This window comes from Mustela lutreola, chromosome 5 (genome assembly GCF_030435805.1).
Source record: "Mustela lutreola isolate mMusLut2 chromosome 5, mMusLut2.pri, whole genome shotgun sequence".
NCBI lineage: Eukaryota > Metazoa > Chordata > Mammalia > Carnivora > Mustelidae > Mustela > Mustela lutreola.
Genome location: NC_081294.1, coordinates 140,339,534 through 140,483,712, shown reverse-complemented (window position 1 = coordinate 140,483,712; position 144,179 = coordinate 140,339,534). Strand labels below are relative to the sequence as shown.

At 38.5% G+C, this 144,179-nt stretch overlaps 2 protein-coding genes across 5 annotated transcripts; one reads left to right on the top strand and one right to left on the bottom strand.

Moving 5' to 3' along the window:
* Positions 1-27,740: 27,740 nt before the first annotated feature.
* SRFBP1 (serum response factor binding protein 1) lies at positions 27,741-98,297 on the top strand. 2 transcript variants are annotated; one of them, XM_059175765.1, is made up of 8 exons: positions 27,742-27,928; positions 39,611-39,699; positions 40,712-40,784; positions 71,495-71,566; positions 86,867-86,948; positions 87,953-88,658; positions 90,184-90,221; positions 93,805-98,297. In XM_059175765.1, exons 1-8 carry the CDS (start codon positions 27,893-27,895, stop codon positions 93,987-93,989), a joined length of 1,281 nt encoding a protein of 426 aa, XP_059031748.1. In that variant the 5' UTR covers positions 27,742-27,892; the 3' UTR covers positions 93,990-98,297. The 2 variants fall into 2 exon arrangements, with proteins under 2 accessions (XP_059031749.1, XP_059031748.1); XM_059175766.1 differs by lacking the exon at positions 71,495-71,566 and having other exon boundaries at positions 27,741-27,928; positions 93,805-94,344.
* Positions 98,298-124,947: 26,650 nt separating this feature from the next.
* LOX (lysyl oxidase) lies at positions 124,948-141,886 on the bottom strand. 3 transcript variants are annotated; one of them, XM_059175762.1, is made up of 8 exons: positions 141,866-141,886; positions 140,741-141,640; positions 140,291-140,399; positions 138,786-138,923; positions 137,242-137,398; positions 133,266-133,361; positions 132,793-132,908; positions 124,948-128,569 (listed from the first exon to the last, which is right to left on the bottom strand). In XM_059175762.1, exons 2-8 carry the CDS (start codon positions 141,363-141,365, stop codon positions 128,563-128,565), a joined length of 1,248 nt encoding a protein of 415 aa, XP_059031745.1. In that variant the 5' UTR covers positions 141,366-141,640; positions 141,866-141,886; the 3' UTR covers positions 124,948-128,562. The 3 variants fall into 3 exon arrangements, with proteins under 3 accessions (XP_059031745.1, XP_059031744.1, XP_059031746.1); XM_059175761.1 differs by lacking the exon at positions 141,866-141,886 and having other exon boundaries at positions 140,741-141,749; XM_059175763.1 differs by lacking the exons at positions 124,948-128,569; positions 141,866-141,886 and having other exon boundaries at positions 132,789-132,908; positions 140,741-141,751.
* Positions 141,887-144,179: the final 2,293 nt, after the last annotated feature.

Sequence of the window (144,179 nt, the reverse complement as noted above, 5' to 3'; positions counted from 1 at the left end):
TGCAGATTTTCTCCAAAAAACAGAAGAACTTACCTGTGAAATACTGATCAACCAGAAAACAATTATTTCCAACTCAAATGTAACTATTACAGAAGATATGACAGCAAATTACCTGATGTCAATGACAGTAAAAGCTAAGGGCTTCTTCTGAGTTTAGACTCAGTTTTTAACTGCCTTTTTAAATCTCTTCAGTCAGAGGCAACTGTGTGCTCCATATTAATCATATCATTTTAAGCTTTGCTGTGTCCTCTGACAGCAACGTCATGTATGATATTATCATTGAAATAAGAGCTTTTGTGATGTTGTATTTTCTTTTATTTTAATAGAAAGGAGTAATTAAATAGAAATAAAATTACACTCAACTTACACAACTAAATTGAAACCACCACTTTTACCTGAGGCCTTCAAACACTCATTTAATCAATATGTGTTTTTAATGGTAATAGTTACATGCTTACTAAGACAGCTTAATTAAGAAATACAATGATGAAATTAGAAAGTTACTAAAGGAAGCCATCTGGACATTTAGTCTCTCAACCTATAGACTATCTGTATTCCTTTTATGTTTTTAAAATGCATTTAGGAACAATTTGGTGAGCCAATATAGCAATACCAGATGTACTCTGCAAACTGATTATGAAGCAGATGGTTTTATGATCACACTTCTGTTTTAAAAGGTGTTATTCTATTATGTAAGGTTCACATTTATGACACACACTTCTTGTTTAGCATTGTGGATGGCGTCGTTCTGATAGAGCATCTCACACATTTCTCTTCCTTGGCATCTGTTCAGTAAATAGGCTGACTGATTCTCATAGCAGGAGGGATAAATTATCCAATTACATTGCTGGAAGGATGGTATATTGCACAATCTTTATTTTCTGATTAACATGATGACATCAGTCTAACTTCTACTAGAGGCAACCATGGAAAATCAACACAGATGTCTAAAAGCCAAGTCAGGTTATGCCCAGTTTATTAAATGACTGATCCATGTAACCTAACAAGATATCACATGAGCATTTTATTCCTTAATGGTATCTTTCTGCTATATACCATATAGTTTTGCTTAAACAAGCTTGAAGGTAAAACACACTCTGGAAATAATTCTATATTATGAGACTATAATCATAATTATTCTAGGCATACTAAACTACTAATAAAAATATTAGCCTCTACTTAGCCATAATAGAAAATTAATGTCACTGCAGTGATAAGCATGCCTTTCTGAAGAAAGCAATTAAGTATTATGCTTTTTGCTCATGTACCAGATTTCAATTTTGTCATGTCTTTGGAACATAATGAAATGTAAGAAAAGCATTGCAAGGAAAGCCTGACTTGTCTATAAACTCAGTCTGTGTCCTGACATTCTGGCAAAGTTCCCTGCCTGATTTGTTAAGGTAACTTAATTCTGGATTTGAGAGATCCAGTGGGATTTATTCTATTATCTTAATGACTAGACTAGTACTACTGCGAGGCAAAACTGTCATTCATTCAACTCAACTAGTACTTACTTGCCACCTACAAAATGCTCCTATGCCAGCCACCAGGGATACAAATATAAGTGCATCTTGAGCATGCCCTCAAGGTGATTACCATCCATGGCAAAGCAGGATGCAAACAATTATTTGTGTGTGTCAAAAAGAATTCCCATTACTGCAACAAATATTAAACTGTAATTAATGGTGTTCATAATGAGGTATTAAAGAGGAAGCTTACTGATGTCTGTAATTTACATTAAAATACACCTAAAATAAGATGAATTAATAATGGGCAGAGGGATGAATAGACAGTTGTATAGCAAATATAGTAAAAAAAAAAACTTAATAATATAAACTAAGTAGTGGGTATACAGGTATTTTCTGAAAAATTATTTTAACCATTTGATATACTTGAAATTTTTATGATAAAATGATGGAAAGGAAAAGAAAGCAGGATGATTACAACTGAAATTGTGGAGGAAAGAGGGCAGTTGTTACTTAAGGCTATAGTACGAACATGAGAGAAGTTAACTGTTTTAGGGTGAGAAATGGGGTAAATAAACGAAAATCAAGGAATTGAGAAACCAAGGTAGGGAACTGGAAGATTCATCTACTTAAGTCTATAGGTACTGAAATCATCAAAATTTTAAATTTGCTGTACCACAGAAAGTTACAGTTAACCAGTATGTAAATCTTTAAGGAATCCAAAACTGGCCAATAATGAGTGACACAGTCTGATGGCAGAAGCTTCAAGGCTAGAGGCTTTTAGAAGTAGAGAGAGACAATGTTCTGGATACAACACAGAGAAATAAGAAGGCCATTTATTCCAATTTCAGGCTCAGGGGCACAAAGACCACAGAAGAAAAATTAGTCACTACTTGAAAAAGATACATAAAAATAGTATAGTAAGTGTGGAACCAAGACTTGGTTAGAGTACTAAGGTAAAGAAAATGTTTAATCAAGAGTTTGAAGAACATTTCATAAGGACAAATCACAAATTCCAGAGAGTGCACTAGCAGAATTTAGAAAATGAAATTGGAAATAGCAGTAAAAAATAAAGTCAGATAAGGTTAAACACAACCTATAGGAGGATAAGAGTCCAGATCTTCTGAATAAAATACACAGTAATAAAAAATTTTATGGGTCTCAGAAGACTAAATGGGATGATGAAATTCTGGATGATGGAAGGGGAGAAAGATTTAGGGGTATCTTGTCAAAGCATGCAGAAAGAGTAGCTATTTATCACGTAGACAGGCAAGGAAGGGATTTCCAACCAGTGGGAACAGCCAGAGTAAATAATCAGAGGAACTTAACAAAAGAATGTTTCAGGGAATACAACTAGTTGAACATCTGAAGTGTATAAAGTGCAAAGGTGAGAATTGAAGCTGTAGACAGAGGCAGGGTGTTATAGGCCAGATAGAAAGGTTTAATAGGTATCCTGTAAGTACTGAGGAACCGCTAAAGAATACATTACCTTGTCACAAAGATTACTCTGGACACAATATGGCCTGAATTAGATGATGTCTTTCTAGAAGTAGAAAATCCAGCTAAGAGGATTATTCCAAGAGCAGGTGGCAAATGATTAATGCCTGAGCTAGAAATGTGGCATTAGGGATGGAGAAGCATGGATATGAGATAATTTTAGAAAAAAGGACCAAGCTTTAGAAGGGGGGGGGAAGCCTACAGCAGGGCACCTGGGTGGCTCGGTGGGTTAAGCCGCTGCCTTCGGCTTGGGTCATGATCGTAGGGTCCTGGGATTGAGCCCCGTGTTGGGCTCTCTGCTCAGCCAAGAGGCTGCTTCCTTCTCTCTCTCTGCCTGCCTCTCTGCCTGCTTGAGATCTCTCTCTTTCAAATAAATAAATAAAACCTTTTAAAAAAAAAAAAGAGCCTATAGCAACTGATGCAAAAGGCAAGATAATGGGAAATATCTGTGACAGATTCTGTCTTTCTTAAATAAATAAATAAATAAATAAATAAAATATACAACCATACACACTGTAATTGATACCTACATTTAAATATATTATGAGATGTTCTCATGTTAAATATGATAACATGAAAATTTAAAGTTCATTTCTTGAAAACTGAAAAATAAACACTTTATCTCAAAACTAAAGGCCATTTCTCTGCTGAAGAAGCTGTCTTGCAAAGATGCCTGGGTGGCTCAGTTGGTTGGACGACTACCTTCGGCTCAGGTCATGATCCCGGAGTTCTGGGATGGAGTCACGCATCGGGCTCCCAGCTCCACAGGGAGTCTGCCTCTCTCTCTGACCTTCTCCTCACTCATGCTCTCTCTCACTGTCTCTCTCTCAAATAAATAAAATCTTTAAAAAAAAAAAAAAAGAAGAAGCTGTCTTACAAAAATCTTTATAAGGTGAAATTCATATCTAAAACTATAGCTTTAGAATGCAGAGTCAAGATGGCGGAGAAGTAGCAGGCTGAGACTACTTCAGCTAGCAGGAGATCAGCTAGATAGCTTATCGAAAGATTGCAAACACCAACAAATGCAAGGGCAGAATGAAGAGAAGAAGAACAGCAATTCTAGAAACAGAAAATCAACCACTTTCTTACAGGTGGGACTGGCAGAGAAGTGAATCCAAGGCAACCAGAAGATAGACACCAGGGGTAGGGGCCAGGTCGCAGCAAGCGGCAGAGCACAGAACACAAAATTGGGACTTTTAAAAGTCTGTTCCACTGAGGGACATCGCTCCAGAGGCTAAACCTGGGTGAAGCTCACGCAGAGTCAGCGTAGCCTCAGATCCCGCAGGGTCACAGAAGGATCGGGGGTGTCTGAGTGTCACAGAGCTTACAGGTGTTAGAATGGGGAAGCCGGCGACAGAGACAGAGCCGAGGAGTGAGCTCCCAGCTCGGATTTACCTTGAACCAGTCGCAGGCTTGGTGAGTTCAGAGCTCAGCTGGAGGCCACGGAGAGGGGAGTAATTGGACACTGTTCTCTGAGGGCGCACTGAGTAGTGGGGCCCCGAGCTCTTGGCTCCTCCAGGCCAGAGACCAGGAGGCCGCCATTTTTATTCCGATCCTCCGGAACTCTACGGAAAGTGCTCAGGAAACAAAAGCTCCCGAAAACAAACCCAAGCAGATTACTGTGCCCGGGCCCCTTTGCAAATCCGCCTGTGGCAAAGACACTTGAGAATCAATACAACAGGCCCCTCCCCTAGAAGAGCAACAAGAAATCTAGCCGGGACCAAGTTCACCTACCAAGGAGTACAGTTTCAATACCAAGGTGACCAACGGAATTCCAGAGGAGGAGAAAGCAAAGCACAGAACTCATGGCTTTCTCCCCATGATTATTTAGTCTTGTAGTTAATTTATTTTTTTCCTTTTTCAATTTTTTTTCTCCTCTTCTGCCAAATTTTTTTTTAACTTTTACCCTTTTCTTTTTTAACATCTTTTAACTAGTTTATCTAATTTTTTTCTTTTTTATAGATTTCCTTTATTCATTTTCTTTTTTTAATTGCTTCTTTTCTTTCTTTCTTTTGTTTTTTTTTCTCTCTTTTTGAACCTCTTTTTACCCCCTTTCTCCCCCCTCATGATTTAGGATCTCTTCTGATTTGCTTAAAGAATATTTTCCTAGGGTTGTTGCCACCCTTTTAGTATTTTAGTTGCTCCTTAATACACTCTTCTCTGGGCAAAATGACATTCATTGTGGAAAAATTCACCACAAAAAAAAAGAACAAGAAGCAGTACCGAAGGCTAGGGACCTAAACAATACAGACATTGGTAATATGTCAGATCTAGAGTTCAGAATGACGATTCTCAAGGTTCTAGCCAGCCTCGAAAAAGGCCAAGAAGATATTAGAGAAACCCTCTCAGGAGAAATAAAAGCCCTTTCTGGAGAAATAAAAGAACTAAAATCTAATCAAGTTGAAATCAAAAAAGCTATTAATGAGGTGCAATCAAAAATGGATTCTCTCGCTCCTAGGATAAATGAGGCAGAAAAATTAGTGATATAGAAGACCAAATGACAGAGAATAAAGAAGCTGACCAAAAGAGGGACAAACAGCTACTGGACCACGAAGGGAGAATTCGAGAAATAAGTGACACCGTAAGACGAAACAACATTAGAATAATTGGGATTGCAGAAGAAGAAGAAAGAGAGAGGGGAGCAGAAGGTATACTGGAGAGAATTATTGCAGAGAATTTCCCCAATATGGCAAAGGGAAGAAGCATCAAAATCCAGGAGTTGCAGACAACGCCCCTCCAAATCAGTAAGAATAGGTTCACACTCCATCACCTAATAGTAAAATTTACAAGCCTTAGTGACAAAGAGAAAATACTGAAAGCAGCCCGGGAAAAGAAGTCTGTAACATACAATGATAAAAATATTAGATTGGCATCAGACTTATCCACAGAGACCTGGCATGATATATTCAGAGCACTAAACGAGAAAAACATGCAGCCAAGAATACTATATCCAGCTAGGCTATCACTGAAAATAGAAGGAGAGATAAAAAGCTTCCAGGACAAACAAAAACTGAAAGAATTTGCAAACACCAAACCAGCTGTACATGAAATATTGAAAGGGGTCCTCTAAGCAAATAGAGAGCCTAAAAGTAGTTGATCAGAAAGGAAAAGAGACAATATACATTAACAGTCACCTTACAGGCAATACAATGGCACTAAATTCATATCTCTCAATAGTTACCTTGAATGTTAATGGGCTAAATGCCCCAATCAAAAGACACAGGGTATCAGAATGGATAAAAAAACAAAACCCATCTATATGTTGCCTACAAGAAACTCATTTTAGACCCGAAGACACCTCCATATTTAAAGTAAGGGGGTGTAAAAGAATTGACCATGCTAATGGACATCAGAAGAAAGCAGGAGTGGCAATCCTCATATCAGATCAATTAGATTTTAAGCAAAAGACTATAATAAGAGATGAGGAAGGACACTATATCATACTCAAAGAATATGTCCAACAAGAAGATCTAACAATTTTAAATATCTATGCCCCCAATGTGGGAGCAGCCAACTATATAAACCGAAAGTAACAAAATCAAAGAAACACATTAATAATAATACAATAATACTAGGGGACTTTAACACTCCCCTCACTGAAATAGATCATCCAAGCAAAAGATCAGCAAGGAAATAAAGGCCTTAAATGACACACTGGACCAGATGGACATCACAGATATATTCACAACATTTCATCCCAAAGCAACAGAATACACATTCTTCTCTAGTGCACATGGAACATTCTCCAGAATAGATCACATCCTCGGTCCTAAATCAGGTTTGAGCCGGTATCAATAGATTGGGATCATTCCTTGCATATTTTCAGAGAACAATGCTCTGAAGCTGGAACTCAATCAAAGAGGAAATTTGGAAAGAACCCAAATACATGGAGACTAAACAGCACCCGTCTAAAGAATGAAAGGGTCAACCAGGAAATTAAAGAAGAATTGAGAAAATTCATGGAAACAAAAGATAATGAAAACACAACAGTTCAAAGTCTGTGGGACACAACAAAGGCAGTCCTGAGAGGAAAATATATAGCGGTTCAAGCCTTTCTCAAGAAACAAGAAATGTCTCAAGTACACAATCTAACCCTACAACTAAAGGAGCTGGAGAAAGAACAAGAAAGAAACCCTAAATCCAGCAGGAGAAATCATAAAGATCAGAGCAGAAATCAATGAAACAGAAACCAAAAATACAATAGAACAAATCAACGAAACTAGGAGCTGGTTCTTTAAAAGAATTAATAAAATTGATAAACCCCTGGCCAGACTTATCAAAAAGAAAAGAGAAAGGACCCAAATAAATAAAATCATGAATGAAAGAGGAGAGATCACAACTAACATCAAAGAAATACAAACAATTATAAGAACATACAATGAGCAACTCTACGCCAACAAATTTGACAATCTGGAAGAAATGGATGCATTCTAAGAGACATATAAACTACCACAACTGAACCAGGAAGAAATAGAAAGCCTGAACAGACCCATAACCAGTAAGGAGATTGAAACAGTCATTAAAAATCTCCAAACAAACAAAAGCCCAGGGCCAGACGGCTTCCCGGAGGGAATTCTACCAAACATTTAAAGAAGAATTAATTCCTATTCTCCTGAAACTGTTCCAAAAAATAGAAATGGAAGGAAAACTTCCAAACTCATTTTATGAGGCCAGCATCACCTTGATCCCCAAACCAGACAAGGATCCCATCAAAAAAGAGAACTACAGACCAATATCCTTGATGAACACAGATGGGAAAATTCTCACCAAAATACTAGCCGATAGGATTCAACAGTACATTAAAAGGATCATTCACCACGACCAAGTGGGATTTATTCCAGGGCTGCAAGGTTGGTTCACCATCCACAAATCAATCAATGTGATACAACACATTAATAAAAGAAAGAACAAGAACCATATGATGCTCTCAATGGATGCTGAAAAAGCATTTGACAAAGTACAGCATCCCTTCCGGATCAAAACTCTTCAAAGTGTAGGGATAGAGGGCACATACATTAATATTATCAAAGCCATCTATGAAAAACCCACCGCAAATTTCATTCTCAATGGAGAAAAACTGAAAGCTTTTCCGCTAAGGTCAGGAACATGGGAGGGATGTCCATTATCATCACTTCTATTCAACATAGTACTAGAAGTCCTAGCCTCAGCAATCAGACAACAAAAGGAAATTAAAAGAATCCAAATCAGCAAAGAAGAAGTCGAACTATCACTCTTCGCAGATGACAGGATACTATATGTGGAAAACCCAAAAGACTCCACTCCAAAACTGCTAGAACTTGTACAGGAATTCAGTAAAATGTCAGGATATAAAATCAATGCACAGAAATCAGTTGCATTTCTCTACACCAACAACAACACAGAAGAAAGAGAAATTAAGGAGTCAATCCCATTTACAATTGCACCCAAAACCATAAGATACCTAGGAATAAACCTAGCCAAAGAGGCAAAGTATCTATACTCAGAAAACTATAAAGTACTCATGAAAGAAATTGAGGAAGACACAAAGAAATGGAAAAATGTTCCATGCTCCTGGATTGGAAGAATAAATATTGTGAAAATGTCTATACTACATAAAGCAATCTACACATTTAAAGCAATTCCTATGAAAGTACCATCCATCTTTTTCAAAGAAATGGAACAAATAATCCTAAAATTTATATGGAACCAGAAAAGACCTCGAATAGCCAAAGGAATATTGAAAAAGAAAGCTAAAGTTGGTAGCATCACAATTCCGGACGTCAAGCTCTATTACAAAGCTGTCATCATCAAGACAGCATGGTTCTGGCACAAAAACAGACACTAGATCAATGGAACAGAATAGAGAGCCCAGAAATAGACCCTCAACTCTAGGTTAACTAATCTTCAACAAAGCAGGAAAGAATGTCCAATGGAAAAAAGACAGCCTCTTCAATAAATGGTGTTGGGAAAATTGGACAGCCACATGCAGAAAAATGAAATTGGACCATTTCCTGACACCACACACGAAAATAGACTCAAAATGGATGAAGGACCTCAATGTGAGAAAGAAATCCATCAAAATCCCTGAGGAGAATACAGGCAGCAACCTCTTCGACCTCAGCCACAGCAACATCTTCCGAGGAACATCGCCAAAGGCAAGGGAAGCAAGGGCAAAAATGAACTATTGGGATTTTATCAAGATCAAAAGCTTTTGCACAGCAAAGGAAACAGTTAACAAAACCAAAAGACAACTGACAGAATGGGAGAAGATATTTGCAAACGACATATCAGATAAAGGGCTAGTGTCCAAAATCTATAAAGAAGTTAACAAACTCAACACCCAAAGAACAAATAATCCAATCAAGAAATGACCAGAAGACATAAACAGACATTTCTGCAAAGAAGACATCCAGATGGCCATAGACACATGAAAAAGTGCTCCATATCACTCAGCATTGGAAATACAAATCAAAACCACAATGAGATATCACCTCACACCAGTCAGAAAGGCTAAAATCAACAAGTCAGGAAATGACAGATGCTGGCGAGGATGCGGAGAAAGGGGAACCCTCCTACACTGTTGGTGGGAATGCAAGCTGGTGCAACTACTTACGAAAACAACATGGAGGTTCCTCAAAATGTTGAAAATAGATCTACCCTATGACCCAGCAATTGCACTACTGGGTATTTAACCCAAAGATACAAATGTGAACAGAAGGGGCACGTGCACCTGAATGTTTATAGCAGCAATGTCTACAATAGCCAAACTATGGAAAGAACCTAGATGTCCATCAACTGATGAATGGATCAAGAAGATTTGGTACATATACACAATGGAATACTATGCAGCCATCAAAAGAAATGAAATCTTGCCATTTACAACGACGTGGGTGTAACTAGAGGGTATCATGCTTAGCAAAATATGTCAAGCGGAGAAAGACAACTATCATATAATCTCCCTGATATGAGGAAATGGAGATGCAACATGGGGTGTTAAGGGGGTAGGAGAAGAATAAATGAAACAAGATGGGATCAGGAGGGAGACAAACCATAAGTGACTCTTAATCTCACAAAACAAACTGAGGGCTGTTGGAAGGATGGGGGTTGAGAGAAGGGGCGTGGGGTTATGGACATTGGGGAGGGTATGTGCTATGGTGAGTGCTTTGAAGTGTGTAAACCTGGTGATTCACAGACCTGCACACCTGGGGATAAAAATATATGTTTTTTTTAAAAATTAAAAATTAAAAAAAATAAAACAAGGGGCACCTGGGTGGCTCAGTGGGTTAAGCCGCTGCCTTTGACTGAGGTCATGATCTCAGGGTCCTGGGTTCGAGCCGCACATCAGACTCTGCTCAGCGGGGAGTCTGCTTCCTCCTCTCTCTCTGCCTGCCTCTCCGCCTGCTTGTGATCTCTGTCAAATAAATAAATAAAATCTTTAAACAAAATAAAATAAAACTATACCTTTAGACTTTTTTTTCTGACAAAAAAAATATTATACATGGCTGATTCATCATTCTTCTAAATTGGTAAGTTCATTTTTCCCATTTCTATTTAAATAACAGTATTTTACAGTAGTACAGTATTTTACAATAGTAGACAATGCTAGTATACTGTCAAAATTCTAGCCAACACTGAAATTTCTTAAATTATTTCTGTCACTACTAGGATTTGACATACTTTACGGAGAAAGACACATCTAGATTCTCACATGAAATATAATTTCTTTTCTGCCCTGTTCATGATTTCTAATTATGTAGTTTTCTTCTACCCATTCAACCTTGTTGCTCTATTTCCATTGATAGAACACTATTTATACTTTTTCTCCTTTGGGTTCTATATGATTTGAAACTTATGGAGGCAGTTTTTCTTTTAAGTATTTGATTATTTGATATCTTCTATTAATGACTGGACATATGCTAAGTAAGACACAATCCTCTTTTAGCTACAACCAATATAACAAAACTGAGGCAACCATAAAAATTTTAACATTTATAGTCTAGTTGTAGCCCTGCATTAGTGCTGCTGAATCTACGAGTTGAAAATAAAAAGGTAGTTTTTAACACAGCAGGCTGATGATGCTGACAAGCCATTGTTATCCATCTATCTAGGACTCCTGACAAGAGGTTGTTATTCATGATTGCTTAATTTAAGCACTATTAGAATTAACAGTCTTTTTATCATCCAAATAGCAAACATTGGAGCAACTCCATTTAAAACTGAGTTCTATTCTGAGAAAGATATACACAGCATTCAAATCAACATATAATCCAACATAAATAATCAACTACCTCCCTAACATCTGAAAAAATTAGGTCACCACAGAATAAATTATGGACCAAGCACCTCGGCAATTTTAAGAATTTCTCCCTTCCACATCTTTTTACTCAAGTCTGGTATAAATGGTTCAATGAAGATGAACTTTGGATTCTCCAACTCTTTTAAAGCAATTATCTTAGACCCTTTGACTTTACCATAGATCTTGATCTCTTTTTATCCTACAGCCTAGAGTCCCTAACATTCTGTCCTTTGCACCCAGTTTTCAGCCCAATAATCACTTCTGGAATTCCTGTTTATCACTTTTGTACTAACCTAAACACAAATGCTTCTCCCTCTCTTGACTCTTTTTATTCCAGTTTACTCTGGGAACACAGTGTGTCTGGCCACAATGCAGCGTAATCACGCCCTCCCCCAGCAACCTGACTGGCTTGTGAATCTCCACCTTAAAATAATTCATACCCCTTTTTCTACCCTATTTTTTCCTTATGATTCTCATTCTTATTGCTTTTTCTTCTAGCAAAAAAGAAAACTATTAAGGAGCAGTAACATTTCAATTTGTCTGAAATACACCTAGGAAAAGAGAGAAAGAAAGTAGCCGAGTAGCTTATATATGTACCTTCTATTATAACATGAATTACCCTTACTCATTCTCTGACCAACTGATCAACAAGGTAAGATTAAGAATCCAGTGAGGTAGACCCTTTTTTCTAAAGTTGGTGCTTATTTTCTTAAAAAAAGTATTAATACAAACAAAAAAAACCAGAAAACTCCTTAGTCAATTTTTTGATTATGCTAGTAAACCAATTCATTTTAAAAACTGATAAAGGCTATCAAGTATTTATCCTGTCTTTCTACATAACCATACCTTAACATAATCAAATAGTTCAAAAGGAAAAGTTGCTTTTTATAGAAGCAGGATACCTTCTAAATAAGTATCAAATAATGCAATTAAAATATCATCATTTTGGAATCATTAAGAAATAAAGCTAAATAATGATCAAAATAGGTACCAACATCACAGAGGAGTCAAATATTCATGTCTTCTCATGGGAGTACACAATATTACTAAAGAAGTATTTTTATTTATGAAAGAATCAGAGTTCTTTTAGCCTCCAGATCTATGCACCATGTCTTAAGAACCCATAGGGGTTGGAGGACAGATTAAATGACGCCATGGTATTTAGGAATGATTTCAGTTCTTAATAAATAAAATAATTTTGAAACTCAAATACTCATACCATAAAATACATCTTGTTGTTTGTTAAAAATATAACTAATACTGATACTGAGAACATTAAAAAAAATAATAGCAGTAAGGATGTTCATCTCCCAGGCTAGAGAGAATAAGAGGGTCTAGGATTACTTTCTACCATAAACAATTGCAAAACTGAGTAGAGTTCGTATATAATTGTCATACATTAGGTAACAGAGAACACTGGGTTGTAATCCCTGAAAGAAAGCAAACAAATTAATAGAGACCTATTTATGATATTTTTCTAACCTGGTATTTTATATTTAGAAACAATATTTTGAGGAATCAAAACCTAGGATACCCTGCAGCTGTAGAACACAAAAATACAACCATTTTTAAAGTACAGGAACAACAAGAAAAATGACTGGGAAGGAAAGTAATACATCAGTAGATAAGTCAACAGAATTTTTAAAAATATAATTACCATTATCATTATATTAGAGAAAATTAGGTTCACCCTAATGTTGCAGAACACCCAAATTTACAGTGGCTCAAATACACAAATTTTGTTTTTTATTTCTTTCACTCTGGAAAAGCCCAGATTTAGTAGAACAGTTCAATGAAGCAATCAGGAACCCAACCTTCCATATTTTGACCTCACCATTACTTTACATGGTCTTTATCTGTATATTTTTTATTATTGCTGGATCTCCTGCCATTGTGCCAAGATTCCAGCCAGTGGAAGAAGGAAGAATGGAAGGTATATTCCCTTGAACATAAGCTATCCCTACAATTACATTTATATCCCTTTGGTCAGATACTGGCAAAGCAGCCCACCTATTATAAAGGAGGCTAAAATAGAGTCTATATTCTGTGTAACTGAATATATTTTTAGCTGTCCAAGCTTAAAAAAAAAATCAATGATTCTTTTATACTACCAAATAGAAGAAACTCTCAATCTTTGTCACAATTATGGAATTATTAATCTGCTATACCTTAATCTAAAAGAGAAAGACTGAAACTAGGTAACAGTAATCCATATTTCAAAGAACGACAACAATGAAAAAGTGAGACCAACTGAAGAAAAGGTTTGGGGGAAGGCATTAGTGAATAAAAGGAAGTTAGTGGCCCAAGAGCTAACTCTCCACCTGCTGAACCCCTCAAGGACCTATTTTAATGTTTCACTGGACTAGATTTGTTCTTACAAACAAAAGAAGCAGAAATGAAAAGTAGAGAACACCTTAAATTACCCTTGACAGGTATTTCTTTTACATTAATTAGAACAGAATAAGGGTAAGTGGAAACCCACCACTTCATGCTAGAAATCTAAGATGGATAAAGAAGATGTGGCATTTATGTACAAGGAATACTATGCAACTATCAAAAGAAATGAAATCTTGCCATTTGCAACAACATGGATGGAACCTAGAGGGTACTATGCTGAGCAAAATAAGTCAATTAGAGAAAGGCAATTTTATGATCTCTCTGATATGAGGAATATGAAAGGCAGGGTAGGGGGTTTTGGGAGATAGGGAAGGAAAAAATGAAACAAGATGGGATCAGAGGGAGATAAACCATAGGAGACTCTTAATCTCACAAAACAAACTGAGGGTTGCTGGGGGTTGTGGGATTAGGGATAGAGTGGTTGGATTATGGACACTGGGGAGGGCATGTGCTATGCTGAGTGCTATGAAATATGTAAGTCTGACGATTCACAGACCTGTACCCCTGGGGCAAATAATACATTATATGTTAATAAAAATAGTTTAAAAAACAAATGTCAGATGGACTTCCACAGCATTTGATTTGCAAGGGTACCTGCTGTACATCTTTTCTTATGGAATTAAGACAGTCTATGTAGAGCATCCATCTACTACCTTAGTTTTACAGGTGGCAATCTTGAGAAAATGAAGTGACTTACCCCGGCCCACAGAGCTAAAACATTTTAATACTAGGACAACTGACCTTGAAAAGCATGGGTTTGAACTGTGAGGGTCTATTTACACACTGATTTTTTTCAATAACTATAGTACCCGTACTGTAAAAGTACTTCCTCTTCCCTACAATTTTCTGAACATTTTCTTTTCTCTAGTTTACTTTATTTTAGGGATACAGTATAAAATACACATAACATAAAAATATGTGTTGACTGTTTATGATATTAGTAAGGCTTCCAGTCAACAAGATACTAGTAGGTAAGTTTCTGGGGAGTGAGTTTTAGACATGGGGTTTGAATGTGTGGGGTTAACCCCCACCCCATGTTATTCAAGGACCAACTTTACTAGATATAGAAGCATACTTATTTATTTATATGGATCTTAAACCTAGTTAAATAGTGTTTTGGCAGCAGCTAGTTATTCATTAAATTTTAGCTTGCCCAATCTTGGAAAGGTCTCAGTACATCAAATTATAATTCCCATTTTCAGATCTATGTAACACTGAGTCAAAAAGCCAGTTTAACTTAGATTCATTCTGTATTTCCTTAATTCTGCATTTTTATGAGAATTCATTTAATCCACTACTCAATCTACCTTTATGCTCACACAAATCCAACTTTTTGTTCTTCTTCTATTATTAATAATAGTCTTGGCTATTAAGAAAGCCTGCCTTTTTTTTCTACACAGAATGTTCTGAATGTAGCCTCATATTCAATCCCACCCTGCACTACTACATAACCCTGGGGCACAAAAATCTCAGACTAGTCTATATTAATAGCCTGGATATTCTGCTAGATGCTGGAGAATAAATAAGGAGCCAAACTACCCCTGGAAAGTGTCAGCCCTGACACTGAGGAGACAGATACTAGACCAGCACAGTAATGGTCATATGATTTTAAAACTTATTTAAAGGAAATAACAAGTCTAGTGAAAGCACACAATAAAGACTTTCAACAAATGCTTATTGAATAAATTTGGAGGCAAAGATCATATATGGTGACTGTGAGGACTGGTAGAAAGAGATGGTCAACTTAAGCTGTACCGCATTGTCCAGGATCTTAAATAGCAGGCTAGGTGCTTACACTTTGCACAAAAAAATGTGTAAGTAAAGTGAGCCATTAAAGATGGTAAGTAGAGGAACTACATAATCCTATTTACATTTTGGGAAGAAGACTATGATAACAGTGAGATGGTGACATGCTTAGCTAAAACTAGAATCAGGAAGATAGGTTTGCTAGTGATTGCAAGAGTTCAGGTAAGAGGTATTGAGGGCCTCAATTTAATAGTGAGACAAGAGGGGCAGGAATGAATTTGAAAGACATTTCATGGATACTTATAACATACTAGTAACTAATACTCTACTAAAATGTCAGGGATAAGAGAGATAAGAGATTATAGTTAACCAAATGTTTCTTGGTTGGATGACTAAGGCTATGGCATTAAATAAGGGAGAACAAAGAGAGATACTATAAAAAGATCAAAGAAAGAAAAAAGTAGCTCCTGGTATAGAAGACCTGATCTGAAACACACAGGTTGGCCTGAGTGTTACTAAAAGTCCATCTGATGCCCACAGCTAAACTATAATCTGCTCATGGACACTAAGGATCTCACCAAATATCAACATCGAACAAGGCAACCCTGAGACTATGACTAAGATAAAAATATAACTACTGTGAAACCCACAAAATACCAAAGAGTTCCCTCCCTCAGCTACTACTTATTTACAAATTCTAGTTTATCCTCACTCTAATTGGCCTTCCTCTACATAATTCAAATTTACTGAGCTATCCAATCACAGATATTTCCCTGCTTTCTGAAAGTACCCAATCTATAGCTCTGTCCTTGCTTCCTTAGATCCTCTCCAAAATTACTAAAACTAAACCCAAGTGCAGTAAGTTACTTCTAACATCCTCTTAGTGAGACATACTGCATTTCACTATGTTGTGCATTGTCCCTTACTGAAACCAGTAATAGGCCCCAATTTTTTTTTTCAAAGATTTATTTATTTATTTATTTGACAGAGAGATATCACAAGCAGATGAAGAGGCAGGCAGAGAGAGAGAGAGAGAGGGAAGCAGGCTCCCTGCTGAGCAGAGATAGGCCCAAATTTTTAAACAACTAAGAGTACTTCAGTGGCCTTTGACTTGAGTGTACTTGGGCCTAATACTGAACAATAGAGAGGAAATTCTAGGGATATAAGAGAGAGTTGGAAATTCAGTTTTGGAGTTCACATGAAAGGAAGGAGCCAATATACATAAATGTATACTGGGGAGTTACCAACTTTTTTGCCAATATTTCCCAACTAGTATATACAGTTTCAGTAGATTTAATAAATGTAACATGATATGACTTGTGCTCCAAAGAGGTTGGAGAAAACTAGTTTAATCATGATTGCAAGGGTCTTTTAATTTAGAATTATCATAGGATTTACTTTATATTATAAATGTTACTTTACATTGTGAATCATACAAAATTTCTATTGTATTTCATTATAGAACCATTTTTCTAGCCAGACCGATTACTGTAGTTTTACACAGAATATAATTTGGAAAATGTTTCAAAAGAAAGTTGAAAAAGCAAAACTGAATTATTGGGACTTCATCAAGATAAAAAGCTTATGCACAGCAAAGGAAACATTCAACAAAACTAAAAGACTACCTATGAAGTGGGAGACAATATCTGCAAATGATATATCAGACAAAGGGCTAGTATCCAAGATCTATAAAGAACTTATTAAACTCAACCCTTACAAAACAAATAATCCAGTCAAGGAATGGGCAGAAGACATGAACAGACATTTCTCCAAAGAAGACATACAAATGGCTAACCAACACATTAAAAATGCTCCATATCACTTGTCGCCAGGGAAATACAAATCAAAACCACACTGAGATACCACCTTATACCAGGAAAAATGACTAAAATTAACAAGGCAGGAAATAAGAGATGTTGGTAAGGATGAAGAGAAAGGGGAACCCTCTTACACTGTTGGTAGGAATGCAAGCTAGTACAACCACAATGGCAAAGAGTATGGTGGATCCTCAAGAAGTTAAAAATAGAGCTATCCTACAACCCAGCAATTATATTACTAGGTATTTACCCCAAAGATACAGATGTAGCAAAACAAAGGGGCATCTGCACCCCAATGTTCATAGCAGCAATGTCCACAATAGCCAAACTGCAGAAAAAGCTGAAATGTCCTTCGACAGATGAACGGATAAAGAAGATGTGGTGTATATATACAATGGAATATTACTCAGCCATCAGAAAGGATGAATACTTACCATTTACATGCAGGTAGATGGAACTGGAGGGTATTATGTTAATGGAAATAAGTCAGTTGTTGAAAGACAATTATCATATGGTTTCATTCACAGGTGGAACATAAGAAACAGTGCAGAAGACCATAAGGGAAGGGGCAGAAAACTGGATGAGAAGAAATCAGAGAGGGAGACAAACCATGAGAGACTGTTAACTATTGGAAACAAACTGAGGGTTGACAGGAAGGTGAGTAGGGGATGGGTGATAGCCATTAAGGAGGGCATAGGATGTGATGACCACTGGGTGTTATACACACCTGATGGATTGTTGAACACTGTATCTGAAACTAATGATGTGCTATGTATTGGCTAATTGAATTTAAAAAAAAAAAAGAAAGCTGAAACATTAAGGGTAGATGAGCTCCCTCAATAAGTAAAAATACACCAAAAGGAGAAAAAAAACTAAGAATATCTTAGTTTAATATCTTAATATCTTAATCTTCTGTAAAACATAGCCATTGTTAACAGTTAATTAAAATAAAGTTATCATTAAGCAAACTATATTAGAAACAAAGGTAAAAGATACTCAAAAAATACATACCCTTCCTAATTTTTTTTTTTTTACCACACCACACTATCATCTATGCTTCTGAGATCATGGCTGTCTGATCTTTATGGCAGATTCCATAAAACAGTGTGGTACTGTATGTCTTTTTTTGACTCCCCCCCAACTCAGTGATATCTCCTTAGTGGCTTGAAGTAGGTAACAGTGGAGTAACACAATGAGTAACAGCAAATATCACAAATCAGGGCTTGACTGTTCTATTGACTGACTCTAACTTTATGACAATGAAGCAGAAAAAAATGCAGATTAGAAGTTTGCTGTGTCTACAAACACTCATTGTGGATAGCACAATGTTCTTTGGTATTCAAAAACCATATCCAATTCCGCAAAGAAGTGCTCGTCATTTCTGAGCAAATGAAGTTCCAGCATTTGTCTTTGGGTTTTCACTTTCATCTACTCATTAATGTAAATTAATATACCAATCAATATTCATGTCAAAATTACACACATTCATCAACTGAAACCATAATACTTTTTAATTATGTTAATGTATTACAAAGGGAAAACTTATTACTAGAATATTGGTCTGTCAGGGCATCCAATGGTAACATTACTATTTGCATTTTCAAGCCTGGACCTCTGCATATTTGTCAAAAACGTCATAAAAAATTTACCTTCATCTATTCATGTTCACTAGGTAACATAGCCAGATTTGTCAACTTCTCTTTACTTCTAGCTCAAGAATGCCTCTAAATAATTTTATCATCTTTCTTACATATGAAGCAACATACATGCTACCACTGGGAAAAAACCTTAAACCTTAGAAAATATATGGTGGTGATTCCCATTCAAAAGAAATTTTAGAAACTGTAATACTATCCATGCCCTTTTTTCTCCAGGATGTATGCCAGTGGTTTCAGACAAAAATATTTTCACTAGAATATATTCACGTTTCAATTAATCATTTCTCTAATACTGGTTATGACTACACATTTTTTTTTCTTCTGCAAAAATCAGAGAAAATGGGGGAACGTGAGTGGCAGAGTCAGTTAAGTATCAGACTCGGTTTCAGCTCAGGTCATGATCTCAGTGTCCTGAGATCAAGACCCTCTTCAGGCTCTGTGCTCAGTTTAGAGTCTGCTTGGGATTCTTCTACTCTCTCCCACTGCCCCTCCCACCTTTCTCTTTCTCTCTCTCAAATAAATAAATATTTTTAAAGCTCAGAGAAAATGGCTGAATGATAACCAAATGGGCATTATTTAAATCACTGGTTTAGAACAAGCATCGATTCTTATTGAAAACCACAAAGGCAATCATCTATAGTTACTACAGATTTTTTGGGGGGGTGGGCGTGTAGTGGCTACTAATACTGGCATCTTGCTGTTGTTTCTTTTGGCATTCTTCTTTGAAACTTTTTTTTCTATGTGAATGTCCATTTTCTTATTTTTTTCATTGTTGATGTTACATAGTATCTTTTCCACATTTCCTACGTGCCTCCCTTCAAGAAATGATTTTAAAGCTTAGTGTTTCACTGTACAATGTTCAAGGATGATTCTAGCTGTCTGCAAACTTTTTATCTGATAAACTTCATCAAAAACTTCACACCAGAAAAAAAAGAGAACTACATAAATCACATACAGCCATCATTATTTATTTTGAATAGCTGTAAATGCAGGAATATGAACTTTCACAGAGTAGCAAATCAACTCAGTTGAAAAGTGAGCTCCAAGGATTCCAAACAATCACAAACTTCACTGAGGAGGGGTCTCTGAGTCTATGTGTATCACAGGCCAATTATGTAATGAGCAGCCCTCCAATTTACCTCCATATAAAATACAATGTTGGGGCGCCTGGGTGGCTCAGTGGGTTAAAGCCTCTGCCTTCAGCTCAGGTCATGATCCCAGGGTCCTGGGATCGAGCCCCGCATTGTGCTCTCTGCTCGGCGGGGAGCCTGCTTCCTCCTCTCTCTCTCTGCCTGCCTCTCAGCCTACTTGTAATCTCTGCCTATCAAATAAATAAATAAAATCTTTAATAATAAATAAATAAAATAAAATACAATGTTTTTTAATGTTAATAATGCTAATTTTGGAGCTTACGCCTATATTTTTATGACTCAGTAGTAAAACTGAGGTAATTATTTGGAACTTAAGCTGACAAAATATTCATCTGGTGAGGAGAATTTTATCACCAATTTTTTTTTTTTAGAATTTCTAATGCAAGGTGATAACGGAAGCAGGTTAACTTTTAGTCAGGATTGCAACTGATTTCAAAATTCTCTCCAGAAAAATCCCTGCCCCCTCCTTCATTTCTTGCATCCAGAGGTGGCCTCTCCCATAACCTGGCCTTTGCTTGGTACTTCCTGTGCTCTCAGGCAGTTGTTACAGACATGAGTCTGGAGCAGTTCTCAACCCCAGCACTATCAGCATTTGGGCTGGATAATTTTCTGTTGAGTCAACCGTGTCCATACAGCTAAGGTCAGGTATGAAAAAGTCTGGTAGGAAGCAATACTACAGAGTAAACCTATCTGGTAAGGCTTCTAGATCAGACAAACAGAAATGTGAGGAGACAAAGTTGGAAGGGGGTCACTGGCTCAGCCAACATATTCAGACGAGTCAATCCTGGCAACAGAAAGGGGTGATACCTCATACCCTGAACACTCTAAGGTATATCTGAGTACCTGGGAGGTCACTGATGACCTTGACAAAGATAGTTTCAGTAGAGGGGTAACAGGAATTCAAAGAGCAGAGCCTTGAGGAATAGGTAAAAAGTGAAGAAGCAGAGATAGCACTTTCCAAATCTCAACTACGAGTTGGGGAAAATAACAGAGATTAAGGAAGCTCTAACCCTAATCCTTACCAGTAAAACAGCACTGATTTCCTTGAAAGAGAAGCTAAACGAGCAGCCAAATCTAACTCCCCACTCTATATACCTCATCTCTCTCGGGCCCCAATGGACACGTGACCCAAAACATTTGCTACAAATCCCTTGCTCCTTAATGGTCATGATCATATTAAATATATTTTCTCTGAACAGGCTTTTACATCATTCGCTTGATCCTGTCCCAAATTTCCACCTTATTGGAAAAATAGAACTGCTGCAAATTTTCCTTTAAAGGCATAAATCCTCAGATGTTTTGAGACCCACTTCTTCTAATATTAAGTTCCAGAATGTTAGATTTTTGCCTTAAAAGATTTTGCTTCACTTTTTAAAACCTTTAGTAACTTAAGGGAACTATCATTTTTGGGGTGTGTCAGTGGGCAATATATTTATGAAACTTAAAAGCTTTGGGATGCCTGGCTGGCTCCATCAGTTAAGTCTCTGCCTTCGGCTCAGGTCATGATCCCAGGGTCCTAGGATGGAGTCCTACATCAGGCTCCCTGCTCAGTAGGGAGCCTGCTTCTCCTTCTGCCTGTGGTTCCCCCTGCTTGTATACACATTCTCTTTCTCTCCCTGTCTGACGAATAAATAAAGCCTTAAAAAGAAAAAAAAGACATTTAAAGGCTTTTAACTTCCACATCTAACAATGTTTTTAAAAACTTCAAGAATATGTGAAAAATCCTTTATATTACTTTATGAAATAAAATGTCTTTTATTACCTTGTTTTTATATGACAAATTTCCTTAGCTGAGAATTTTCTCCCGATCCTCTATTACTTTTTTAAGCATCAGCCTTCTTTCAAAAAAAGAACACAAAACTTATCTCCTCTAGGAAGTCTTCTCATTGATTTGTTCTCTTTCTTCCCTATGATACTCTTTCCACAGCACTTAATACAGTTGGCCTTGGTGTTAGAATTATTAAAGTCATTACTCTGTAAATCCCTGGTGAACATGGACAGGACAACATCTTAATCATTTATCTCCTACTGAAACCACTATAATGCTTTGCAAGGTAATGTTCAAAAATGTTGATTAAAATGAATCAAAGCCATATACTGAAAATTAATATACTGGGCTTTAATAACATTTTCTGGACTTAAATTAGTATAGGCTTTGTTGCATAATCTTGAGCTTATCTTGGGTTAACTGAAGAATAACTAAAAGAAACAAATCATATATAAGAAGGGATATATATTTTATAAAGTGCATTCATTCATTAGTTACTGATCCATAAATAATTAGGTGAATGGGAAAGAATAGCACAGTAATCATAAATTATCAATGTAATTTATACTTTCATATCATGAAATTGTTATAAAATTGCCACCAGTGATTTTATGTCAAGAGACTTGGATTGCCCTCTTATTACCTCTATGACCTCAGGCATATTTGTTATTCCTAAGATATGACTCCCTCTTATGTACTATACCTATCTCACAAAGTTACTGTTAAGATCAAATGAGGTAATGGAAAATAATAGCAGTTTAAATTATTGAGAGGTAAATATTCACTAAGAACCTACACTGTGTTTTTGTTTAATCATCACAACAATCCTATGAGGTTGATTATCATTCCCATTTTTATAAAAAAAACTTGTCACAGAGCTTACATAATTTGCCCAAGGGTACATAGTTATTAAGAGGTAAATTAAAATTTATCAGATAGTCTGACTCCAGAGCCAAGCCTCTTAGCCAAAATACTACATTGCTAACTGTCAGCTCCATTCCTTCAGATTTTGTAAAACTTGGCTATATAACATTAACTATCTTTTTCAAATCTTTAATATCCAAAATTCCTAGAAGGGAAATTTTTCTTTAGCTTTCCTAAAGATATAATAACAAATCTAACCAAAACTCTCCACAAAAATTCAAATGAAATTTAGGCAAAAAAAAAAATCTGTCAGAGGATTAATTTAGTAAACATCTTAGCCTAATGACTTGCCAATTACTGTCTTCTACACAGTAACTAGTTACATTCTTCAGTATGTTATATATACCTCTCTCTATATATATATAGTTATTTTTTATTTATATATAAATTTATTTAAGATATAGACTCAATTCTTAAATAAATCCACTGGTAGTTCACCCAGAGGGTTGATTACTGCATAGTAATTCACTCCAAATCAAAAATTAAAAACTGAGGGGTTAGTCTTAGGCATTAAATAAATACAAAAATCTGATAGATCCAACAATTTTCATGCTATCATAAGCCAATTACTTAGACTGCTTTCTTGAGCCTTCCAAATTTCAACTGTAATGTGAAATTTGGAGAACAACACTGCCATCCAGGGATAGAAAACTGAAGGTGCAGAGCCGGAAAACGAAACACTTAACACGGTGGTTCTCTGTACTAAAACACTCAGCTGTATAGCTATCTGTTGTGAGGGAATTACTAACTGTTCAAGTACAAGAGATTACGAATGACACCACGGGCTTAAAAAAATGACAAGACTCCCCAAAGCTTCTCTTTCACCGACTCATTCAGTTAATAGAAAGGTGTAGAACTATAATCACTTTATTAATACCAGCCCATAACTTGCCTTTTAAAAGCACTTTACTGAGGTAAGAATTATATACAAAAAGCTATATACAATTAATATACTCAACCTAATAACTTTGGAGGGAACTATATATCAGGAAACCATAACCACAATCTAGGCCATTAGTATATCCATCACCTCCCAATTTTTTCCTGCTCTTTCCTACTGCATACTGCTTTTCTCTCTCTCTCTCTCTCTATCTCTCTCTCTCTCTCTCTCTCCCGAGGATAAAAACACTCAACATAAGGGGCTCCAAGGTGGCTCAGTCCTTAAGCGTCTGCCTTTGGCTCAGGTCATGAACCCAGGGTCCTGGGATCTAGCCTCATGTCGGGCTCCCTGCTCCACGGGAAGTCAGCTTCTCTCTCTCTCACTCCCCCTGCTTGTGTTCCCTCTCTCTCTCTCTGTTAAATAAATAAATAAAATCTTAGAAAAAAAAACACACTCAACATAAGAGCTATCCTCTTGGCAAATTTTTAAGTACACAATATTGTTAACTATAAGCACTATGCTGTGCAGTGGATCTCTAGGATTTACTCAACCAAATAGCTGAAACTCCTTACCCTTTGACTAATACCTCCCCATTTTTCCCTCAATGGCAACCACCATTCTACTCCTTCCTTCTCTGAATTTGACTGCCTTAGATTCATGTAAGTGTTTAAGGTAGTATTTGTCTTTCTGTGTCTCATTATTTCACTTAGTGTAAGGTCCTAATATCAATTGATATCTTCATATCTAACAATAGAAATGGCAGTCATCAGGAATGTTAGATAAAGAAAAGATTATTTTTGAGATAATTTTCTTTTCTCAAAGAAAGTATCCTGAATTGTGGGTCCTCCCCTCAATCCTTATACTGAAGCTAAAATCCCCAATGTGATGGTATTTGGAGATAAAGTCTTAGAAAGGTAATTAAGATGAAGTCATAAAGGTAGAGCCTAAATCCAAAAGAATAATTATTTTTAAATGAAAATCAACGGACATCAGAGAGAGAGAGAGAAACCAGAGAATTCTCTCTTTAGGTGTATACACTGTAAAGGCCATCTGAGGACACAAGAAGAAGGCTATGTCTGCAAAGCAGGACGAGAACCTTCACCAGAAGCAAACATGATGGTACCTTGAACTTGGACTTCCACACTTCAGAACTATAAGAAAAAAATTTCTGTTGTTTGAGCCACCCAGTATGTGGTATTTTGTTTTGGCAGCCTGAGTAGCCAAATAGAGTGGGATCTGACAGACTCTTGAGAAACCTGAAACTAGAAAACTAAATTCCCATTCAACATGATGGATCCTTATTTTCACTAAAAGAACACTGTAATAAGGAGGAAAGAGGTGTTACTCTTAATGATAATAAACTTGTTGTTTCTTATATCTGACACCATTTAACTGATCCAGGTTAACCCTTAAGAAGGAAAAGGTAAAGGTGGTTTGATGCGTGGCTTTCGAGAGAAACCTATAGTTCCTTTCTTTTTTTTAAGATTTTATTTATTTATTTATTTATTTATTTATTTGACAGAAAGAGATCACAAGTAGGTAGAGAGGCAGGCAGAGAGAGGGGGAAGCAGGCTCTATCCCAGGAACCTGAGTTCATGACCTGAGCTGAAGGCAGAGGCTTTAACCCACTGAGCCACCCAGGTGCCCCCCTATAGTTTCTTTAATACAAAAACATTGTTATTACTAGAGGAAATGTGAATAGCTTAATAAGAGCAGGTTAATAGAATCATCTTTGCAAAGAATCAAGATAACAAGATATCAGGGACAACGGAAAATTACTCTTCACTTTTAAAATAAGCATCTAAGTTTGCCAAGAGTTTATATTATAAAAGAACAGTCTTAACAGAAAAAAAAAAACCTAAAGTTAAGCTATTTTATTTTTTTTTTTTAATTTTTTTTTTTTTTTTTAAGATTTTATTTATTCGACAGAGAGAGATCACAAGCAGGCAGAGAGGCAGGCAGAGAGAGAGAGAGGAGGAAGCAGGCTCCCTGCTGAGCACAGAGCCTGATGCGGGACTCGATCCCAGGACCCCGAGATCATGACCTGAGCTGAAGGCAGCGGCCCAACCCACTGAGCCACCCAAGCGCCCCAAGCTATTTTAAATAATATAAAAATGATCTGCTGATGAGAAATTAACTTCTGTTGGGAGCTACAGAAAGGATTCTTTAAAAGGATGGCTGGAACTTAACCTAATCTTAAAAAGTAGCCATTGAGAAAGCAGAGCTGGCAGTGGGAAAGGCCAAGAAGAGAGCCTGGGCTAAGAAAAGATAGAAAACAAACCCTGACCTGAGAAGATTGTGCAGGCTGGAGAAGTGAGGTATTGGATAAGAGGGGTGGTCCACAGAAAACACTACAGAGACTTTAAGAGCCACAGACAAATATCACATTAAGAACACAATTACTGAAGTATCATGGAATCATAACAACTTTCTCCCCAGTGAGAGGACACATTTTCCATAAAGCTCTCCGCTTATCTTTAAGGTGCCCTTTCCCACGTATCTATGAATGGAGTGTCTGCCACCTACCTGAGTTGAAGAAGCCATTACAATCCAGAAGCTCAGCTTTAAGAAGGAGAGGTAAATGAATAAGAAGACAATTACAATGCAGCGTATGGCTTGTTAGTGGCAAAACTACTTTTGTGCAACATTCTTCAAATAGGAAGTCAACTATCAAGGCATTTGTGCCCAAATCACACATTAAACTAAAAGAATACCAACCCAAATGCAAGTATGATTTAAAGTAATTTGACTACAGAATCATGACTTACGAAAATGGGCTTGAAATTATTCATTTTATCTGTGAATCTGAGTTTTGTATGTGAAGTCCAGAGAGACAATGAAACTTATTTCAAGGGTTCAGTCTCGGGTCATCTTTGGCCTTGCCTCCTACATCCTCCACTTGAGTACTCTACCTTCTTATTTTCTTGTCTTTGCCCAGCAATTGCTGACATCTTGTTCCAAAACACGCATTCACACTGAGTCCTGGGGTGCAGGTCCCCGGTACCTGTAAGGGTCTGCAATAGACCCACCCATATCCCTGTGCTTGAGAGAACACATTAAACACCAAATAAAAACACATGGCATGTCAAGGGACACCACGGAAGAAACAAAACAAAACAAAACAAAACAAAAAATTCTTTCCTACTTTTCGAGTGAGGGGTCTTGCAGTTTCACTTTGCACTGGGCTCTGCAGATTTGAGTCACCAATCCCGCAGTCCTGTGGCAGTGGTTGGCCTCAGCTGGACAATTACTGGTGAGACACCTGGCTCCTGGCAAGTCAGTTTCCCCATCTGTAAAATAAGAATAGTTCCTATGTCCTTACATTTCTGTGAATATTTTGGAGAGAATTCATGCAGAGTTTCTGCCCCAGACTTTGATCCATTTTAACGATCAACACTACTGGTGTTCACTATTAATTAAAAGATTACCTAATGCAGATTTACTCCGGAATGTCTCCTCTCTCTACAGGCTAATACTTCAAAGCAGCTATTCCCAAAGGCAGTTGCAAATGTGCCTTAAACGTTTTTGCTTTAAAGGTTCTACTTTTTGATCTTGGTTTTCCCTTATTTTTTAAGATTTTATTTATTTATTTGACAGGGATCACAAGTAGATAGAGAGGGAAGCAGGCTCCCTGACCAGCAGAGAGCCTGTGGAGGGGCCGGATCCCAGGACTCTGAGATCATGACCTGAGCCAAAGACAGAGGCTTACCCCCACTGAGCCACCCAGGAGGCCCCTTGGTTTTCCTTTAAATTTAAACATTGATTACCTAAATTTAAACCTTACTACATTGTGCAGAAAAAAATATGTTCGTGCTTCAGCTACAACGGAAGCCTAGAGAGAAAAAGCTGTATCCAACAAGGACTGCTTGTTAAAAGCACAGGAATCTTCACAAACGCTAGATTAAAAATTCAGAGCAAAATTTGGTCACTCAACTCTACTTTCCTAAAAGGGCTTTCACCTCCCCACTGGCACACAAAAACATGGTCCTTACAGAGCCGGGCCACGCCTACAAACGAGTATAATAAAATCAGCATCTTAAAGAACTTCTAACGTTGGCGACAGCTACGGGGCGCCCTCCGGGCCACCTCCCCGCGCCTGGTTTCCACAGGAACGCGCAGTTCCAGCCCGTAACACTCTCCTCCGGAAGTTGTTCTCATTCACTTCCGTTCCCGATCTCCTTATTGCTCAAGCATCGGCCCGAACGCGCCGCGAATGAGTTTTGGGCCGCAAATGCTGCCGTAGAGGGGCGTGGTGACGGAGCCGCGATTTCCAGTTCACGTGCCTGCTGCCGCGGGGTCTTCTCAGACGCACCATGGCTCAGCCGGGGACTCTTAACCTCAATAACGAGGTAGGCGCCGAGGCCCGGGGGAACCTGTGGGGCTGCCCTTCAGGACCGCCACAGTGGCTTCTGCGGGTCTTTCTGACAAGCCCGTGGTGTCCTGAGGGCGAGGGTGGGGAGTGCGGCTGGGGCAGCTTCTGGGTGGGCCCGGGCGGCTTTCCCGGAACTCGGAGCCTGGCCACAGTGACTTCGCCTCAGGGCTCCCAGGTGGCTGCAGCAAAACACCTGTGTCTGGTCCTCGGGCCGCGTGAATTTTTATGTGTGGGGTGTTGGGAAGATCATGTAATCTTAATATTCAGTGCCCTCGTCTGTAGAACGAAGCTCCTCAGAGTAGCTTCTTTGCAAGGTTGTTGTGAGATTTAAGTTGATTGGACTGTGGGAAGCGTTTGCACAGTGCCAGACCGCTAATAAGCTCTCTACGCGTTTCCTGCCTGTTGTTGGTTGCCGCAGGTGAAGCGGAGGGCTTGAGAGCTCTTGACGAAGGGACTGCTCCTCTTCAGTGCGGTCGTGTCGCTTCTAAGATGGACGCCCGCGTTTCTTACTCCAGCTACTCTCCCATTTCTTTCTTCCGTGGACGCAAAGTTTTTAGAAAGAGTTGTTCATACTTATCCCTCCCTAATGCCGCTTCTCTCCTTCTTTCTTAAATTCGGTCTGAAATCAGGTGTTTCCCCTTATCACTGCTAGCAAAATGTCGGTGTCACTAGGGTACCATTTCTGCCTCTGTCCCCTTTCCACTTTGTGGTCTGTTTACGGAAGTCGTTAGACACCTGAAGACTTAAAGTAAGCGGAAAAAGCAAGAATCAGATGAGGCCCTCGCAGCTACTGCAAAGGAAGTTCTTTATCTTCTTTATTCAGTGGCTTTTCAAGTGTTTGCCATGACCAGGACATACTGTTCATGTCGTACAGGTGTGTGGAGACCTACTTTCTGTTTCCAAGCAACTATGCTCACTTACTTGCAGTCCGTGATTTAGTGGAGGAATAGAAAGCATTCCAGACAGGGGCTGGTATAAGGCAGGAAGAGGTGGTAGGAGGAAACCCGTTGGGTGGTATAGGGTTCGATAACTCTCCATTGATGAGAACTTCTGGGATTCAGTAGAAAATGAACTAAATGGTGTTCCTGCCTTGGTGCCAAGTTAAGTAGTCTGAATTTCACTTGAAAGTGGAGTACAGAATATAGAGAACGGGGGAATTCTGAAGTTTTTTAACATACATGCGTCAACACAGATTAAGTGTGTGCTACTTCCAGAAAACATTTGGTGGGCTTTTTCTCCTTAGTTTGCCTAGAACGTAAAATACAGCTTCTTTGGAGTGAATCCTTGGGCATTCTTTGAAATACGAGGGAGCGTCCTATTCAGTTTTGAAATTGCCGTGAGAGTACTAATGAGAATCCTTTAGCCCTCTTCACTTAAGGTGTTTCCTTTTTCCACTTAGCTAATTCTCAGTCCTCTTTTTAAAGCAGTTAAAATTTGATCTTTAGGAATTCCTCACAAATTCACCTCAGTCTGGGTTGCATGTCTGTTCTTTGTGCGACCACTTTCTACTTTTTTTTTTTTAAGATTTTATTAATTTTTTTTATTTGACAGAAATCACAAGTAGGCAGAAAGGCAGTGGGGGGAGGGGCAGGCTCCCTGCTGAGCAGAGAGCTCAATGCAGGCCTTGATCCAGGGACCCTGAGATCATGACTAGAGCTGAAGGCAGAGGCTTAACCCACTGAGCCACCCAGGCGCCCCACTTTCTACTCGTGAAACCTTTGTCAACCTCTTTCTCTCTACCAATGTATGTATCTCTCTACCAGTGTATGTGCTTCATGATCATGTTTTCTGGCGACTAGATGAGCTTATCAAATTAGGAAGCGTATATATCCCATGTTAAAGTAAATCTTACACGTTCTCATATGAAGGTAGGGGGAAAGGACAGCAAAAGTGGAAATGATGGAAGGTGTTATAATGGGAGAAAAATGTCTACAAGGGGAAAAACAAATATAGATTTGTCTACATAAAAACTGTGAAACATCCCCAAATTTTAAAAAGACAGCCAATTAGAAAGAAATATATAGCAAATATGACAGATAAGTGGCAATGCCATTACTATAAAATAGTAATTGAGAGAAACTGCCTCTTAGAACATTGGTAAAAGAAATGAATTAACAACTTCTCCCTGGGAGAAATGTATCTGCAAAAAAGTTCACATTCATTGTTTTAATGGATCCATTACTTTCTCATTATTGTTCCATCCTAGTCCAAGCTACGCCGCTCATCAGCGCTACGCTGCTGGCCTTCCAACTACTGTCCTGACTCCTCTCTCTCTCTCTCCAGTCTGATGTCCACCCTGCAGCTGGAGTTCTGTCTTCAAAAGAGAAATCTAATCTTACGACTCCCTTGCTTACAGCCTTTTTGATGGTTTCCTGTTGCTTTTGGTAAAGACCAGTCTAAACAAGGCCAGTCTCATCTCCCCCTTAAGGTATACTCCTGCTTCCCGCCCTCCCTCCCCCTTTTGATGCTCACTGGCCTTCTCCACTAGGTAGCATAGCACTGTTACACCTCCTTTGCACAAGTTCTTCCTTATACCCAGAACCCCTTTTTCTTTCAGTCCATTTCATATTTCTCCTTTACTTGTTATTTTCTCAGGGAAACTGGGTTTGGCTTTCATTTTACCCCTTCTACAAGCTTCTGTAACACCTTTTACTTATTTTTAGCACTTCAAAGAGTTGCTGAGAGTATGTGTGTGGTGTGTGGATGTGAGAGATTCCGTCTTTACTCCACCTGTCTTTAAACTTTTGCTCAGTATCATATCCTCAATACTGATGTGTTCAGTGAGAAACTTGAGAAACTTTAGCCATCATTTTATGATCCTTAATAACTTAAATTAGCTCTCCTTAACTGGGATTTAGGAATTCTGGGATCCTGTAACTACCTGATATTATCTGTAAATTGGTGTTTGTGTGTGTGCCTCTTGGGGGAAAAGAGTCCATAGGTTTCATCAGATCCTCAGACATTTATAAACCTCTGATATTACCTTTGGAATATTGGTACTCATTATCTGTGCTGATTTTTAATTATGACTTTTTCTTTTAAATAGTTCTGTGGCCATCTACTTTATAGCACATTTAATTTCCCAAAATGTCTGTTTTGAACATAAAAAGCCTGCCTGCACAGGCACCTATTATATTGTGCTAAATTTCAGTATCTTTTACCTTTAATATTTTTATTCTTCTCGAAAAATTTCCAAGGAGAAAACCTGACATTTATAGATGACTTCCTGATTCTAAGTTCTTAAAGTAACATTTATTCTTGAGTATATAAAATCTTACCTTTCTAATTTTGCCTTTATTTTTCTTAAAAAAAAAAAAAAAAAGATCATGTTTACTTCAACCTTATGATTATTTATTGCATTTTCTTATTTTGACCAGTACTTTACATGGACTTTGAAGTGAGAATATTTAACTGACTTATAGCATGTTCCCTAGTCTCAAGCATGGGATCTTGTTTATAGGTAATAATGAGTAAATAGTGTTGGGTAAATGAAACTATGGACAGCTCATCTTGAGTTACTTTATGTTCACATGGTGGAGGGAAATCTCCTAACTGTACGGTCTCTTTTTCTCCCTTGCCGTTAGAATTAGGGAAAGGATGCAGAATTGGAAACAACAGCACCATAGCATCTAGTAAATAAAGAATTTGTTAAACCAGAGCTGAATTTGCTCCAGTCATGTTTCGTTAGGCAGCAGTGAAATGCAAAATCAGCACTGGGGAGTGAACCCGTCTAAACATGTACTTTAATTCTATAGGAGGGCCCAGGACCTTTATATGAAACAGACATTGCTAATAGCAAATTACGAAGAAGCCCACTCGCTTTCCACTTTCTATAAGATAGTAAAGGTAGAATCTAAAGTGCTGGAGAGGGTCACCTGGGTGGCTCAGTGGTTAAGCCTCTGCCTTCCGCTCAGGTCATGATCTCAGGGTCCTGGAATCGAGCCCCACATCGTGCTCTCTGCTCAGCAGGGAACCTGCTTCCCCCTCACTCTCTGCCTGCCTCTCTGACTACTTGTGATCTCTGTAAAATAAATAAACAAAATCTTAAAAAATAAATAAAGTGCCAGAGAACAAAATGATTTGCCTCCACATATTGTAAAAGATAAGAATGTCAAGAACTATATTTGTGTGTGCTTTTGAAGTTACATAGCTCCTATTTCATAGTTGAGTATGTAATACTTTTTAATATTTTTTTTCCCCAAAGTAATAAATCAGGGCCTATCCATAAGAAGAGAACCATTTTCTCTTTGATTGTGAAATTATTCTGGGAAGTTTTGCTAGGTGGCAGCATATGCTCAATAATGATTAAGTTGTAGTTAATCACCAAGCATTCTAGCATTTTTTAAAAAAGATTTTATTTATTTAGTTGACAAACAGAGATCACAAGTAGGCAGAGGCAGGCAGAGAGAGAGAGGGAGAGGCAGGCTTTTCGCCAAGCAGGGAGCCTAATGTGGGGCTTGATCCCAGGACCCTGAGATCATGACCTGAGCCCAAGGCAAAGGCTTAATTCCCTGAGCCACCCAGGTGCCCCACATTCTAGCATTTTTAAATTGCTGCTCATCAAAAGTAAAAAAATATAAGTCAGCAGTAAGTTATCGTCCAAATGGCCAAATTAGAATCCTTCTCTATAATTAATACCACAATAATTAATAATAAGTAATTATACAATAATTAATTTTGTCAACTGTGATGTAGTTCAATCATAAAAAATAATACAACAAATGTCTTTATGATCTACTTCTTGTATTTATCAAGTGTCAATATTTTGCTATATTGTAATGCTTAATTCCACCCACCTTCTCTGTCTCGGAAGTAATTCTTACTCATTCAGTGTAATTTTCTCATCCACAATTTTTTGTAATTTAGAAACATATATCAGCATTTATTATGTTATGTATGCCCATAGTATTATGCTGTATATTTTTAAATGTGCATATGTTACTGTATTAATGACAGTGTTATACCACAAGTATCATTATAAAAGTTACTTTTCAGGGCACCAGGGTAGCTCAGTCCATTAAGCTTCAGACATTGGCTTAGGTCATGATCTTAGGGTGCTGCAGTTGAGCCCCACATTGGGCTCCATCTTCAGTGGGGAGTCTGCTTGTCCCTCACATCCCTTCTCCTGCATGTGTGCATGCTCTCTCTCTCAAGTCAATAAATGAAAGCTTTAAAAAAATCCTTAAAAGTTACTTTTCACCACACAATTTTAGGGTTTACTCATGATAATACATGCATATCTCCTGCATTGATTCTAGAATACCACATTGCTTGTGCTTTATTTATATGCATTATTGTATCTCTTGTGCAGTGTTTTATAAAACTCCGCAGTGAACAGTTTTATTCATAGTCCTTCCCTGTTGCTGGAGGTATAGCTTCTGGGTGGATTCCTAGAAGTAGGAATTTTGTTAGATGTTGCCAGAGTTTCCCAGAAGGAGTATACCAATTTGTATTTCTATCAGCAGTATGTGAAGAATGCCTGTTTTGTAACAGCCTCATGGACAGAATGTTGTCTTTTTTTTTTTTTTTTTTTAATCGGATTGATGAGTAATAAGCAACTAGAAATTTTAATGTACTCCAAGAAACTTAGGTACACTCAGGTTTTTTTTAAAAGCACTCTGAGCTAAAGGTCTTGGAAGAATTGTTTTCTAACAACTATGGAATTTTATTTAGAGATTAATTTAAATGCATGGCAGAGTCAATGAATTACCAAAAGTGGCTATCTAGTTGACTGGCTCTTAGATAGTTAACTGTCAGTTCAAAGTAGTATTTACTTTTGTCATTGGACCATAGTTTGCTCTCAGCTTCATAGATCAGAAACTTGCCATCCTTGTCACCCCCAAAACATAGCTCATTCTTTCAAAGTCAAATTCACATTAACCATAGCTTATAAGAGACTATAAAAATGAGGAAGCTAGTTTATTAAATATATCTAATGTAACACAGTAATGCTCACATTGTAAAATATTCTTTTACTGAATACTGATCTACCTTGACTACTTGAAATGTAGAACCATAGAAAGGGGTTTTAGTTATATAGTTTGTTGTTGGGCTGTGATACATTTGTCCTCATAATTGAGTTACTCCAGTACAAACTGGATTTCTCATCTCTGAACTGGGGAACAGTTCTTACTCAAAAGGCTTGAATCAGACACTGCCAGCTTTTGCTCTTGTGACTCCCTTTCCTGTGTTTATATTGACCCTTCCCTAGATGCCCACATGGTCTTTTCCCAAGCAGGTATATTAGCTTTCCACTTAATTTAGATATGATCATATTTTTGTACTGTCTACCCAAGAGGTGATCCAGGTTACATTACTGGGTTGAGATTTTACCCTTACAGAGGGCATCTGCTTATGTAGGTTCTCAATGACCCCTCACTTTCAGCACATGCGTTGTGTGTCTGTGTGTCTTTTTTTTTCTGCTCTTATAGATTAAATGCCTTATTTTGCTACTTGGAAGCCCTCAGCTTGGGTTTGGCAGTCTTACTAATGACTTGAGATTTGTCCTTCATTTTCTTCTTCAAATTCTTCCCTTTCACTTTTTTTTTTTTTTTCATTTTGTTTGTCAGAACATTTCATTCCATTATTATACCTCTATTTTCTCCTTGCTGTCTTTTCTCTTTCCCTCCTGCCTTCCTTCCCAGACAGTATCCTACCCTTTTCACATTTCTAACAATGGTAGTTCTCTTTGCTTTTGGTTGGGAAACCAAAGCACATTGCCCTTAAGTAGTACATTGGCTTTCTGACAGTATTGAATGTTTTAGGCCTGTTTGTTGACTTGTGGGTTTTCTGTCAACCTACTTCCTAATTCCTAAGTGCAAATGAATTTTGAATCCTAACTGAGAGGCTCTTGATAGTTTGTCAGTTTTGCAAAAATAAAGTTAAAAGCTTGAAGAAAGGTAAGTGCTTGGGATGAGCAGTTGTGAGAAAAATAAAATATTTCCATTGTTACATAAAATGAATGTACTTATTTTTCTAATATATTAAACTTAATCAAATTTTCCTACTGCCTGCACACAAATACTGGAAAAGTCAAAAAGTTGAAAAGGATTTTTTTGGTTTTGGCATGGAACTACATACATAAAGCATTCCCTTTTCTTTTAGAATTCCCTTATGCAGTAATGACAAACATAGTACTTCTTAAATTGGAATTTTAAAATTGGAGTTTAGCTTTCCCATGATTGGAATGTAACTGAGGAACAGCTCTGCTAACTGCAGTTTATTAGTTCAGTTCAGTTGACAGCACTTAACAAATATATCATCATCTTATGTACCTGTGGACTACAGCAATTAGAAACAGTTGCTAATATATTTTAGTGCATACTTTATAACTCACTATTAATTTATCTCATAAGTGACCCTTAGGAAAAATATGTTATAAATCCCCATTTTGCTGCATATGAAGTGTAGCAATTTTGGTACGTGGGTGGCTCAGTCAGTTAAGGTCTGTCTTCGGCTCAGGTCATGATCTTGATGTCCTAGGATTGAACCCTATGTCTGGCTCCCTGCTCAGCAGAGATCCTGCTTCTCTCCCTGCTTGTGTGTGCGGGCTCTCTCGCTCTCTCTCTCTCTCTCTCTCTCAAATAAACAAATTTTTTAAAATGTTACAGTTTGTTTGTTTTTTTCCAGTTAAAATCTAGTCTGAATGGCTTTTTATTATGCAAGTATGAATTTTTTTTCTAAACCGAACTTCAAAATAAATTCCAAACAGGTTAGTATATCTGGTAGGAAAGAAACCTGATCACTCTGCACTTTGTTAATATATTAGGCATTTGAAAAAGTGAATGAACAAGTGAGTATTACAATCTTTCTGGTCATTTATTTAACAAATACTTATTGAAAACTCATACTGTACCATCACTATGTTAGGTGTTACGATGTAATGTTGAGTAAAACCAGACACTTGACCTTCATGGGAAGAAGACACATCAGATTGTATTCAGATTACAAATAAAATGTTTAACTTAAAATAACTGTCATGACAAGTTCTAGAAGCACTCCTAAGTACTTATAAAGGGGAATTTTAACACTGTCTGAAGACAGAAAAGATTTCACTGAGAAATGGCATTTGATCCAAAATAAGAAGGATGAGATGAAAGAGTGGTAAAGCGCATTCCTACCAGAGAGAACAGCAAGTGTAAAGACTTGGTGGTAGGTGGAAGCATGGTGGAGATAAAGGATTAAAAGTAGGCCCATGTGGCCATCCTAAGACAAACTGCAAACAAAGAGAATTAAGTAAAGGTCTGTCATCAGATCTGTATATTAAAAAATGTATTCTAGGGCGCCTTGTGGTTCAGTTACCAAAAGTGTCTGCTTTTGGCACAGATCATAATCCTGGAGTACTGGGATTGAGTCCTGAATTGGACTCCCTGCCTACTGGGGAATCTACTTCTCTCTCTCCCTCTGGTGCGTGTATGCACACTAACTCCCTTTCTCTCCCTTTCTGTCAAATAAATAAAATCATAGGAAAAAAGTATTCTGAGTTGTGAATAACTGGTTGGAGAGGGGCAAGAATGGATGTAGACAAACCAGTTACCAGTAACTCACCCACGAGAACGAGGAGGTCAAGATAGGGGGAAAAGTGGTACAATTTGGGATATAATTGGAGGTAAAATTGACACAACTTGGTAACAGATTGATTGTGAGGGATTTAGAAAAGAAAGCTACTTAAAATGAGCCCTAGGTTTATAATTGAACAAAAGGATTGTTCTTTTCCCTGAAATATAAAACAACAAAAAAGGAATCCACTTGGGAGTGAAGAACATGGGTTCACGTGTGTGTGGTAGATGATTTTAAGCCTGCTGAAAAGGAAATACCAAGTAGACAGTTGCACATTTAGGTCTGGAGCTAAAAGAGAGTCTTAGCTGAAAGCAAGAAATTATTGAGTCATCTTGTTTAGGTGGGAAATTACAATATACACAGGTAAGATCACTTAGGTCTAAAAAGTATGTTGTGAAAAGAAGAGTTGGCTCAGGACTGCCTTTGAACTTAAAACTAGCTAGGGGTGAAGGAGTCTTCAAAGAAGAGCAAGGTAGAGTGACTAGAGAGGATGGAGGAAATCCTGGAGAGTATTCTAAGTGTTCTTTAGAAGGAGAAAGTGGTCAACAGTGTCAGATGCTGCCGAGATTGCAAGTAAAGTGAAGCCTGAAAAATTCCTGTTGGATTTGAGGTACTTTTGGAAATCATTGATGTCTTGTGTAATAGCTTTTAGTGGACTGATGAGAATGGAAATCCAACGGGATTATGTGGTAAGTAGAAATGGAGTTAGGGACTTTGAGCCTCTCTGTAAGCTTGGCTCTGAGGCAGTTGTAGAGAGAGGGTACTCCTAGTGATCTTCATAGTGAGAATGTTTGTCTTGTCTCTAGTGAAAATGAATTAAGCACGATTAAAAATCAATAGAAACAACCATGTAAAAGATCGACAGTGCAAGAGTAAAGGGGTAGTGTGTAGTAAGGGTTCTAAGAAAGCAGAAAAAGTGAGATCCAGAATACAACTAGAAGATGAATGTCACACATTGGGTAGGAGAATAGGTTAATAGAGGAGAGGAGGTGATACAAGTAAATTTGCATTCATTGTAGTGGAAAGATGATGGTTCCCCTTTGATGTTCATTTTCTCCATAAAATTGGAAAGAGAAAAGAGGAAGGTCAGGTGTTTTAGAAGGCAGGCAGAGGTTTAAAATAGTCATTGTAGAAGGAATTGAAAAAAAAAAAAAATAGAATAGGTTTCCTAAGAGTGTATAGAAGCCCATTTTGTGTTAGTTATAATGAATTTAGTGTAGATAGAATGTCTCAAGTATTTCCCAGCTCTTGTGGGCTGCAATAAAGAACTCAGCATGAGGGGTTCCTGGGTGGCTCAGTTCGTTGGGTGGCTGATACTTGGTTTCAGCTCAGGTCATGATGTCAGGATCCTGGGATTGAGCCCCTCATCTGGCTCTGTGCTTAGCACAGAGTGTGCTTGAGGATCCTCTCTCTCCTCCTGCCCCTCCCCCTGCTGGCTTTCTCTCTAAAATAAATAAACGAATCTTTGGGGAGGGGGCAAAAAAAAAAAACCCCTCAGGATGATTATTTCATCCAGGATTAGCTAGAGTAATTGCTAACGGGAAGGATAGGACAGTTTAAGGTATTAGCAAGTATTGATCATGTACATAAACTGAATAAAAGGAAAATGGAAAAGAACATGACCAATCATTTGAGAGAAAGTATGGGGTCAGTGAACTATTGGCCCCAGTGAAGTAAAAAATGGTGGTGGTATATTAAGTTGAACAAGGAAATAGGCATTTTGATCTCAATGTAGACTATTTAAATTAATGGTTATAAAAATGGATCCCTTATAAGTGATAACAAGGACCACAGTGTTACCTTGGACGTGGGTGCTGAGACTGAATAGATAAGGTGATGAACACAGGACGTCAACAAGTGAGGATATGATAATGGATAGGTTATATTACATGAATATTACATGGACATCTACGTCACTCACAATGGTGGGAAAAGTTAGGACGGAGGTAAATTGTAAGCCGATTGACACTATCTTCACTGAATAAGGGGGTGAAATAGACTGAGGGTAAGAGACAGGGTTATAGCCAAATGCAAGAGCCTTGAAGAAACAGGATGATGTTGATGTTGCTATTTTGGCAAGGAGAATTTGAGGGATCGTATGTGCCAGACACTCTAGCAATGCTCAGAAAAAATGATTTCGGTACCACAAGGTCCCGTCCTCAAGGAGTGCCCAGACTATAAAAAAAGATGGCTACATGAGCAGTCAGAGACTACAGTAAGATAGATACTGCCTGTAAAGCATAGTGGGAGTGTGAAGGTTGGAGGAGTTATCTCCATCTGAAGAAGTCACTGAAGACTTCTCAGGAATATCTTAATCTGAATTTTATATGGTCCTTAAAGTGGAGAAGGGGAAGAAGAACATTCCAGGAGGAAGGATGAGATATTTGACTAGTAATAGCAACAGACAAAATATAAACTCAAAATGATAGCATCCTGATGTACTAAGTACTGTTATAATATGTAGTTCTTCATCATTCGATTATTTCCATTTTTTGGACAGTCTTTCTGGGGTTTTTTGGTCTCAGAGTTCAGCACTGTTGTCTAACAGGATGATTTAAAGGATCTGTCAGTGTGCGTGCATGTACGCATGCACCCTGGTGTTTCTCACATCTCTTTTAAAGTTAGGCTTGAAATTTATTACTAGAAACAAATGGAAGGGTTGCTGTATAAATAAGTAAAATATTATCCCTTTCACACATTTGCTTTTGGTAACGTAAACGTTCAGTAAATTCCTGCCATTATGGGTAAAGCTCTGTTTTAAATTGCAAGGGTACAAAGATGAATGTGATGCTCTCTCATCGCAGGGAATGCAATCGTTTATTATGTTCAGGCACAAAATATAAGTGCACTATTAAAATACTAATCACTGAGAATGCTGTGACCTTTTAAAAAAAATCATAGCTTGTTTCTCTTAAGTCTTCAGGCACATTTTTAGAATGTTGATTTATTCTCTTACAGAAGAAGTTTGGTTTCATCAAACTGAATATGGTTGAAAATTTGGTTAAAGTGATTAGACTTAACCTGTTAATATTAAGACTCAAAGTGATTTTCATCTCAAATTAAGAGAGAACCTTTCTAATTTTGGTTTTATTCCTCAAAGGTTGTGAAGATGAGAAAAGAAGTGAAGAGAATCCGGGTGTTGGTTATCCGAAAACTTGTCAGAAGTGTTGGCAGACTGAAGTCAAAAAAGTTAGTCACTTGAAGTCATGGTCCTATGACTAATAGAATGTCAGAAGTTGTTTTTATTCAGTATTTACAAAATCTGAGGGTGGGACCAGGAGGAATAATTATCTTACTCATATAACACTTTCTTTTTTATATGGAGAGAGGATCTGAGTGGGTTACAGTGTGCTGTGTCAGCATGTCCTTGCATAGTTTGGGCCATATTTGCTTAAAAATCACAATGATTCTGCTGTTTTTTCAGAACTCTCCTTCTGGCCTTTTCAGAATGAAAGTCCTTCAGAGTTATTTGTGTATTTTATGTTATTGGAAGTTATTTTAAGATGTTGAAAATACTGTAATAAATCTAGTAATACCTTGAATAAGTTAGAAAGATTTTATATCAGTTTATTCCTTAAATTGCTAATTCATTGGAAATCTTCATTACCTTGTGGAAGTGTTTATGAAAACATTATGTTCCATCTATTTTTAATAATATTTTGTAATTTCCTTATCACTAGGATTAGAGTAAGCATGTTGTAGCAACACTTTCAGCATACTTAGTTTTCACATATATTTTGTTCCTGATTAATTTCTTGTTCTATCATAAATAACCTTTCTCTCTTATATAATCGGATATTTCTTTTTAGGTATTCCTTTAGTTCCAGAGAACAAAATTTTATTTAATAAAATTACATCTGACCTTTAACTATAGCTTATGAAGTTACATTAAATGCAGTGTGCCATTAAGCAGTTGATTAAAATCTATTATTTGGCTATCCATTAAGGGATTTGAAGGCCTGCTGTGTCTCAGTAGTAATCATCATTAATATAATGCCAGGTAATGCTTCTGTGTACCAAAAACTTGGGTTTGTTGATGGAATTGGTGTTGGACAGTGGGGTTGTTCAAGGCAGTGCAGGATGACAGTGTTTGTTATTTACACATTATGCTTTTCTAAAAGAAAGGAAGAGACTTTTAATTATGATTGGACTCTAAAATACATGCTTTTCCTGGCTGTATATTTTCATGTATTTTTTACAGGGGTACCGAAGATGCACTGTTAAAAAACCAGAGGCGGGCACAACGACTGCTTGAAGAAATTCATGCTATGAAGGTAGGCCTTGTGTGGGTGTGTATACATAGGTGTGTTTCCGTGTCTCCTCTCAGCTGTGTGTGTGTGGTGTTAGTTATTTGAATATTATTGCCTGTGTGTGTGTGTGTGTGTGGTGTTAGTTATTTGAATATTATTGCCAGTTGACTAAGATTTAATTTTATGGATCTGTTTGGTGAAGAATGTAGCACATTTAGAAAATTGTAATGTGTTTAAGCTTGCATTTTTTTCTATGTCTTTTACTGAATTTGTTGAAGCTCTAGAATAATTTACATGGAAACTATGCCAAACTAAACTCATCTGTGTTTAATAATGCCTCATGCCTGAGATTTTTATTTTTACTCTAACTTCATACATAAAAAGTCTACGTTAAGTTCGAGAATGAAAGCGTTCTTGCTATTTGGTAATGCGGACGGTGATATTGGTGGCTGACATCATGCTTTTCCTACTGCCAACTCAATAAATTTTTGTGTGGTGGTGTCAGAGTTTTATTCAGCTCTGTAGTAACTTGAAATAAAATTAGTGCTGGACCAAAAAGATCCATATTTTTGTTTCTTTCAGCCAGACTCTTCACTAGCATAATTTTTAGGTCTTCTCACTGCTCTTACTTTGTGGAAACTTTCATTTACCAAATGACATACTATTAAATGTCTGGGAGACTGTTTTATTGCAGAACTTAAAAACAACATTTGGTACCAGCAATTACCTTAATTGCAGGGTCATTTTGCATGTATGTTTAACTATTACATTTTGGTATAACTTCCAAGTTTTGAGATAGATAAAAGGGCAAGAGAATTCCCTAACAATATTTTAATTGAGTTAGATCATCAAAGCTTTTCACCATTTTTTTTCCTTTGGAAGGGATGATAGTGTTTTATAGGACAAAGTTATCACAGTTAATCTGATTAGAAATAGAGGTGGACATGATTCTTTGTGTGAGTTTTTTGTTGCGTCTTTTTGTTTTATGTTCCCAGGTCTGCAAAATTCACAGAATCCATTCAATGTATCTTTTCTTTCTCAAAGATTTAATCCCCCTTTTATCTAGTCATTCGGTCAAAATATTTGTGAGTCTTTATTATTGTTTGTGTCAGTATGGATCACACATAATGTGGGCTTTTTCATGTACCTTTTTTTCTGTGAAATTCCTCTGAGAAATACAGTCTTTATAGAGATTTCTGTTTTGAGTGCAGCACAGAGGTAGAAAATTACGATTTATCCCATTTTTTCTTTCACTTTCTCTTAACCAAGGTCCGTCCTTAATTACATTCCTTACCTAAATTTTTCCCTGTAATTTCTTCTGAATAGTCATTTTTGCAGCCCTAAATTATTCATATGCTTTGAACTACTGTGTAACTGCTGATTTTCTCTTACCCTAGAAAGGATATATTATATACAATAAGCCTATATACAAAGAGTTTGAAGTTAAAATATATTTATTACCTTTCTATAGCTCTTTATAGTGAATTTAATTTAATTCGAAAGAAAGTCCTGTTTGATCTGTATGTGAAAGTTGTTTTCTCTTATTCTTAAACCTCATCAGCAACAGGAAAGCAGGCTGAATGATAATTAAAGTTTATAGGTTCACAAGATTGCAGTGTTGTGACCTTGTTTGTTTGTTTTCCTAGTTTACTATGATTATTTAAGACCATTATGGGATTATTGCCTCATAGAAAGCTAAAATTTGTAACCTGTATATTCCTTGCATTTAAAATTAATAGTATATATATACATATATATACTTTGAATTCTTTTTAGTAGTGATGTAGATTGGATACTTTTATATCAACTTCTTTCATAGTGCTATTTAAAAACTGGATTACATTTAAATGTAAAAGCCAGAATAAAAAGTATACTAAAAAGACTGTACACTTTTCTTACATTTGAAATTTTATTTCTCATTCATGATTCTTTTACAAAATTAAGCTACTTTTCTAGAAGAATCAAATGCATAGAGGATTTTTGAAAATTGAAAGGTCATTTGTAATTTCTTAATGAAGTGTTCATCATCTGCATGGGAGTATCAAAGAAATAGTCACAAACAGAGCAGTCTCAAATAAATTTGGAGAAGAACCTCTACTTATTTGTTTTTCCAGATGATTTTTTTCTTTGGCCCATATACCACTAGATTTTTACAGAGTTGTTCATGACATATTGTCCTATACTTGTTTTCTGTGATAATAGGGTATTTTGTTGCAAGCTGACTTCCTCAAGAAAAACCTGAGATATTTTTAGAAATGGGAGTTGGTGTTTTCTGACCAAGAAAAAAAATGCCCTGATCTTTACGATACTATAAAATCATAGGTTCTAATTTTATAGACTGTAATGTATGAATACCAAGTCTTTGCTGCCTTTTCTAATAGTATTCATGCTTTTTACTTTGATGTTAGTATAAATACTGTCTTCCTAAACAGTTCTTTTTTCTTTGGAAATTAATGTAGCTTATCAACTTTTACTGATTCCTTTTAGCTACAGAAGGAGATGGTAAAATTGAGACATACACAGAAGTCAATCTAAATGTTTAAGAAATTCCTTCTTAAATAGTAAATAAAATGACTGACTTTTAGTAAGCATTTACTATGTGCCAGGTAGTATATTGTGTGTTTTATATTCACGATCTTGGGAAGTTGGTATCATTCTTGTCCCAATCTTAGAAAATACGAAAATACAAAAACAGAAATACAAAATACAAATACGAATTAGAAACTTCTTAGAGAAGTCAAACAGCTTTCCCAAGGTCAGATAGTTACTGGGTGGTGGGCTTCCAAATAGATTATGAAGTGACTGTAACTAACTACTTAATTGTGCTGCTTCAGTAAGGCAAGAATTTCCTAAAATGTACCTAGATTCTAGTGTCCTAGAGATTGGATGAGAGAATATAATAATAAACAGGATACTTGTCCTACAGGGGACAAAGGCCTAGAGAGTTACAACACGTTTTCAAATTCTTGAATTCCTCGCAACTAAGTATATTCAGTTACCTCTCTCTGCTTACTTTTCCTTACTTATTCCTCACCGAGGCTATTACTCTTCCATATGTTGGTTTTCCTGTGCACTGAGAGTGTATGGGTTCTGTGAGACCTTGCTCTGCTTGCTACCCTTACATCTCTATTTTAAATCTTCCTGATTTTGTTTCCATTTTCCTTTCTTTTGATGTGCTCAGATCTCCTACTCAAAGCGAACTTTGAGCTTGCGTCAGCTGTTAGGATTGTCTGCTCTCATGCCCCTCCATAACCTATTTCTAAGTAGTTCGCATTAGTGGAGTACAAATAGGAAAAACGGTTTAGTTTATGATAATATTTATATCCCGTCATTTGAATTTCACCCCAACTCTGTAAATTACACAGATTCTTATTTCACATGACATGTTTAGAAGAGTTCTGGGCTGCATATAACCACTGGGTTATATGTTTATCATCATATATTTTCATATATTAATTAACATTTTATGCATTTCTGGTTGTATTTGCTTTTTAAAAATTTGCTGAGAAATTTCTCTGTAATTTCATATACTTTTGGTTGTTTTCTCCTACGAATTCCATAGGGTAAAAGGTGCCTTATTTTTCCTGGAAGGATACTGTGCTAGTTAGTTGTATCAAATTTACGTTAGTTCACTTATCCTGCTAAACTAACAGTATGAAGTTCGTCCTAGATCATAATTGTTTTTGACAGTTTCATCTTTTGCCTGTATGCCAATACAAAAAAACAAATTAGACACATATTAGAGATCTTACCTACAGTCCAGCTTTGCTGATAGTTTCAGGGCTCTGCTATGAAATGCACGTGAAGCAAGGAGAGAGATCCAGGAATCTGGGTGATTCCACATGTCCTTTTTACATCAGACTGGCACTTTCTGGGCAAGAGTAAATGATTAGGTCTCTAAATGAGGAAGTGTAGTTATTTTCATAGCAAATTGCATTTAGGTTTTGAAACTTCTCGGTTCTGTTCCCCAGGGTTAGATGGCTTAAATGATTTTCTCCGGTGGGTCATGCCTCATAAGTCTGCAGATTTTTAAGTTTGTTTATTGTAGGCATCCTTACAAGGGACAGCTTCCTAAGAGCATTTTTCAGATAAGGACTTTCCTCCTAATAAAAATCATTAGTCGGTTCACCAGGAGGACCAGTTAACAACATATATATATATTTTTTTTTTTTTAAAGATTTCATTTATTTATTTGACACAGAGAGAGTTCGCAAGTAGGCAGAGAGGCAGGCAGAGAGAGGGGGGAAGCAGGCTCCCTGCTGAGCAGAGAGCCCAATGCAGGGCTTGACCCCAGGATCCTGAGATCATGACCTGTGCCGAAGGCAGAGGTTTTAACCCACTAAGCCACCCAGGTGCCCCAAGATTTGTATTTTTAATATAGCATATACTTTCCAAGTTTTATGGTTGTTGCTGGGGCAAGTGAGGGACAATGGGGTTAATTGTATGATCTGTTAGTATCTTAGTCTCTCATACCCAGAAAACAAAGTGTGCAAAGTTGGAATCAACTGCATGTAGCCAAGAAAAGAGGCCTGACCACCCCAAGACACTGTAGATTTAGATCTTAGCAAGATGAAGAAGAATAAGTCAAAGAGATTGAAAAAGTGTAGCCAGAAGAAGAAAAAGAGCCAAGTGTAATGTCTAGGAAACCAAGAGACTGTTTCAAGAAGGGAGTGACGAACTAGGTGGCTTTGGTGGTGGTAGTGTTTTCAAAGGTAGCAGTATTATTTTCAATGGGCAAACCCCTTTCTTTGATCATAATGATTGATGGCTTTTTAAAGTTGTAGTTCCTCTGTGCCCTCGCCTTATGTGCTGAAAGGACCAAAATGGTTTTTGTTCTTATGCATTTGATCCTAAGCATGTCTTCCCTCTTCCCCATCCCCATCCTGTTTCTTATCACTAAGAAGGTGTCTGACAAACGCTGAAGGCTCAATTTGTTTCAAAGTCCCGTTTTCTTTCTTCGTCTCTAAAACCTAGAAGCTGCAGACAGTGGTCCAAGTACAGAAGAGGTGTAATATTTCTCTTACTCGTCTAGTACGCAGATTCCATAAGCATATGTGCATTGTGATCTTTTATGGCTGTAGGATCATCAAGAATCCATACTATGACTTACAAGTCCCTTTCATAAATCTCTACTCTTTATTTAGATTATTTTTCTCTAGTGCATTCAAGAAATCAAGTAGTAAATAATTAATTGAAACCTTTAAGTTATCTTTAAAGATGCCCAGTAGAAACTCAGCATGGTATTTTTACCAAGAGGGTAAAAAACAAGTAATGCCCTTCTCTGGAAGAGTGGAGTCATCGAGGTACCCAGGAGGGTGGTACCACCTGCATGACTATTGAATTTTTTTCCTTTATTTCTACTTGTCCTATCACATTTTCTCTTCTCTTTTCTCTCCCTTTTCACTTTTCTCTACTGTAGTTACTGGTAATACCTATTTTGGTGGATACTTTATTAAATTAAATTAAATTAAATTATTTATTTATTAAATAATTATTAAATTAATAGCTCATACAACAGGTGAAGGGATAGACTGAGCAATGTAAAAATCACTGGCCCTTAGACTAAGATGAATCTAAAAAATCTATCTTGTTGGAGAGAACGTCCTGACATGGCAGGCAGTCTTACTCACTGTTGGTGGGCATAAAAGGTCAAATGCCCTTTGACGCAGACATTTGACAAAATGTCTAATGTGTTTACTCTGTCTTTTAATTGCAAAGCTACAGTTGACAAGTTTTTATATATTATTATAATATTACTTACACTTCCTAAATTCTTACTTTACTAAATTGCCAGCTACTTATTTATTTTGTATTTTTGGTAGAGTAAGGCCCTTCTAGACATTTACCCTTTTAGCATCTAACCTTTAGTAATGTTAATAATTGTTTTCAATACGATCTTCCTTGTATTTTGGTATTTTAAGAGTGAGATGTGGTGAAACTCTCTAAGGTTTAAGTCTTCGTTTCTTTGGAAACTAAACCTAGACTGATATTTTTATTCTTACTGGTCGCTGGGGGAGGGGGGGGTGTAGGGGACAGGGCTGGTTTTTCCTTTCCCCTTCTATTCAAGGCCAATCCCTCTTGATTTGCCATGTTCCTTTCTTTTGTCTCTTTTATTACTTATGCCTTATCTCACTGATAGCTTCAGACTTTTTCTTAATGTGGGTGTTCCTCAGCTGATAAACTTGTTTAGTTTGTGCCTGAACACCCATTATCCTCCTTTAACTGACTCTCACTGTCTCCTTTTCCTTACTGGAATAGCTTCTTTGTTCCTAATAGTATAGCCACTGCGATCTTGACTTCCTCATTTGCCATTCCGTTCCCAAGGCCGAGTTTAGCTCCTCCCTATCTGTTCATCAATATCCTTGAATAGGATTAACTCTGACCTGTACCTGTACGCTGGTGTTCCCCTTCAGTTAGTTCTTTAGCTTCTCACACTGTACTCTCCATTCTGGCCACTCAAAGTTTAACTACTATCACTATTCTGGACACTGTAATCTCTCTCTGAGGCAGATCTTTCCCATAAGATGTGCTCTCTTAGATTTAGCTCCACTTATGTGTTTGCACGTGCACCTGAAACTGAACATTTTTACCTGACTCACTCAGCTAAGCTGCAGAGGACTGTAGGGTTTCTTAGGTCTAAGTGCAGGACCTCAGTTTAACCTTGCCTGCAGATGGTCAGGATGTAGAGAGCTCTCAGAAACTTAGCTGGTTCGCTTAGGTTCCTTCTTGTTCCTTTTCTCTTCATTTTGTGCTCCTCTCTGCTTTTCTTCAGTTTCCACCACAGCCCCTCTTCTCCCTCTCTTTCTCTCCAGCTCCCCAGACAGCTTTCACTCCCTAGATGTGTCCAGGGCCACTTTACAGTGGCAGCCTTGACTCTGTAATTCTTGCATCTTCTGTTCAAGGGAAGAACCTGTGCTGGTTGAAGTCCTCAGCCCGTCCTGGATTAATGTCCATCACTGGTCTACCACCTGGGGCGCTGGCTGTATGGTACAATAGAGAAGAGATAGTGAACGAGCAGTTATTCTGAAAGATACCAGTATCTGAGTATTGGCCCTAACATTTTATAACTCACCACGACCCTCTTTTTCGCATGGTCTTTTCTTCTCTTCCTGGTTTTGGTTTTGACACTATTTATCTAGTTTCCTAACCCAGAAAACTAGGAATCACTTTGCATTCCCTTCTTCCTTAGCTACCTGCTACTCCAAAATTTTGTTTGCCAAGTCTATTAATTCTTTCTTCTAAATATGTAATCACGTATAGTATAGGTGCTGTTTCTTTTTAACATGCATCTGATCAGGAATCCCTCTGGCATGGCATACAAAGCCCTGTGTGATCTGTACTCTGGCTCCTCCCCTCTACTTCTCTCTTCCATCAACCACATACTTTCTGTGCCAGCTATACTGAACCCCAGACATATCAACCTATTTCCTGCCTCCTTGCTGTTGATCAGGCTTTTTATATATGTCTGTCACCTGAACAAAGACTTACTCTTTACTTCAAAAACCCTTATAAGTTACTTGCTTTTGGAAACTTTCCCTCATACCATCACTCTGACCCCAGACTTGTTCTCCGCCTCCTCTGAGCAGTCCCTTACCTTGCATCAATTTCTTCTGTCATATAGCAGTCTCCTTTCATGCCATTCCTTCCTACTATTTAGACCTTCTTTAGAAAATTGGTGGTTTTACTCAAGTCTCTGTCCCCGGCACTTAGTAATGTGTCAGGTACATAGTGGATGTTGTCTAGCTAGCTGACTGAGTGAATTTTAAGCAATTTTTATTTTGTTTTATTTTTTACTTTTATTGGCCTTATTTAGAAGAACAAGGTTGTGGGGCACCTGGGTGGCTCAGTCGGTTAAACTTCTGTCTTCAGCTCAGGTCATGATCCCAGGGACCTGGGATTGAGTCCCACATGGGCAAAGCCTGCTTTTCCCTCTCTCTCTGCCTACTGCTCCCCCTGCTTGTGTGCTCCCTCTCTTTCTCTCAAATAAATAAATAAAATATTAAAAAAAAAAAAAAAAGAATGTCGAGGTTGCTCTGCATCTCCACAGATAAGTAGACTACTGACCCGTGACTGACTGAGGAGAGTCTAAAACCAGTCATCGTTTTTTAATGTTAAATGTCAGCAACTGAAGATGAATAGGCTCTTCATTTCACACTCACCTTAGCCATTGCTCTTAGACCATTTGCCTTCTAATTTACTTTTTTTAAAGGCAGAACTCTTACTGCTTCTAAAGCAGAGTAGGATGCCCGATTTAATATAGCCTTCTGTACTCAACTTTTGACATTTGAAATGATAAACAGGAAGTCCTAGCAGTATTTTAGAAGATCAGTATATACTGCTCTCCTCACACTCATGAAACAGCATTTAGAAACAGATCATCACATAGGAATTTCAGTTTGCTTCCCAGCATGTGGTTTCTGTGGCTTTAAGCCAGCATTCTGAATAAGTTATATTCCTGAAGCCCTTAACGGTATTGCATTATTAAGCTGTGTTGATATGAAGATATTTTATCAAGTCTCTGGTAGCCTTAAAATACTTTCATCTATTCAGTAAGAGCATTTGTGGCAGATGAAAGTAGTACCCATCCTCGCTTTGAACCTGTGTGCTTCTGTGTGAAAACAAAGGATGAGTTAGAGGTCCTGGTTGGCCCAAGTGATGAAAATAGGACTAGCATTTACTGATTCATTACATACACAATAAAAAAACTGACTTTGGAATTGCTTCAGTTGAGATCAGCCTAGTTCAAAGAGAAGTGAATGTGTAAACAAGATTGAGGGGTAGGAAGTAAAAAAAGAGTATCACATGGCCTTTTAAAAAATATTTTGTATTTCTTTTTGTATTGTTTTTATTTAATTTTTTAAGTTTTGTAATTCTGGAAATTTGAACTTAAACCTTGGCAGAACATTCCTACTAACTGTGAAAGTACCCAAAGCCCTTTTCAACTATTAATTTTAAAAATTTGGACAGCCAATACCACTATCATAATTCCAGTACAAAATAATGTGGTGTTTGAGAAAAGAGGCAAATATTACAACATACTTTGTTGGAGATCCACAATGGGAGAGAACAGGCCCTAGGGAAAACAGCAATAACAACAGTAAATAACTGGTCTTGCAAAATAGGATTTTCTTTTTTATTTAACTGAATGTCCTGAATTTTGGTTAAATGGAGACAAATTACATTGAAACGTTTGCAGTTATTAACTTGAACACATAGCCTACATTATTAGATTCCTGTTGTAATGGAATCCATGTATGCTTTCTGTTCTTTCCTGTATGTTGGAATAGCTAGTATTAGTGTTTAGGCTACTCAAAGAATTATTTCTTGATAACAAAGCTTAACAATTTCTGTTAAGGCTCAGTATATTAAAATAGAACTCGTGGGTTTGGGTTTAGTAACCAGTAAAAATTATTCTACCATTCATCAAAATCTACAACAGCATCCTAGTTTATCCGTGGTCTTCTTAAAATCCATAAGCTTTTCAACCAGAAAAGAAAAACAAGAAGTTAGAAGTGAAAAAAAAAAAATTAGGAATTTCCAGAACAGCTATTATAAATTATTACATGCTCAGGTTAGTTAAATACATTTTAATTTAGAACTTTACTGCTATGTATATAGATAAATCAGTTTCTCCTGTCAGGGAACATACTGTTCTGTGGGAAACAAACAAGCATATGAATCTATTTAGGATACATCCTATACCAGTATTATAACCACATAGTGGTAGAAACCCAGGACGGGATCAGTTAGTATAATTACTTATAGGACTTAAGGAAGACCTTAGTGAATGGGGGATACTGAATTGCGGCTCTAGAAATAGATATGATTCTGCTTTGGAAAAGGCAGTCTCTGTAAAGAGAGCACACCAAGAACAAAGCATACAGGTCTGAAAGTACGTAGTGTGATTGGGAAGGAGAGCTCAATTCTCTTTTCTTTTATGGTATATAGCACATTGAACTGTGATTATTTCTTTATATGTCACCTTTTTTGAGAATATGTTATTACCCAGTGCTAGTGCATTAATTGGCAAAAAGCAGACATTCAGCTAATATTTCCTTGGTGAATTAATAGCCTGGGTGGAGTATGAATGGAATCACAAACAGTTGACGATAGTGATCAAATGGTAAATGAAATTAGACTTGAAAGCCTTTTAGGAAGTGTAAATGTTCAAAGGTTTTTCAGTCATCATATTTGTTTTCTGGCAAGGTAAATCTGAAGGACTGTGGAAGATTGATTTAGAGGGGAAAAGGCAAGATAACTAGATAGGAAGCAGTGACTGACTTAATTTTTTCCTGCACGTTTATTAAACTTGTCTCTATGGCAGGTCGTATACCATATGTCTCGTTGTTCCTGCTCTGCAAAAATCTGACAGTATCAGAGAAAGAAGCTGGTACACACAGTTTTAAAAAGAAACTGGTTTTAAGCTAGTAATCAGGGAAGGTTTCCTGGGAAGAGTGACCAGTTTAATTAAAAATATTAATGTTATTTACCAAATTGAGTATTTCCTCTTTATTTTCTAGTTGTATTCCAGTTAGATAGCAGGATAGAAGGCAACAACTTCACATCCCAGACTTACATATTATTTCTAGCCCAAGGAAATTCAACCTCATATCTTAGAACACTGCTGCTCATAAACAACTTAATTAATAATCTTAGTGGTTGTTGAGCGCCTCCTCTGTGCCAGACACTCTGTTGCAGCCTACTCATATTCTTCCTAATCTGCATAGGAGCTCTCCAAGGTTCCTCTTTAGCTGCGTTTTACTGATGTGTAAACTGGGAGTTTAAGGGATAATGGCTTTGCTTAAAGTCACATACCCTTGATCGATAAAACCAGAATTTAGTGCAAATCTATCTGAACCAGTGGTCCATATTCTTTACTAACCTTAACCCCTTTAAGTATTAAATGTATAATTTTATCAAGAATAACTGGGTATTATGAAGAACGGTGCTTTTGCATTATAATTTTAATTATCACTATTAATAGAAAAGCCAAAACAGTGATCAAATAACCTATCACCATTGCTTCTTGGGGAAAAAAGTAGAATCTGTTCATAATTTGACATAATTAGAGTAGTTGGGTCTTTCTAAAAGATAAGAGTGCCTTATTATCTATAGAAGATTTTGTGTGTGATTTTAGTATTTAGAAGTATTAAACTAAACACCAAAATAATTGCCTTGGAACCTGAATTACGAGCAGTGATTAGGTTTCAAAAAATTTCCATTTCTTGGAAAATTTGGTATTATATTTTAAACACATTCGAATGTAATGTGATTCTAATATTAATTGATAAAGACTTTTTAACACACGGAGATATGATCAAGAAACAAATATGGATTTTATTATATGCCCTTAAAAAAGATTATAGAAACTTGAAGATTATAGAGAAAATACTTTGAAGGAATAACAGTTTGACTTCCTTGGGACTTTGGAATATTTTCTTTTACATTTTTTAGCTAAAGACCACTCTCAGCACATTCCTATATTCCTCTTAGCACATCTCTATATCTTAGTCATATTTCCAGAATTACAGGAAAAAACTGGCTCGGTCACGTAGTGTAATTTCCCTGAGGCTTTATGATGTATTCCCAAGTTGATTCACTGTGAGGGGAAAAAAATGTGCTATGGGCTTAGGTAATTGTCCATTAATTTTGAGGGTTTGTTTCTGGTTGTGGTTGGGCAGAGAAAACTAGTAAATATATGTAGTTGAAATAATTTAGGAATAAAAATGCAAATATAGTATTTCAGACCGAGCTGTAATTTTGTCCTCTTTTTATTTGATGTACTCAGTAATTAACTAATACCTCTATACCTGCCACCTCCACTAATTTTTTTTGTTCTTAACATGTTATCCTGAAAAAACATAAAAATTAAGTGGTTTCAAGCCTTTCATTTGCTCCTTATAAATTCGCCACAGTATGTTTTTTTAAACAAATGCTTAGGTTCTACATCAGATACAGTAAACTTTTCTCCCCAAGGCCAGCCATTTCTTTAAAAGAGATTCTCTAGAATGAAGAAACCTGTCCCCACTGACTTCTCAGAATCTTCAGGTTGAAGTAAATGCTGGACCTTACCTCTTTAGAGTTAATAGAAGTGCCAGGAACAGTGTAGATTTCTTTTTTTTAAGTGATGAAAAAATGTAATTCAGTTTAATCAGTTGGGCTAAACAAGCAATTTTATCTTGTTTTCTGAAGGGTATTTTTACTGTGAAAGGTGGGGCTATATAATGACACGATGGTTTTGGAGCTTCATTTGGCTGAATTATTTGAAATCTCCCGTGAGGTGAAATCCAGACTTCGAAATACTGAATTATGTAAGTTGTTTTCAGTGTTTGCCCATTGAGATTATAATCATTTTCATATCAGTAATTGTCTTCACCAAGATTTGATGTGAAAATAATTTATAGTAGAAAAATGTTCACAGTTTAGTTGTTAGAATATGAAGATGTAATTTTAAACATGAAAGTCAACTTGGAACTGAAGTGAGACAGTGCTATTTTTAGACATTTAGTAATTGCCTAACTGGCTGCCAGCAAAAACCTGACACTAGTAAAATTTCCTAGTAGTAAAACTACTTTGCTTTATTATATCACTCTCCTGCTCAAGAGCCTAAATTCGCTTCCTATTGTCTCCTACACCCAGTCTAATTCCTCATGAGTATTAAAAGCTTTTTTGTCACTTGGCATCTCTCATACTGAGCAGCTTTCTCTTTGATCCCTATTTTCGTCTGAATACTACAGGCAACATTGTATTTCTTGCATGTAAATATGGGTTCCTGTTTTTATGATCCTCTAGCTCTATCTGATTAAGGCAGCAGTCACCACCACTTCATGTATACTCTTAGAAAACTAGAGTGAATCATTGTTCTAGCCTTCATGAACCTTTAAAACAGTGGTTTTGTTGGGGGAGGCAGGGGGGTAAGTGCATGAAGATTCATGCCTGGGGGCATAGATCATAATGGATGGGAGGTATATGTGCAATTTGAGAAAAGTACTGTGGTAATTTGTATCTTTTTATTGTACCCACCATTGAGAAGTACAGCACTAAATAGAAGTTGCCTTGCTTATTACTTCATCTTCAAATATATATTCTTAGCTAATGAATTTTTAATAGTCTGTTGCATTATATCTTCCTTTGTGTTATTAGGAGGATTATTTTGAAAATTAAACTCTACTCTTTTGGGTTTTTTTGTTTGTTTTTTGATGGAAGTATAGTTGATGTACCTTATATTAGTTTCAGGTATACAACAGAGAGATTCAACATTTGTACATATTATGACACAATCACCATGGTAAATCTAGTTACCATCTCTTGGCATACAAAATTATGACAAGTTTATTGGCTATATTTCCTATGTTAAACTTTTCTTCCCTGTGACTTCTTTATTGTATGACTGGAAATTTATACCTCTTTATGTCCCTCCACTTTTCCTTTATCCATTCATCTCTCAGTGGACACCTACACTATTGGTCTTCGTTATTTTAAATAATGCTCTGATGAACATAGGGTACATGTGGCTTTTCAAATTAGGTTTTCATTTTCTGAGTGTAAATACCTAGAAGTGGAATTGCTGGATCATATGGTATTTCTATTTTTAATTTTTTGAGAAGCATCCATCTGTTCACAGTTGCTGTACCAGTTATATTTTCACCAAGAGTGCACGAGGGTTCCCTTTTCTCCAGATCCTCCTTAACACACTCCGTATTTTTTATCTTGATAATAGCCAATTTGACAGGTATGAGATGGTATCTCATGGTGGTTTGATTGTCATTTTCCTGATGGTTAATGATTTTGAGCATTTTTTTATGTACCTGTTGGTACCCCTAGGGGAAAATCTCTCAGTTTTTTCCCATTGACGATGATTTTTTTTTTTTTTAAGATTTATTTATTTATTTGTCAGAGAGAGAGAGAGAGCTCATGAGCACAGGCAGACAGAATGGCAGGCAGAGGCAGAGGGAGAAGCAGGCTCCCTGCTAGTATTGTTTAAAATCTGGGAGTGTGATACCTCCTGTCTTTTCATTTTACTCAATATTGCTTTGGCTAATTGGGGTCTTTTGTAGTTCCATTCAGATTTTAGAATTATTTGTTCTAATTCTGTGAAATGTGCTATCTGTATTTGGATAAGGATTACCTTGAATCTTGGATTGCATTGGGTAGCATAGACATTTTAACAGATTCTTCCAATCCATGATAATGCTCTAACTTTCCTTTTATTTGTTCTATCTTCCATTTTTTTCATCAATGTCATAGTTTTTCAGAGAAGATCTTTCACTTCCTTGATTGAATTTATTCTTAAGTTATTTTCTTCTTTTTGGTACAATTGCAAATGGCATTGTTTTCTTAATTTTTCTTTCTGATCATTGTTATTAGCATGAAGAAATGCAACAGATTTATTATATAGGCATACCTTGTTTTATTGTGCTTCTCTTTATTGCATTTCACACATACTACATGTTTTACAAATTGAAGGTTTGTGGTAAACCTGTGTTAAGCAAGCCTATTGGCACCATTTTCCAGTAGCATTTTCTCACTTCATGTCTCTATGCCACATGTTGATAATACTTTTGAGATTTCAGACTTTTTCATTATTATATTTGTGATGATGATCTGCATTCAGTGAATACAACTTGCTGAAAGCTTAGATAATGGTTAGCAGTTTTTAGCAGTAGCTTTTCTAAATTAAGCTATGTACGTTGTATTTTAGATACAATCTTCTTACACACTTAGTAGATCACAGCTTAGTATAAAGATAACTTTTATATGTTCTGGAAAACTAAACTATTTATTTGACTCCCTTTATTGAGATACTCATTTTATTTCAGTAGTCTGAAACCAAATCTACAATATTTCTGAGGTAAGCCTATATTGATTTTGTATCCTGCAACTTAAAGGTTTCATTCAGTATCAATATATCAGACTTTAAAACAATAGCTGTAAGAAGAAAAAAAGGGGCATTACAACTAACAGTGAAAATACAGAAAGCGAAATTAGAGAATCAGTTCCATTTACTATAGAACCAAGAACCTTAAGATACCTGGTAATAAACCTAACTAAAGAGGTAAAGGATCTGTACTCGAGGAACTACAGAACATTCCTGAAAGAAACTGAAGAAGACACAAAAAGATGGAAGACCATTCCATGCTTTTGGATCAGAAGAATAATATTGTTAAAATGTCTATACTGTCTAGAGCAATCTATACTCTTAATGCCATTCCGATCAAAACTCCACCAGTATTCTTCAAAGAGCTGGAGCAAATAATCCTAAAATTTGTATGGAATCAGAAGAGACCCCGAATTGCTAAGGAAATGTTTAAAAACAAAAATAAAACTGGGGGCATCACGTTACCGGATTTCAAGCTTTACTACAAAGCTGGGATCACCAAGACAGCATGGTACTGGCTTAAAAACAGACACATAGACCAGTGGAACAGAGTAGAGAGCCCAGATATGGATCCTCAACTCTGTGGTCAAATAATCTTCGACAAAACAGGAAAAAATGTACAGTGGAAAAAAGACAGTCTCTTCAATAAATGGTGCTGGGAAAACTGGACAGCTATATGTAGAAGAATGAAACTCGACCATTCTCTTACACCGTACACAAAGATAAACTCGAAATGGATAAAAGACCTCAATGTGAGGCAGGAATTTATCAGAATCCTAGAGGAGAACATAGTCAGTAACCTCTTTGATATCGACCACAACAACTTCTTTCAAGATATGTCTCCAAAGGCAAAGGAAACAAAAGCAAAAATGAATTTTGGGGACTTCATCAAGATCAAAAGCTTCTCCACTTGAATGGAAACAGTCAACAAAACAAAGAGGGAAACCACAGAATGGGGGAAGATATTTGCAAATGACAGTACAGACAAAAGGCTGATATCCAGGATCTATAAAGAATTCCTCAAACTCAACACACTCAAACAGATACTCATGTCAAACAATGGGCAGAAGACATGAACAGACACTTCTCTAAAGAAGACATACAAATGGCTAACAGACACATGAAAAAATGTTCATCATCACTGGCCATCAGGAAGGTTCAAATCAAAACCACATTGAGATACCACCTTACACCAGTTAGGATGGCCAAAATTAACAAGACAGTAAATAACGTCTGTTGGAGAGGATGTGGAGAAAGGGGAACCCTCATAACACTGTTGGTGAGAATGCAAGATGGTGCAGCCACTGTGGAGAACAGTGTGGAGATTCCTTAAGAAATTAAAAATAGAGCTTCCCTATGACCCTGCAATTGTACTACTGGGTATTTACCCCGAAGATACAGATAGAGTGAAAAGAAGGGCCTTTTGTACCCCAGTGTTCATAATAGCAATGGCCACAGTCACCAAACTGTGGAAAGAACCAAGATGCCCTTCAACAGATGAATGGATAAAGAAGATGTGATCCATATACGCTGGAGTATTATGCCTCCATCAGAAAGGAGGAATACCCAACTTTTGTATCAACATGAATGGAACTGGAAGAGATTATGCTGAGTGAAATAAGCAGAGAGAGTCAATTATCATATGGTTTCACTTACTTGTGGAGCATGAGAAATAACACGGGGGACATGGGGAGATAGAGAGGAGAAGTGAGTTGGGGGAAATTGGAGGGGGAGACAAACCATGAGAGCCTGTGGACTCTGAGAAATAACCCGAGGATTTTGAAGGGGTGGGGAGTGAGAGGTTAGGTGAGCCTGGTGGTGGGTATTATGTAGGGCAGGTATTGCATGGAACATGGGTGTGGTACATAAACAATGAATTCTGGTACATTGAAAAGAAGTTAAAGAAAAGTAAAAAGAAAAGGGTATTACATAGTGGTAAAGAAGTCAACCCAACAAGAAGATAGAACACTTGTAAATATGTATGCACCTGACATAGGAGCACCTAAATATATAAAGCAAATATTAACTCACACAAATGGAAAAATTGACAGTAATATGATAAAAGTAGGGGACTTTAATATACCACTTACACCAATGGATAGATCAGACAGAAAATTAATAAGGAAACATTGGCCTAGAGTGACACATCAGAGCAGATGGACTTAATAGATTAATCAGAACATTCTATCCAAAACAAAAGAGTTCACATTCTTCTCAAGTTCACATGGAACATTCTCCGGGACAGATTGTATGTTAGGCCACATAACAAGTCCCAATTAATTCAAGAGAATGAAATCACATCAGTCATATTTTTCAACTATAGTTGTTTGAAATTATAAATAACTATGAGAAGAAAACCGGAAAAAAAAAACAACACACAAATATATGGAGACTAGATAACATGCTATTGAGCAACCAATGGGTAAAGCAAGAAATCAAAGAATAAATTAAAAAAAATACCTTTAGACAAATGAAAATTGAAACACAGTGCTCCAAAATCTATAGGATACAAGGGAACGCAGTTTTAAGAGGCAAGTTGATAACAATACATTCCTACCTCAGGAAACAAGGAAAATCTCAGAAAAGCTAACCTTCGGGAGAGCAAGGAAGAGGAGGAGGAGGCGGCGGCGCCTAAAGTACCTAGGAAAAAAACAAAGCCTAGAGTTTGTAGAAAGGAGGAAATAATAGGGATCATAGTGGAAATAAACAAAACAGAGACACAGTAGAAAAGATTAATGAAACTAAGAGGTGGTTCTTTCAAAAGATAAATAAAATAGATAAATCATTACCAAGACTTATCACCCAAAAAAAAGGGACAACCCCAAATAAATAAAATCAGAAGTGGAAGAGAAGTATAAAATGCAAAGATCATAAGACTGCTGTGAACATTTCTATGCCAACAAATTTGACAGCCTATAGGAAATGGATAAATTCCTAGAAACATATAATCTTTCAAGACTGAGGAAGAGATAGAATATCTGGACAGACTAATTGCTAATAGTGAAATTGAATCAGTAATCAAAAAACTCCCATCACGCAAAGTCCAGGATCAGATGGCTTCACAGTTGAGTTCTAAACATTTAAAGAAGAGTTACTTCCTGTCCTCCTCAAACTACTCTAAAAAATTGAAGAGAAAGGAACTCTTCCAAAGTCATTCTATAGGACCAACCTTACTCTTTTGCCTAAACAAAGACACTGTATAAAAACATACAGGCCAATATCCCTGATGAAGAAATAGTTGATTCAAAATATTAGGGAACCAGGGGCACCTGTGTGGCTCAGTGGGTTAAACCTCTGCCTTTGGCTCAGGTCATGATCCCACAGTCCTGTGATCAAGCCCACATTGGGCTCTCTGCTCAGCGGGGAGCCTGCTTCCCCCCATCACTGCCTGTCTCTCTGCCTAGTTGTGATCTGTCAAATAAATGTCTGTCAAATAAATCTTAAAAAAATATGTTAGGGAACCGAATTCAACAGTACAGTGAAAGAACTATACATCATGGTCAAGTGGGACTTACTCAAGGGATGAAAGGGTGGTTCAATATCTGCAAATCATTCAGCATGATATACCACATAAGTAAAATGAAGAATAAAAAGCATAGTCATCTCAAGAGATGCACAAAAAGCATTTGACAAAATTCAGCATCCACCTGGGACAAAAGCTATCAGGTGGGTAAAGAGGGAAATGTACCTCAACATAATGAAAGCCATATATGATAAATCCACAACTAACATCATACTCATTGGTGAAAATTTGAAACTTTTCCCTCTAAGATCAGAATAAGACAAGGATGCCCACTCTCACCACTTTTATTCAACATGGTTCTAGACAAGAAAAAGGAAAGGCATCCAGATTGCAAAGGAAGAAGTACAAATTGTCACTGATTATTGTTGTTATGGTACTATATGTAGAAAACCCTGAAGCCTCTAGCTTGTGTTTTAAAGTCTATTTTACCAAGTTTTGCTACCCCAGATTTCCTTTCGTTTCTCTTTGCATGGATTATCCTTTTCTATCCCTTCACTCCATCTATAGGCCTGAAGTAAGTCTCTCCTATGCAGCTTATAGGGGGGGTCTTATTTTTTGTTTTTATCCATTCATTCATCCTCTATCTGTTCATTGGCGTATTTAGTCTGTTTACATTTAAAACAATTATTCGTAGGTATGTACCATCAATAACTTTTTATTGGGATATTTGTCTTTTTACACAGTGCCTGGTGTTCTGCACAGTGGAAAGCTCTCAGTAACATGTTTCAAATATTAATATGTACATCTAAATAAATAAGTTTTTAAGAGATTATATAGTAAAGAGCCATTAGATTTTTCTAATCAGATTGAAGATAAATCTTTATCATAGTTACTGGTGAATTTTTTAGTTTACTTTTTTTAATCCTTCGTCTAACAGTAATGCTTGAGACTTTGTTGTTCATTTTTCATTTCAGGTTTAAGAATTTGAATTTCAAAATAAGTTCAGTGTGTTGATATATTTTAAGATATAGAAGAGTGCAATTAAAAAAGCAAAGAAGAATAAAGCTACTTGTGTCACATCCTAAGGTTTACAAGTCGGGTTGATAACCTTTTTTGTACTCTGCAATTGTGTGTTAGTCTGTTCCTTTATCTTAAAACTGGAAATATTTCCTATTTGACCTCCTTGCTGTGGGGATTATATCCATAATGGAATCCTGAACCTACAGGTAGGGTAATGGCTGTCCACAGGAGGGAACCAAGTTCAATAGACAGTACAGGAGAAAAAGCAAAATGGGGATAGAAACATAACAGAAGCATGACGAAGAGGCCCACAGTGTCGGATGACTCTGAGCTGTCTCCTCTGAGCAGCAGAGACTGGAGATGCCATTAGTTGCAATAGGGAACACAGAAATAGGTAAAGGAGGAAGACAGAGATACTTTATTTGGAAAAAAAAAATCCCTTGGCAGTATGATGACAGAGTATACCTTATTGAAGTTCCATCTGGTAGAACTGTATTTAGGAAACAGTAGAACAATATTTAAGAACAGTTTTGTTGTCACTGTAGGGTAACCATAATGAAATTTCCATCTGTGGAAAAAGCATGAAGATTTGGATGTCAGTAGCTCTCTCACGAGCTATTTCAGATTCTGTATTTCAGAGAAATACATTTCTTGCCTCATTTCCAAGTAGACCACCCCCCCCAAAAAAATCTCTAAGAATTCAGACTTCTGTCACCCTTTAATTCTTTGTATCTGGTTTTACCCCTCATAACCTAAACATACTCCAATTTTAGTCACATTTTGTCTTCTATTTTATGAAGTTAAAAGCTCTACCTTAATGAGAGCCTCTTGGAATTAAAAAAGTCAGGGACGCCTGGGTGGCTCAGTTGGTTGGACGACTTCCTTCGGCTCAGGTCATGATCCTGGAGTCCCGGGATCGAGTCCCGCTTCGGGCTCCCAGCTCCATGGGAAGTCTGCTTCTCCCTCTGACCTTCTCCTTGCTCATGCTCTCTCTCACTATCTCTCTCTCAAATAAATAAATAAAATCTTTGGGGAAAAAAAAAAAAGTCAGCATGGTTACTGCCTCCAAGTTACTTTTTGTCTTGACTCAGTCTCCCTGCCCACAGTGTGATTTGGAACAGTTTGATTGCAAACATACTTTGCCCACTGACTCCGAGACAACACTACAGTGGTTATCTAGTCACGAGTCAGAAGATACGGGTCTCAAAAGCCTCTGGAAAAAAGAAGGAAAGAGAGATAGCCCAATAATCAAAATTGGGATTACCTCATTCCAATTAAATTCACCATTTGAATATAAGCAAAGCAGTAGTATCCAGCATAATGTGGAATAAAGGAACTGGAATATTCCGATGAGTCTTGCTATTAGTGAATGACTACTTTTCATGTAGGAAACTTGAACAACTTTACTTGAATGTGATAAGGAAGGAATGAAAACCATTTCTGATTTATCACGACTGACAACAGAATATGGCAAAAAGCAGAATGTGGGGTTTCTAGGCCCAGCCTTGTCATAATACCTTGAATGGATCTCTTAAATTTTCTTGGGTTAACATTTCCTTTTAGGCTCATTGGTTCACTGGAAGGATTCACAATACTTAAAAAAAGCTTTTATTCTCACAGTAATATTTTATTACTGTTCAAGGATACACAAAACAAACTGAGGGTTGCTGGGGGGAGGGGGGTTGGGAGAAGGGGGGTGGGGTTATGGACATTGGGGAGGGTATGTGCTTTGGTGAGTACTGTGAAGTGTGTAAACCTGGCGATTCACAGACCTGTACCCCGGGGATAAAAATATATGTTTATAAAAAATAAAAAATTAAAAAAAAAATAAAATGACAATAGTGACTGTTAAAAAAAAAAATCAGCAAAAGGAGGGGCACCTGGGTGGCTCAGTGGATTAAGCCTCTGCCTTTGGCTCGGGTCATGGTCTCAGGGTCCTGCGATTGAGCCCTGAGTTGGGCTCTCTGCTCAGCAGGGAACCTGCCTCCCCCTCTCCCTCTGCCTGCTTGTGATTTCTTTCTCTCTCTGCCAAATAAGTAAATAAAATCTTAAAAAAAAAAGTCAACATGGCTGTCCTCATCAGTGACTCAGACTTAACCCTTCCAGAGCATAGACATAGCCACCCTAAGTCACGTTGTTAGCTCAACTATCTGATCAAATTGCTATCCTGTGTTCGAAGGCTCAGAACTCATCTCCAGAAGCTGGCCAATGGCCAGTCCTAAAGATACACCTTTTTCAGTTATGTGCAGAGTTTGAGCAACCCAGGCCTGCTGAGTTAACCCTTTTCTGCATGGGGGTAGAATTACATAATAGCTTAAGTGTCTTGCAATTCTAATGTTTTAGCGAATGGAGTGCAATTCCTCTCATATAAATTATAAAGAATTTAATGCTTTATTTCATCTTTGAGATGGATTGGATAATTCTAATTATTTGAAAGCTTAAATAAAAAAATAAATTATACTGATGCTAGAAAGTAAAGCTGGATTGAATCTCTAACAATGAAAGAAGTTGTGTTTTACACAAGTCAACACAGAGCCCTGCTCACTGATGAGTAAACTCCCAAATGAAAAAAATCCCAAGATTAAGATTTTCAGACTTGAGTCATAAGGAAGTCAAGGAAAAGAAACTACTTAAGCCCAGTTTCAGAAGCTCAGTCAGCATTTAATTAGTAAATTACTGTTATTTTTCTATTTCCCTTGCATTGGTGAAAACTTTTTTTTTTTTTAAGTGAAAAACACTTTATAGGATTTCTCTACAATTGAATAAAATTGCTCAGGTTTTACTTGTCTAATTTAGCATGAATCTTTTTTAGAGTTGTTTAGTGCAGTATTCCATATTTTGCATCTGTAATTTAACTCTGGTATTTTCATTTTCCTATTGTTTATCCTTGATTCATGGTTTTCTAGTTGCGAATGGCTTTGTGTTTTTGCTACTTATCTTTTTTTTGTTGTCACTTAATGTGTTTGCTCATATTTATTGGATTTTAAAATGTTAAAAAATTTCTTTTCCTAAATTGAAATGTATATAGGTAGTTTTCTCCCTACGTCGATAATGTACAACTTTGGTATAAAATTTGCAAATTACCACATGGAAAAATGCTAATTGTTCTACATTTGAAATTGTTGAATATTTGACATAGTTATATTCAATTTATTTTTTTTAAGATTTTATTTATTTATTTGACAGGCAGAGATCACAAGTAGGCAGAGAGGCAGGCAGATAGAGAGAGAGGTGGAAGCAGGCTCCCTGCTGAGCAGAGAGCCCAATGCAGGACTTGATCCCAGGATCCTGAGATCATGACCTGAGCCTAAGGCAGAGGCTTTAACCCACTGAGCCACCCAGGCGCCCTAAGTTATATTCAATTTAAAATAGTGAAAAACCTTTCTAAGATTTAAGAGAACTACTTTTATCTGGAAAAAGGCTTTAGAATTAATTTTATATAAAAGAAAACTGAGTGTTCCTGTCTGGTTAGTCATTTTATTTAGAATTAACTCCATACACGAGAAATTGCGAAATGCATGGTTATTCCACAAGCCCTGAACTAGTGTCTTTTCTCTCACATTGGTAATGGATATTTTCTTAAGCAGTGCATGAGGGGACCAGATAACCTTTCAAAAGTAAATACTTGTAAAATGACCTTGGAATGAATAAATAGCTGCTATGTAAAATGTCTGCTGCAGGGTCTAGAAATGGACCTTAGTTTTCCATTTGGCTTAAAATCTTTTCTGAGAGGGAATAAAGTCTTACCTTTTAGCTGCCACCTGCCTAACTTATTAGCTAATGTGGTTCCTACCCATTCACAACATAAAATGTATGTTTCAGTGACTCCTTAAGTAGTAGTAATTTACCTTCTCTGGTTCCTTTTTTTTAAAAAAATGTTTTTTTTAAGGAAGCATATTAACGTACAATACTTTAGAGCAGTAAATGCTCCACCTTGCAACCCCCTAGTCGTCCTCCTTGCCATCCTTTCCAGAATTTGTTCTCTTCAGCTTTGCTTCATAAAGAAAAAGCCCACATTTGCAACTAAATAGTTGTTGGCAAATCCTGAATTTGACTTTTCTATTGATGAGAGACTTTACTGATCTCTTTTAGGTTTTCTCTTTTCTCACTTAGAAATAGGCATTTTAAATTTCTTTAGTCTGATCCAGTTCTGTTCAGTAAATGTTTTGTATGGGGTCTAATAGGCAGAGGTAGATAAAACACCTTTCTTACCCTTGAAGAACCTACACTCGAGGCTTTTCATCCCATTTCTATATCAAGAAAATGGAAGGCAAAGGTTAACATAATCATAAATTATTCTGAGACTGTTTTATATTGTATCTTAGGCCATTTCAGTTTGACTAGATAGCTTACTGCCTGACCATGTTCAGGTTTGTTTCCTTCCCATGCACTTGAAACAAAACTGTCCTCAACAAGCTGGTTGGTTATAGTGCACCTCCACTTCTGAATTGTTAGGCAGAAAACTGAAATTGTTGGAACTCTTTATGGTTCAAGCCTCTCAGTCCCATTTGTCTTTCAGAGTTCTTCCCTTTTTACCTAAATTAAGGCTTTTTGGAGTTTTATCCGCAAACCTTGCAATTTTACTTGCTTTTAGAACTCTTGCAGGGAACCATTCATTTATAACAAAGATAATAGATGCATTCAGGTAAGATAGCACAGCTGGAAATCATATGAGCTATCAATCATCCCAAGTATTCTTTGAAAATTGTGAATTACTTCATGTTTAAAAAAAAAAAAAAAAAAAAGTCCATTCCCAGTATCCCTAGTGAACCTTAATGAATCTTGGTATAGCAGCTAACTTTCATAACCCATTTGCAGGGTAATTTATTCTTAAAATATGACTAAAATTGTACAGCCAAATTATAACCCATTATTTAGTTTTTCACTCAATCCAAGAAAAATGAAAATGTTTTTTAAAACTTCTTCCTTTGAAATTATATTAGATATCCTGAGTCAGAATGTACATAAATCTAGAATATAGAGAAATAAGAGACAGTTTGTGAATTCTGAAAGTTAGCATGAACTTCCCAAGTGGACTCCACAGTGGACTCTTAGAAGGATTCAGAAAGGCTGTGGGTTAAATTTCCTCTTGCCTCCTAAGGGAATACTAACATTTGAGATGCTTTCGATTCACTTATGACAGTATATCAGGAGTCTTATTCTGAAAGCAGTACCTGATCCCTTATGAGTAAACATACAGGGAAGGAGGAATAACTTCATAATATACTGTATTTATATCTGTTTTTGCATTGTCTAAAAAGACATTTGATTTATTAGCTTCTCACTGTCTACTTATGTTAGCACTAAATAAAAATTCTAGGTTTGGTATAGCATTCCTAGCTGTACAGTTTTGCTACTTAAATACTATTTAAAAGTATTGTATGAACTAAACTTAGGAGATAGCATCCCCTGTGCTGTCATGTGCTTATATTTAAAACAAAGGCAATAAACAAGCTGGCTCCAAAATACCCAAGAATGAGTGTTGTCATAAGGAATGCTTAAGTCATTCATCTGCATCTAAATCTTATTTCGATAATATAAGGTAAGTATTTTACTCTGGGCATTATTTATGGTACAGAGTGCTTGTCCAAATAATACAGCATAATGAATAATATGAAGGTTGGTAGGATATAGAAAGTATTTTAGCTTCTTAGTGCTGCTCTAAAAAATTATCATAAATTTAATGGCTTAAAACAGCAAGGATATAGTATCTTAGAGTTCTAGCAGTCAGAAGCCTTAAAATCAGAGTGTCATCAAGGTTGTATACCTTCTGGAGAGTAGAGGAGAATCAATCTCCTGCCATTTTCAGCTTTTAGAGGCCACTGGGATTCCTTTGCTCATGGCCCCTCCTTTCATCTTCAAGGCCACCAGGGTAGCATCTTCAGGTTTCAGTCTCCTGCTCTTGCTCATTTCCTTTCTCCCTCCCCCACTGCCACCCTGTTCTCTTTATCTAACTCCTATTCTCTGCTCCTCTCCCATGAAGACTCTTGGTTACTTTAGGACCATCTGGATAATTCAGGATAATACACACATCTTAAAATCCTTAATTTAGTTAAATCTGCAAGATCCCTTTGGCCCTGTAAGGTAGCACACTCGCAGGCTCTGGGAATTGGGACATGGACATATTTGGAAAGCCATTCAACCTAGTAACCTAGTACATAATGTGCAAATAATAGTTACTTATGTTGTAAAAGTAGAGGTTATTAAAATCCTAATTTGTGTTGCTGGTTATACTGCCAAAGTAAGAATGTAAACAGATGCTTTTCCCTTCTTCAGTTTAAGAATATGTTCTCTGCTTAGTAGCCATTTTTCAGAGGTATTACATTCCTTAAAGGCTTCTTTAGTTTTGATTGTGTGGATAATTTAAGTTTATTGTCTACTGTGTGTCTAGGGTTTTTGAGTTTTTTCAGAAAGAACAGATGAGATAGAGAGCAGGTACTCTGGCACTTGAGTAGTAAACCACTCTTTATCTCAGGCCCAAGAGTTTATGTCTTCTGCTTGCATCCTTACTTACTTACAGTAAGTAAGCCACATGTCAGGCTTACTTACTAACTTTCAGACCCTTCACAGATCTTGACAGTGCCTCCTGCTTGTAGTTTACCCAAGAAATGCCCAGCCTTTTTTATTGGCACTCATGTTTCTTTAAATATTCTCAACCTCATTAAAGTCAGATCAATTTCAGTTTCCCTGTTAAGCGTATTCTGTATTTTGAACCTTTATAACATTTTCCCAATGGTATTTCGGAAAGACCACGTAAGTTGCCAGAATTAGGTGCTGGGGTTGTTTAGTGCCTCACACTTGTTAAAAAACACCTATTTTTTTGTTTGTTTTGAAAGGTATAATAAATAAGCTTCTATAAATCATTTCTACCTACTTTAAAACTAGAAGGTTCTGGTGGCTCAGTGGGTTAAAGCCTCTGCCTTCGGCTCAGGTCATGATCCCAGGGTCCTGGGATCGAGCCCCGCATCAGGCTCTCTGCTCCGTGGGGAGCCTGCTTTCTCCCCTCTCTCTGCCTGCCTCTCTGCCTACTTGTGATTTCTGTCTGTCAAATAAGTAAAATCTTTAAAAAACAACAACAACAAACTAGAAGGTTCTTATACCTAGAAGATTCTGAACATGTTTAGTGCACATGACATTGTGAACCATGAGATAGAGTTTAACTTTTGTGTCAGTTTTTATATCAATGCTTTAAATATGGTGGAAATCTTTTGGATTATATCAAAGTGGCAATAAAATAGATTATGATCCAATAGATCGCTAATTAGGTCAGTTATTAATTAATCTTTAATTAATTAGGTCAGTCTTACCACCTACTAACAATAGGACCTTGGAAAAATCACATGATGTGAGTCTTCCTTTCCATTTGAGAAATGAAGAAAAAAGATAATTTAGGTTCCTTTTAGTTGACTATTCATTCACTTTTGTTTCCTTATTTATATACTTGTCTCAAAAATAAAAACCACTTTCAATGTGTCCCATAGATTATGAAATGCAGTGTTGCCTTATTAATTTTCAGAAACCCTGAAATTTCTGTTTATATTTTTCCTTTCCCAAGAGTTGTTTGAAGTTTTTGTTGTTTTGTTTTGTTTTAAAAATTCTGGGTAGATAAGCCTTTTTGTCTGTTGGTTTTCTTTAATTCCTGCTTTTTCACTGGGATCAGGGAATGTTGTTTTTAGCATTTTACTTGATGAACTTACTAATACCTACTTTGACTTACTATACAATAAATTTTTTAATGTTCAAAATAAATATAAGACAGATAAAATGTTCAAAATAAATCTGTAAGATAGATTCAAAATTATGTTAAGATTTTCTAATGCTTTCCCCCCTATTTTCACTGAACTGCTGTATAAAAGTCTTCTGTTAATAGTATGTTTCCGTTTTTCCATATCGTGGAAATCTCCTGTGTCTTATTTCATTTTTTTCTTTAATTATTCTTCCTCTGATACATGATCTCAACTCCTGTTTTCTTTTCTTTTTTTTTTTTTTTAAGATTTTTATTTATTTACTTGACAGAGAAAGATCACAAGTAGACAGAGAGGCAGGCAGAGAGAGAAAGAGGAGGAAGCAGGCTCCCTGCTGAGCAGAGAGGGACTCCATCCCAGGACCCTAAGATCATGACCTGACCCGAAGGCAGAGGCTTTAACCCACTGAGCCACCCAGGTGCCCCTCAATTCCTGCTTTCTTACTGTTACTATTTGCCTCATATATCTTGGCGAATTTATTTTTAGCCTTTTTGAATTGCTGTGTTTTTTGGGTATCTCATATCTACATAGTGTAGACTTAAGTTTTGCTTTTAGATCCAATTTGGAGGGTTTTTTCTAGTTATCAACTTCCCCAGTATCTTAATCTTCTACTCCCTGTTTCTCTGTGCAAGTTTGTAATGCAGTGAGTGCTAGGTTGAGTTTGGTGTTAGTTTCTCATCTTGGAGATACTTTGAAGTTTATTGTATCCTCTATCTCCTCATAATGATGAAGGCATGGTTCACATAGTCCTTGTTGAGTTTATTCTTTTGGAGGGAGTATGAGGATTGGTTGAAATTTAAGCAGCATTATCTTCTGTACATATTAATTTCATATTTGCAATAACACTAAACTGATTTACTCTTAGAATGATTTTTTTTTACTTACAGAGTAGAAAAAAGATACTTATAGCCAGCCAACAAAAAAAATTAGACTTTAAAGATTTTTTCATTTATTTATTTGACAGACAGAGATCACAAGTAGGCAGAGAGGTGGCGGTGGGGCGGGGGGTTGGGGGGTAGGCTCCCCGCTGAGCAGAGAGCCCAATGCGGGACTTGATCCAGGACCCTGGAATCATGACCCGAGCTGAAGGCAGAGGCTTTAACCCCCTGAGCCACCCAGGTGCCCCAAATTTGGATGTTTTTAATTATAAATAGTTTTAGTGACTTTAAACTGACAGGGAGGCCATCTTTCAAATTAGCTCATTAATTTCTAAAGCGATATTACACACACACATTTAAAAGAGTCTATTATTTTCATGCTCTTTATATACATTTGTTTTACATACACATTTTTTCCCAGTTGTATTCCTGTATACAAAATATTCTGTATTCTCAGAAACTGTGCTTTCTGATCTTTCTGACATTGGACCGTTAATATCAGTATTGCTTTTTTTTTTTTTTTCATTCAGTTCATCTTCCAAAAGCATAGTATAGCTCTTTACTACAGAACATGTGGTAATTTTTCAGGAGTTATACAAATCAGCATATACAAGGATAGTTACTCCATTCTTATTAAAAAGATTTTAAAAATCAGAAAACATACTAATGTCCAATAATAGGTTGGTTAAATAAATAAAGACAGCTATGTAAGAGAATAAAAAGAAAATGGATAGATATTTGCTCTGTCATTAAATGATAAAACTAGTTTACAAAATGCTATGGTCCTGGTGTTTTTTTGTTTTGTTGTTGTTTTTTTTTAAGATGCATTTGTTTATTTGAGAAGGAGAGAGAGAGAGAGTATGGCTGCAAGTATGTGAGTGGGGAGAGGGACCGAGGTAGAAAGAAAGAGAGCAGACTCCCCGCTGAGAGGGAGCCCGAGGCAGGGCTTGATCTCATGACCCCTTAACAGGGACTGAGCCAAAACCAAGAGTTGGAGGCTCAACCAACTCAGCTCAGCCACACAGGTGCCCTGATCCTATTTTTGTTTAAAATATAATTTGGGGTCACCTTGGTGACACAGTCAGTTAAGCCTCCAGCCCTTGGTTTTGGCTCAGGTTGTGATCCCAGTGTTGTGAGTCTGAGCACTGTGGGGAGCTTCATGCTCAGTGTGGAGTGTGCTTCATACTCTCTCTCCTTTTTTCTCTGTCTCTGTGTCTCTCTCTCTGTCTCTAAATAAATCTTAAAACTATATATAATTTAAATAATTTTCACGGAATAGTTTATTTTTTTTTTACCATATCACACATTTATCTAACTTACTGTCACTCAGTGTTATTTTAAAACGAACTATCTGATTTTATTTACCTTTCTTCCAAATAGTATTTTGAAAAAAATACACAAATGTCTATTGTAGTTTTTCATGCATGGTAGCATAACTTGATAACTGTTAAGAGAAATTTCATTTTTGTGGGATCTAAAGCTCTCATTCTTTAGTGAACTATATTATCAAACTTAATTCTATTAAAGAAGCATATAAAAGGGTGTATATTGAAATTACAACCATGTCACTGTTAGTAATTTTACTTATTTTTCTCTGCTTTTCTGGTTTTAATTTTCTAAAATAAATTTGGATTAATTCCTTGCAATGTAAAAGTCTTTTGTAGGTTAGATTATTATTATTTTTTTTAAGATTTTATTTATTTATTTGACAGAGAGAAATCACAAGTAGACGGAGAGGCAGGCAGAGAGAGAGAGGGAAGCAGCCTCCCTGCTGAGCAGAGAGCCCGATGCGGGACTCTATCCCAGGACCCTGAGATCATGACCTGAGCCGAAGGCAGCGGCTTAACCCACTGAGCCACCCAGGCACCCCATAGGTTATATTATTTAATCATTAATTAAAAGTATGCATTTCTCAGGGTGCCTGGGTGGCTCAGTGGGTTAAAGCCTCTGCCTTCAGCTCAGGTCATGATCCCAGGGTCCTGGGATCAAGCCCAGCATCAGGATCTCTTGCTCAGCGGGGTGCCTGCTTCCTCTCTCTCTCTGCCTGCCTCTCTGCCTACTTGTGATCTCTGTCTGTCAAAAAAAATAATAATAATAATAAAAGTATGCATTTCTTTATAAATCTTGACATTTCTCTATAAAATGATATAATTGCTAATGTCCTGAAATGTCATTAAAATAAGGTAATACTTTCTTTGAAATGTAGAAGTTTTAAATTAATATTTTGAGTAATATTAATCTTATTTCCATTAAAGAACTGTTACTAAGCTGGAAATTTCATGGCACATGAAATTTGCTGGCTTCCATGGAATCTGATTGTATTTGTCCTAGGAGGATTAGCTCTTAAATTCATTTTGCTGTGGTTTTTCATAGTATGATAATTTCATACTATGTGATTGAAGTTGTTCTCATCTAAAATTAAGAACTTATTTAATATCAGATTTCATAAAAGCAAAACATGGGAAGTATTAAAATAATGAATGATGCATTAAATACTGAATGGTGCATTAAAATTAGACTCATAACTGCGTGCCTGGGTGGCTCAGTCGGTTAAGCATCCTACTCTTGATTCCAGTTGAGGTCATGATCCTCAGGGTCGTGAGATAGAGCCCCACCTAGGGCTCCATGCTGGGCATGAAACCTGCTTAAGATTCTCTCTTACCTCTCCCTATGCTCCTCTCCCACAAAAATAAATAGGTAAGTAAGATTAAACTCATAACTAAAATCTCCCCCCCCTTTTTTTTTAACAGGAATTGAAACCTGATGTAGTAACTAAATCTGCGCTCGGTGATGATATCAGCTTTGAAAAAATCTGCAAAAAGGTGTGTCTGCAATGGATTGACTTTCTTTTAAAAAAAGTTACCTCTTTATATGGTTGACCAACTTTTTCTTACCACCTTTTTCCTTGAAGAAAAAAACTTAACCCAGTTACTATTAGAATATGATGATTTTCCCCACTTCAGCTCTGTTATTGCCGTCAAAAAAAATTTTTATGGTAATTTACGAATTTTGCTTTGCTTATGATAGCACACCTTCAAGGTCCGTAAATGTATGTTGAACTTAATGTGGCATTCGTGTGTTAGTAACAATTCATTTGTTAATTTTAATAATCATAACAAAGAATATTTTTATTTTTTCCAAATAATTTTTATGACTATTTCATTTAATCTCTGTACTTAGTACTTGTGAAAGATTATTTTTACCCTCTTTTTACAAATGAGGGAACTGTAGGTCAGAAAGAATGAAGTGAGCTGAGTAAAAGTATACCAAATGGCAGTTGGGACTTTTACCCAGTTCTCCTGCTCCTACTATTTTCCCCTTTTTCATTTCTGCCTGCTTTGCTAATGTCTACATAGGACAGTTCCAGCCTAAGAGCGGATTTTGGATTAATGGATGTTTCTGTGTTGCTTCTCTGTTTTCACATTCATTGGCATTTGCTCTAATGTATATTATTTCATGTTTCTTGCATTTATGTCCACTTTGCTTTTTTTTTCTAGTTTCTTAATGTGGAAACTTCAGTTACTGATTTTAGAGATTGTTTCTTTTCTAACAAGCATTTAGTGTTGCAAAGTTGCTTTATGTAAGCACTCCTTTAGCTGCACCCTTAAATTTGATAGGTTGTATTTTCATTTTCTTTTCTTTTCTTTTTTTTCTTTTTTTTTTTTTTTTGTATTTCCATTTTCTTTGAGTTCACAGTATTTTAAATTTCCCTTGAAACTTTCTATTTCACCATGGTGTAGTTAGAAGTATGTTGTTTAATTTCTGAACAGTTAAGGGGTCTTCTAGGTGTGTTTTCATGACTGTTTCCTTTGTGATCCATGAGCAGACTTTTTATGATTTTTATTTGTGTTGTAGTCCAGAATGGCTTATATTGGTGACTATTTCATATGCACTTAAAAACAGTATGTTTTCTCTTGGCATCAGTGTCCTAAAAATGTCAAGTAGATCTCTTAGTTTTTGGTGTTGTTTAGGTGATTTATATCTTTACTGATTTTCTGCCTATTTATTTTATTGATTATCCAGAGCCTTATGTTAGAATATCCAACTATAGATGTTAGTTTGCCTATTCCCGCCCTGAGGAAAGGATGCTCTGATTCTTTGTTTTTATAGACTAGCACTGACTTTTCTGCAAGTGATATGAGACATGTTAGATTTTAAAACATTTTAAGAAAGCCAGAATATGAAAGGTTTTTATTTGTTTGATACAAGGGAGAACTTGTTGGTGCCATTGTCCTGATGAGAAAAGCCACACTAAATCCCAAACGTGATTTTACAACAGTTTCTTTATTTTGTACTAGAATAATTCTACAGTAAATATTCTTATTTCAAGGGATTTTTTCATAAAGAGAGGAAAAACTAAACTAAAACTAAACTGGTTTGGTCTGTATCTCAGACAAAATAATGATATGTTAAATATAATAGTAATGGAATAAAAATGTTATAGAATTTTTTTATCTTGAGAGTTAAAAAAATAATAATAATAATCAGGGGCACCTGGGTGGCTCAGTGGGTTAAAGCCTCTGCTTTCAGCTCAGGTCGTGATCTCAGGGTCCTGGGATCGAGCCCCCATTAGGCTCTCTGCTCTCTCTCCCCGCCCCCGCCTGTCTCTCTGCCTACTTGTGATCTCTGTCTGTCAAAATAAATAAATAAAATATTTTTTAAAAAATCAGTTTTCCATAATAAATTTTTGAGCTTTCTAAAGGTTGCTGAATTTTAAAGGTATTCATTAATGTTTAATTTATGGTTCAAGTGAAAAGCATCTTCTCTGCCAGATTGTTTTCACTTTGGAAGATTAACATTAGTGTATGTGTAATATTTATAAAATCAGTTTTTTAGGGTATCTTCTTCCATTTACAACCCTTCCTTCAACTTTCCAGAGTGTGGAATGTCATTTATCCAGAAAAAAAAATGGGCAACAAACATCTGTATTAGCTTATCATCATTATTTTATATTAGTAAATTCATTTGCATATGACAGGATTTGTAGTCATGAAAATTTTTTTAATGAATTTATTTTAGGGAAACAGTGCTCGGGTGCCTGAGCAGGGCCTGAGAGGCAGTTGGGGGGCGGAGAAGAGGGACAATCAGACTCCCTGCTAAGTACAGAGCCTAGAGGGCTAGATCTCAGAACCCTGCGATCTGAGCTGAAATCCAGTTGGACACTTAACTGACTGAGCCACTGAAGTCCCCCTATAGGGGTGAGATTTTTAATACTAATTCAGATAAAAAGTTTAGGATCTTGGAGCGCTTTGCTAGCTCATCCAGTTACTCAGCTGCCTTGGGCTCAGATCATGAACCCAGGGTTCTGGGATCCAGCCCCATGTTGGGCTCCCTGCTGAGCAGGGAGCCTGCTTCTCCCTCTGGCTCTCCCCCTGCCTCTTCCTGTGCTCATGCTCACTCGCATGCTGGTGTGCTCTTGCTCTCGGAAAATAAATAAATAAAAATCTTTTTTTAAAAAAGGAAGTTTAGGATCTCACTGTCAAGGGTCAAGTGAAACCTGGTTACATTTCTGCTGTTTATACCTTCCTCTAAACAAAAGCAAGGAAGGAAGGGAAGCTGGAGAGGGAGGAAGGAGAAACAGTTCTGTTTCATCCAAGTTCTTGAGGGAACCCTGGAGGAATTTAAAGCCAAAGGAAACTGCCCTGCTTAAAAAATCATTTCAGATTCCTCCAAAGCTATTTGATTTCACCTATTTTGTTGGTGTTTTATTTCATTTGGGATATTCTCCCATTGGATTCAGGTTCTTCTGTTTGAAAACCTGCTAATAAATTAAACCTCTAAAAAATGGTGCAGGCAACAGTGTTGTTGTGAAGAAAGGATTGATTGCTCTTCAGTGTGTCACAGGAAGTGAGCTCAGTGAAAGATAACCTCACAGAAATGAAGCCTGTTACATAGAGCTCTGTACATTTGAGGCTATCTGTTGATCAGATCAGAGCAGAGCAAAATAATTTATGTAATATCTTACAGCTTGCACAGTTCTTCCATACACATTCTTATCTCAGTTGATCTTACAACAGTGATCTCATGTAGAAAGCATTGATTTGCACATATGTGCACACAATGTGTGTGTGTGTAGTATTTTCAAATGTAGAAAAGGGGTAGAAAGGTTAAGTAGGCAGCTAATGTGTGTATGATGGAAGTTGAAAGCTAGAGAGTGGAAGAATGAGAATTTTGACATTTCCAGAAAGCTGGGGCCAGGATTTCAGAAACTTCTCAATTCAAAACGTGTTGCACACGAAGCAATCAGCTAGGCCCTGGTGGACGATAACAAAGGGAATAGGAAACTCAATATTTTCCAGAGGAATATATAATCTAGTAGGGAGTATAAGACAGGTATATTAAACAACTGCTGGATAAGGGGAAGCAAATTAATATTTGTGAACATCTGTTAACAGTTGCTGACTCAATTAGGTGCTTTATATATGTTAGCTTTCTCAGGGAAGATGATAACTCCATTTAATGAAGCACATATTGGCCCAGGAAGGTCAAAAATATACCTATAGGCAGACGTTAGCAGATAACAGATCTAAGGTCTAAACCCTGGTCTCAGCCTACAAAACAAAGGTTTAGGAGAAAAGGCTCGAGTGGGTCCCTATTTTGTAAGACTCCATTTTAGAATCCTGTTGTCTCAGGGATTACAAGAACCCAACCAATGCAAAAAGGTCTCCTGTTGCCTTCAGTGTGGGTTCTAAGCCAGAGGTTGCCAGAGTTCTTCTAATCCAGCTGAATGGACTGTTTCTTATTACCTGCCTACTTATTTTTAGTAAATGGACACATATATCTTTAGGTGAAACTAGAATTGAAATTAAGTATAAAAATTAAGAATACTCCTCCCAGCATTCTGCCTCTACCAGTTCACTCTGAGTCAGGTTGTTGTAGGCGGCTTTTCACAGGAAGGAACACTGCATGTAAGAGAGCTTTTTCATTTTTAGACTGTTGTTTGTATTCACATGTACATTCTCAAGATTCTTTTCAGAATTGAACACCCAATGCTTGTGTTCATAAAAAATACCCATATGCCAAAATAAAATTTTTCCATAAAAAGATGAGGTGTTTTCCTCTTTTTTACTTAATTTATTTGAAATGGAAGAAACTGGAGGTGTGTGAAAACCACAATTTCCTGAGAATTTTCCATGGCAAATGTTGTGTCAATGTTAAATAAGGAAAGCTGTGGTTCCCTCATACCCTCAAATATTATGAAGACTTTTTTCATGCAGGTGTAAAAAGTGTTCATAGAGAATGCTTAGCCTTTAGTCAATTTTTGTTAATTTCAGGTATATGACTGTATTCAGATTTCTGTAAACCTCTGTAACATTTTTCATCTTTTTTTTTTTAAGATTTTATATATTTATTTGACACACAGAGAGAGATCACAAGTAGGCAGAGAGGCAGGCAGAGAGAGAGGGAGAAGCAGGCTCCCTGCTTAGCAGAGAGCCTGATCTGGGGCTCGATCCCAGGACCCTAAGATCATGACCTGAAGCAGAGGCTTAACTCACTGAGCCACCCAGGTGCCCCCATTTTTCATCTTTCCAGTGAAGTTTATCACATTCTGTCTTGGATGAATTCATTGTTCATTTGTCAACCTTTTAAATTAGAGCAAGATTGTGAGCCTCAAAAGATGATGTTCATGTCCTTATGTGAAGACCGTGTGTGTCTTTATGTGTAAGACCATTTATTTAGGCATGTTTATATACGTATGAACATCAGTGAATACAAAGTGGGAAAAAGTGAGTGAGGCAGGAAGGTGAGCAGTAGTGAAATAAGGAGGAGTAAAGAATTCGAAAGGTCTCTTGACCGGTTCTGCTCTGCTTACTCTTGTGTGTTCTTACCCTCTGCCCAAAGACTTAAGCAAACTGTAGACACAGCAGACAGCTGCCGAAACCCAAAGCACAGCCAAAGCTTCAGACCTCCTCCCACTTACTTTACAAGGCTCTCTTTTATGCTTATATTTCATTTCTCTCCAAAGAGATTTGAAAGGGGGGGCTTGGAGATGAGTCACAGAATGAGAGAAAGTTATCTCAAATAATTTTAGAAGAAAACTGCTTGAGAAAGACTGAATTCAGAAACCCGTCTGTCATTTGTCACTTCTGTTCCCAGATGGCTAGGTAATCTGGAAATAAGACTGTTAGTCTAATTATTAGATAAAATCAATGGTCTTTGTTCCCTTTTACCTCTTGTTAAAATTTGAAGTAAAAAAATGCATTGAATGATTTCAAATTGCTTTGTTAAGAAAAAAATCAAGCAAGTTGAAAATATTTTATTTGACATTGTTTACTTAGGAGAAATAAGGGTTATTTAAATGATTGTTTTCATTTATAAAACATGATATTTTAAACTAAAAATTCCATTAAATCAAACATTTTAAGAAATACATGTGTACTTTTTTTTGGTCCTTGAAGAATGAAAACTGAAATCCTTAGTATTTGTAAAGCATGCCATTAACAGTTTTTCCATTTGCAGCTTTTCCCCATTAGAATATTTTTTCTAGTCCACAAATCGTAAGTTACTCAGATTTGCAAATTAGTAACTGACCATCAAGAACAGATAAAATTTAACTTAAAAAACTAGCAATTAAGCATCAAACAAAGTTTGAAGAACTAGATGTATCTTAAGAAGATCTGTACAATGCATTCTATTTGCAAAGATTGCTGGTTAGCAAAGGAAAGAGGCTTAAATTTCTAGGAGTTTCTGCATTCAGATTAGTGTTGCTTTGCCATTAGCTGCCTGACTTCAAGCAGTTCACCTACTGTCTCTGGCTCTTGCCTTTTTTTTTTTTTTTTTTTTCCCCATTTCTCTAATAGACTCTTGAAGTTCAAACATTCTGGTAATGTATTTTTGACCCCCTTCAAAGGCCTTATTGTAGCAGATGTAAAAATAACAGGGCTTATCCTTTCCGTGTTCAGTTTCATTTTGCCAAAAAAATGGTTTTGTGCGCCCTCGCATACTCAAGTTTTATGGCATTTATTTGCTGTATTATCTGTTGATGTTTTAGTTTTCTTAAAAGACTATGACATTGTTCATGTTTCAGTATAACAAGAATAGTTGTTCTCTAAGACTTTGGTGATGGTGTTGAGTAAGCCAACTTTAACAAAATTTCCAGTTTATAAAAACTAGAAGCAATAAGGACATGCAGTAGTATGTATTCGCAAATATCATAATGCTACAAAGTAGGTTTGTCACATATCTGTAAGACCACATTATTGTTAAATAGATTGCCAGCTGAATGCTGAATGAATGATAATTTGAGAAGGTATTTCTTTGCTTTTTGGCCCTAACGATGCTGATATATTAAGTATTTTGGTAAAAATTTTTGTGTTTTTTGTTTCTAGTTTTATTGAAATATAATTGACATATAACAAACATTGTGTGAGTTTAAGTTATTATATAGCTTTATGGTTTGATACACGTATATGTTATGAAATATTACCATAATCTTAATTATCATATCTATCACCATATGTATAATTACAATTTTTTGTGGCGAGTGCCTATGAGATGTACTGTCTTAGGTGCTTTCAAGTATTTAATGAAGTATTGGTGTCTATAATCACCAGACTGAATGTTCGATCTCTAGAACTTACTCATCTTTTAACTGAAAATTTGTACCCTTTGACCAAAGTCTTTGTATTTCCTCCACTACCACCTCAAGTCTCTGGCAACCACCATTCTGCTCTTGCCTCTCTGAGTTTGGTTTTTTTAGATTCCATGTATAAATCATACTATGCAGTATTTGTCTTTCTCTCTCTGTTTCTTTCACTCATAGTAATGCCTACCAGATTCATCCATGTTGAGTATGGAAGGATTTTTTTCTTTCTCGTGGCTAAATAATACTCTTTTACACAAGAGTATTTGTGTATACACCTTGTTTTCTTTTTTCATTTCATCTGTCAGTGGGCTCTTGGTTGTTTCTGGGTCTTGGATATCATGAATAATACTGCAGTGAGTGTGGTATCTCTTTGAGATAGTGATTTCATTTCCTTCAGGTGTATACCTGGAAGTGAGATTGCTAGCTCATATGTAGCTCTAGTTATAATTTGTTGAGGAACCTCATCTTTTTTCCCTCTTGTCTGTACTTGTCTGCATTCTCACCAGCAGTACTGCAGGGCTCCCTTTTCTCCACATACTCGCCAACACTTGTTAGTTCTTGTTTGAGAGTAACCATTTTAACAAGTGTAAATAGTGTCTCACTGTGGTTTTGATTTACATTTCCCTTGTGATTAGTAATGTTGCACTTCTTTTCGTGTATCTTCTGGCCATTTCTTCTTTTGAAAAATATCTGCTCAAGACCGCCATCCATTTTTAATCAGATTTTATATTTTTGTAGTAGATAATAAATGGTAACTTTATTAATGATAAGAAAGAGAATAAGTCTCTTTTCTACATAGTCACCATTGAGATTTTATATTTACTTGCTGTTGACTTGTATACGTTCCTTCCATATTGTGGATATTAGCCCCTTATCTGAGATACGGTTTCCAACTATTTTCTCTGATTCTATAGATTGCCTTTTCACTTTGTTGTTGTTTCTTTTGTTTTGCAATAAAGTTGTAGTTTGATGTAGCCTCACTTCTTTATTTTTGCTTTTGTTGCTTGTGCTGTCGGTGTCACATCCAAAAAAACATTCCCAAGACCAGTGTGTCAGGGAATTTTTTCCCCTAAGTGTTCTAGGAGTTTTCTCTCACATTTAAGTTTTTTAGTCCAGTTCAAGCTGATTTCACTGAGTCATGTAAGATATGGATCTAGTTTCATTCTTTGACATACCAGTGTCTAGTTTTTCCAATACCATTTATTGAAAAGACTCTCTTTTCCCCTTCGAGTATTCTTGGCCTTCTTGTCAAATAGCAGTTTACTGTATATGCATTTGTTTATTCCTGGACTCTCACTTCTATTCCATTGCTGTGTATGTCTGTTTTAATGTCAGTGCCATACTATTTTTATTAGTATAGCTTTGTACTATCATTTGAAATTAGGAAGTGTAATGCCTCCAGCTTTGTTCCTTCTCAGGATTGGTGTTGTGGCTATTTGGAGTCTTTTGTAGTTCCATACAAATTTGAGGAATTTTTTTTAATATGTGTGAAAAATGCCATTGTGATTTTGATAGCGATAATTTTGAATTTATAGATAACTTTGGGTATTGTGGATATTTTAACTATATCAGTTTTTCCAATCCATAATCATGAGATCCCTTTTTGATTTTTTGTGCCCTCTTCAATTTCTGTCATTAAAGTATTACAGTTTTCAGTGTACAGATCTCTCTTTGTTGTATTTATCCCTAAGCATTTTATTGGTTTTGATGATATTGCTTCTCCATCTCCCTCTGCCTCTCCCCACCATTCTTGTTCTTGCTCATTCTGTTCTCTCTCTCTCTCTCTCTCTCTCTCAAATAAATAAATAAATAATCTTTTTTTTTTTTTAAAAAAAAAGGCTTTGTTGGGGGAGGGGAAGTACTCTTAGCAATAAAACACTTTGAACAGAATAATATAATTTTTATTTACTGATGACATTTACTGCTTTTTTAAACACACACACAAATTGCATTTAATTACAAAAGTAAAGCTGGGGTTTATATAATTCTTGATATTAAATTATTAAGTAATTATACCTGATTAGTAACTGCTTAATTGTATATATCTGTATAGCTTGTAAATTCAGGCCTTTTATGTTCTTTGAACTCAGTACTGTTACATATGGATGCATAAGCTCTATGCTGCACACTCCCATTGTGATGGCACCCCTGGTATTATGCAATGACCTTTTTTTTTTTTAAGATTTTATTTATTTATTTGACAGACAGAAATCACAAGTAGGCAGAGAGGCAGGCAGAGAGAAAGGAGGAAGCAGGCTTCCTGCTGAGCAGAGAGCCCGATGTGGGGCTCAATCCCAGGACCCTGGGACCATGACCTGAGCCAAAGGCAGAGGCTTTAACCCACTGAGCCACCCAAGCGCCCTGCAATGACCTTTTTTTAAAAATCAATCTTAACTTCTTGTTAACCTGATATTCTCTTCAAGTTAAGTCCTCCATGAAGGTTGCAGTATGAAAGCACAGTTAAAAGGGAAGGCAGACAACATCCAAGCATAATGATGTCTTCATTTATTAGAGTAATAACATAATTTTAGAATTATAAATCCTATTCTAGGGCCTTTTTTTAAAAAATAGAATTTATTGAAGTCAGAGCCCTGAGTCACAGTTACTCTGGGATATCTTCCAGGACATTGCTAAGTAAACTTGATGATAAAATGATTCTTAACAAAATAGTTTTTACTTAGAGTCAGCACTAAACATGCAAGTATTACCAGTGGTCTTCTAAACCTTCTTACATCTAGGATGATGGGATGTAATTAGCTCTGGGAAAAAGAATACACAGTTCATCAGAGCTTTTAATATCTTGTCAAAGAAGGGGCGCCTGGATGGCTCAGTTGGTTCAGTGACAGCCTTCAGCTCAAGTAATGATCTTGGAGTCCCGGGATCAAGTCCTGCACCAGGCTTCTAGCTCCATGGGGAGTCTGCTCCTCTCTGACCTCCCCTCTCATGCTGTCTCTCTCTCTCTATAAAATAAATAAAGAAAATCCTTTAAAAAATAAAAAATATAATAATAAGTTGTCAAAGCAGAGATTTGGAACAATAGTAGTTATGTTTTCGAACAATTTTTTATGAGCACAGTCAAATTATTTAGGATTCCCATAACTTCTTATCCAAAAGATGTGAAATCAGCTTATGATTAGAACAGTTATTTTCTAGTTTATCTGTTTTACAAATACAGTTGTTCATATTTTAGGGATTATCTCTGAGGTGAGTTATTAGTAGCTACAAAGTGGAAATACAGTCAGTGAAAGAAGCAGTTAAGGAGTAACAGCTGCTGTTGGAGGGTCTTCTTTTTCTTTGTAAGGTGGGGGGTGGGCAAGCTCTTGGGACTTGTATATTTCTCAGAACTAATTGGTATTGTTGTCATTATTTTTACATTTAAGTCTACTGAGATAAGTAAGTCCTGGCAATTAAAACATTCTGCTTTTTCACTGAATACCAAATTTTATCTCAAGTTGTGTCACCATTTAGGAAAAACAGTTAATGCTTTAAGACTATAACTTGTTGCTTTGATATGGCAACAAAAGTCTGTTGTGATAGTGTTTTGTTTTATTTCTTTTTTCTTCTTAATATTTTATTTTATTTATTTAGAGAGCACATCTGAGGAAGGGTAGGGGCAGAGGGAGTGGGGGAGAGAATCTCAAGCAGACTTCATGTGAAGCACAGAGCCTGACAAGGGACCCAGTCTCATAACCCCATACCATGACCTGAGCCAAAACCAAGAGTTGGAGGCTCAACTGACTGAGCCACCCAGGTGCCCCTGTTGTTTGTTTGTTTGTTTGTTTTTTGGTTTGGGGGTTTTTTGAGGGTTTTTTAAAATTTCTTTCACTGTTCAGAATTCATTGTTTGTGCACCACACCCAGTGCTCCATGCAATATGTGCCCTCCTTAATTAATACCCACCACCAGGCTCACCCAACCTCCCACTCCCCTCCCCTCCAAAACCCTGATTGTTTCTCAGAGCCCAAAGTCTCTCATGGTTCGTCTCCCCCTCCAATTTCCCCCAACTCCCTTTTCCTCTCCAGCACCCCATGTGTTTGTTTTAAATTTAACTTTAGAACATCATGAACCTGCCAGAAATTTACTTTGTATTTTTTCCTAATTTTTTAGTTTACGCCCACCAGGGATTCTATTTGTATATTATTAGAGCAGGTGTCACACTTTTTCTGTAAAGTAATTCTGTATATAATAAGTATTTTAGGCTTTGCAGGCCATATATTCTCTGTCACCTCTACTCAACTCTGCTGTGTGACATAGTAGAGCTGTAGACAGTATGTAAATGAATGAATTTTGCTGTGTTTCGTTGAAACCTTATTTTAAAAAACAGGCAGCAGGTGAGAACTGGCCCATGAGCCAGTTTGCGAACCACCAGTTTTGAGAGTCAAGTATTTCTACAAGACTTTTTTGTGAAAATGACAGTTCTCCATTAATACTTCCTGACTTTGAACTTCAGTTGGTTTTCAGGGGATTTTACTCCACACATTAATATGTCACTATTAGTATATTTTAAGTATTAGCTATTGACTTCCTATGATGGTTTATAAGCATTTAGATCTCTTTCCTCTTCCGGACCTTTTGTCATGTATGTACCTTCCTTACCCCTTCCATCCTCCTAAGGCACTTGGGTCAAATTCAGATTAGATGAGCATTTAGTGATTTTGTCATTTTGACTAGGAGTCATGTTGTGAGTGATGATTATTTTTCCTTTTCTGCACAATATTTGTTTCCTATAGTTTATTTTTCCTTGGTAGTTTCCTGTCTTCTCTCTCGTGTAAAACCAAACTGCTCTTCAGTTACTGAAATCTCTGAAGATGTTTAATACACCATGGATGCTTGGGTGGCTCAGTTGGTTAAGGGTCTGACTTCAGCTCAGGTCATGATCTCCGGATCCTGGGATCAAGCCCCACATGGGGCTCTCTGCTCAGGGAAGAGCCCACTTTTCCCTCTCTCTTTGCCCCTCACCCCACTCGTGCATGTTTGTGCTCTCTCTCTCAAATAAATAAAATCTTGGGGCACCTGGGTGGCTCAGTGGCTTAAAGCCTCTGCCTTCAGCTCAGGTTATGTTCCCAAGGTCCTGGATGGAGCCCCGTATCAGGCTCTCTGCTCAGCAGGGAGCCTGCTTCCCTTCCTCTCTCTCTGCCTGCCTCTCTGCTTGTGATCTCTGTCAAATAAATAAAATCTTTTAAAAAAATAATAAAATAAAATAAAATCTTAAAAAAAAAAAGAAAAGTTGTTTGATACACCAGGTATTCTAAATCTCCTTATCATCGTGCATCTCCCATTTCTTATATCCCATACATTCCTCGTCCTTTATATCCTTCTTTACTTTATGGAGCTAGTACCTTCTAAGGAGAAAGGCTCAACAGATGTAAGCTTTTTTAAACCTTGCATGTCGGGAAGTATTTTTTATTCTTCCCTAATTTAGGGATCATTTTCCTACAGAATTTTTATTCAATTATCTTTGACCTCCAATTTTGATTCCTGATTTTTTTTATTTATTTATTTTTTAGTAAATTTTTTCTCTCTCTGGAAGCATGTAGACTCTAGCATTCTGATGTGATTCTCAATTTTCTCTCTTTTTTTTAAGTAAAATTTTACTTATTTATTTGACAGAGAGAAAGGTCACAAGTAGGCAGAGAGACAGGGCCGGGGGGCAGGCTCCCCGCTGAGCAGAGAGCCCGATGCAAGCTCGATCCCAGGACCCTGGGATCATGACCTGAGCCAAAGGCAGAGGTTTAACCCACTGAGCCACCCAGGCGCTCCTAATCCTTGATTTTCATTATCATGTTGGCCTTTCCAGCATGAAAAGTAATGTCCCTCATCAGGGGTTCTGTGTTACAGCTTTTAATATACACCCTATAAAACTAAATCATACATATTTGACTTATATGTTCAGCAACCCATCTTGTTACTGAGTGACTTAGGGTACCCGCACTAGGTTTTCTTCCCAGATTTTCTCATGTATCTCCAAGGGAGATGAAATAGGTAAGAAGTCCCGTATTGGACTTCAGGAAACCCCACAAGGTATTGAAGAAGCAAAGGCTTATCTTAATCCTGTGTATACTGAATAGTCTCCAGATGGCCTACGTTTCTTGGACAAGATTAAACAGAGGCAATATCGAAGAGCCTAATTGGGGTTCCTGGGTGGCTCAATGGGTTGAATATATTCCTTGGGCTCAGGTCATGATCTCAGGATCCTGGGATTGAGCCCTGCATCGGGCTTTCTTCTCAGTGGGGAGCGTGCTTCCCCCTCTCTCTCTGCCTGCCTCTCTGCTTACTTGTGATCTCTCTCTCTCTCTCTCGCTCGCTCTCGCTCTGTTAAATAAATAAATAAAATCTTTAAAAAATATATATCTAAGAGCCTAAGAAAATCAAAGTTTATAGTTACCCTAAGGCTGCTAAAGTACCACAAACTTAGGTGCTTTAAAACAACAAAATGTATTCTGTCATGTTTCAAGAGGCTAGAAATCTGAAATCAAGATGACAGTAGGGCTAAGATCCTCGAAAGTTTCTAGGGAAAAACCTTTCCTTGCTTCTTCCAACTTGTGGTGAACCATGGCTTTTGGCAAGATAACTGCAGTCTCTGCCTCAGCCTTCTTCCCTCCCTGTGCCTATATCCAAGTGTCCCCCTGATGAGGACATCAGTTATATTAGATTGATGGCCACACTAATCCAGCATATCTGCCTTTTAATTATCTCTGCAAAGACCCTCTTTCCATGTAAGGTACATTCTGAGTTTGTAGTTGGATATAAATTTTAGAGGGATATTCTTTAATATACAAGGTAATTAGACCACAGATATAATTTAAAGAAGTTATTCTCTGGGTAACATTGCCTAGATAAGCCCTCCAAACACAGTAAACTTCAGACAACTGTCATCTTGTATTTACTAATGTCCTCACGTTTGTATTACTAGGAGGGAAAAAAGTTTTATAGTGGGCTATTAACAGTGAAGAGAAATTTAAAATAAAGACACTTGAAGCTGACAGCTCTATTTTCACACACACTGACATGTATTCATTTGTTTTATGGGATATTTATTGAATGCAGATTGTTACCATTTATTGTTCCAAGCCCTAGGTCTATAGGAATGAGGAAAACAGAGCCCCTGCCTCATAGATGGGAAAGTATCTGTGCTGGCATGCGATGTTAAGTGATAAGTAGATAAAGAGTTATGGGAAGTGTTGGTCAGATACCATGTGAGGAGATATGTGAATAATAAGAGATGATCGATCATGTATATATTGGGGAGTACAGTGTGGAAAGAAGAGCTTACAGTGACATAGCCTAAACATCAGAAGGCAGTAAAGCTTAAAGAAGAACAGAGAATGGCATATCTTAATCTGGCTACCTTTTTAAAAACTCATTGTGATGCTCTATGGAAAATCAGGAGTGGGGGAGCAAGTGACCAAGTTTGAATGTAACACATAGGTGCTGCGGGTGAGACATGTTAGTGAATTGGTCAAAAGTTCTAAGAGTAGAAGTCGTAAGAAATGACTGGTCCTGAACATAGTTTTGCATTTAGATCCACAAGATTTGCTAAAGGACTGATAGTGAGCCATGAAGGAGGAGAAATGTGATAGAAGAATTCTTAAAAGTTTTAGTCCTCAGCAACCAACAAATGTGAAATTACACATAGTAATATAGGAAAGACTAAAGAAGTAAGTTTGAGAGGATATCAGAGAATTCTCGGGGTGAGTGGCTCAGTGGGTTAAGCATCCAACTCTTGATCTCAGCTCAGGTCTCCATCTCTGGGTCATGAGTTAAAGTCCCTTGTTGGACTCTACACTGGGCATGAAGCCTACTAAAAAAAAAAAAATTCGTTTTTAGTATGTCAAGTAGGAGGTTCATATACAAGCCTTGAGCTCAAGTTAGAGTAGCGATTAGAAATTTAGAAGTTGTCAGCCCACAGAAGATACTTAAAGAAATTATCCCAAATCAAGAATTTTCTATATTCATAAATATAATAAATACATAATCAGTCCCAATTCAGTCATCATCAGATATTTATGAAGTGTTCGCTCTTAGCCAAGCGTTGGTAGAAGGTTCTGAAAATACAGTAGAGATACTAGACTTTCAAAATACAAATATTTAACACCAGATAATTTACATCTCTATTAACTGGAATTTTGAAACATTACAGTAGTTACCAATTGTATCACCCAGCTGAGCACTCTCATGTTTTTTGATTCATATTTAGTCTTTTTAACTAGATAATTTAACCTCTTTGAAAACACAAGCCATATTGCATTTTTTATATATCTCAGGGCGCCTTCCAGAATTCTGGAAAGATACTAAGACCCTGAAGAATATTTGTCGGTTGATTACATGACAAATTAATTTATTTCAGGGGCAGTTGTATTTTGCATTATGAGTTTTCTTTTTCTTTATCATAGATTATACAAGTGACTTATCTAATGAGAATAGTATCAAACTCCTGTTTCCTAACTCTCATTTTTAAAAATTATGATACATTTTCTTTTATTCACTTAATAGCACTCTTTTGTTTTTATTCCCATGTTTGTTGTTTCAATTTGCAGCCTGATTCCACTGCAGCTGAAAGAGCAGTTGCCAGACTAGCAATGCATCCTCTTCTGAAGAAAAAAATAGATGTGCTAAAAGGTTTGTATTAAATGACTTTTAAGGCATGTACTTAAATGCACTTGTGTATATGACTTTGAATACATGGCTACTTTATTTCTTTGGGAGTTTTTTTGTTTGTTTTGAGAACCTTTTATAAATACCTCCTTCAAATATTTTTAAATGTGGCAAGGTGCCTAAAAATATGGAAGTTATATGAAGTCTAATTAAATCTGTGTTCTTAGAACCTAAGTTTTAATATCTGAAAACATTTATATTATATATAACACATTCATGGTAATATTGAATATAATTGATTTGCTAAATATTGATGTAATGCATGTATTGCTTTTGATATTGCCACTTAGTCACATAATTTTCATGTGTGAAAATAATCTGTGTTGAAAGAATTAAATGTTACTGTCACAGATTAGAATATGTTTTTATGTCTGAAAACATAGTTTATAATGTACCATAATCATATCAATATGTTATTGCTAAAGAAATTAAAGTTGCCATTTAATTTTATTTATTTATATTCAAGTGAAGGTTTTTTTTAAGATGTGTCCATTTTTCTTTCCTTTTTTTTCTTCTTAAGACTTTTATTTATTTATTTGATAGGCAGAGAGGCAGGCAGGGCCGGGGGGAGGGGGCTGAGCCGGCTTCCTGCCTAGCAGAGAACCCGATGTGGGACTCGATCCCAGGACCGTGGGATCATGACCTGAGCTGAAGGCAAAGGCTTTAACCCACTGACCCATCCAGGCGCCCCTCAAGTGAAGTTTTTACTATTTTTCGTAGCTTCAAGGCCTGAAAGGATGGTTAATTTTAAGAGTTTTAAGTTGAATACTTCTGAGCATTTCTTCCAAGTTCGGTTTTTGAAGTCAGTAAAATTCTTTTGTGAGTTCAGACCTGTGATATATATTTAATCTAATTGTAGTTATCCTCTTAAGTGTTTGCAAATAATTTAATAAATACTGTACTGAAGTGGTGATGTTTTGTATTATTTGTTTTAATGATGAAACAAATCATGTGCTTTTCTGTTGTAGCTGCTGTCAAAGCCTTTAAAGATGCAAGACAAAATGTTGTTGAAGTTAAATCATCAGAGACTGCTTTAGAAGAAAATCATTCCAAGGACACTTTGTGTTCAAATGATGATGCCAGTAAGTTACAGCATGAAGGAACTATTATCAGTGAGCAAAAAGAGAAAGAAGCCAAAATATTGGCAAAGAAACCAATAAATTCAAAAGAAAAAAGAACCAAGATGGAACATGGACCCAATGCTGTAGACCTTCCCAGTTCTCCATCAAAGCCTTCTGAAAGGGCTGGTATAGTTTCTTCTGAGCCCCGGAAGATACCTGCTGACCCAAAAATGAAAACCTTAAGTAAAATCAAAAAAGGGAAAGAGTCCAGTAGCTCCCTTGATGATAACAGTGATGGAGAAGAATTACAAGAAGAAAAGGAGTATTTTGATGATAGCACAGAGGAAAGGTTTTACAAACAGTCCTCCATGTCTGAGGAGAGTGACAGTGGTGATGACTTCTTCATTGGGAAAGTCAGGAGGACACGAAAGAAGGAAAGTAGTTGCCATTCTTCAGTTAAGGAACAAAAGCCTCCACAAAAAGTGTTACCTGAGGAAGATAGACTCGAAACCCATCAGAGTATGAGAAATGACATAAACAAGCCAAGTACAGAATCAAGGAAGTTTGAGTCTGTGTTTTTCCATTCTTTATCAGGATCTAAAAATTCTAGAAGGTAAGAGTTGTTTTTTTCTATCCTGAAATAATTGTTCGTTTTTAACTTTTTTTTGAAGATAAGAAATATCTGCACATCCTAGTAATGGCAGAAGAGAATCTCTCCCATATGTACATGTAGTTTATACAACACATCCTGTGTTTAGACTTGGTCCTTTCAAACTTTATACTTGGATAGTATATGCAAATACACATATAGCAGTGCCACATCAGTCCTGTAGTTAAATAATTTGTCTAGCAAATTTCATTTTATTCTTCTGATTGTCAAAGTTTTCAAACTTTGAGTTTGCTTTTGCTGAAAACCTTTTGAAAACATCTCATATCTTACTCTTTAAACAGAACTTTCTGAAAAGAATGGTGGTTCTTTTTTTTTCCTTTTCTTGATAACTGCTGGCCATTATTGTAAACATCAGTCATTTCCTTGTGATTGCTGTTTCAGTATATACTGAATATATATATTCAGTATATACAGTATGTATACAATATGTACAGTATATTCAGTGTATACTGTATATAAACAGTATATACAGTTTGCTCTAACCGCAAGTTTCTCCAGACTCCTTTATATCTGGTAATGTTGCCGTCTCTGTCCCTGTTGTTAACCACCACCTTTTTTTTTTTTTTTAAGATTTTATTTATTTATTTGTCAGAGAGAGAGAGTATGCACACAAGCAGGCAGAGGCAGACAGAGAAGCAGGCTCCCCACCTGGCAAGGAGCCCGATACAGGACTCCATCCTAGGACCCTGGGATCATGACCTGAGCTGAAGGCAGCAGCTCAACCAGCTGAGCCACCCAGGCGTCCCTAACTACCACCTTCCTCAGCTCTTCTGTTAAAAACCAATAGGTTTCATTTCATTTGTAGCTCTAATCTGGGAGGGAATATTTTCACATTTTAGGATAAATATGGTTAGCTAATTTCTTCAGTAATAGCCACCTTCTTCAGAAAACTTTTTTCTATTTATGTGTAAGTCAGGGATAATTTTTAATAGAATAGAAACACATGATGTATACATTTTCCAAAGAGTATGGAAAAGATGCAAACCATATCTGAAACCTTAAAATTAATTTAAAAAATTTTTATGTCTCCCAAACATGCTTCAGAAGGCTCCATTTTTTTTTCCTCACTTGAGAATAACACACCATTTTGCTCTCCCATCTCCCACAAAATGAATTTGTGTAATATGTGACTCTTCCTCCTTTAAGAAGACTTGAAATTCTTTGTCTGTATAGTCCTCAAGAGTAGACTCAAGTAACCAAGATAGGATATTTTATGACCAGAAGTCCCTGTAAGGATGGTGAGAAGGAAAGTCCCATGTTTCTGCAGTATTGATGGGGTCTCACAGACTTTGATACAACTAAAACCTCGGGTTTTATCATTTTTTATTGATTGCTGGTGGGATGAGGGAGTTCATTAGTCCTTTGAGTGAGTTTTATCCCTGTTTTGTTTTTTGTTTTTTGTTTTTAACGTTATCTTCTTAAGGTCAATTATCTTTTTCAAGTTCTAATGATCTTTTTCTTTTTTTAGAAATTACAGAGAACAGGCTCCAAAAAACAAAACCCCAGGTATGTATTAATAGCTGCCTGACCTTGATAAGAAATTGACTAATGCTTTGCCAGACTAGAAGGATGAAAAGTTTTGGTTGCTAAATAGCCTGAATGAAATATGTACCCATAGGAAGGGGACAAGAAGATCTTTCAATTATCAGTATAATTTTTAAATTTTAATTGCTTGCGTATTTGTTTTTACCTGTCTACTACTAGTATGAAAGACCTAAGCAAAACTTACCCGGAAATATTGGGTCTATTTGATTTATCTTTAACTAAACTAGTACATTTCTTACATTTTAAATACAACTTTAAGTTATATCTTAGCATCATGCCATTAAATACTCAGTAACAAGTATGTTACTTTCTAAGTTCAGTATAAAATCAAAGGATTTTCACATTAATTCATAACAAATCACATTACATATATTTGGGTAGGCTGACTTATATACAGAATTCCAAACTCTCACTGGCTTAAAATAATAAAAATATATTTTTCATGTGCATCACAGTCCACTGTGAGTTGACAAAGGGGATGTGTTTCATGTAGTAATTCAGGAATCAAGCTCCTTTTCATCTTTTAGCTCCTTCCTCCTACAGTTTCCAGATAGTCCTCCAGAAGGGAATAGTACATGGACAATTTTGCAGGAGGTTTTCATGGGCCAGGTCTGAATGTGGCAGGAATCAGTTCTGCCCACTCACGTTTTATTAGCCAGAATTCAATTATATGACATCATCTAGCCACAAAGGAGCTAAGAAATGCAATCTAAGTGTGTGGTTAGAAGGAAAAAGGAATTTGAATTACTTAAACACATAACTCTCTGCCAGTGACTATCATTTCTCTCACCAGGTGCTCATTTCACTGTCCCTCCCACACAGAGCACATTTTTATCTCCTTCCCAAGGAAGCCGGCTCATAGTCCCACCCAGTCCCTGCATCCAAGCTCAAAGCCCAGCATCATCCACCAATGATGTAATACTTAAACCATCCAGTCTCCCAGATGTGACTGCTCAAAATTTGATGACCTGGTCACTAAGACAGACTGCCTGTCCCCAGCTCATATCAAATATTTATTTAGTGGCAGATCAGAGACAAGGTAACCATAATACAAACTCCCATTCAGTTAAGGGAAAATTGGGAGGTACATAACATGTCTGCTACCTGAACGAAAGTGTGAACAATCTGCAGGAACTTCGTTATCCCTTGTTCTTTATGTTTTCAGACTGTGATCTGGGGAGGTCTGTGTTCCATGGGCACATCTTAAGTGGACATTTGGTATAATTTCCTTTGGAGTTTCCCCAAGTGACTGGTAAAAACACATGGTCCTAAAGATAGTTCGAAGTCTTTAATAGTCAAGAGAGTTTTTCAGCCCAGATGTAGGATTTCTTCCACAACACAGGTCTCTCAGAAATGTAATGGATTTCTGATTTCTTGGTTTCCATTTAGTCCATCCATGAGCTAGTGACCACACCAACAATTTTCCTATAGAGCTGTTCTCAAACTTGCCTTCTTTGTGTTTGAGGGTATTTCTTTCCTATCCCCACCATCATTCAATATCTGCTGTATTAAGATTCTCAGGTTTGGTTGAGAAGACTATACTTGACTTGTAACTCTGCTCAGAGGCTGGATCTCCATAGACCTTTCCTGCTTAAAATCTTTCTCAGTCTTATCTCTTACTGTTTGAAGTCCAGAGGCTTTTTTGAACCTTACTTCCCAAATATCTGGACACCCTGTTCCCTTCAGTTTCTGCCTGTGCGCTGGCCAGTTCTTTCTCTGATTTTAGTCCATTGCCAAAGAGCCATCAGTACACTAATTTTTTATTTTTTCCATCCGCTTATTCTCGTGCTGCAAACTCCATAGGCTCATAGCCTGCTCCCCAAATTCTTACTGGCCACCCAGTTTTTTAGCATAAGAGGCATGTACACTTTGCAACCTAAAGTGTGCATTTCCTTGCCACCTACCACTGAACTATGAAGCCACTGCCAAATTTGTATGCTGTTTTTATGGCTGTATCCTTCTTCCAAGTACCACTTTGGTATTCTCTATAGTAGACAGCATGCTTTAACAAGTAACTACCACATCCTACTGATGCATTTCTCATTCCTCACTGTTTGTCAGCTCCTTGTACTTCTTCCATCTTTTGCCTCCAGGAGTTTGCTGTCATCCCTACCAGCAGAGAGAGAGGATTAAAGGATCAAGCCTGAGGTGTTTATAGGCAGGTCTTTTGTTCTTATGCCATTAGCTGGAACTCAGTTATGTGGCCTCATCTAACTGTAGTCAGGATGGGCAATGCATCCAGGTTGTGCACCAAGTAGGAAAAGAAAACTAGGTCTGGCAGGCACATGGCAGTCTGCCTCACTGACCTATATTCATCAGCTGGAAAACTGTAAACTTCAGGCATTCCCATGTTTTTCCTGTAAGGAGACCCAAGTGATAAAAGGGTTTTTATTTTTTGCTTAGCTTATATATTTATAGTATTTATCAGTTTGTTTGCACATATCAGTTTACTTTCCATAATTATATAAAATATATTAATTTAGAATCCTGCCTTATTTGAATCCTATTTTTTATGCGACAGATTGATTTAACATTTAAATTCTTGGTTCTTCATTACTAGAACCGTCCTGAGTATTATATGAGGTTTGTAGATCACATGTGATTTGTACAAGATTCAGGACATTTTTAATTCCTTGTACAATAATATTTTGGAAATGTTATCCCAAACCGTGTGCATTTGTTTGCATAACATTATGACATTGGCTTTTTAAGAAGATTGTCAAAAGACTTTTGACAGTGAGTGTCACTCTTACCTGCAGTGGAGAACGTATGCATACCTAGGACTACTTCAAAAAAAAATCTATATTTTTGTCTCCCCTTTTTCCCCCTGATTCTATAAATGTGTATTGTTTCATGTGTTTTCTGGCTGATGTGTCTCTCCCAAACACTATTTCATTGTTCAAAATAATGTAGTGTAAAGTATCTTATAACATCCAATTCTGATCTGGTAGATAATTTTGTGATTGGAAAAGAATCTTGTCTTCTATTTGAGTAAATTTGGTAATTTATGATAATTTTATGTTTAGTAATAGAAGGCAATGGACTTAATTAGTAGCCCTTTAAAAATACATCTCTCCCATCAGTGTCGTCAAATCCAATATCTTAGTAAATACATGTTAATTTTCTGGCTACATCTGCTCCATATACAGTTATCTTAAGCTAATGATGATATTCCTTTGAAAATATAAGATGCCCTTTTGGGACTTTTTTGGCCTCCCATGTCGTCTGCATTCTTTCTTTCTTACTGCAAATGTAAATAAGATAGCACAAAATATATTAGGAGACAGACAACAAACATCTGTTTAAAAGATTGGGAAGAAAGATGATAGAATAGAAAGCATGTGTCCCAGAATTGTCTATTGATACGTATATTTCAATTTCACAGTGTTCCCTGTTGGACTTAGATTTTTAAACTGTGATGTATTCAGTTTAAGTAAAACTAAATTCCTTCCTTAAATACTGATGTGAGAAAATGAAGTCTGTTTCTCTTACATGCTCTGTAGGTATATGGTTCTTTCTCACTGCTGTTGCTTTCTCCTCCCAGGTTTTCAGCAGAATGAACCTCAGCTCAAGAATCTGTTTAATAAGAGTACACAAAAAGGATTTCCAGATACAAAACAGCAATCACAGCTGCCTCTTCATCCTTCGTGGGAAGCAAGCAGGAGGCGAAAAGAACAGCAATCTAAAATTGCTGTGTTTCAGGGGAAAAAAATTACATTTGATGATTGATCAGTATAGTACCTCATTTTGTGAACCAGCCCATTATTAAAGTTATGTTTCCATAAGCCTACTTCAAATCAAGTATTAATATACCCATGCTGTTACCTGTGTGAAAGAATTTTTAGATTATAGCTATCTCAGATTTCCTCATTCTTGTTTAACATGAAGGGTATTTCACAGGTTTAACTCTGTCTTGCCTTGAAAATAAATTTTGAGAAGACACATTAAAATAATAATGGAAAATATGAGGAAATTGTAGTAATTTAAAAGAGATCACCTTTGCTGAAAGTTATTTTTAGCAAAACTAAGATAGTAACTTTTATATGGGTATAGAGATAATAAATTAACAAATATTTTTATTTTATTTGTAATTATTTATGGTCTACTTTTTGTCTATCTTAAAATAGATGCCAGGCAGTTTTTGATTTCAGAATTATGTCTCTGTCTTTTAGGAAACATGCGGCAACATGTAACAACACAACCAGTAATTTGTTATAAATGTCACTGCATGGAAATATTTATTTAAATCAAGAATGTATAACATACAGTTACTTGACCATGTACTTATAGAAACATTTTTGTGTGGAATTATGGATTAGAATTCAAAAGGGTGAACTCTGAAGGAGATATGATTGAAGAAGCATTTCCAGATAACTGAATGCTGTGATGAGATGACTCACTGAGGAAGGAAATACCCTCTATGGAGTACTGTTATTTCAAAGGAAAATGGGATTTTAAAAATCCTTGCAGATGTTTCGCTTTCACTTCTCTGGAAGAAATTAAGTGTTCTTGGTTAACTAAACAAAGATAACTAAATTCCATCTTACTGTTAATGGCAGGGAAACCCCCCTTGTTTGCAGGAATTCATAAGCTGTGGAGAATCATTTCTGTCATTTTCAAGAGCTTCAGAATATAGATAACCAGAGCAATGGAATTCAAGAGATTATACAGAAGAAATTATTTTTACTGTGTTGAAAGCAGAATTTTTTTTCTACTTTTGTCTTTTAAATTATGCAAAATTAATTTCAATTAAATTTTAATTATGAAAAATAATTACAGGAAAAGTGAAAGAAAAATGGCTCCATGGCTATCCAGATTTAGCCAGACTGCGAGGTTGAGAGCAGTGTCCTCCAGACCACCAAGTCTGGCCAAGGCTTCTTACCCTACTGCATGGAGATAGGGTCCAGCTACAGAGTTAGAAGAGCCCCCACAAGACCACTGTCACTTCTGACAGCAGCTGCAGGTTTGGAGATGGAGTTGGTCAGGGGTGGGTTCTCAAGTTTGCTAGAAAACCCCTGGAACTTACTGAAACCTACTTGGAAGTCATTGTTTATTACAGGGAAAGGGTACAAATTAAAACCTGTCGAAGAGATGCATAGACCATGGAGGGTTCTAACACAAAGCCTCTGTTGTCCTCAGGACGCCTTAACCATCCTGGCATTGATGTGCATTGGGTATTGCCAGTCTCAGAAGCTCACTGAAGTTTTGGTGTGCAGATTTTTTGTTGTGGCTGCAGTATGTAAGCATCAGCATACATTTGATTGCTCAAATGATTGTTCCAGATGACTGCTAACACGTGACCTCAAATCCCCCATCCTCGGTTACATGGTTTGTCTTTTTTAGTGTAGCTAGCTGCTGTCCTAAACAAACGTACTTCTATCAGGTATTACACAGATGCCTCCAAGAAACCAAAGGCAAAGGCAGTTCTCTCTTTGGGCAAAGCCAAATTCTTTATCACACAAAATTCTTCACCCAGGTTCCCCAGTTGATAACATTTTATGGCATTTGCTTTATCCTCAGCTCTCATCCTCCTACCTCTACCTTCCTCCTCCTCATCCTCATTCTCCTACTCTTCTCTTTTCCCCCTCTCTCTTTGCTCTTGTTTCTGTTGTAATATTGCGTATGTCTTCTTACCATGTTGAGGTTTTTCTTTACTTCCTTGAACATAGGGAATATTAATAGCTATTTTAATGACCTTGTCTACAACCGTTTTCTATTTGGGGCAGTTTTACCCTTAGGGTACATTTGGCAATGTCTGCAGACATTGTGTGTCCGATCTAGTGGATATAGGCCAGGGGTGCTATTAAACATTCTACATTATATACAACAAAGAATTAAGTACAAAGGGTCTGCAATGCCGAGATTGGGAAAACTTAGCCCAGGGCTCGTTTGAATCCAGAGGCATTACTGTTTTAAGCACTCGGCCTAATGCTTTTTCTACTGTCAGGTCTTTCTGTTACATCCAGTGAGATGAGAATACAAACTATACCTGGCCCAGTGTCAGTTGTTTCACAAACTCCTTTCTAGTGAATTTTTTCCCCTGGCCTTGGTAGGTGCCTCACACACATTGCACAGATCAGTCTTACGCCATAGACTTAAAGGGAATCCTTCCAAAGATCACCAGATCTCCAGCTTTTCTTTCTGTTTCTCTCATCCTCTCTTATATTTTGCCTCACAAATTCTAGTCAGAGTAGCCTATGCAAACCCTAAACTCTGTTGCTTCAGGAAAGCCACGGAGTTACCTGGGATTCCTTCCTTCTGTAGCATAGTTTGGAAACTTCATGCAGTGAGCTAAAACACTCACCTGGTTTTCACTCTCTCAGGTATTACTGTGCTCTACTGCTTTTTGTCCATTGTCTGAAAACCTAAGTCATATTTTTAATCCTTTGTTCTAGTTATTTAATCTAAAATGGGAAATCTAATTCCTATCACTATAGAAGTAGAAATCTATTATTTATTTTGATGCTCAAATTGTCCTTAATTTGGCCAGTGGGGGCCAACTCAAGCTGTGTCTTGTGTCCTTTTGCCATCTAACAGTGAGAAAGATGGTTCCCATTATCCACAGTATGTTTACTTGTTTTCTCAACCCTAGAATACCACAGAAGTTAGTTTCAGAGTTTCTGACTGATGCAGAATACAAGTCTACTAGCCGAAGTTCAGTATATGTTTAAGAATTCTTTTTTCTTTAGCTTGAGAACATACCATCTCAAAACTAAGTTTGAAAGTTACCTGGGGCGATGTCAGCAAAAATGGTGTAGTGAAGATGTACAGAAATTATTTTCCCCATAAAAAGCAGTGAGGAAACTGTCTATATTATCACAATCAACTTTTTTGGAACTCTGGAGTTAAGCACAGGTTTACTGCAATCCAGGGAGTATTTTTCAAGAAAAAGGGATGAATCTTGATAAGAACAGTGATCTTTGTCACATTTTAACTTTCCCTACTTGCATCTTTCACTCTTCAGATCCATGGTAGTTTTGAAAACCAGCAGCCCATAATTACTGTGAAAACCAGCAGCCTGGCAGTCACTAGGAGAAGCAGAACAGGGTTGGATCTTCTTCAACAATATATTCACTGAGAATTATCATTATGTGACCAAAGTGGTAGTTCACTGAAAGACCCCACTGGACTGAGAACTGGCTCAGTGTGAAAGCCTTTTCCTGATACCACTTTTCAAAAACAATCAGAGGTAATTTTTTGGCATCACAGTTGCTTGGGACAGTGAATAACAGTTGAGGCAAACATTTGTCAAAAAGCTTAAAAGGGAAAATAATAAATAAATAAATGAATGAAATAAAATTTTTAAAAAAGCTTAAAAGGAAATCTGGGGAATTCGGTATCTTTAGGGATTTTAGTAAGTTCTGATATATATTGGAATTAAGCAAGTCATGTATGCTTGCATAGTGCTGTGTGTATGTTCAAGGAAGAGCTGAGAAGGCCCTAAAATGTCACTTCAGCTGACCTTGAGGTTCTGCTCCAGCAGGAAATGAAGGCTCAGGTGGAATCGTCAACTTCCTGGCTATGTTGAAGTTGTGCCATAGCGCGCGCACGTGCATGTACGCGCATACAGTCTCTCAGAAAAATCACAGAAGTGCTCTAGGCATTTAAGGAAATCCTGTCTTGTTATTAGTGGACCACTAAACTAATGGAGCAGAAACTTTAATGGCCACACACAACAAAGAATAAAGACTTCAAAGTTCAAAACAGTGCACTAAACAAAAAAAAAAAAACAACAACAAGCCCTAGGAAGGGGCAGTATCTGATTTTTAGATACGTACTAGATATATAATTACATTACTTGATACACACTAGATATATAATTACATTACTTAAAATGACCAGTTTTCGGGGTGCCTGCATGGCTCAGTGGGTTAAGCCTCTGCCTTCGGCTCAGGTCATGATCCCAGGGTCCTGGGATCGAGCCCCACATCAGGCTCTCTAGTCAGTGGGGAGCCTGCTTCCTCCTCTCTCGCTGCCTCTCTGCCTACTTGTGATCTGTCTGTTAAATAAATAAATAAAATTTTTTTTTAAAGACCAGTTTTCAAGAATATGCTGTAAGACATATCCAGAAACAAAGTATGCCTTATACACAGAGGGGAAGAAAAGTAAACTGTCCCCAAAGAATTCCAGACTTTGGGTTTACTCAATGAAGACATTAAATAAGCCATTTTGAGAATATGTGCAAAGAACTAATGGAAACAATATTTAAAGAACTAAAAGTCTGAGAATAATGCCTCACCATATAGAGAATATCAGTAATGAAATAGAAATTATAAAGAAGAGACAAAAAGAAATTAAGGAATTGAAAAAAATGATAGAGTAAATTCAACGTAAGTGATCAACAGTAGATTGAAGCAGGCAGAAGAAAGATTTGGTGAAACTAAAGATAGGTCAATTGAGATTAGCCAATTTTGGGGGCAGGGGTGGGAAATGAACAACCAATAGATCCTCAAAGACTCATGGGATACCATCAAGTGTACCGGCGTGAACACAGAGTCTCATATGACCTGCCTTTTCACTAGTAGCTGTAGACCCCTTAAAGAAAACATGTTCCAACAGAAACTTGATTGTGAATGTTCATAGTAGCATTACTCATAATATCCAAAAAGAAGCGAAATATCCATGCATTGGTGACTGAATAAGCAATAATGGTATATACATACGATGGAATATTATCTAGCCATAAAAATGGAGTATTGGTATGTATTATAACATGAATAAACTTAGAAAGCATTAGGTTAAGAAAGAAGCCAAACACAAAATATGGTTCATCTTATATGAAATACCCAAAATAGGTGAATCCATAGAAATCAATTAGTAAATTAGTGATTGCTAAGGTCTAAGGGAGGGAGGAATAATGAGTGCCTGCTAATAGGTACAGATGGCATTTTTTGGGGGGGAGGGGGGTTGATGAATGTTGTGAAATTGGATGGTGGTGTTCGTGGCAGAACTTTGTAAATATACAAAAATCCACTGAATTTTGTACTTTGTAAGAGTGAATATTATGGTATGTGAATTATGTCTCAATTTTTAGAGTAATAATAACAAAAAGTGACCTCGGTTAGTGCATTTTCCCTGCCTCCCTTCCATGTAGTACTTCATTTAAAATGCACTTTAATTCACATTTCTGATGTGTTTTACTTAAAGAATTTTCCTTCCATCCCTGGTAATTTTATTTATATTTTTTCTTTACACATGTGAAACATGTACATTATTCCATGAATCAGAACTGCACAAAATGGTATAGTTTAAGAGGTGGCAACTCCTGCTTCAAATTGTTTCTTTTCATTTTACCCCTTTACCCCCCATACCCCATAGATAATCCATCTCATTAGTCTGTTTGCATAGGTGAATACATGTCTATATATTATTTCCTGCTCTTAATGCAAAAATTAATATTCCTGGCCATTTTATAAACTTTTTGTGGGGGGGCGGCACCTGTGTGGCTCAGTTGGTTGAGTGTCTGACTCTTGATTTCAGATCAGGTCATGATCTCAGGGTGATGGGATCGGAGCCCTGCATCAGGCTCCACACTGAGCATGGAGCCTGCTTAATATTCTGTTTCCCTTTCCGTCAGCACTCCACTCCTACTGTGCCTCCCTCTGTCTCTCAAAACCAAACCAAACCAAACTTTTTTTTTCCGTTTAAAAATATATCCTGGAATCACTGCACATATGTCCATAAGGATTTTCCTTATTTAAAACAAAAAAACAATCACACAAAAAAAACTTTCTAGTACCTCATTAGGTAGACCTGTCAATTTATTCAGCAGCTCATCTGTGTCTGGGCATACAAGTTATTTTCCATATCTTGTAGTTACAAAAAATATAGCAAAGAAAATGTTTTCATATTATTGGAGTTAGGTCTTTGGGGTAAGTTGCTAGAGTAGAAATGTTAAGTCAGAATTTAACTGCATATGTAGTTTTGTTTAATGCTAAATTTTCCACCATGAAGGTTCAGCTTAACACCAGCCATACAAGAGAGAATCCTGTGATCCCACAGCCTCTGCAATAGAATAAGGTGTTCTACATTTTAAATTCTGTCCATTGGTTAGTTGAGAAATGTTACCTTGGGGTAGTTTTACAATGCATTTTTCTAATTACAGGTATAGTAGAATACTCATTAAAAATATTTGTGTCTTTTATATGTATTTTTGTGAATTTTTTCATGGCTTGCCCATTTTTCTATCAGTGAGTTGTTTTGTTTTTTACTTTTTCTTATAATTTTAAGATTTATTTATATATTATACATATTAGACCTATATCGGTTATGTGTATTACAAATATTTATCAATTTGTCAGCTATCTTTTGATTTTATTTGTTATTCACTTTTTTATCATGTTTTTCTGTCACTTATTGTATATCGTTAAATGGCTTCCCTTTTTTAGTTTCCTTTTATTTCATTCTTGCATGTGAATTTGAAATCATAGTTAGAAAAATCTTTCCCTACTATATTATTTGCTTTCTACTTGATCTAACATCAGTGTTGCTCTCCTGGCTTTTTTAGTGCTCCCATTTGCCTGGTATACATTTGACTCGCCTGCCTTTCTGAATCAGTCTCTTTTAGGTGTTTCTTGAATAGAGTATCAGTTATGTCTTTATGAACCAACCTGAAAATCTTTCATTTAATAGGCAAATTCAACCCTTGCACATTTGTTGATAAGTGAATATGTTTGCTTTCAATTCTGTCAGAATATGTTATAATTACTGTATTTATTATATTTACTATTTCTCTTCAAACTGTATTTGCCATGCTGTCTCAACAAATTATATTTGTTATGTGGGAAGATTAATATTTCTGTTCTAATGGTTATACCATTTTTAATGCCTATTGTCCCTAATTCTTTTAATCACCATCAATATTGTCCATTTTTAATGACATTCTCTTTCACCTAACTTAATTTTTTAACAAATTTATTCATCTATTAGAGCATATGTGCAAAAGTGGGGTGAGGGGTGGAGGGAAAGAAACCTCAAGCAGAGCCTCCCCAACTGATCATGGAGCCCAACATGGGACTCAATCCCACAACCTATGAGTTCACAACCTAAGCTGAAATCAAGAGCCAGCTCAACCAACTGAGCCACCCAGGTGCCCCTCACCTAAATTATATTTAATGAGTTTATTCTACACTTATTTCATTGAGTTTATTCTCCTCCCATATTTGGTTGCATTACTTTTACTTCATTGGAATTTCTGTCAAGGTGATAGAGAAAAAAGATGGGATGTGACAAGAATTTCTTACCTTGCAATACCCCCCCCAAAAAGAAAAGAAAAGAAAAGAAAAAAAGTAAAAAGAATGGGAAAATCATTGCTTCTATTTCCAAATGATAAGAGATCATGCACAAAGATCCATTAAGACTGCTGGCTCCAGCACAGATCTGAATAAAATTGTATTTCTGCCTAAAAATGATAGTGAAAGATGGAAAAAGTCAACCTTGAGAATATAGAATACAGAGCATGTCCCCCTTACTGCACTTTCGTTTTCATCTCAGATTTTTTGAAGAAGTGTGTATTAGAGTTGAATTGCTGAAGCTTTCCCAGTCATTTTTTTGTTTGGATGAGGTTTATTCTCTGGTAGAGTCCTCAAAGAAAGGACTCATGGGAAGAATTCTTTGAGTTCTTGATGTTCAAAATCTTTGGTGGTTTTCATACTTAAAGGACTGCAGATGGATCCCATAATTCTGCTGCTCTTCTTTGTGACAACTAAACTCTTCTTTGCATCTTTGGTGAATCTTGTTTGGAAGACTTTCTTGCCCCGCCCCAAGTTAGGAAATCTGGCTCATAGTCTGGGCACAGGATAGCTTCCTTACCCTCCCCAGGTATCCAATTTTTGTTTTGTTTTTTTCTATTTACCCTTCCCCAAGCCACAGTGAGTTTTCACCTGTGCTCTCTTGACAGTGTTTGGTGACCTACAGTGACAGGCTTTTTTATTTTTCAGTAGGGAACAAGAGTCCTCATGGATATTTGTGTCTCCTGAAGTAGTAACATCTCTTGAGGTGTGTACCATCAGTGAAAACTTTCTCTGCTGTCCCCCATCTGTCTCCTGAGTGCCCAGCGTAGTCCCATGAAACCCCCATACCCTGCAAAGTTCTTGACATAAACAGTTGTACTCTTGTTTTTTTCCTTTAGAACTCTTTATAGGTTTATGTTATGTTTAACCTTTAATCTATTTGGAAATTAACCCTATCTATTCTGACAGATTGGCATGCCTAATCAAATCAATTACTACACAACCAATCTCTATAATTCTCAACATCTCTTGAAGTTAGGTTGAGGTCCTCTGACTTAAGAATTGCTTAGTGGAATATGGGCCAAAATTGTGTTAACCACTTCCAGGTCTAGCCCATAAAATCCTCTTGTATCCTCCACTCTTCTTGAATCTCTCTGCTGGATGTCAATTCACAGCAAGATATTAGAAGACACCCGCCCCCCTTTTAAGATGTAACAACAATGATCAGCCTGGAAACCTAAGTAACAGAATCATAGTCCTCTACTTATTCCTTCACTTAAGCCAACTGGATCTAAGTTATCAAAACAAACACAAATCATTGTTAAACCAATGAAATTAGGGATTTTTTTTTTTAAAGATTTTATTTATTTGACAGAGATCACAAGTAGGCAGAGAGGCAGGCAGAGAGAGAGGGGAGGAAGCAGGTTCCCTGCGGAGCAGAGAGCCCTGATGTGGGGCTCGATCCCAGGACCCGAGCCGAAGGCAGAGGCTTTAACCCACTGAGCCACCCAGGCGCCCCTAGGGATTTTTTGATACACATGTACTGTTACTCTGGTTCAGAAATTGGTGGTGGAAGGAGGATGCTACTGTAAAAATAAATCCAAAGTACATGACATTCATTGGCCCAGCAGTCAATCAAGATGAGAACAAATATCTGCTATTAGAAAATGAGATTTGTGTAATACAACAATGAAACAGTTTTTAAAAGTTCATTTGTAATTACTTAGAATGTGAACCCATGCCCTGTGGTTCCAAGGAAAGGCTAGAAAATGTAATGTTGATAGTGAGTGTTGACTTTTACTACCTGTGTTTATCAAGTTGATAGAAGAAAAGAGATGGTATGTGACAAGAATTTGTTACCTTGCAAGTTTAAAAAAAAAAAAAAGGAAAAAGGTGAGAAAATCATTGCTTCTAGTTCCAAATGATAAGAGATAGTGCACAGAGGTCCGTTAAGTCTTTTGGCTTCAGTACAGATCTGAATAGAATTGTGGTATTTCCTCCTAAACATGATAGCTTTAAGACAGGAGACAACGTTTGGAAAAAGGCAACCTTGAGAATTATATTTAGGAAAGAACTTTGGGAATTGCTACTAGCATATGTAGCTGAATAGATACCTCTCTCTCTCTCTCTCAAAAACAGAGTTTACTTATTTATAATGCCAAAAAAAAAAAAAAAAAAAAAAAAGGCAGGCCTCTTCTTTAACAGCTTTTGGATGGTCTGTCATTAGAAGTATTTGTGGGTTCCCAAACTTGCTCAGGGAGGAAATGGGTTGCAAAACTTTAGAGGTTTCTGAGGAGGGTCATTCCCCATCATTTATTTCAAATGTGCTTATAGACAAAAAACCTGCTAAAGAGTAGATTAGAGCTATGAAGAACGTTGAATAAGTAGTCCGTTCCAGATAGCAAAATTGAAATCAAGGATATATTCTTACTGCCAGGTTGAAAGGACCTCAAAATTCCTGCCAGAAGTTTTATCATAACTGCAATAGACCAGTGCCTTCTGCATTCCTCTGATGTACCCTTTCCCAGATGCAGTTTTTAAAACAAATTTATCCTTACTTGACTGTCAGATGTTGGGCCAGGTGGCAGGAGGAAGATTTCTGTAACCGGTGTTGTTTGTGCAAATATCACTGAATATCAAGGAGCTGTATCCATATATGAACCATGTCATCATTCAGAGATCTTGAACTTGAAGCTGGTTGCAATAACTGGATGGAATTTGGGGTTGTCTCACTTGGGGAATGAGGAAGCATGCTCTACTTGCGGTAGGATACTCGTAACCAGAAAGATATAACTCTGTTAGAGACACTAACCAAGTGCTCACTTCATCTATTCCTTCTTTCCCTCAGGTACCTGGCTAACTTACATTTCCCAGCTTCTTGCAATTAGGCAAATGCTGATTAATGCTACCTACATTAGGTAAAATGACTACATGATGTTCACCTCCCCACAATGTTCCAGGCAATTCTCCACATTTCTTCCCTTGTTTTCCATCAGGATGTTGGCAACCTGGACTCCCTTGCAAAATAGCTTTTGAAGACAGTTTCTGCTAGCCAGGGCCCTTGCATGATTGCATGGAGCAGATCCCCTCAACCCGATCCTGCCACCTGTTGGGCTTTCCATGAGCAACAAGTAAGTAATTGGTTAAGTCATTGAGTTTTAGGGTGGTTATCCATTACTGAGCTGGGATTATTTTAATACATATATGATAAGTGGTGATGATCTAACCATTCTGTTTTTTCTGGTACGTATATGGTGCTAATGCTGCTTTTGAGTCATTGGGTCATCCCTTCTCTACTGTCACCGTACAATCACAGGAATGTTCCTAGGCTCTCTTCTCTATTTCTCTGACCTACTATTACATGCTAAATTATTATAGCTGATGATAAATATGCTAAATATTATAGCTGAATGGATAAAAAAAGACGTGGTATATACGCAGTAGAATGTTGCTGAGCCACAAAAAAAAAGAATGAAACCCTGCCAGTGGTTACAAGAGGGGAGGCAGGTGGGGGGATTAGAGAAATAGGTGAGGGGTGTTAAGGAGGGCTTTTGCCATGATGAGCACTAGGTGTCGTATGTAAATGATGGATCACTATTAAGTGTAAATTAATATTACATTGCATGTTAACCAACTGGAATTTAAATAAACCCTAAGAAATAAAACAAACAAACAAAAAATTTATTATAGCTTTACATTTTCCTTAGATACCCACTAGCCTGGTTTACTCATAAGTTGTTTTTTTTTTTCCCCTCAACATTTTCTTGGCTATCCTTAGGTCTTTTCCTTATATACATTTTAAAATTAGCTAGTAAATTTTATTTTCAAAAATTATGTTGCAGTATCCATTTTGATTACTCTGAGAAATTATCTGTGACCTGGGAAGTCCTTGTTTCTCCCACAGAGTTGCATAGAACGATAGGTCTGCTTCCATGAATGGGCCTAAGTTTTAGAATAATTGTAGAAGAAATGATATGTACACGAACATGTTCAGTCGCCTAAGTATGACATCATCATGGAGAAACTAAGGAGCCTTAAGTCAGACTCTGGAATGTTGTTTGTACTTTGAACATGTGTTTCTCTTCAAGGGAAAACTTGTTTTGAAAGAAAGTCATTCTCCATGTTGTTTTCAGGATTAAATTAAAAGGATGTTTTTTAATAAAGACAGCCAAAACTTAGAGGGTGAGTGAAGGAAAAAGGGTTATTTGTGTTTATTTTTAAACTAAGCATGGTATAAAAAAAATTCAGTGTTTGCCTCTCTTTCCCTATTATGGACAAAAGTTCGTAGTCCTCACATATACCAACAACGACCAATTTGTTTTATGTCTGAAATAGGTGTGGGCTTGTTCTGAATTTTCTTTTTTTTTAGTCATTGGCACTGCTTGTGGTCAAGGAGAAGTTTTTAGGCCCTATCAAATTTTTAGAGATTTTGTAAGCACTACAATTGCACTATCAATGCATAGAATTTACTTTATTTAGTGCTTGAATTAATGTTCTTCACATTGATATCTGCATTGTTCCTTCCCTCAGTTTCCCGGGTCTCTCTGCTCAGATGTCATCCTGTCAGGGAGAGCTTCTTTGACCTTCCTTCAAAAACATCAACTGGTTATTCCTCCCTCCTTGCTTGATTTTTCTTCTTTGACATTCACCACCTGACATACAGATAATACATTCTATTATCTAGAATATAAGCTTTGTGAGTGCAAAGACTCTGTTTCCTTCTCTGCCATGTCCCAAACTTGTATATAGTAGGTGCTCAGGCAAATATTTGCCTTTTGAATACATATGCTGTAAATATTTGGATAAATGTTAGTTTGAATAAATAGTCATGGATATATACAGGTTTCCTTGGTTTATTAATGACTCCTGTAATTGAGTAGCTGCAGCTCCCAGTTAGGAATCTATCAGAGTAATCCGAGTAAGAGAGAGGACAACTTGGACTTGGGCAGTAACAGGGGAGAATACGAATGGGAGAGAAGATAATGTCTGATTATAGAGGAGAAGCTATGAATTAATTTTCTACAAAAAGCATGAGAATAATTGAAGGAAGAAACTGACATGAGTCCTGAGCAGCATTAGGAGCCCATCCAAAGTTCACTGCCACTAATTTAAAGTGAGAGCAGTTAGCACAGTTTTAATTTTCTTTTCTGGGACCTGTTTTTTGGTCATATTTATTTGGGAATCTTAGTATTTTTGTTACTAATTTGTAGGGGCTCTTCATATGTTAGAGCAAAAATCCCTTTGCCTATCATGATTTGCAAAAATTTTCATTTTATCATTTGTCTTTTGACTTTGTTTAATTTTTTCTGAACATAATATTTGATTTTGTTCATGTTAAAAATGATATACTTTGCACCTTCTAACTAGTTATGGTGCATATATGTAAAGACTGTCACTTCTGTATACCATCAGTTTCTTCAGCCACAGGTTATCAAACTCTCATTGTTTTTATTTTTTTAAAGATTTTATTTATTTATTTGACAGAGAAAGTGCGCACATGGTAGCACAAGAGGGGGAGGGGCAGAGGGAAGAGGGAGAAGCAGGCTCTAGGCTAAGCAGAGGTCCCAGGACCCTGAGATCATGACCGAACCAAAGGCAGGTGCTTAACCAACTGAGCCATCCAGATGCCCCTTATAACTCCATTTCTCTTACCTAATTAGAATGGCTACTACCTCCAGTATAACATAAAATAACAGCACTGAAAGTAGATCTCCTGTCAATTCCCGACATTAATAGTAATACTTCTGGTGCTTCATCTTAAGTATGAAGTTGACTTGTAGATATAGATAGATATATTTTATTATATTAAGGTCTATTCTATTATTCTATTATTTGGTGTATTTTTATAAATCAAGAATGCATGTGAATTTTATCAAATACCTTTTAAACATTTATGAAAATGGTCTGTGTGATTTCTCTCTTTTGTTCTTTGAAGACTTAGTGGAGAATAACTCTGAAAAAAATATTTCAAGCTGGTGCATTTTGACAACTTTGTCTATTTTTTCTATGTTAACTTGAACTCAATTTATATGTATATAAACTAATTTAAAGTGAACTCAATTTATATGTATATAAACTAAGAATATAATTAAATATATTTATAAATTAATAATAAATATAGAAATATGAAATATATATATTGAAAGTATTTCATTCATGATATATTTGCAGAACAAAACAATATAATCTCTTGGTTTTTAAAATTACCTCTTCAAGTTTGGGGTACTTCACCATCAACCTTCAAAAGTAGAACAGCCAATTATTTTACCCGTGAAATGGGTTTATTTGAGAGTGACAGAAGATTTGCACATCCAGACACGCAAGCTATCGCAAGCCATAGACAAGTCCAGAGATCAAAGGAGAGGGACATTACTTTATAGAGAAAAGGAGAAAATTGAGAGGGGCTGTTTTGTACTCAAGTCCTTTGGAAAGAAGTGAGAATTCAGTGTAGTGAAGGCTTTTCACTTACTGAGTTGCTGTCTGAAATTGTTGCTGGTGGAGGAGAGATCCTTCTTTCCTCCTGGGGAGCATAAAGTAGGCTTCTTCCTGTGGGGGAAGGTAAGGTAGGTCTCTACTGTTGAAGGCTGGAGTTTATGATTAAGGAGGTATGGTAGGGCATGAGAGCTCCCCCTTCTGTCCTCCAACTGGATCTTAAATGAGGACTCCTATTCAGTTTCGCAAGTCTTCTGTCTTATTTTGCATGTCTGTGTTTTACACTTTTTTTCTAGATTAGATAGTTAATGGTGTGCCTAAGTAAGACACACAATTTTTTCTTTGTATTCTCTTTTAGCCATATCCCATGGATTCTGATACATTGTGATTTCTCTGCTACTGATTTTTGCTCTTTCTTTTTTCAGGTGCATTTCACTTTTTTTTCCCCCTCTCATTTTCCTTCTCAGCTATTTTAGAATTTGCTGTGGCAGTTATCCTTTAAATTTTAAACTGATTGTTTCCTTAAAATCTAAATTAATTTGAGTAAGCCTATCTGCCAACTCATAGGTTTCATGGCTCTTCGTTCACTTTTCTTTCTTGCATGCCTTTGTATCAAATATTTTAGTTCTTTTAATTTTATCTCCAAATTAGATAATATCATTATTGGTTTTTATAGTATTTATGTTGATCTCCTCACATGATTACCAATTTCTTTGTTCATCAAATTTTCTTTTTCTCTGACCTCATTTCTCCTATTATTTGCCTATTTTCTTAAGTACATATTTTTAAATATTGAAGACCTTTTAGGTGGTGTGCTTTCTTAGTTTTTATCTGTCAGAATAATGTCTTTATTTTAATCTCATTCTACAAGGATAGTCTAGTAGGGTAACTAATCTTGCTAATTATTATTTTTTCATTACTGTGAAAATATATCATTGTTCTCTGACTTAGTTTCTGTTGAAAAGACAATTGTCAGTTACACTGTCATTCTTTTTAGGCAATTTTTGTGTGTTGGTGATTTTTTATAACATCAAATGTTTCTATTTTTTAATAGAAGCTATATTTATCCTTATAATTGTGTATACTATACTTGATACTCTGTTACTTTAGAGCAAGTGTCTGCAAACATTTTCTGCAGCAGAAGAGACAGCAGATATTCTAGGTATTCCAGCTTAGCTCTGGGAGCTGCCAGACTTCAGTGTTGTAGCATAAAATCAGCCATAGATAATATGTAAACAAATGGCTGTATTTCATTAACCTTTATCTGCCAAAAGGCCTGATTTAGCCAGTGATTCTTATATGTCAGCCCCTGCTTTAGGTAGTCTGTTTGGAAAAATGATTAAATTAATCTATTTCATCTTCCTTTCAATATCCTTTCCTTAACTGCTAAATATGAGTTTAGGGTTTATCTTTATATTAATAAATCTAAGAACAGGGATATGGATGTATTTATCAACTTTAAATTATGTATTTTGACCCAAGCTATAAAAATACAAAGTAGCAAACTTGCCTTTTCTTTTCCATCCCTTCTCAATGTTACTTAATTGTGCCATTTTAACCTAAGAAGGTTTAGAACAATTACATTCTGTTCTGTCATCCTAATCTTTGTCGGTCAGGTAACATGTTGAAAGTCACACAGCAAGTAAGTGGTTGAAGCCGGGATACTCCATGAACTCATTGACAGTGAACTTATATGGCCATGTTGTCGACAACTATGTCATGCTGCTATGTTTTTTCTGAAGCTTAGCTCATCTTCATAATAAATCTAAGTTTATGCTAGCAACCATCTTTAAAAAGAACAATCGAGAGAAAAGGTTTCCTCCCTGGTCCTAAACAGACACATCTTGGTGGGACTGGGAGTGGCCCTGCAGCCCCCGTGGAGCCAGAATGGGCCCTGTCTGGGTCTTGCCTCCCAGTCCCATGGGGCTTCAGGGTCAAGGGTGTGCCGAGCCACCTGTCAGACCCCCAGTCCCCTAACTGCCAGAGGCCTTGGCTATGGCTGCTAGCTCAGCCTCCAGGAGAATGGAATCCTCTGGGTTATATGTGGTTTTAAATGGCTATTTCTGTGCTGGTGTCTAGATGCAGCTCCTATTGGGATTCCTCAGTGCCCAACGGTGGGTTTGCACTTATGCCCCCATCTGCCTGCACTGTGTCTTAGAGGTCATTCACTGAGTGCCTGATGTGAGCTCAGTCACCAAAAAGAGGCAGAGCATGAGAGCAGGAACTAAGATACAGGAGTCCCGCTCCAGGGCTCTCCTGGAACTCACGATGACCCTGACCTCCTGACTCACTTCTTTCCTATTGTGGTGTAGCAGACACTAACTGACACTGTTAAGCATGTTTTAGGGTCAATTCAGTGGCAATAAGTACATTCATCCTTCTGAACCTACCACCTCCATCCATTTCCACAACTTAGTCATCACCCTAAACTGAACTCTACTCACCCTAACCCTAACCCTCCATTTCCTCTCCCCAGCCCTGGCACCCACTAGGTCCTTCCACCTCTATGAATCAGTGCTCTCTGTCCCTCATAAGTGAGGTCCTTCAATATCAGTACTTTGGGGACTGGCTTATTTCATGTAGCATAATGGTCTCAAGGTCTGTACCCATGAGCCTGGAGTTGACCTACTTTTTCCCCAAAGGAATGGCTCAGCCCTTTCCTGTCTAAGCTGAGCCTCCTCAGTCCCCTCCACCCCCCTTATCTTCCTTCTCAGCCTGAAGATGATCCCAACCAATCTGCAGCTTTGAAGAGCTGCAGAAAGCGAGGGTACCACTGAGGGCATGTTTCAGAAAGCTTTCCATTTTCAGTTTTTGAATCAAAGCCCTGAGATCTTCAAAATGCCAGCACTGTTACAGTATGGGCTAGAAAATCACATGTCTCTGTGCACCCAACACCACTAAACTATTGGCCTTTTCTTGTCACTTGAGCTGAATACAAAGGATTGGGAGTAGGAGCTTGAGGGGAGGTCCTGAGTCAGGCTTTGTGTTTGGGGAACAAAGGCCATTCAGACAAGCTTGTGCCGAACCTGAGGAGGGGGTCTGTGTGGAGACCCCAGCTGCAGACACTGCTATCTCCTGATGCCCCCCCAGTCCACCCCAGTGCACCTGCTGCTGGGAGAGCCTCTGCCCCCTCCTCTCTGCAGAGAGCTCTCTCCTGCTCCAGTGGTGCCTCCTCCCCTGCCAGTCACTGCCAGCCTGCAGCATGGGAGGGTAGATACCCCGATGACCTCCAGCCCTGGGGACAGAGCCAGTGCAGGTAGGGTGTGGTCTTCCAGTTGTCATGAGTGCCAGGCCCCCATGGTGCTTACTCTCCTATGGGCTCACTGTGCTACGTCCCCCCTCAGGCTCCCTAGGCCCTAGTTGCCCTCTGCTTGGGGACCATTTCTTTGCCCAGGCTCCACACACTGGGATTGGGAGTGGGTCATCTGGACCTTCTGGACTTGTGCTTCCATGCCCATGGCATGGGCATAGGCTGGCCTCACAGACTCATCAGAGGAGACCCAGTGCAGGAAGATGCAGGCCACTACATGGGAGATGCCAAGTGACTCCAGAGGGAGCACACATGCCTTTCACAAAGCACTGGGCTCAAGGGACCCAGCACAGGATCTCAACACCAGGCCACAGGGTATGGGGCGTCCTGGTGGGGGAGGCCCTGATGTGGGGTAGGAGTCCATGGAAGTATCCCAGAAGAGGCAGAAGACAAGGAAGGCAACAGGACTGAGCTTCCCCAGGAAGTTGATGGAAGAGTCAGAGGACCACAGAGACCTTTAGGTAAACTCAGAGGTCATGGAGATGTTGGCCAAAATGCTGTCATTTGGTCAGAAATGTTGTGTCACAAACCCCCAGTCAACACTGAATGATTTACTCTTTGTTGCTTCTAGGAATCAGTGTGTATGGGCCATTAGAACTCACATTGCATGAAGTCTAGGGCAGATTTACTTTTCATCATTTTTCAGGACTAGATTTTTCTTGAGGAAATGCTAAGCATGTGTCTTTCCATTCTTTTCTTGGTGAAATGGGCCTCTGTTTTCAGGAGCAGATTCCTGGTTCCCATCACCCGTGCAAGCTCTGAGGATTACCTCCTGTCACCTCCCACAGTTGATGTGACCACATGGGTTGAGGGGGTGCTCACTGATGAAGCCCCAGTGCTCAGTACAGAGCAGGGACCCCAGATCCTCCGCTGAATGAGGGAGGATGGGAGTGAGAGAGGTGGGGGGGGAGGAGGGGAGAGGAGGAGGAGGAGGAAAGGGAGGATGGGGGGGCGGGCAGGATGAGAGAGAGGGAAGTAGGATGAGAGGGGAGGAAGAGAGGAAGAGAGGGAGGCAGAGAGGGCAGAGGATGGAGTCAGGGAGGGGAGGGAGGGGTAGAAGGGAAGGAGAGAGGGGGAAATGAATGATATGGAGTGAATAAATGAGGTAGGGAGGGAGGGAGGGAGACCGCAGAAGCCAGTCTATACATCAGGAGCCATTTTGGGGGATGAGGTCTGAGGAATTCACAGCTCAGGCCCTGGATGGTGGCTCGGAGCACGTCCGTCTGTCCTCCCAGTGCTGACCTTCCTTCTCCTTGGCCCTCTGTCATCCTGGATCCTCTCCATCTCCTCCTCCTCAAACAATTCTGAATGTTCCCAGGAGCAGGATGGCAGGAGTGGGGTCTCAGGAGGGGCTCCCTGATCCTGTGCCCCAGACAACACTGAGATAGTAGCTACAGGACATTCTGTCACGAGGACTGGGACCAAGGATCCCATCCATCTCCTTGGTCATTAACATTGTTCCATTTCTTGCTGTCTCCACCACTGCTGTGCCAAATACTACTGAAAATACATCTGTGAAAAACCAAGCCAGAGTTTCTGGGGGTAAGTCCCAGGCTGAGCACTGCTAGGTGATGGGTACACCTGTGGCCTGGGATGGGTGCTGCTTATTGTTTTCCCAGACGGAGGTGCCTGTCACCCTTCTCTCCAGGGGACCAATGCAGGTCCCTGCTTCCTCATGTTCTCCCCAGGGCTGCTGGTCCCCAGACCAGATACCTGCTGATCTGAGGGTGACCAGCACTGCCTCCCCAGGGATTCCTTTGCCTGAGTCCTTCCCTAGGAGCTCCTGCATCTCCTGACACATACTCCTTGTGTGCCTATCCCCCCACCTTGAACTTGCACGTGTTTGGTCTCTGTCCTTGTGGGACCCAGTGACTTGGAACATGGATTGGAGCAGAACCATGGGAAACCTTTCTCTGGTCTTGGTTGTGAGCGATGCTTTTGCCCTCTGTGGTGTGTGTTCCAACTTTCTGCATTTCCCTGCTTTCTGTGTGGGCCACAGGAGGAAACAGCCATGTCCTGTCTGGGTTCAGACTGTGGTGTCCCAGCAGGAACAGGGGTCTTGACCCTGAATTATGCCCATAATTCCTAAAGGGGCCCCTATGACTACATCTCATCTGTAATCCATTGGGCATTTCAACATCAAATAAGGGAAATTCTAGGTCAAACAGAGAAAAAAAAAATGAGTGCCCTTTGAAAATAGGTGGGCAGACACAAAGGCACCTATTGAGTGATTCCACTTACAGAAACTTCCAGAACATGTGAAGGAACAGAAAGAGAAAGCAGCTTAGGGGTTTTGAGGGGCCAGGCTGGGGGAGCAATGGCCAGGGAAGACTTGGGCTCAGGGTCTCCTTTGGGGAAGGAGATATCCTGCAGCGATATTCTGTGGTGTGGTGGCACAGCATTGGGAATGTACTTCATGCTCATGATGTGTTCAAGTGAAAACAAGTAATTTTATTTAAAATAAATAATAGACAGCATACAGGACATGGAAAGCTACTTTAACAGTGACTATGTACCAAAGAGAAAGAACATAGGGAGAAGGGATGAAACATTCTGGCAGGATGTTGGGGTCAGGGGATGGAACTGTGGGTAATTGTACAAGAAGCTCTCCCCACAGAGTTCCAGCTCTGGATGTGGCTCTGGGAGCCCTGCAGGAGCAGATGTAGGGGCAGGGGTTGGGATAGGGGTGGGGACAGGGTCAGCAGTAATGGCCAGTGCAGGATCCAGAGCAGGTACTGGGTCAGAGACAGAAACAGGAGCACAGGCAAGGGCAGGGAAAGGAGCAGGAGCAAGGGATAGGGGCTGGGGCTGGAGCAGGAACAGGGGCATAGGCAAGGGCAAGGGAAGGGGCAGTGATCCTGGCAGGGGAAGGGACGGGGGCAGTTGAAGAGGAAGAAGCAGGCGCAGGGTCTGGGTATGGGGCAGGAACAGGGGCACAGACAGGGGATGGGGAGGCTGTCCTGGCAGGGGCAGAGGAAGGGGCAAGGGAAGGGGCAGGAACAGGGGTAGGACCTGGGGCAGGGGCAGGTGCAGGGGCAGTGGCCCTGGCAGGGAAAGGAGAAGGGACAGGGGAAGGGGCAGGAGTAGGAGTTGGGGCAAGTGCAGTGGTGATGGCCGGTGCAGGGTCAGGGGCAGGAGCTGAGTCTGGGGCAGGAACAGGGGCACAGTGAGGGGCCGGGGAAAGGGTGAGACCAAGGGAGGATCTGGGTGAGGGGCAAGAACAGGAGCACGGCAGGGGCAGGGGAAGCGGGAGTAGCTCTGGCAAGGGCAGGGGAAGGGGAAGCGGCAGGAGCAGGGGTGGGGGCAGGAGCAGGAGCCAGCTCTTCCTGGACAGCATCAGCATCTCCGTGGGCAGGTGCCTGGTCACCTGTCGGCTCCTGGTTTCCTGCTGACGTTTGTCCAGTCACCATCTCCCCCTCCAGAGTTGCTGAAGTTGAGACTGGGTCTAGCTCCTCAGCTGGAGTAGCTGTGAGAGGAGAAAAGCTCACCCACGTGCCTGCCACCCCCTGTAGCTTTGCAGAGACAGAGCACAGCGCAGGGCCTGCCAGAGAAGCCGCAGCCAGGAAGGAACCCTCACTGGGAAGTCTCCCCAACTGCAGTCCACCCTTTGGGTGCTCTGAGCCAAGTCAATGCTCCTGGCCCCATACCAGCCTGTGGGGGCCAGGACCGCAGTCCAGTGTGGTACCAGGGGCAGTGGTCTGGGAGGTACTGGAGGCCTTCCCAGGACTGGGGACTCCTGTGTCAGGGAGGAGTGTGTGTCTTCCAGCCTCCTTCCTATTTCATCTGTGTCCTGCAAAGACAGAGAGGGGTCGTGTGCAAGAGGCATCAGAGCCCTGCCTGGCCATACCACCGTCCTCCTGCCCAGGCCCCCCGCTTCTTCCCAGATCACACGCAGAGCTGTGCATGCAACAGCCCTGCACCTGGGTCAGTGACCCGTCCCTGCAGGGTCTCAGGATAAACCCTGGGCAGAAGGGTGTAGCCCCCACACCCCATCCCACCTAGGCAGCCTTAACCTGGGGTGTGAACATTACCTGCCCACCAGGCATTTGACCCCTCATCAGCCTGCTCCTGCTCAGGGCATCTCCACCCTACATGAACTCTGTTCACACACACACACACACGGGGAGGAGACCTGGGGCTACACAGGTCGATCAGAAGGTGTGGGGCTGACTCTGAGCCTCCTGGTGTCACCTTTTGATTCTTCTTGCCAAATGGCCAGAGGCCTCGGGGAGCCCTGACATGACCTCCCAAGTGAGGGGAAGTGTTTGCTGGGCATGCTCTCCTCTGCTTGCATCCTCTGGACTTTGGTATGCAACACAAGAACATCTTGCTTGTTTGAGGATCTCCAAAGAAATGAGCTGGGCAGGGGTTTGTCTCTGGAATGTGGGTGCCTGGATACGTGGGTTCCGGTTTCTGTTGGGCTCTGTTGTCAGGGAAGTGAGGTCACCACTGCCTGGGGGCTCCATACCTGACTTCCTCCTCACACCAGAGCTCCCTGAGAGCCCCCCACCCCCAGCTGCACAATGCTCACCCTCCACCCCATGCCCTGTCTATACAGTGACACCCACACAGCCTACCCACAGCCCCTGGGAGGCCTGGGTGCAGCTGCTGTCCCCACTGTGAGAGCACAGAGCTGGGTTCAGACCGGGCTCCTGCTCCTGTCCAAGACTGTGACCCCAGACACACCCTGTAGCTCTCAGGGCCTCCCCAGTCTCCCCATCGGCATATTGGGGGTGTTCTGGCTTCTACTTCTAGGGATGCCATCAGGGGTAGGACCTCTACATACGTTCCATACCCGCTATCACAGGATACACACTTGGCAATGCAAGGGTAAGCCAGGGGCTGGGCAGGGCATGGAACACAGCCCAGAGAAGTAAAAGGAGCCAAATAATTTATAAATGTGCATCTGAAAATGTCAATCCTGCAAACCAAATTCTCTGTATTTCTTTAAAGTTGTTCAGCATGACCATGGTTAATTAAATTTTAGGAGCTGTACTTGATTAAAAACATCACTGTAGTGAGACCAATAAAAAAATCTTTTTTCATCCCAGTAAAAAACCCAAAGACTCAATATATCCATTTCTAAGCAAAGCACTTAAAAATATAGGAATAGCAGGATAATTCCTCATCATGCAAACTGGCATCTTAGACTAATAGCCAACATTGTATTTAGTGAAGAAATATTAAAAGTTAGAAACATAACAAGGGTGGCTGTTATTACATCATTAGTACATTTTTGCTTAAAAGTAGAAGTTGAAGTTGAAGCCATTACAGTTTGAAATTAAAAAAAAACTAATAGGTGTAGCTAACTGGAAAGAAAGGAATAAAATTAACATTGGTTTTAGCATTGCCTCATCTGTAGGGAAATTTCCCATGGATTTTACTCAGTTTGATTGTGGTCACACCCAGAGTTTTGTTCAGTTTGCTCTTTTAACGCCACCATATTCATAGAAAGGATCCAAGTTCCCTTATCCCTTTCTTCAGGAGAACCCACAAGTGTCCAGGAGTAGGGAGTGATAGGTTCTTCATAGGAGGAAAATCAGAAAAACTTCCACTCTGGTCCCAAAACCTCTGAAAGTTTACATCCTTCTTCCTTCTGACCATTTCCTTCTCCATCTTGGCTTCCCACTCCACGCTGTCTCTCCTCTTTCCAGTTCCAGTTTTAGTTGTTCTTTTGAGGTCAGAGAAAACAGCCCTTCAAGTATGCCTGTAGGAACTCACCTGATACTCCAGGGCTACGGTTTGCTTGAGTCTTGGTTCCCGAGTGAATATGAACTAGGAGTAGAGAAATAACCTCATGAGTGTAAGTGAGAAAGACGAGTGGGTGAGAAATACGCTGAACACCACAAACTAAACAGAGACATGGTTCTGCCACATTTACAAATAGAATTCTGTACACAACCCATAGGGTTCTTTGACAAGCACTCTGCGAATATTAGCTATTAATTCTTGAAAAACTCACCTGGCTGCCAAGTAATCATTTCTAAACATAAGTAGCCTTTTAACGACTTTGCTTATAATTTAAATTTTATGGTGGAAGTATATAGAGAGGTAAAACTCCTGTGTGTCCAAAGGGCAAGTAATTTACACCTTGAGGGGCAAGAGGTCTAAGGGGAATAGTGAATTGTGTAGTTTGACTAGAAGGGAAATGCACAAAAATGGTAGGGTACAGAACTGATGAAGTGGGGGAAAAGGCAGGCCTTGAATATAGTTAGGGTTCTTGAGATTTAGTTTACACTCAGGATACAGGAAATTGAGAAACCGATTTTAAAATTGAAAAGTCTGAGGAAGAAGAAAGCTATGTACTTGTGTAGAGACTTAAAGTATGTAATATATCCACCTTGCCAAGTGTCCTTAGCTTTCTTGTGTTTCCAGTAACCTCTTTGAAAATGTTCTAGGTCAAAGTTTTCCCATGATATTTCAAATCAACAGATGATTTGTGTGAGGTTAAAATTCCACTTGACAATAATGGAGGAAAAACACACACACACACACGATGAAAACAGCTCCAAAAACAACGTCTTGGCTTTTCTTGTGAAAGAGCGTAGCACCTTAAATGTCTTTCATAAGGTTCCAGAATTATCTCAGATTACTCAAAGGAGGGGGCGAGAAAGGTTAGTTATCAAGTTTCATGAAGTACATTAATGAAAGAAACAAGTAGTTCACTTCAAATGAAAAACCATATAGCCATTATGGAATACTCTCAGTTCTTAAAAACAAAAACAAAACCAAAACAAAACAGTGATTCTGAGAATTTGAAAGTAGATCTGGCAGTGATCATTAATGGCTGCTGAAATGAATAGCTAAAAATGTGCTGGGGTATTTTACAGTGGGTGGATCAGATTGACAGCACCGAACCCATGATCGAAGTTAACTTCACAAAAAGACAGCAGGAGGCACCCTGGGCTTCCTCATATAATGCAGATATGAAGGAGGTACCACCACCTAACAAGTCTTCGTGGTCTCCCAAATTGAACCTAACTTGCATCTGGAGGTCAAGCCTCCAGATCTGAGTTTCTATAGAAAATACAAGAAACAGAGAAGTTGGTTAAGTAACACCACTAGGATACAGACTCCAAAATCTAGAATGTGGAAAATTCTGAGACAATAAGTATTCTATAAAAATCCCTATTTTTTCTATACACATTCATAACAAGACAAAGGAAAAATGATGAAAGGGAAATAAATATTTTCTAAAGAGATGGACAACAGGGACGCCTGGGTGGCTCAGTGAGTTAAGCCTCTGCCTTCGGCTCAGGTCATGATCTCAGAGTCGTGGGATTGAGTCCCACATCGGGCTCTCTGCTCAGCAGGGAGCCTGCTTCCACCTCTCTCTCTGCCTGCCTCTCTGCCTACTTGTGATCTCTCTCTCTGTCAAATAAATAAATAAAATCTTTTTAAAAAGAGAGATGGAAAGCATATAATAACCAATGTGACATCCTTGTTTGATCCTGTTTAAATGCGCTAACTAAAAAAAAAAAAAAGTTATGAGACAGTTTCCGAAGTTTGAATACTAACTAGATTTTTGCTGATATTAAAAAACTATTACTTTAGTGATTACCTCCGTGGGTTTTATTGATTGATGACCACCAACTTAAACAGGATGGAAACAGGATGGAAATACTGATTTTGAGTAAAGATCTAAAGTGTTCTGATAGGGTAAAGTCCAAGTCTTGGATTCTTGGTTTTTTGGGGGGCTTTAGTTTTTGTTTTTTGTTTTTCCTAGCAGATTCAATGAGACCAGTGTCTGAGGTTAAAGTGTTCAGGCTGACCTCTTGTTGATTACTGAGAAAGAATCCCGGAGGACCCCCTGTAGCTAAATTGTGAAATCCTGTGCATGGGGAGAGAGAAAAGGACAATGTATCATTTTTTTCCCACAACGCTAATACTCAGAGTATTCTCCTGAGGAAACTGGGGTCGTAGGGGTTGAGAATAAAGCTACGTGTGCCTTGCTCCTGTTGACCCTTCTCAAATTCCAGAACAATAACAGGACAGCTCCCCAGAGACTAAAAAGCATCCCTGGTCAGCCTGAACCTCAGATACAATCTTGACTTGGCAGGGCATTTTCCAGAGAGCAGTTGCCTAAATTAGGGAAGAAGCCTTACCACGTGTATGTTTTTGTTCTCATCCCTCTGACCTCATCTGCTTAGATCACTGATCTGCAAAGCACATTCAGCCCAAGCACCGACACTCTCAGACTCAGGTTCAGACACCTCTGAGATGAGTTGTCCTACCTGTGCACCACCCCTGCCTCACCCAGCATCAACCACATGTCCATTTTTCTGTACCCTAGATTTAGAAGATCGGTGTGAACACTAGAATATTAAGAGCAAGATGAGCATAACTGACGGCTAGTTACTCTCACCCAAACCTCTCATTACCACTGCAGTTGTTTCTGGAATTTTGTCCTACTTTTCTCTGAGTATTCCTTCTGTCTTTTTGCTACCATTGAACTGTACCCATGCTATAGGGACTGTAACTGTCTTAAAAGCACAATGTAACTCATGGAAATAAAGAATGCAATGCCCTCTCCCCAAAGTATACCTGCCAGAGAAAGCCTCTAACTGATGCTCAAGAGTTATCAACAGATGGGATGATGGGAGAGGGGTCAGCAGGAATGGGTAGAAACTGGAGGAGCAAAACCTAAAAACAATGGCTTTTCCTCTTGTTCTTTTCCCTTTTTCTCTCTGGGTTGACCCTCCTTTTTGCAATTCCAGTGTGGTTGTCTTCTCAGTCGTAGAGTCTTCTCACTAGTAAGGATAAAGCCAACTGCAGTCACGTGTCTGGGTGGGAGCAGCCATTCTCTTACTTGACCCTGTATCCTTGACTTTGGTGATTGAACAAGAATGAGCACTTGACTCAGTCTAGATTCATTGTAATAGCCACATGGGTCTGGATTTGGCACACCTGAGTCTGAGCCGATGAAATGCTGTCCCCTGGATCTTCACACTTCCGTGATAGAGAATGCTGTTCTCTTTCTGATCAACAAGCCAGGTGGACGAGCACTCAGATGTGTTATCTCTAGACAAGATTTTTTTTTTCCCATCCTCATGGAGAAACTAAACCATGAGAAGGAAACTGACACACAAACAGAAAAAAGGCAGTAAAAATGGGGTTTTGGTGTTTGATTTTTCCTGATAACATCTTCTCCTTAGGCAAACCCTAACTTTGCCATTCCTATCTTTGGTTAGATGAGCTTATGAATTCTTTTTTAGACTAAGCAAGTTTAGGATGTATTTCTGTTACCAAAGAGCCTTAAAGCAAAAATGAAGTGAAAAATTACCAGGTTGTTGGTATATCCATGAATGTTAGTTCCAGCAGCAACCCAAATATAGATTGTTATAAAAGTTTTTTTTTTTTTCCTTTTTTCCATTGGACATTCTTTCCTGCTTTGTCGAAGATTAGTTGGTGCTGGGAAAATTGGACAGCCACATGCAGAAAAATGAAATTGGACCATTTCCTTACACCACACACGAAAATAGACTCAAAATGGATGAAGGACCTCAATGTGCGAAAGGAATCCATCAAAATCCTTGAGGAGAACACAGGCAGCAACCTCTTCGACCTCAGCCGCAGCAACATCTTCCTAGGAACAACGCAAAAGGCAAGGGAAGCAAGGGCAAAAATGAACTATTGGGATTTCATCAAGATCAAAAGCTTTTGCACAGCAAAGGAAACAGTTCACAAAATCAAAAGACAACTGACAGAATGGGAGAAGATATTTCCAAACGAGATATCAGATAAAGGACTAGTGTCCAGAATCTATAAAGAACTTAGCAAACTCAACACCCAAAGAACAAATAATCCAATCAAGAAATGGGCAGAGGACATGAACAGACATTTCTGCAAAGAAGACATCCAGATGGCCAACAGACACATGAAAAAGTGCTCCATATCACTCGGCATCAGGGAAATACAAATCAAAACCACAATGTGATATCACCTCACACCAGTCAGAATGGCTAAAATCAACAAGTCAGGAAATGACAGATGCTGGCGAGGATGCGGAGAAAGGGGAACCCTCCTACACTGTTGGTGGGAATGCAAGCTGGTGCAACCTCTCTGGAAAACAGCATGGAGGTTCCTCAAAATGTTGAAAATAGAACTGCCCTATGACCCAGCAATTGCACTATTGGGTATTTACCCTAAAGATACAAACGTAGTGATCCAAAGGGGCACGTGTACTCGAATGTTTATAGCAGCAATGTCCACAATAGCCAAACTATGGAAAGAACCTAGATGTCCATCAACAGATGAATGGATCAAGAAGATGTGGTATATATACACAATGGAATACTACGCAGCCATCAAAAGAAATGAAATCTTGCCATTTGCGACAACATGGATGGAACTAGAGCGTATCATGCTTAGCGAAATAAGTCAAGCAGAGAAAGACAACTATCATATGATCTCCCTGATATGAGGAAGTGGTGTTGCAACATGGGGGCTTAAGTGGGTACGAGAAGAATCAATGAAACAAGATGGGATTGGGAGGGAGACAAACCATAAGTGACTCTTAATCTCACAAAACAAACTGAGGGTTGCTGGGGGGAGGGGGTTTGGGAGAAGGGGGTGGTATTATGGACATTGGGGAGGGTATGTGCTTTGGTGAGTGCTGTGAAGTGTATAAACCTGGTGATTCACAGACCTGTACCCCTGGGGATAAAAATATATGTTTATAAAAAATAAAAAATTATATTAAAAAAAAATAAAAAAAAGAAAAAAAAGTTTTTTTTTCCTAATACTATTCCTCTAAAAAAAAAAATTAATGTCATTATAGTAACCAAAAGTAGTTGACTCTGATGTTTGCTAATAGTAGTATAATTCACCTGTTTGCAAACGACAGGTTGCGGGATTGGTAATATTGGCACCACATTTGTCAGGCTCCAAATTTCTGCCTCAGTTCCATAAAGAGAAGTGCGATGAAGATCCAATATTATTTAAATAAATTGTAAAAAAAAAAAAAAAGGAGTTGTTTCTTATCAGTCTCTATCATTACTCTTGTCCTTAGTTCTTGTTATATACACTTGTCATAAACTCCGGCTTGATTTGGTATTTTAAAGAAATCGGGAACTAGCAATATTCTCTTTCTTTTTTTTTTTTTTTAAGATTTTATTTCTTTATTTGAGAGAGAGAGAAACAGACAGAGATAATGAGAAAGAGTACAAGTGGGGAGGTGAGGGAGAAGCAGGCTCCCCACTCCTGAGCAAGGAGCCCAGTGCAGGGCTTGATCCTAGGACCCTGGGATCATGAGCCGAGCTGAAGGCAGGTGCCCAACCGACTGAGCCACTCAGGTGCCCTGCAATGTTCTCTTTCTAACAGTGGCATAGGCACATCCTTTGTCCTTGAATTGATGGTTCACCTTTTGGTTTGTGACTTTATTTTTCCTCTCCCTCCTGATTTGGTGCCTATTCCCTTAGTTAAGCAGCAAATTATTGGCAGCTAATTACAAATATATGCATATATCCTTCCAAGTCATTCATTTCCAACCTTGTTTCTTCCTGCCCACTGTGGGGAGTATTAACATTTACTTGAAATTTACTTAAATTACACTATTACATATTACAAAATTATTTCAGTTACACAAGATGAATGAAGAAAATGAATGACTTACCCTGAGTGTTATAAACAACTAATATCTGGGAGAGGAGAGATTTTAGTAAGGCGTACATAAAGCATTCAAGTTATTTGACAAATAGGAAAGATCTATTTTTCCTTCTAAACTAGCACATGGTTTAGAGACTAAAATGATTGTTTCTCTGAAAGGATCTCATTTAACCATTAGGTTTTTAGAATGCAAGGCAAGCAGTAAGTTAGTGGGTTTTAGGCGTTTCTGTGTCCCACAGCCCCAATACTACCACTATCATATATTTGTTTTAATTAATTTATAAATGATTTCATTCTTATGAACTGATACTTAGTATGTCATATCCCAAAGTCTTCCAAGATAAATGGTTTAACAGAATAACGAGTGTCATTAAAAAAAAGAGAGAGAGATTTTTGTAGTAAAACAAGTTTGAAAATACTGGATAACACAGACAAGGTGGTTGGGGGGTTCTGAGATTCTTTAACATGGGAATATGTATTGGGAATCTCCACCATAGAGGTAAGGTCTCCCATACCAATTTTTCTATGGGATTCTTTCTAGTAGCATATTTTGCAAAATGGGAATTCCTGTACACATGCTTTAAGTGAGTATTCAGACTCTGTGTTAATCCTCTACTAATATCTTTGGCAAGGATTAGAAATATTAAAAAATGATAGGGCCCCTGGGTGGCTCGGTTGGTAGTTGGTGTCTGCCTTTGGCTCAGGTCATGATCTCAAGTCCTGGGATGGAGCCCCACACTGGGCTCCTTGCTCAGTGGGGAGCCTTTTTCTCCCTCTCCTGCTGCTCCCCCTGCTTGTGCTCTCTCTCTTGATATTCTCCCTCTGTGTTTCAAATAAATAAGTAAATAAAATCTTTACATAAATAAGTAACCTAAGACAGTCAAATTTTCTAGCAGAAGGAAAGATCCTCCCTACCCTATCTTTGGTTCATGAGCTTTTGGTTGAATGAACAGTGCTTGAAACACTGACCACTGATGAGACAAAAGAAATCATCTTTTCATTAGTAACGGAAGTATGTTTAGGCACTTGGCCTTGAGCAGGTGAAGGAAGCATGGAATCGGTACTGTCACAGATACTGTACAACTCAGATTGGCAGAATTCCATTGACAACCCTCACATCCATTTTACCTGCAAGAGCTTGTTAAAAGTAAATTGCTTTTGTGAAGCAATTTAGCAAATTGTCCCCCCAAAGCACTTGCCCACAGTTTGGGGCCTCTTTGCCCTTCCAGGTTACCAATTTCCAACCTAATCTGGTACACATTTAATTAAGGATTACTGTGATAGCAGATTACTGTGATAGCAGTAATCCTTAATTATTTTAAAAGGTTTTATTTATTTATTTGACAGAGATCCCAAGTAGGCAGAGGGGCAGGCAGAGAGAGAGAGAGAGAGGAGGAAGCAGGCTCCCTTCTGAGCAGAGAGCCCGATGTGGGGCTTGATCCCAGGGCCCTGGGATCATGACCTGAGCCGAAGGCAGAGTCTCAACCCACTGAGCCACCCAGGCACCCCAGTATTGGTTCCCTTTTTATAAATAACTGCTTGTAATGAACTGCTTATAATAACTATAAGTCTGCTTATAATAACTGCTTATAATAACTATAAGTCTGCTGAGTATTTAGGCTCAGGTATATTTCTTATAAACTTTGTGCAGTGTGGTTCTTTTCTTAATACCTGCTCTCCATCCCTAGATGTTGTTGGTAATGGTGACTGAGGTTAGGATCCGTTCATATATGAGTTTCTTTTTAAAACATCAACTAGAGGGGCGTCTGGGTGGCTCAGTTGGTTATGCATCCAACTCCTGATGTCAGCCCAGGTCATGGTCTTAGGCTTGTGAGATTGAGCCCCACATCTGGCTCAACATCTTAGGGTTCTCTCTTTCCTTCTCTACCTTCCACTCCCTCTCTTAAAAAGAAAAAAAAGAAGAAAGAAACATCAGCTAGATTCTTACCCATCAAAAACAAGTTTCAAGTTATGTGAGCTCATTAAACAATTTATTGATACAAAAAGCAGTTAAGCAAAACCACCAACCATAGACGTGGTTTTAAGAGTTTTACCTAAAATGAAAGTCCTATCATTTATTTATACTTAACAACAAATGACCACTACAGACACTTGAAATCATTTATTCAAGGCATTTTTACATATCTTGCAATCCATAATATAAGCATATAATAAAAGAATGTGAGCGTGTAAAGAAGAATATAAAGCCAGTGTCTGGGCATTTAAAATAAGAGCTCTTCAAAGAAGTTACATATGTTTTACAAATAGGTTACCTGAAAATTTTGGAAGAAAGTAAAACTTCATTAAAAACACTACAATACCAGATCACATGTCACTTAGTTTGTAGCAAGCAGTTATATATTGCTTAAAAGTTTATAACCTGTGAGCTAAGACTTAATACATTTTACATTCAAGTTGAAATATCTCAGCACCATTTTGGTTTGAAGGATAAACGAAATGCTTTAAGTGTTCAAAAGTGGCCCAGGACATTTGGTAGTTGGGAATGAAATTGAGCTATTGATTGAATATGTTGATTGTGAATATGAATTCTAAACATAAAAAGTATAGAAAAGGGGTAATTTTTACTTATCAGTGACAGTACGGTTAATATCAAAACAAGTTATGTTTAAACAAAATATTGTCTACATTTTCAGAAAGTTTGCTGGAAATGAATTCTCATCTGCCACAGTCATTTTAGTGCACTGCATTTGTTCCACAATCTGAATATTGGGGATGTTTGTAAGTGTGAATTTCCTAAAAGATTTCAGAGAGAGAAAAAAATGTTCATTGTTACAAATAATACTTAGTGAATAATTAGATGATAGAGATTGTGAAAAAAATTACTATGTAAAAAAATAAAGATTTCCTGGAAATGGGCAATGAATTCTTGTGGATAGTTGTGGATTCGCATGTTATAGTACTATTGGGAGACTGAATCCTAGCCTCAGAGACATCTTTAATCCAGACTACAGTCTGAATAGTTATGAAACTGCTAAAATGGCATATGGAAGGAATCAATAAATTACTTTCCTATTTATCCCATTTTTTTCAGAGTCTTTGTTAGTCTAAAAGCCAATCCCTTTTCAGTACTCAACATTCTTAGGTTTACTTCTACTTCCTATTATAAAAATATCTTATGTGGAATTTGGTAAGACTGGATTAGGGTTTTTATTTAAATTTTATTAATGGATGACTTTTACCAGTTAATCATTATATGTGAGTTTTTATGGTTATTCAGAGGAGAGATCCCTTGAGGTTCAAAAATATCAAGTGTTAAATCAATACCTGTGAGTTGTTTGGGATTGTTTAGGGGTAATGAAAGGAAGGAATATTTACATAAGGAATAAGAAAGAATCTTTAGCATCCTAATTGAATTTTTTTTTCAAAATCAACCCAATAGTAGGTGTTATATTTAAGAGGCAGACATTTCAAGGATTGAAAACATAGTTTTAATTATTAGTAACACATACATGCATATAACTATTTATTTTAACTTATTTTTTAAAATAAAATATGGTCATGAAAAACAATAGTGCTAAAAATAGAAAATTTTTAGACATGTACTTATAACTGTTAAAAATGACATAAGGTGAATCTAAAGGGTAAGAATGACATTATTTTATACTTACTGAGGTTAGGAGATGGGGTGTTTTTTTGTGTGTTTTGTTGTTGTTGTTTTTGCTTTTTTTAAATATCCCAAGGCCTACCATATAAGTGCCTGACATGTATCAGACCCTCAAATATTTATGGGTGGACAGACAGATGGAAGGCTCAGTGAATGATAGCAAATGTCTTCTCATATGTGTCCCAAGGCCGTAATAGCGTTTTTACAAGGGTAAGAATCTCAATGAAATGATAGGCCTTAATATGTAGATACCAGTCTGGCTCAGTATTAATACTGACAGTAGTTTTGTTTTTGTTTTTGTTTTTGTTTTTAAGGAAGTATATTAAAATATCTCTATGAGGAAAGAATATGACTTGAAAGGATCATTCTACAGTCTTAAAACTAAGTAAGCAACTTAAGGCAAAGAGGTACATCAAAGAAGTTACTCCATAGCTCAGATACTAGCTCAGTGGAAGTTCTGGGTCTCTATCAAGTTGCATTCTCCATTGGTCAGTATGTGCCCCAGCAGATGAGGTTGACTTCCACCCCGGATGACTGTCCGTCTCTAGCCCGCTTTGCTGCACTAGGCACTAGTGCGAAACGACTCCTTGTAGTTGGTGTGGACTTCACAACTCTGTGATGTATGATACCGGCTTACCAACTCAATTTTAAATTCTACCAAACTAGAAATCTCTCACTTGAGATTTTTATACTGGGTAATGTAGGAAGACTTCTGCCTAAGCACCACTAACTTAAAAGTGTCATTTGATTTCTCTCTGCACCTTTTGGAACTAGGGGGAAAAAAAAGGCAATTTTCCAAATTTTGTTGTGGCACATGGTTTCACAGTTTTAAAATAAAATCACAGCTGTCTCATTATGCAGCATAGTTGTTTGTTTTACAGAAAGTTATTTTTTCCCCCTTATTCACCAACACCTCAACTATGTAATGTTACATGCTTTTTGGTTTATACTTCAGACAACACAGAAAAAAATACATATATATTACTGAGTCCTGGATGACCTGATAATGTTCTGATATCCAGATATTATGTTATATATTCTGGATTATTCAAATATTTTTTAGCATTCTTCATTTAAAAAGAGGAACATTAAAAAAAATGTAGACAAGTTGAAAATCCCAAGGTATTTTTCATTAATGTTTTAAAGTATTTGAGAGACAGCTGTGGTTTGGGGGACTTGTTTGTATGATTTTTATGTCAACCAGGAAAATCTTGCAATTAACTGTTATACTTACTTAAGCGCATACATAGTTTCTCTAAATATATTGCATCTATCATCAGAATGACTTCCCGTAGACAAAACTGTCCTCCGTACACCAGTCCCCAGAATGGTGATTTTAAGAATGCCACTTACAAGGTTTCTGCCCACAGGAAAATTAAAGAATTGAGAGAGCATCAACGAATGTCAGACGGGAGTTGGGCAGCTCAGTTTCTTAATTTGTTCCGAAACAAAAGCTGACTTAAGTCAGAGTGAAATTGTACATTAAACAGAAAGACAGGAGTTTACTAACTTTAAAATGTAAACATAAAAATTTATATAGGGATGTAACTATCTGAGTACATATATTGCGATTTCTCTGCTATATAGTATTATTTCTTGACACCAATGGTAATGTTTGTTCCTTCCTCAGCACCAGATGTGTCTGTATCTACTTGAACAGTAGGAGCCTCCTTTCTAAATTAATCTATGCGAAGACAAATACAAGCAGTTATTGTTATGGTTCACTGAAGTTAAGAAAATTTTCAGTTAATGGTAATTTTGGCTCATTCGCTAAAATGTTATTTTCCCCTTTACACCATAATTTCCAAAGGAGCATGAGAAATTTGGATATCCGTCAAAGAGCCAAAGTCTGCATCTACAGAATGGAAACACTGTTCATTCACAAAGTAATATGAATAATATTAAAAATTTCCCAAGTAAGGCCAATTTAAATGTTCAAAATCCAGTTATGTGCTTTGTTATAAAACAGTCCAAACAAAAATTCCTTTGTTGTTTTCTGTTCTTTCAAAATATATAAATCCTACTGAAGTTAATCTATTTTTTCCCACTTCAGAACACGAGGCACTGATTGATCCATTGGGAGTTTTGGCTTGCTTTCTAATACCTAGATTAAGAAAACAAAATAAGACAAATTAATAACTTGATAATATTATGAATGAGTACAGTAGAGAAGTTTAACGTGGACCGTTTAAAAAAAAATCTGTAGCAGTTTTCCTCCACCTATGCAGTAGTCACCCTATGAAATTACCCACTAATACATTATTTTAACGATGATTTGAAGGAAGTGACTCTGTTAGCTGCAGAAAGTGTATGCCTGATACCTACAGACTTAATGTTTAGAGTTAAAAGAAATAGCCTCTGAAGTAATCAAGAGTAAATCAGGACTTAAAGGAACAGAAGCCCCGTCCAGAGGAGTTTACTCCATGGAGCATGTTTACTCCATGGTTTGGGGCGTATCCATCTAGAAGCAGGTCCCTGGCCTCTGTGCCATCTCAAGTTACTCCTTTCCCAGGGCGATTTTGGACCTAGATGGATGCCTTAATAGGCAGAGACTGAGTCAAAGCCAGCCAATCCAATACGGTTTTTATACTGTGATCATAGATCCCCATGTAAAAAAACTAAGCACTCCAAATCATAAACCAGTGATTTCCAAATATTAAGTTTTGTGAGAGGAGAATTTAAATCATAGGGTCATAAAACTGAACTGGGTCACAGTCCCTCAGTTCATATGTTTTGTTGACAATGAGGAAAAAGAGGGAGAGAGCTGAGGCTCCTGGGTGGTTAAACATCCAGCTCTTGCTTTCCGCTAAGGTCGTGATCTCAGGGTCCTGAAATCCCTTCCCTGCACTGGGTTTTGTGTGTGTTTTTTTTGTTTTGTTTTTGTTTGTTTGTTTTTTAAGGAGAGACAGCGAGAGAGGGAACACAGGTAGGGGGAGTGCGAGAGGGAGAATCGGGTTTCCTGTTAAGCAGGGGGCCTGATGAGGGCTCTATCCCAGGACCCTGGGATCATGACCTGAGCCAGAGGTAGAGGCTTAATGACTGAGCACTGGGTTCTATACTTAGTGTGGAGTCAGCTTGACATTCTCTGGATCCCTCTGCTCCTCCCCCAGCGCACATGCACGCGCACCAGGCACTCACTCGCGCTCACTCTCTCTTTCTCTCTCTAATAAATAAATCTTTAAAAAAAGAAAAAAAAAAAGAGGCAGAGTAGATCTATCAAAGGTATACGCTGTCCTCTTGGGTAGTTTTTACACACCAGTGGAATGTTCTCCAGTATGTGATTAGCATGAAAACTTTAAGCGAACTGAGGTATGATAGATCTTGAAGGCTTAAAAAGGTACAATAACATCACCAAGGGAATCATATGCTGGCTGCTGTCAGAGCCACCAGACTGACCACACAGCTTTAGGCAAGCTACCCTCCTTGCTGAAGGAGCTTCAAAGACTCCCCATGGCCTTCAGACTGAAGTTCAGACTTCTTAGCCTGCTCGTCAATGCTCCCTTTTGATCAGGTCCCAACTTACTCTTCCATCCTTTTCACCCAAATCTTAACTCCTTAGCCACACTAGAAGTTTGGGTTTTCCAAGTATGCCTTGCAGTTTCTCGCTGCCGGTGGTACTGACTCCTCCCGGCATTCCCTTCCTGAGCTGCTCCCCCTGCCACCCTCCGTGCGGTCCTCCTCAGCCTTCAAGGCCCAGCTCACATGCTGTCCTAGAGCCACTCCCGAATGTCAGCCAGAGGAGACGTCTCCTTCCTCGGAATGCTGATCCTTAGCAAGGGAGACCCGAAGTGAAGGTCAGAATAAAGGAGGCAGGCATCATTCTCCTGAAGGCGAGGGTTCCCCTCTCAAGGTCTGCACATCTCTCATTATTTTTTCCCACCTCATAGAGTGGTTCTTGTTATTTGATTACAAATCACTATGGGTCCTTTCATTTCCATATTTCCATCTGATCCATATGGCTTATTAAAATGTTACCTCAACCCCTCTTACAATATAGTCACAGTCAGTAACAACTGGTTTCAAAACAAAAAGAACAACTTTGTGCTGGAGTAATGTAACCATTTTTATTTATTCTAAATACCTGGCGATATCCAATTCAGTAGATTCCATTCAAAAACATTCTATGCCACAAGAGTCACATCTCCAGACTTGGACCGGGGGGTCACCTAGAGGTCCTTCTGTTTCTGCTGCATTTTATCTTACCAATCATGGAATTTTCATAGTGTCTCTCTATTACAGTTTTATGTGTATTTCTCTCAGCCCCTCAGTTTTCCTCATCCTAAGTTCCCCGAAGGAGAGGGTCATTTGTCTCCTGTTGGAGTGTTGAATAAGAGACTACACTTAGTGGCCAGCCTAAACCCAGGGTTGCAGTGATAGACAAGAGACTGGGTGTAATACAGCTACAAGGGACAGGGAGGGGTCAGAAATCATATTTATCTTCGCCTCACTCTCGAATACCTCGTGTAGGACCTCAATAAATACATAGCTCAAAAGTGAGAAAGCCAATGAATAAAGAGAATGAGTGAATAAGGAATCCTAAAAATTAAGACAAATTAATTAATCCATGTATTTGACATTATTTTCATTTATTTTAGCTTCAATGACACTTATATGCTGAGGATTTGCATTTCTACTTTGATCAGCTCCACACAATAGGGGCCATAAACCCAGCCAGGTTTTCTGCATGGTGTGCACGTTCAGAAGGATATATGTGGTCATATTTTTTCGATGCTGTCCCTTTGCCATCATAGGCTGCGTCTATCCCTAAAGCTGTGATAACACTTGCCGAGCACAGGCTCAGCTCCTTTATGGAAGAAGGAAAGGGCTCCCTCCGAGGTGAATGCAGCCCAAGCCACAGTGCATGGCCATGTCTCTGGAAAAGGGACTGCTCTATGGAAGCCTCACCTACCCCCAGCCAGGAGCCCAGGGGTGGGGAAGAACCTGCACAACCAGGCTGAGGTGAGTTTGGGCAGTCCCACAAACTACAGATTGACGTGTGGCCAACCAGTGTCCTGGGTTGTGTATCCAGGAGAAATGTGTATTAAGTTGCTGGTGTAGCTTTGTGCCAAGTCCCCACGTGACCCCAGAGGCACTGGTGCTCCTCCCATGTTGATGTATATTCAGTGTCATTCTAAAGGTGTTTTCATGGTTGGTCTCAGTCACAGGGGACACAGGTGGTTAGGCTCGCTAATCCCGCAACACTAGAGCAGACAGGGCTTCAAGGATGGAGGAGCACAGAGACAAGCCAATTAAACTACCTAACTTTGCTCCATTACTTTCATCCCAGCATCACCCCTGTTAATATTCACATGCTGGGATTCCCTCCAAGATTTTATTCCCAGAAGGGTCTCAGGGCTAAGCAAACGGTGGAGGGACCTCCACACACCCCTCCTTTGTATAGGGTATTTTTCTAGTACTTGTGGTTTTGGAACTTGAATTTGTAAAATCTTGGTTCCTACGGAATGGGCGGACTTTAAGGCAGTGATTTTCAAAAGACACTTTAAAGAACTCTAGGAATGTCTTCAGAGCTGCTTCATGGACGCTGGCAGAGAAACAGGAAATCCAACTGTTTGGGATCCCACAAGGTCATCCACACTGCGTATCGCATGCTTTACATATTCAGCCACCACACAGGCTTTTTGGGGTAAACAGTGTGTTCTGTGTGTATGTCTTATCTTAGAAGCTAAGCTTTAGATTGATAAAAACCTGAGTACATCTCCCCACCCCCTTTTCTAGCATCAGCAAAGAAAGATCGGCTCTAATTATTTGATAGCACAGACCATTTTACAAGAAACTGCAGTAATAATGGAAACAGACACAGGTAGGGGTTCCTGGGCAGCTCAGGCAGTTTAGCATCTGCCCCCATCAGGTCATGATCTCAGGGTCCTGGGATCAAATCCTGAGTCAGGTTCCCTGCTCAGTCAGGAGTCTGCTTCTCCCTCTCCTTCTGCCCCCTCCTGCTTCTGCTCTCTCTCTTGCTTTCAAATAAATAAAAATAAAAATATTAACTTAAAAAAAGAAAAAAGAGGGGCTCCTGAGTGGCTCAGTTGGTTTAACAGCTGCCTTCGGCTCAGGTCATGATCCCGGAGTCCGGGGATTGAGTCCCGCATCTGGCTCCCAGCTCCACGGGGAGTCTGCTTCTCCCTCTGACCCTCTCATCTCTCACGCTCTCTCTCACTGTCTCTCTCTCAGATAAATGAATAAATAAAATCTTTAAAAAAAAAAAAAAGAAAGAAAAAAGAAAAGAAACAGACATATGTATAATGCCTGTCAGTGAACTAAAACCCTTTGAGAAGAGAATGACTAAGCTAGGAGAATAGGACTCACGGTGAAATTGTGCAGCCCGAGGCATACGCATGGTGTCCCGTGTAGCGGATTTCACAGCGCACGACATTGTTAGAATAGTCCGATTCAGGCACCAGGTAGCTGGGGTTCACACTGACCTAGGCAATGTAAACATCATCCACATTTCAGATTTCATCAGCAGTGTTTGCTGGTTAATTTCTTCCCATTTCCACAGGGCTAGAACAAGGAAATGCTTCAACTAGATGAAGCAGGGAGGGGATTTTAAAGGTAAGGGAAGTGGTGAAATTCTGGAGAAGTTATAGAAGGAGGGTCTACATTCTCCCCCAAGTTCCTTAAAATATCTTTTTCCTATAGGTAGGTTGGTTTAGAAATATTTCTAGGGAGACATAGAATTGCTTGCAGGATCGTGATTATTGAAAAGTGAATTCAGAAGGGGTAGCCCATTGAGTTGCAGTCAAAATAAATGAAAGGTTTCTATTTTCAAAGGTCTCTACCTTTAAAATGTAGTTTCCAGGTTTTACATCCGTAATATCAATCCACTGGCAGTCTATGTCTGCATTATAGGTATCATAGCAGCCAGGACTCAACCCCTAAAACAAATAAAATTTGAAAATGTAAAAAGGTGGCATATGGTTAGAATATATTAAAGAATATGATTATCATTTGCAAATTAAACTTTAAGTTAGTACTTACAAGAGTCTGACATAAAACTATACTTATATTGCATCTCCTTTGAGAAGTATATATTACTCAGCCTTATAGCACCTCCAGCTAAAAAAATACAGGACTAATATAAGTAGTAGTACATCTAGCTTCTTAAAAGTGTCATCAATCACCAGTGAGAAATATAATCTTAAGGGACAGAATAGGCCTCCATCAAAATTCTAGAATATCACCAGTTCGGGAATAAAGGCCCTGTAATAATCCACCTGTCTCTCATGACCTCAGTACGATCCTCCCCACTTTCTCTTGGAAATCACCTTCCTTTTACTCTGAATGCCCCGATTTTTTAGTGTTTGTTCTCTAATGCTCTGTATTATAATGTTACCGTCTTAGAATCTATCTTGCTAGAGATTAGAAACTCCCTGAGGGTGGTGTCTTTGTTGCATTTTTGAGTCGCTAATGTTGATAAAGTAGGCAGCATGTGCCAGGAGCAGTTTTAAACATGTTACATCTAAAAATTCAGTTTTCACAAGTACATGAAATCGGTGCTATTCTTATCCCCATTTTGCAGGTGAGGAAAACGAGTCACTTTGAGGTCAATCAGGTCACTCAAGGATATTATAGCTAGTAAGTGGTTGAGCTGGCTTTCCATTTAGATGTTCAGGGCCCAGGGTCCCTGGGTCCCAGCCACACTATTCTCTCTCTCTCACATTGCCACTGAAAGACATTATTGAATTAAAGGGATAAATGTATGCCTCAGAAAATGAATACCACCACATCACTCCATTTGCTAAGATATTCACTTCAGTAAGGAAATTAGTGCCTTCTACAGGCAGATAAGAGAAAAATTCCAGTAAGATAGGGTCCTTGTTCTCCAGAAAGTTACAATCTGGGGAAATGTGCTCAAATTGGAGTCTGTAGGTATCTTCTTGATTCCATTAGTTCTTCTGGAGAAGTTTGAATTGTTGTATTTCCATTTGAATACTAATCTAAGGTAAATTTAAAAGCATATGCTAGAATCATTTTAAGTCTTACTGCTATTTCATTTTGGCTCCCAAAATTTCTTTGGCATTTAAGATCACTTTGGTCACCAAAGAAAAGGCAAAATCCGCTGAGAATATTCTAGTGATGCTTGTGTGGATCTTGCTGGATTGGGGAAGAATGGCACAGCCCTGTGCTCTCACACAACACACAATAACACAGACAGGCCAACCTCAAAAGTACCTGTGCTTCAGTGGGGAGAACCATATAAAGATTTTTCAATTTCTGGGCCCAGCACATTAATTCTGATTCTGGCACATATTAGATACTCAGTAAGCATTAGCTATCTTAAATGTTGCTACTTGAGGCTAACAAGAAGTCCTACGGCCTCCCATGGCTTTGTAATACCTCCATTGGATGAGCTACTATGTGTTTAAGACTTTAAACAACACCACAATGCTGATCTTACCTTCAAGTGAACAAAAGAGCTTTAAAGAGTGCTGAAATTGGTACTCCAGCTGGCAGGATTTAAGTTAAGTTTTAACTTTGATTATTTGAACTAGCGAACAAGTAATGGGAATTTTTAAGGCTGTTAAAAAATCAGGCATGTCCTATATTCAAGTTCAAACTTTATTTTTATTTTTTCTTTAAAGATTTTATTTATTTATTTGACAGACAGAGATCAGAAGTAGGCAGAGAGGCTGGCAGGGGTGGGGGAGCGGGTGGGAGAAGGAGTGGGGAAGGGGGAAGCAGGCTCCTTGCTGAGCAAAGAGCCCCGATGCAGGACTCGATCCCAGGACCTTGAGATCATGACCTGAGCTGAAGGCAGAGGCCTTAACCCACTGAGCCACCCAGGCGCCCCAAGGTCAAACTTTAAAAACAGATGAAATGTAGAACCTTGGGGCACCTGGTTGGCTCAGCCAGTTAAGCTCTGCCTTTGGCTCAGGTCATGATCTCAGGGTCGTCGGATCGAGCCCCATGTCAGGCTCCCTGCTCAGTGGGGAACCTGTTTCTCCCTCTGCCCACCTGCCACTCATGTCTCTCAAATAAATAAAATCTTAAAAAAAAAAAAGAAAGAAAAGAAAGAAAGAGAAAAGAAATGTAGAGCCTTAGCCAATGCCATCTAAATTAGCTGTTTTAGCAAAAGAGAACTGATGTTTACATTAAATTAGTGAGGTCACTGTAACTGTTTCCAGTTTCACATATGTTGAAAATGTAAATTTGTTAGCTCAGAACTTAGGAGTTTTATGGAAGTATAGATATTAAGGAAGTTATATCTACTTTTCTGTTTGGATACATTCTAACAACCTTGTAATACAACTATTCTAAGTCAACACTGGGGCTTTGTGAGAGTGGTTTTGCCCCTTTAAATGAAGTCCATGTTCAAGAAACACCAGTCTAGTGAAAAACATAAATACGCCAATCACTTGTTAAGCAAGACCTGGTGAACAGTGGTTAAACGGGACATACATAGAAGATGATTAATAAGGAAGGAAATGAGATGGGGTCTCCCTGGAATACCAGAAGTGCCATAAATACCTATAGACAGAAAGTCAAATATTTCAACAAAAAGCTGCCTAGAGTGCCTTTTTTTCTAAATGGAAAGAATAAACTCCAGGGCCCCTGCCCAGGCGGGTGGCCACTATGGAGATCGCTGAGCGGAAAGGGAATCTCTCTGCCCACATATGTGTAATGTGTGGGTAGTTTGCATCAACTTTTAGTTAGAGAGTAAGTGCTGCCCCCAGAGCATGTGGAATTGAACCTTGCCCCCTCCAATAGCTCTGATGTTTTTAAGTTCAGAGAAAGAAGCAGTGGTAACATTTAGGTCACTAAAAAGCTTCCTGCCACAGCCCTGGAATGTGCTGCCCGAGCTGGCAGCTGCTGCTCCCCTTATGTCCTGCCTTATGTACGTTCACTGCTCCTTGCCAAGATTTCGGCTGGACAAAAATTATAATGTCCTCTTACAAATGAAGGTTTCTTATGGAAATACTGGCATAGCTTTTAACTGACACACATTTTCCCATTATAAGACATACACACTGCTTAGGTCAGCACTATTTTTTTAAAAATCCATCCAAAGGACATCTGACATCAATTATACTGTAGGTTTAACTACATATGCGTGGAGAAAGAAATTGTGTCCTTCTGCTCCCATTTGCATGCTTAAAAGAAACCGGTTTTAAAGTGCTTTTTAAGAAACTTAGTTTCTCTCTTTGGCTAACCCCAATCACCATTCTCTCTCTAGCTTAAGATTGGAGGCAAGAATGGTTTTGAAGGTGAGAAAAGAGAAGTGTCTTCACCATTATTTCCCAAGCCAGTTAAAGAGTACAGAATGAGTGCAGATACTGGAAACCAGTCCAATTGACTCAGGCACTAAACCTCCGCTTTTCACTGTAGAACACAATGATTATGCACATTGACCTTCTATGATGATGAAATTCTTTAAAAATAATTTGAGTTTGGGGTGCCTGGGTAGCTCAGTCACTTAAATGTCCAACTCTTGATTTCAGTTCAGGTCATGATCTCAGGGTTGTGAGATCACGCCCCAAGTCGGGCTCCACTCTGGGCTTGGAGCCTGGTTGAGGTTCCCGCTCTCCTTCTTCTGCCCCTCCCTGTCCTTTCTCACCCTTTCTAAAAATAAATACTTTAATGATAATAATTGGAGTCATCAAGCAACCAACTTCCTTTTCCCAATTATTTTCCATCTTGATGAGATGACCCCCTACATCAAACAGTTTATAAAGGACTGGCAGGAGGAAAGAAAAAGAGACCACACTGTTTTCTCTCTGAAGCCTGTGGGTTCCTGAGGTCAGGGAGCCAACCCACCTGTGTATGAGCAGTACATGCAAATCGCCTGTGGTAGCCATAGTCACAGGATGTGTCCTCAAGACAGAAACTTGCTTTGTGGCCTTCAGCCACTCTCCTCTGGGTACTGGCATCAAGGAGGTCATAGTGGCTGAATTCATCCATGCTGTGATAATGTCTGATGTCCCACACAACACAGAGACACAGGTCAAGAACACACAGAGAAAGTCATGAGGACTTTAGATGACTTCCCCACGGCCTCCCACACTTGTTTCCACATTACAAGTGAGATCCCACTTATCTTCTTAAAGCCAGATTCATGCTGGCTTTTTCCCCCCAGGACCATCTATCAAACTTGTAAGCCTTTAACTTTGCTTATAAGAAAAAAGGACTTATTTTGAGTATTTTGTTTTCCTATTCCACCCTGTTTTATCTTTGAATATTAAGTAGAAATAGACACTAAATGATCTGTGTTTAAGTAAAACCTGCCATATGCTCTCTAGTCTGTTTCTTTTGGCTGGCGGTCCTGATGTTTTATTCCAAATAAAAGAAGAGCACATGACTCTTGGGACGTTTCTGTGAGATTTTTAAAAAATGTAAAACCATTACTAAAATGCAAAGGAAAAGTACTGCTATGTTTTCCCCACATCGTTTATACTAGTATAAACTTTTTAGTATAAACTTCTATTTAGATACAAAATAATTCTATTTTATCAGAAAATAAGGTGTTCATATCTGCCTTTCTCATTTCATTTAAGGTCCTGAGATGTGTGTCTTCTCACATGAGGGAAGAACAAGAAAAAATTGGCTCCAGTTGCAGAAGGTTTCTGGACATCCATCAGTATTTTCCGACATTACCGGGATTCCTAGGCAAGTTACCAAGGCAAATTATAGAATCACTTTATATAGAGATCATTAAATTTAGGACAGAACAGACAATTACCCTGGGTTTGACACAGGCATTTTAAAATATAGAGGTAGGTCCTTCTCAGCTCATGGAGTATATCATCTCTATCTTTCTTGGAGACTGGTGTATGAATCCTTCTGATAAGTACTTGTGGTTTTTATTACATGCTAAGTAAGGCAGCTGCGTAGCTCAGTCGGCTAAGCATCTGCTTTCAGCTAGGATCATGATCTCGGGGTTTTTGGATTGAGCCTCATGTTGGGCTCCCTTCTCTGTGGAGTCTGCTTCTCCCTCTGCCCTTCCTCCCACTGGTTCCCTCAACTCTCTCTCTCTTTCAAATCAATAATTAAAAAAAAAAATGCTAGCTAACTATAGATGATTTTTGTCTACAACAAGCTTTTTTAGAAATCCTACCTGTAGTACATTGGAATAAAATTCTAGTGAAGCCAATTGCTGTATCCTATCAGCGGTTTTAATAAGCTGAACTTAGAACATTTTAAAAACAGGATCTGGTAGTTGATGTATGTTCTTAAAAATAGACTCCCTTGATATTGTCACATTACACAGAGAAAATTCTAGAAATAAGACTTTGCATTTATGCATCAAGAACTCTCTGAAAAAGGAAAACACTCAGAAGTACCCGGAATGCCCATCCACTTACTGGTGACAACTGTGCCATTCCCAGGAATATCTCGGTCGGCTTGGTAAGAAATCTGATGTCCCTTGGTTTTTCACTCTTTGGGGGAATCTTAGCAGCACCCTGTGATCATAATCTCTAACATCTGCTCTGTATGCTGAGCTGTGATTTTGAAAAAGAAGACATTATTACTTTCACAGGATATTAACTGAAGACAAAAGCAAAACCTTTTCCATTTTTTAATGGCAACTACCTCCCACCTTCAACTAGACTATCAGTTGCAAGAGGCATTCTGCATATTTTGTTTATTGCTGAATTTCCAGGTACTAGAACAGCACCTGGCAAGTGGCCAGAGTACAGTGAATATTTGCTGAATGAGTGAATGAACGACAACTATGGAAATCTGCAATTAAAATGTGAAAAGGTGTAATAAAATTGGCATTAGAAATGTACATGTGATAAGTAAATTCTGTATTTATAATAATTTCTTGTTTAACCACATGAATGAGTAGAAAGTATCCCAAATAATAAAAAAATCCTATGTGCTTAATAAGAACTTTGAATTCAGCAATAGGTTTCTTTTTAAACACTTTCCTAAATATAAAGTGGGGAAATAATTCTAGAAGTGTACACCCAGATTAGATAAATAATGTTGTAACTTCGCTATCTTGAAAACAATGGCATGACTGTAAAAATATCCTAGGGAGCGAGTGATGCAAGGAATAAAAATGGTAAGTTCAGCTTTGTTCTCTTCCTTCGGCCTGACAGTTATAAAGGGTCAGAGTGGGAGAACTATACAGCTGAACAGATAAACATTACTCTGTCCCTTCTAAAATATTTTGTGTGAATATATATTCACATGCTGTTGAGTATTTTCACTTTCCACTTGAAAAATTTTTATGAGACCTATCAAAACATCTTTTGCTCCCTCTGCTGGTTTCCCAGGAGCAAAGTCAGAGAATTCCATCCCCCAAACTGCTATGATTTTATTTTAGGACTGATTGAAAAACAAAGCTCTTGCTTATGTTCGAATTCCAGCTGAAGTAATATCAAAACAACGAAGTTAAATTGTGGCCTCAAACCAAAGAAGAAAACCTAACCTTTGCTGAAGAGGGGTGCCCCACTGGCAAGTTAGCCCTCTTTTTTTTAAGGGGTCATTAACAAGCTCTTCTATTACAATATTTTTTTCCACCTTATTGTACAGTTCTTTAATAGAAAGTTATGGGAAACCATTGGTTCCAAGGTTTGAGGATCTTGGAAAAAGAGCATGAGATCCCAGTTCTCCAGGATAAGGGTTTGCCCCCATCTCCCTGATTTGTGTCACAGTTTGAAAGAAAGAACCCACAGAAATCTTCAGAATGTTAACTCTCCATCCAGGTCCGCAAGCCCAGGAGACCACATTCCACTTCGCAGCTCTTGCCCCACTTCCCAACTCCTGTCTCCGTGGAACAAGAGCGATCAGAACCAGGCACAGGAACGGCGCCTGAAGCGAGATGGGGCAGCCAGGCCGCGGAGATCCCCGCCGGTACCTGGCCAAGCAGTTTTCCTCTGCAGCGCATCTCAGGTTGTACATGGACATCTTCTGCACGTACGTGGACGCCTGGATGTAGTACGGGTCTGGCACCAGGTCCGGGAGACCTAAACGTCAGAAGGCGATGGGGAGAGGTGGCTGTGAGACAACCCAGTGCCCCCTCCCCCAGCTCCGGGTCCCTTCATGTCCCTTACTTTTCACCCTTCACGCAACCCGGCTACAGAAAGCAGGAGACCGGGGGAGGCCCAGGGCTGCAGAGCAAAGTAGAAAGAGAGCAGGAGGGGCCAGGCGCGCGGTTTGCACCAGATTCCAGGGCTGCCTCGGCAGGCGCAGGGGGAGGGATCGGATCCGCGGGGACTAAGGCCTGCCGCGCCCAGGCAGCCACGTTGGGGAGCCACAGAGTTGGGGAAGGGTGCGCGGCTGCCTCCTGCAACTTGGGGGTGCTTACCGTACTGGAAGTAGCCGGTGCCGTATCCGGGCCGGTACCTGCTCCCAGGCCGGGGCCTTTCGTACGTGTCATAGTAGTTGTAATAGGGGTTGTCGTCGGAGTACTTGTAGGGGTTGTACGGGTCGTCGCCCACCATGCCGTCTACGCGGCTGGGTGGCTGCAGGTTACTGAGCGCCGGGCGCTCTCCCAGCGCCGTCCGGTTGCCGTCTCTCGAGTCCCCAGCATCGCGGGCCCCGGACGGCGAGTAGCCAGCTTGGAACCAATGGCGGGCGGCGGGTCTGGGTCGGCCGGCGACCCCCGACGAGCCTGCAGCGCGCTCGCGTGCTGCCGCCGTGCGGTTGCGGAGCAGCAGGATGGGCATGCGCGGCTGCGGGGCTGCGGCGTTGGCCGCGCCCGGGGCGGTGGTGCCCGGGTCCCGTCGGCGCTGCGGCTGGTACTGCGAGCCCAGGCTCAGCAGGCTGAACACCTGCCCGTTGTTCTCCCATTGGATCCTCTGGCGCCAGGCGGCCGGAGCCGCCGGCTGCTGGCGAGGGGGCTGCTGCTGGCCAGCGGCCGGCGGGGCGCAGCGCAGGAGCGCGCAGAGCTGCAGGGGCCCGAGCAGGAGCGCGGTCCAAGCGAAGCGCATCGCTGCCTTTTGCCTGATTGTCCCCACTCCGGGAGGTCGTTGGTCGGAGAAAAGGAAATCGGGGCCCAAATCACGTGAGGGAGGGAGAAATCTTCAACCGGGGAGGCGGGCGGAGCGCGGGTATCTCAGTCCCTACAAGCAACACCGAGAGTGGGCTGCAGACCCTCGTCCAGTCAAGGCAGCTGCTGGGACGTGGCACCCGCCTGTCTCCTCTTTCCCAGTCCTTCTGGAAGGCGACGGGGAGCGGCGCGGTGGCCCCGGCGAGCGGGCAGCGTCTGGAGTGAAGGAAGGAGGAGAGATTTTAAACTTTCTGGCACGTTTGCAAAGTTACACAAGCAGTTCTGGCCCGGCAGCCCCTCCGCTATTTGTTCACGTAATGCGATTGGAAACGTGCAAGGCGGACAGCTCCTCGCCTCTGCCCCTCCCTCCCCGTCCTGACCTCCTCCCCCCAGACACGTTGCACAGGGAGCGTTAAGGGGAAAGAACAAAACGGAACACACATCCTGAGACACACTCGGCTTAATCTGGGGCGAACATGCAGGAATTTCAAAAGACTCAGACAGGCGAAGGCAGCCAGGCCATGGGGCGACGCCAAAATATGCATGAAGAAAAATGCTATTAGGTCACCAGCCCTGGAGAGGCGGGAAGTCGGGAGGTGGGGAGGGTGCTGGGGGCGAGAGTCGGGGAGGGGGGCGGGGAGGGATGCTTGTGACTAACGTTTATCCATAAGGAGTTAACCAGACAAATTTCCCAATGCATACTCACTCGCTTTTATGGGAAGCGCCCTCAGCAAATAAACCCCAGGATATCAAATTTTGTTTTTGTGTGTGTAGGTAATATGAGAAATGGGTTACAAATTTGTTTCCTACAGTGAATATTTTAATAACCCAAAGTGAAATTTTACAGGGAGCAAAGCCATCTAACACTGAAGGGATGGATAAACCTGTCTCTTTTTCAAAATGCTGGCCTGATTTGTACTCTGAGTGGAAGAGGAGAACTCTCTTTCATCTGCACATTATCTACAGGGACATTTCAATAAAGGAGGCTATACCAAGTCTGCTAGGATCACACTCAGAGGACAGCTTCAAAGGAGCATTTAACATGACTTTTCTCATTGTACATCCAAGGAGGAGGTTTACCTTCGGATTAAAAAACACACACACACACACACACACACACTTAAATCATTCTTTGTTAAATTTTTGAGAAGTCAGTAAAACATCCTGTGGTGTTTGAGTGATCTTCTGATGTAAGCAGCCTGGGGGTTCACTTTCTGGTGAGGACAAGGGAGTGGGAGGGGCCAGACGAGACAAGATGGGTAGGAGGTAATGCTGACTGCAAAAAGATGCTTAATGGACCCATTTTTCACATACCAGTTAGGGCAGTGTTGGAAGCATTTCAAAGAAGAAAAAAAAATCTTTAGCCTGATTTAAAACCATGACTCAGAACCAGATTTTAATAACCTTTTTATTGGTCTCATCATTGGGCTGTTGTCTTTAAAGAGACTTCATTATTCGCCTCTCTGTGTTGACCTCCGTCTCCCCGCATTTAATCACCCCCTTTTGATGATGTAGTGGACAGCTGCTGATTTGAATGCCTACCACCCATTTTCCTTTTTTTTCTAGCGAGAACAACGTATTTTGGGAAAATTCCCCTACCCAGCTGCATGGTGGGACTGACTGAGCATTCATGAGACTTCTGTCACTTCAAGCAGTGGCAATGTGATCGCGGCTAGGCTCATCAAACCATCTCCCTACCATTGGAATCATGAGCAGATGGACACCGGGCTCAGAAATGTTGGAGCCTGTGCTTCCTGCCCCTGAAAAAAGTTTCTATGAGTTCTTGCTACACACATTCCCCCTACACTGTTTCAGATCCATACCTTTCAAGACCTGATGGCCCAGCTTTTCCTTCCTTTGACATGGTCAAAGTCAATTGCTGTTGGTTGCACTTTAAGAACCCAGACTGATACTGAGGGGGTTTGTGATTGGTTATCTCACTTAATCAGATCTCGTGATTCTGCATGTGATACCATGGGTTTGGCCCTTTTTGAGTCAAGTTAGATTTGCTCTCCCCATGACCGCACAGCTTCCTAGAAACAGAAGAGTTGCAGACGGAAGCTTGCCAGTAGATTGACAAATCTGTTGCTTATATGGTGAAGGCAAAATCCAAGTGCACATCTCACTGATGGCCGGTGAATAGTGCCCCATCTCTGTCTGAAAGTCAGAGACATGGGGCGCCTGGGTGGTTCAGTGGGTTAAGCCTGTGCCTTTGGCTCAGGTCATGATCTCAGGGTCCTGGGATCAAGCCCTGCATCAGGCTCTCTGCCTGGCGGGGAGCCTGCTTCCCCCTCTCTCTCTGCCTGCTGCTCTGCCTACTTGTGAATTCTCTCTTTGTCAAATAAATAAATACAATCTTAAAAAAAAAAAAAGAAAGAGACATTTTATAGAGTTGCCATGTAATTTAAAATTCAAGTATTCAATGTCTCCAAACCCACTAAGAGAAGATAGAGCAAAAAAGAAGCAGGTGTATATAATTTGGATGGACAGGCCAAATGATAGGGGAAGCAGGAAGGGAGAAAATGTAATTATCTCTCATCTCTCCTCTGCCCATGAACAGCTCATTCCCCAGAAAGAGAATCCCGTAACTGCTAGTGCTTGACCACACATTACTAAGGGACGGTCTCTCTGTGGAGATGACACTGTCAGATTGGCAGACCAGAGCAGCCCCTAATGGGAGGGTAGAAAGTTTATGCTGGATGCTAGATAGAATACCATTGTTTCCCACCCTGGTGCTCAAATTAAAAAAAAAAAA

What these genes read in the sequence shown, in the direction of transcription:
- SRFBP1 (XM_059175765.1), top strand. Translation starts at nt 27,893, where the DNA reads ATGGCTCAGCCGGGGACTCTTAACCTCAATAACGAG. An exon ending in CTCTTAACCTCAATAACGAG is followed by an intron (nt 27,929 to 39,610) that starts GTAGGCGCCGAG and finishes TATTCCTCAAAG; the next exon opens with GTTGTGAAGATGAGAAAAGA. An exon ending in AAAAATAGATGTGCTAAAAG is followed by an intron (nt 86,949 to 87,952) that starts GTTTGTATTAAA and finishes TTTCTGTTGTAG; the next exon opens with CTGCTGTCAAAGCCTTTAAA.
- LOX (XM_059175762.1), bottom strand. Translation starts at nt 141,365, where the DNA reads ATGCGCTTCGCTTGGACCGCGCTCCTGCTCGGGCCCCTGCAGCTCTGC. An exon ending in CACCGGCTACTTCCAGTACG is followed by an intron (nt 140,400 to 140,740) that starts GTAAGCACCCCC and finishes TCTGACGTTTAG; the next exon opens with GTCTCCCGGACCTGGTGCCA. An exon ending in CTGGAAACTACATTTTAAAG is followed by an intron (nt 132,909 to 133,265) that starts GTAGAGACCTTT and finishes TACATTGCCTAG; the next exon opens with GTCAGTGTGAACCCCAGCTA.